Source organism: Eupeodes corollae, chromosome 3, assembly GCF_945859685.1.
Source record: "Eupeodes corollae chromosome 3, idEupCoro1.1, whole genome shotgun sequence".
Classification (NCBI taxonomy): domain Eukaryota; kingdom Metazoa; phylum Arthropoda; class Insecta; order Diptera; family Syrphidae; genus Eupeodes; species Eupeodes corollae.
Genome location: NC_079149.1, coordinates 81,281,919 through 81,426,097, shown reverse-complemented (window position 1 = coordinate 81,426,097; position 144,179 = coordinate 81,281,919). Strand labels below are relative to the sequence as shown.

The 144,179-nt window shown below is 34.3% G+C and overlaps 2 protein-coding genes across 5 annotated transcripts; one reads left to right on the top strand and one right to left on the bottom strand.

Annotated features, from left to right (window-relative positions):
- The first annotated feature begins 40,080 nt into the window (after nucleotides 1–40,080).
- LOC129952610 (lachesin) lies at nucleotides 40,081–99,138 on the top strand. The gene is made up of 10 exons (XM_056065296.1): nucleotides 40,081–40,599; nucleotides 59,201–59,276; nucleotides 59,489–59,607; nucleotides 88,305–88,490; nucleotides 88,772–88,970; nucleotides 89,038–89,169; nucleotides 94,793–94,912; nucleotides 95,230–95,403; nucleotides 95,545–95,727; nucleotides 98,483–99,138. Exons 2-10 carry the CDS (start codon nucleotides 59,207–59,209, stop codon nucleotides 98,671–98,673), a joined length of 1,374 nt encoding a protein of 457 aa, XP_055921271.1. The 5' UTR covers nucleotides 40,081–40,599; nucleotides 59,201–59,206; the 3' UTR covers nucleotides 98,674–99,138.
- Nucleotides 99,139–105,808: 6,670 nt separating this feature from the next.
- LOC129949366 (ATP-binding cassette sub-family G member 4) lies at nucleotides 105,809–135,311 on the bottom strand. Of its 4 annotated transcripts, none has more exons than XM_056060769.1 (11): nucleotides 135,175–135,311; nucleotides 113,064–113,378; nucleotides 112,810–112,980; nucleotides 112,618–112,754; nucleotides 112,372–112,517; nucleotides 112,062–112,300; nucleotides 111,586–111,996; nucleotides 111,422–111,522; nucleotides 106,326–106,481; nucleotides 106,056–106,261; nucleotides 105,809–105,993 (listed from the first exon to the last, which is right to left on the bottom strand). In XM_056060769.1, the coding sequence occupies exons 2-11, from the start codon at nucleotides 113,350–113,352 to the stop codon at nucleotides 105,852–105,854; spliced, it is 1,998 nt and encodes a 665-aa protein (XP_055916744.1). In that variant the 5' UTR covers nucleotides 113,353–113,378; nucleotides 135,175–135,311; the 3' UTR covers nucleotides 105,809–105,851. The 4 variants fall into 4 exon arrangements, with proteins under 4 accessions (XP_055916744.1, XP_055916746.1, XP_055916743.1 ...); XM_056060771.1 differs by lacking the exon at nucleotides 135,175–135,311 and adding an exon at nucleotides 119,430–119,535; XM_056060768.1 differs by lacking the exon at nucleotides 135,175–135,311 and adding an exon at nucleotides 119,172–119,391.
- Between the last annotated feature and the right edge of the window lie 8,868 nt (nucleotides 135,312–144,179).

Below are 144,179 nucleotides of genomic sequence, written 5' to 3'. Positions count from 1 at the left end.
CAAATTGGTGTTCTTGGGTTTTTTCCCAGGATCTGCCTTAATGTGAATATTTGATTTGAACTGTGGACTTTCCTGGTCTAAAACCACACTGATAAAGAGGTTGTTGACGATGGGCTTTAGACGTTCACATACGGCAGAGAAAATTTTATAGGCGATGTTAAGTAGACTGATTCCTCTATAGTTGGTGCAGTTTAGAGGGTCTCCTTTTTCAGGATGGCGCAAACAATACTGAGGTTCCATTCATCGACCATATCTTACAGATAAGTTGGTGCATGGTCCTAACTAACTAATCTCCAGCTTCTTTAGAGCTCGGCATTCAAGCCATCCGCTCCAGCGGCTTCATTAGACTTCAGCTTAGATATGGCAATCTTTACTTCGTCTTAGTCGTGAGGACGGGATTGTTGGCTTTCGTAGCCTATGTTGAATGGATCTTCCTGCCTGACAGCGGAATTCAGTTCGTCGTCGTCATTATAGAATATGTAGATGCGGTCCCTCCATATCCTCAGCATTGACTGCGGTTCCACTATAATGTTTCCACTCTCGTCTTTGCAGCCTTCGGTTCTAGGTTTATGAACCTGTGAATTTCGTTTCACCTGTTGGTGGCTGCTTGAAACCCAGCACATCAGAGGCGGCTTCTCTGTTTGCATCTTGGCAATGTTGCCACTGGTTTTCGATACATTGTGTTGCCGGCAGAGATCTTCGAGAGAGGTTACTTGTAAATCGGTCGGCAAAGGATTTGGCGATCTCTGGCGGTTGTAGCCGTTCGACGTTGTACCTTCTTTCAGTACCTCCCTGTTTTGCCTGGGGTCTGGAAATACGAAGTGCTACATGATTTTTAACGCAAAACTCATATCTGAAAATGGGGAAAAAGACGAAACTTGGCATTTTTTTCCATCCAATTCTTTGTTTTTAAAATGATGAACTGATTCTTTTTTGCGCTCGTGTATCCAGGGTTTTATGAAAATGAAAATATGGCTATTAGGAAATTATAAACAAAAAGTATTTTTGGATTTGAGTACATATATAATATGGACTGCTCTTTTATTCTCCGAATCCATACCTATCATAGGGGCGCCACTAAAACATTTTTATGAAATAGATCTCTCACAGCCACCGAAAAAAATGGACCGAAAAAAATGGGTCTCCGTGTTCAACATCCCATCTGCCCGGTGAGATAAGAAAAAGCTTATAAGGGAATTTACAATCTTGTTTTACTTTAAAAAGGACAACTTTCTCATAAAATCGAATGCAAAAGAGTGCCTGTAGTACCAGTGGAGTAATGGTTAGTGAATAAGACTATTATGTCAAAAGTCAACGTTCAGTCTGTGCCGCTTTAATTTTTTTTTCGTGGGAACTGTCTTTTGCGACGAATTTGCTAATAAGTTTTTCACACCAAACCCAAAGCCGGGTTTTCGGCAAAAAGTTTTCGAAAACCCGAAAATCGTTCACACCGAACATTTACACGTTTTCATTTGACATTTAAATTTGTTTAACACCGGCTGTCAAATTTTGTATTGATGAAAAATTTGTGAGTAAATTTTCAAATTATTTGTGAAAATAAAATTAATTCTAACCAAATCAATTTGATTTTAAAGTAACACTTAACTTAAGGTGGAGCTACAGTCCTGTCTGAACTAGGGCCTAAAAATAAATTGGGTGGAGCAACAGTCCGTTGTGAACCAGGGCCTAGTGACTTACAACTCGCAACCATTCTTGTGTGCGAGTACTGTTGTCAGGAATGGAAGGGACCTACAATTTTAGGCCGCATCCGAACAGCTAATTTGAGAATGCACTTTTTCATGACAAGAATTACTCTTGAAGGAATTGTCAATTCCTCGCAAGAGGCAGTACCCGCGAAAATTAATTTGTTTTTTAAATTAAGGTGGCACAGGCATTGATTGAACACTGGTACTACTTAAAGTAACACCAGCTCGTGTAGAAAAAGAGTTTTAACTAAAATTCTAGGGACGGGTTGAGAAGATTCTGAACGATTTCGTGTAGGTCCTTATGGCCGGAGCAGAAAAGGTCAATTCCTAGTTCCAGATTCATACCAAAATCACACTCACCCAGAGCGATCACGGAAGCTGCAATTTCTCCATGACTATCTCTTTGGCTTCTTCCTTTGAGGACTCGCCAGGCTTGTCTAAAGCACTGCAGAACTTCTTGATGTTGGCATCGCTGTCAATCAAGGGGTGATAGCCCACTAAACTATTTTTAAAATTTTTCTACAATTTTTTCTGTTGCCACGTAGCTTCCTAAAGTTTCCCTTTTGTCTCTTTCATATTCTGTAAATAAAAAACAAAAAGCAATAATTCTTATTTTGAAAGGAAATTGTATAAATAATATTACTTACCACGACCAAATTTATTTCAAAACGAAATATTTGTTTTGACAGCAGCCATCAGCTGTTTTGTTTACATTAATTTGAGCGCTGAATGTTTCAAAAATGTTTGTTTAGTTCAACTTTGAATTGATACTAGTTTTCGAGAGGTTTTATATAAAACTTGTGGTTTACGAAAACTGATTGTTTACCAAAAATGTATGGGAAAACTTGAGTTTACGATGTACATAGGTTTTCGGCCAAAACCGATAACTTCGCGAAAATCGGGTTTTGGGTTTGGTGTGAAAAGCCTTTTAAATTAAAGCTGATGGAAAGTTTCCAAATGAAGGACCGATCGAAAAAACGGTTCCATCTATATTAACCTGGAGTAATACATTAAGGACATTCTTCAGCGCTTTGGAATGACAGATTCTAATGCAGTTTCAACTCCAGTTGATGTCAATCAAATTATTTAAAAGAAATGTTTCCAAAAAATAAAAAGAAATTGCAGTAATAAATAATGTGCCTTAGTAGGAAGCCATCGGGTGCATAATGTTCGCTGCTCAGGTTACACGTCCAGAGTTATCGTTTTCTGTTAGCTGTTGCTATTATATATATTATTCCTTTTTCACTGTGTAAGTTCGATTCTTTTATTTCTTGTGCTTCGCTCAACTCTGATTAGCTACAAAAATGATATTCGATTCTCGATATATCGTGAATTATACATTTTGAAAACAAACTATTTCAGCATATGGCAAAATATTATTATTTTTTAGATAAAATCAACTGACAACTTTTTTAACAAAACAAGAAAACCTAACAAAAACAACATAAAATTAATAAGAAGTAGTTTCCGACTCAAGTTTTAGGAGAACAAAAAAGATATTGGCTCAAATTAACTCTACCACACAAAATATTATTATGAATTTTTTTTTTTAAGTTTTCAGCAAGACAAATCGACAGACTTGATGGGAAGTTATTTGTAGGGGTTGCAACACATCCCAGCCTCTTTTTATCTTTTGTATCTTCAGAAGTTTTCACTTAGAGCTCAGTCTCTGAAAGCTTGCGCAACTTTGCAGAGGACGACAATGCAACTACAGCGTTGCATACCATACTTACGCTATCTTACGGATAGCTCGGTGCAAAACTGATTCACTTTGGTTTCTGATCAACATACGAGTGTCGAAAAGATTTTTTGAGAGCAGCGTCAAAACTCGGTGATCCAGTCGATCTTACTTAAGGTGGCGCTACAGTCCTGTGGGAACAAGGTCCTCACCCAACAAACTTCTCCAAGTCCCTCGGTCCCTTGCTAGATGTCGTCAGTTGGTCGCTCCAAAGTTGAGTGAGGACAAATTCCACTTGTGCACGCCACCTTATCCGCGGTCATTCTTTACTGCTCTGACTTGTGGGCATGGATTCAAAGACTTTCCGGGCTGGAGCGTTGGTTTGCATGCGCTCTACGTGACCCAGCCATCTCAGTCGTGGGACTTTTATCCGCTTTTGTCATAGTCACATCATTATCATCATGATCGAGCTGATCGTGATGATAAAATAAACATTTTAGAGATAATTTGGAAATAAATAATGCGTTTCAGAGAATGTGGGACAATCAAATAGCTGTTGGTTGAACGTTAGGGCTAACTCAATCAAATTCACATTTACATACATATAAATAGTATTTGAAATATTTTAATTTAATTACTTGATAAATTTCGGTTAAATTTTTGTTGGCGTTCAGGAGCGGATCAGTTTTAATTTACCATTAAGGCATAACACTTATGGTAAATTGCAACTGAGAAGTTTAATGCTCAAATTAAATTTGCTACATAGTTAACTGTCTTGTTTTGTTTTTTTTTTTTTTTTGTGTTTTTGTGTATTGTGATGGCTGGTAAGTTTTGGGTTCAGTATAGCAACATTCGTGGGCTTAGGCAAAATTTTAATGCTGCATGCTTTCATACTGTTTTTAGCAGGCCAGCTGTTTTGGCAATAAGCCAAACTCAGGTTGCTGAAACCACTGACCACTCGGAGTTTAACTTTAACGGTTATAGCTTAGTGCCTTTATACTTTTCTCACCATAGTAAAGCCGTATATGTACGGAATGATGTTGCCTATCAACTTCTACCACAATACGGTCAGTGCACCAACGCAAATTTTAATTATATGTGTTTTAAATTCACCGGCCAAAGGCGCATCTATCACACGTGTTTAATTCGATGCGCTGTCCGACTCTGTCCAGAGAATTGTATCCCATTTTTCGCACAGTGAGATCGTTGTCACGGGCGATTTCAATGTACACAATTCTTCGTGGTTTCGCTATTCTGGTCAGACAACATCCGAAGGAAGGCATGTCGAGATTTTTGCAGAATTAAACCACTTGACTCAGTTCGTTGATGAGCCGACTCGGAATCCTGACGTTGTAGGTCGGTCCGCCAACACTCTAGACTTGTTTCTTGCCTCTGATCCTAATAAATATGCGGTTAGTGTAGTATCACCTCTAGGCATATCAGACCATTGTGTCATATCTGCTAATTTCTCATGCCAAATAACCCCAGTTAAAGAGAAAAGCCCTACGAGAACCGTATGGCAATATGAGAAAGCCGACTGGAACGGTCTCAACGACTTCTTCAGGAACTATATCTGGTCACTAATCTTCCTCGATAGTCACGTGGATTTCAGCGCAGATGTAGTTACAAACTTAATCCTTTTAGGAATGAGAAATTTTATCCCGACGAGGGTAAAATCTATCAAACCCAAATAAAACTCATAGTTTGATTCGAGCTGTAAAGAGGTTATTAGGATCAAAAATGTAAGTTTCCGGATTTATAAAGCCAACTTTACTGAGGAAAACCGGAGTAAGGTCAAACAAGCTAGAAAGACTAGTAACGGACACATTCGACGCATTAAATTTTTGAATGACTAGAAATTACGGCAAAAAATACTACAAAGTCCCAAAGGTAGTAAACATTTCTGGTCATTTGTAAAAATGTGCGTAACACTACATCACACGTATGGTTGCACAGTTGCAAGAGTACTAAAAGATCTTGACATACGCTGGCCCGGAAAGTATCCCCGCTATTGTTCTAAAGAGGTGTTCTTCAACGCTGGCAAAACCACTGCGTAAGCTTTTCCATCTGTCCTATTTTACTGGTCTCATTTCGAGTGGATGGAAAACTGCATTTGTTCAGCCTGTCCCTAAAAAAGGCGAATCCTCTTCACCATCTAACTATCGTCTAATTGCACTAACGTCCCTTCTTTCAATTTTCAGCTTAAGAAATATCATGAAAAACGGAAGCTTCTTAATGACCGGTAGTATGGCTTTCGTTGCAATATGTCCACTGGTGATCTCATGGTTTATCTCACCGAACAGTGGAACAAATCTTCACATTGTTTTGGAGAAAATAAATTTTTGCACTTGATATTTCGAAAGCATTTGATAGAGTTTGGCACCAAGCTCACTTATCGAAAATATGTACTTTTGGTATTGATGAATCTCTTCTTTGTTGGGTTAGAAATTACCTTTCGGACCGTTTAATTCAAATAGTATTGGACGGGTTAAAATCTGATATCTACAATATAAACGGTGGTGTGCCCCAGGGCTCCGTTTTGTCCCCAACTCTCTTCCTTATATTCAAAAATGATCTTTTGTCTGTAACTTCTCAACCTACTACATTGTTTGGCTGATGACAGTACGCTCTGCTTTTAATATTCGTTTTTAGATTCTCATCCTTGTTCTTCGGTAGTGGACTACCAACGGCAGCGTATGATAACCTCATTAAATTCTGATCGTAACAGCATTGTTCAATGGGGATTCAAAAACCGTGTAGAATTTAATGCTTCGAAAACTCAATGCTGTCTACTGTCACAAAAGCGTAACCCTCCCCCAATTCTACTATCCAAGGGTGGTATTGCAACGAGGAAATTGAAAAACTAACAGTCCTAGGAATGTGCATCACAACCACTTGTTGTGGAGTGATCACATATTTGACATCACCAAATGTAAGTGCGTTGGACTGTTAGGGAACTTAAACTGAGCTTGGAAGAAAACTATTTCATCTTGGCCGGTGATTTAAACGCAAAACATGAAGATTGGGGAAATCAACATAGTAATCCCAGAGGTAATCATCTTTTTATTTTGATGAATCTTTACAGCGTTGAATATTTCGTCGACCTGCTGGCTACTGAAAAGCCATCGTATCCAAGAAGCGGCTCCTTTCTGGATCTCTTGCTGTACGACACCAGACTGACAGTTACAGACAAAGTGGGTAATCACCCTCGAAACTGCTTACAGACAGTCGAGCACGACAGTGAACACTGCGGACTGGCTGCTGTAATGCAGATTCCGAACGAACGCGTGGAGTTGGAGGAATACGTTGCAACGCACTTTTACAATTACAGTAAGATGTGTTGGTCTCGTTTCACCAACGCACTAGCGAGAGAACTTCGTTCGAGTGACATAGCCCCACCAAACAAGAGAAACCTGACAAATACAAAAATTAACCAATACTTACAACAGATGGACGAAACAATAAAACGAACGATGGAACGGACAATTCCAAAGTACAAAGAACGGGACCAAATGGACGCTTACAGAAACGCGACAATTGACGCACTACGTAGGCACAAGAGTGGCTTACTGACAAGACTCAAAAACCTGTACAGACGACTTGGAGGTTAGGACACTGAAGTCGTCAATAAAAAATGTCAATCTGTTGATTAAGGAGAACTACAGGCTATCAATTAACAAGTACTGGGACCGCAAGATCCGGTCAGTTAATTCGAGCGACCCTAGTATGTACCCGAAAATCAACAAGATATTCAGGAAAAAGATCGACAAAGACCTTCCGAGTCTGAAACTCCAAAGAACCGAAGAGAACAGGGACGTACTTATGACAGTGCAAATAGATCCAGAAGAAGCCATCTTCAACGATGGCTTTTATATAATTGAAGATCCGAAGGAAAAAGTGATAAGGCGGTGGGAGCTGCTTTCCAGCAAGTGTACAAGGTGAATGTTAGCATTCGGCCCAACCACGACCTGGAAAACAGAGCCCTACTTAATCACTTTTACCTTCGAAATGATATGACACAATGGCGATCTGAGAACCACGGTTTCATGCGGTTCAATGAAGATTCCTTGGCAAATGCCATAATAGCCGAGCAAACGGGACCAAGTCCCTTGTTAGTGACGAAGGTTGAGCTTCAGCTCATCTTCAATTCAATAAAAAATAAAAAGTCAGCAGATGTCGATGGTATATCAAACTTGTTGTACTAAGACATTTACCGACGGAAGCAATTGACATTTACACCACACTCTTCAATAATGCACTGAATAATGCATATTATCCAGTGCATTGGAAGACCGTTGTGGTTCATCCACTCCCGAAAAAGGGAAAGGACTACTCCAACCCGTCAAATCTTCGGTCGATAAGTCTTCTTCCGAGCATCAGCAAAGTTTTCGAATAGATCATTAATAGGGCTCTGACTAAGTGGGTTGCGGACAACAAAATAATTCCGGATAAACAGTTCGGGTTCAAGGCGGGTCATGACACAATTCATGCTGCGTCTAAACTCGTTTCTGATATCCAATGGAATAAATCAAAACAACAATGCACAGGTGCTGTTTTGGTTGATTTGAAAAAGGCCTTTGACACCGTATGGTTAGAGGGTCTTTACCTAAAACTGAGCAGGCTTGACATAAGCAAGCCATTGTCGTATATACTTTATGATGTGCTTAACGGTAGAAAGTTTTTTGTCAAAAGTGGCAATGTAACTTCTACCACAACGTTCTCAATTAAAAATGGTCTTCAACAGGGAGCGGTGAATTCACCGATTCTCTTCAGCATTTACACCAGCAATCTGATAGGTAGTCTCACAAAGGCAATTGCGTACGCCGACGATCTAATTGCATACAGAACGGCCCGAAAGGTTGAGGTTATTAGAATTCTCTTGCAGCGTGATTTCGACAAGATTCAACGATTTTGCGACGACTGGAAAGTGAAAATAAATGTTCCGGACTCCGTTGGCTAGGGCCACGAGGGATACGTGTAAGAATTGGCGCAAGATTTTCATCGCTGATCTTCACGGGCAGCCATTAGCGAGCAAAAGTGTAGCGAAGTACCTCGGTATCTGGTTAGATTAGTATTTATATTTCGACAGACATATAAATGCTGATCTGACCAGGGCCGGAGGAGCCTTCGCTCTGACGAAACGGCTGTTTTACAGCAGTCGGCTTGACCCCAGAGTGAAGGTAATTTGCTACATGGCCCTCATACGGCCAATGATCGTTTATGGTTGTTCTGTGTGGTTCAACGTTGCCCCTTCCCAGATGGAGAAGTTTCGGGTGTTCGAGCGGCAGTGTTTACGACGCTGTACCGGCTTATATCGAACAGCCGAATCTTCTTATGTGCATTAATTTTCCAACGAGGGGTTTTAAGCCTTGGCCGGCTTACATACTTGTTTAATAGTATTAGGGTTTAGTTTTAAGTAGAATAGGCATGGTGGTACGAAAAAAAAAATACAAAAAAAAGACAAAAAAATAAAAAAAAAAAAATAAAAAAAAACATTAAAAAAAATAATTAATAAAAAATAAAAAAAGAAAAAAAAAGACAACAAAATATGAAAAACAAAAATGTAAGATAGTTACATTTGCTGCTGTGGTTGTTCTAGTTTTAAGTAGTTTATAGGTAGAATAGGTAGTTTAAGTTAGCCTTAAGTTTTATTTAAGGACCTAATTTTAAGAAGTTTGTAAGTAAAAATAAAAAAGGATATTGATATTAGTTTTTTTTTTCAAATTTTCTAATAAATACAAAAATAAATACAATTTAAATAAAGTTAAATAGATCTTAGGGCCGAAAGGCATAAGTTTTAATTGTTATAATTTAACTTAGAGTGTCCGTATGGGACCATTAAGTTAGTTGTAAGTTATGGATAATTAGGCTAGTTTTATGAATTTTTGTCTAGCTTTAAGATAGGTTTAAGAATGAATTAATAAAAATGAATTAAAAAAAAAAAAAGTGCGTTGGACTGTCATGCAAGGGGTCTTGGGTTCAATCCCTGCCTGTGATACCTTAATATAAAAAAAATAATTTTCGCGGGTACTGCCTCTTATGAGAAATTGACAAATCCTTCAATAGTAATTCTTGTCATGAAAAAGTGCTTTCTCAAATTAGCTGTTCGGATTCAGCCTAAAATTGTAGGTCCTTTCCATTCCTGACAAACAGTACTCGCACTCAGGAATAGTTGATTGTTGTAAGTCACTAGGCTCTGGTTCACAACGGACTGTTGCGCCACCCAATTTATTTAAATATTCCGCTTCTGATCTGGATATAATACAAAGTTTATATTCGTCCAAAACTTGAGCATAACTCTCATATTTGGGCTGGTGCTCCAATAACCTACTTGAGTCTTTTGGATAGAATTGAAAAGCGAGCTCTAGGTTAAAGTGGCTGTTGGTTGGGAAGTCCAACACACTTAGACCAAAGTATTGTCCGTTGTGATACCGCATGGATCAGTTGATCAGCTTAACTCGTCGAACCAATTGGAGCTCCGAATGAAGCGAATGAAGCTGGTAACGTTGAAGTACGAGTAGTAGTCTCCAAAGTTACTTCTACGTCTTTGTGATAAGGCAGGGCATGTGCACAGAAGATGAGAGATTATCTCCTCCTCGTCCATGCAACTCCTACAAAAATCATTTGCAGGGTCTCCAAGTCCAATAGCATGCCATCCTATTAAGCAGTGCCCAGTCCGGACACCTATAACATAGCTAAAGTGCAATCTATTTAGAGAGATTAATTGTTTTGAGCGCCTGGCGCTAAGATTAGGCCAAATTAGTTTTGTCGCTAATCTTGCTTGCTTTAGTTTACATGTAGCTAGGGGGATACCTATGCTAGCATTGTGAGCCAGCAGAGGTAAAGTTGAGACCCAAGTATTTTGCTTGTTCAGAGAATTTAAGTGGTACACTGTTTATGAGGGGAGGGTCAATGAGTGGACTTTGTATTTCCTTGTGAAGAGGACAAGGTCGGTTTTTTGTGGGTTAACGCCTAGTCCACACCGATTTGCCCATCTGGTGAGCTTATTTAAAGCGTTTGTAAGAGTTCTTTTAGTATATTGGGATGTTTACCCGTTACTGGAATAACAACATCGTTCGCATAAGCAAACACTCTCTGTATCCCTCTCTTTCTAGAGTAATTAGTAATTAATTTATTACTAAGTTCCAGAGGAGAGGGGATAGGACACCACCTTGTGCCGTACCTCTGCTGACACCCCTTTGTGCAGGAAAATCGCGAAGTTATGAATTGATAATCCTACTTATCTACCTTCAGAGATGTCAAAACATGCAATTGCAGATGTGTCGACATTGTTAAATGCACTTTCTATATCTATGAAGGCAACTAAGGTGTACTCTTTATGATGGAGGGAATATTCGATTCTACGTACTATACTGTGTAGGAGCCGTTTCAACTGATTTCCGTTTGTTGTAGGCGTGTTGAGCCTTTGAAGGAGGGACTTATCAATATTTGCCCTTAAGTAAGTGATCAAACGTTCAAAAGTTTTGAGAAGGAATGATGATAAGTTTATAGGTCTTAGGTCTTTAGGGTTAACGTGGCTGGATTTTCCAGCTTTTGGAATAAACACGACTTTAACTTGTCTCCAAGACATCGGGATGCATGCCAATTTAAGGCATGCCTTGAAGATGGTTTCTAGGATGGGTATTAGAAAACTTGCATTTTCTTGCAGTTCAGCTATAATTATACCATCCGGACCTGCAGATTTATATGGGTTAAAGCTGTTAATAGCCCATTTGAGTTTATCCCTAGTGATTAAACCTTGTGGATATAATGTATTGTCACAACTATTTGGTACAATGTTATTAATAATATTAGAGCTACCAGGAAAGTGAACGTCTAGTAGTAAGTTGAGCGATTCCAGAGGCCAGAGCCGTTTTTCAAGCAGCTTGACATGATTGGATTTTTGGAGAGGATTTTGCGCAACCTGGATGCTTCAGCGCAATGTTCCACGTTGCTGCAGAAGTTTCTCCAGGACGATCGTTTGGTTTTCCTCAGTTACTTTTTATATATCTTCAGTGATTCTTTATATGAATCCCAGTCAGACATATCTCTAGAACCTTTCGCTCTGTTAAAGAGTTTTTGCATTCTTTTCGTAGTGGATCTAGCCCTGAGTTCCACCAGTGTTGTTTCTTTTTTAGGTCTTACTTGTATAAGAGGACATGCAGTATCTAGAGCTATGTTTAGGCATAATGCTAGATTATTGACTTTGTCGTCAAGATCTGCAGTGTTGGAGGGGATATTAAAGAGTTCAGGTTTTACTAAACTATATAACATTCTCTTGTATTTTGGCCAATTTGTTCTTTTTGGATTTCGAAAGATCGGTTGGCAAGGTGATTCATTTATAAAGTTAAATTGGATATATCTATGATCAGAAAAGGAGTGATCTTTAGATACCTTCCAGTTTAAAATATTAAATAGAGCTCTTAAAATGATTGGAAATCGTTCTCGTACCGAGACATTTGCTTCTCTTGAACACCGCCGCAAGGTCTCATGCCTGTCATTGTTTTTTCGTTACTTTTATAAAAATTGCTGTATTGAAATAGCCAGTTGCATTCCTCCCCTTAAACAATTCAACCGTAATACCCATACTGTCAGGAATGCCCATCAGTTTACCCTAGAGCCCGGCAAAATCCTCATTCAAACCCTCCAAGTGGGTGCCAGGCGGTCAATGATCACCACAGTAGTCATGTGCGTTTTTGGCAGGATGATGATTAGCTAAGGTTGAGTTGGATCGCTGAATTGTTGTAACTCCTCAATAGTGCAACGTTCGGAAACCCAATTTAATCATAGTTTAGAAGTTCCTAATTTCAGTGGTGGTGTGAGCGTACTTGTATGAAAACCGTGCCGAAGAATGAAAGGCTGGGGGATAAAGCAGCCATTAACGAGCTCTTTCAGATGCTGTGGCAAGGTCCGTTCTGCCTTACCCCGGCAAGCGGCTCTGCCGAGGCTGACCGTCTTTCCGCAATACTCGTGGGAACAAAATGAAAAATTCAAATCATAAAAAAACAAACAAAATAATAATAAAACAAAAAAAGGCTGTCGAGCCAAATCAGGTGTGTGAACGTATTGTCAACCCTGTGGTTGCTACTAGTGGCGAGAGTCCTTCTCCCTCTACTGAAGGAATTACCCGTCAGTGGAACAGCTGTGACGCTCGGCTGTCCCAAGGGCGGCAATTCCACACCTTACCTCTTCCCCGCTCTTGCTAGGACGTCGCAAGCGACCCCAAGAAGGGACACCCCATCCAGAGAGACAAAATCTGCGACATGTGGAATTGACTCGAAGGTGAGGGCACACCCGGATTGGTATCGGTAGTGACTAAATCTGGAGGTGGACCCACATCTGTGTCACACGGACATATCTCTGGGCCGGCCAAAAATAAGTCCAAGAAGTCACAGGCCAATCGAGACCAACGCAATGCTGAAAGGATTCTAGCCGCAGTCGGTGTCATACAAACGAGTAAACTCGAGTGGGCTAGTGGCTTTCTTAGCAAAAAAGCTAAATCGACCTACGGCGACTCAACGTCAAAGCGAAATAGGTGTTTAGAGGGCGACAATCCCGAACCGAAAAAGCAGAAGGTGCTTTCAAACAGCAAAACAGCCGTCAACAAAGATCTTTCCTTCAGCGACGCGCTCAAAGGTAAGATCATTGCCGCTGTCATTGACAGGAGTCATGTGGATGGTAACATCTCTCATGATCATTGGGCAGAGGTCGAGGCTCACCTCGGTTTCAGATTTTTATCTGTCATCGAGGAAAATCCAGGGAAATCCTCCCAGACACAGCCGATGCAGGATGGTACTAAAATCGTATCAAACTCATCGCCTGTGGTGATCAGAGATCTTTCGATCTATACAGGGCTGCTGTCAATGGCTTGCCAGAAGTCTGGTCGGGTGCCAAGCTCGAGGTTGTTGCAAGGGAGAATATTCCTTGCCGGCCAAGAGCACGTATAATGGTCCCGGCTCTTCACAACTGTCCAGACATGATCATGAAACTGATCAGAACAAGTAATCCGGACCTGCCTTCGCTGGACTGGAAAGTACCAAAGGTTGAGAAGGAGACAGTGGGTCACTATAGATCGGCTCTCGTGCTGATCAATAGGGAATCACTGGCTCCACTGGCCGCGCCCAAAGGCGTGATTAGGTATGGTTTTGACGAAATCATGATCCGCATATATAAAAAAGATGAAGATACGCTGAACACGCCCTCCAAAGAAGCCCTGCTTAGGTCTTCCTCAGACGATGAAAACGCCGACAAAACAGTGGTGGAGGTTGATCTGACTAAAAGTAGCAATGCTGCGATTAGTACAGATTAATCTCCATCAAGCCATCATGGCCACGAACAACCTGATACTCCGACTGCATATGAAGGAAGATATCGTATTAATACAGGAGCCGTGGGTCTCAAACTCCCTCATCAGAGGTCTCAGGACTCCTGGCTATAAAATATTGTATGCATCGGAGAAAGGTGAACCAAGGTCACTGAGCAGAAAAAGTATAAGCTCTACAATTGGATAATAACGGGACACTGCCTCATAGGAAGACATGCTCTGAGGCTAGAGGTCTACACAAATGACTTCTGTAGAAGCTGCATGGACGAGGAGAAAGAGGAAACGGTCCAACACCTTCTATGTACATGTCCAGCACTCTCCATTAGATGGAATAACTTTCTCGGTAATCCTTTCTTCGATAACACCAGTGAACTGGCAACGATTGACAGAAAACGTATCTCTAACTTTATAAAATGTTTGTTTAAATTCATTACTCTCCCATGAGTAACCTCATTTGTGGTATCACAATGGACCCTTGAGGTCTACGTGCGTCAATGACATCTGGACAGCCACTCCAACCTGACCTAACCTACCCTAGAGCCCAATTTCGGACAATCTGTTAAGTGCAGAGATTCTTTTATTAGCCGCACAACACGAATGTGGAATGCTTTTCCAGGTTCAAAATTTCCAACTCATTACGATGTGCAGACAAAACCAATGTGTATCGGTTTCTCCTTTCTAATTCTATCCTCCTTTCCTAAGTGCTCGCACTTTAATCATTATAAGGGTATTCATAACCCCTTTAGTGCGCGCATAATAAAAAAAAATGAATAGGGAATTTATTTTAACTCCATAATCCTAATCTGCATTGTTCGCGCCTCGTCCAAAATAACTAAATAATTTTTTTTTTTTAATTTTTTCGTACATCTATAACTGCAACTTTTTACTAGTCCAATGTTCAGCCTGCCTGTGTATAAGCGGATTGCTTCACACGACCCCGTCTGCGTCACTGGACACCTTGCTCTACCGAACAGTAACACCTCTTGACATATTAAGTAAACAAATAGCTGCAAGCTCTGCTATTCGCCTCAAACCTTCGTCGCAGTGGACTAACAACAACATTGGCCACTCCGTAATTCTAAGGTACTTAGAATCAATTCCAAAGCACACAGACTACACCATCCCCCAACTGCAATTCGACAGAAACTATACCTACCAGATCTTTTTGGGAGGATAGGACATTCTTGGAGGATGAGTCAATCCATTTTTACACAGATGGGTCAAAAAGAAGGGGTTAGTGGAGGTGTGTATTCTGAACGACTGAAATTAAGTCTATCATTCCGCCTTCCCAATCATTGTAGCGTGTTCCAGGCGAAACTTTTGGCGATAAAGGAAGTCTTTTCAACATCTGATATCCGTATTTTTCCGACAGCCAGGTTGCTATCAAATCTCTGGACTCTGTCTCTACAAACTCTGTAACAGTCCATAACTGTCGAGCATCTCTAATGGAGATGGCGCAACAGTTTAATATTCACCTTTGCTGAGTGCCGGGCCATAGAGACATTCCAGGTAACTGTAAGGCAGATGAACTCGCCAGGAACGGTACAGTACAGTCCATCCTACCACGTTTGGCAAGTACTGGCATACCAATCGCTACTTGTAAACTGCTGCTAATGCAAGACGCTGTGAGGAGGGAAGGCATCTGGTGGAACAACATCACCACGTGTCAAGTCACGAAAAACATCTGGCCAACACTGGATTTAAAACGTTCAAGGTGCTTGCTCTCTCTAAGCAGATCGCATATAAGCTCGATAATAGGTGTCATAACCGGACACTGTCTAATAGGAAAGCACGCCTCGAGACTAGGCGTATTCTCAAATGACTTTTGCAGAAGCTGTGTGGACGACGAAGAGGAAGAAACGGTTCTTAATCTTCTCTGCACATGCTCGAAAACGCAAGAATTACCTAGGAGAACTCTTCTTTAACGATCTAAACGATCTAAATCATATCGGTATAATCAGCCTATCACGTTTCGTAAGAGATTGAAGCTGGTTCCATTGAGCTTAGGAGGAAGCCTCAAGATTCATGTGGTATCACAATGGGTCATTAAACTGGCCTAAGTGTGTCCGTTTCCATCTTGGATAGCCACTATAACCTAACCTAACCCTCCCGCAGTGCTACTATCCATGGGTGGTATTGCATGGGGGAGATTGAACAACTAACATGTGGAGTTACCACATGTTTGACATCGCCAAAAATGCTGCTAGGTGTTTAGGTTATCTCCTTAGATGCAAGAAGTTCTTTACCCCTTCCGATCTGGCTATAATTTACGAAGCTTTTATTCGTCCAAAACTTGAGTATAATTCTGATATTTGGGCTGGTGCTCCAATAACCTACTTGAGTCTTCTGGATAAAATTGAAAAGAGAGCTCTTAAAATGATTGGAAATTGTTCTCTTACCGAGACATTTTTCTCTCTTGAACACCGCCGCAAGGTCTCATGTCTGTCATTGTTTTATCGTTACTTTTATAAACAATGCTCTATTGAAATAGCCACTTGCATTCCTCCCCTCAAACAATTCAAGCGTAATACCCGTACTGGTAGGAATGCCCATCAGTTTTCCCCAGAGCCCAATTTCGGAAGAACTGTTAAGTACAGAGATTCTTTCTTTTGCCGCACTACACGAATGTGGAATGCTTTACCAGGCTCAATATTTCCCACTCATTACCAAGTTGCAGACTTTTAAAACCAATGTGCATCGGTTTCTCCTTTCTAATCCTATCCTGCTTTTCTAGCTGCTCGCACTTTAATTTTATTATAAGGGTATTCATAACCCCCTTTAGGCGCGCATAATAAAAAAAAATTAATAGTGTTCGCGCCTCGTCCAAAATAACTAAATATTTTTTTTTAATCTGTTCGTACATTCAACTGCAACTCCTTACGAGTTATTAATGTTTATAAAATTTCTTCAAATTCAACGATACAAAATAAAATAAATTATCGAAAACTAAATGAAAACATGTGAAGCATTAAATAAGGCTTTTATTATTCTACGATCTACTTTGCACCAAAGATTCAAAGGATTAAGCACATTTTCTGGATCAAGAAATTCGTAGTCCATGAAAGTTATGGAAGGGGTAAGGCAAAGAGCGACCGTTAATAAGAGAGATTTTGCGCATACCCAATACTTTCCACTTTCTCATTAACTGTGTTTTTAATTTAGCATAACCTCAGTTCACGCTAAGCATGCAGTACATATATTAAATTAATTTGTTTGTGCATCACATACCAAATTTGTTGCATTTTTATCAACTGAATCAAAATTCAACCAATTTAAATTGATTTGCCACTATAATTCATAAAACTAATATATGCTACATATGTACATGCTTTCATATACCTACACACACTTCGCATACCACTCATAGTGTCCTGTACACCTTTATAATAACTGAAGGACAAAATAACATTCTTGGGCACAAAATTATGACCGAAGTAAAGGGTTTATTGATGTTTGGATTTTATATAAATAAATTAAATCACATAAATAAAAAAATACAATTTTCAAACACTCAATTTAGTATAAGGATAAGAGAAGGTCCTTTTAATGAAATATTTGATTCATTATTCAAGCAATGTCTAAGACGGGGAGTAAAAAATGTAAATAATAGATGAAATAATAATAAATTAATTAGCTCAGCCCTCAACCCTCACAAATTTATAAATATAGAACTTTTCAAGTTGGCATTCGATTGAATTTAAAAATAAAAAAAAATAATATTGTAATATCTACATAAGTTGCGTTATTTTTGTGTAGGTACATATGTTGGAACATTTGTCCATACATATAGAGGGCGGTTCGCATGAGAAGTGGCAATGAGCTAGAGCTTGTAGGTTGTAAGCAAAATATAATTGGGGATGGAGTATAGGGATATAAACAACATTCATAGTTTATAGAAATCTGTGGGGGAATTCTGTGACTTAAACAATTTTCTTAATTTAAAGTCGAGTTTTAGCGAGTTGGGAGTTAAACCAGAGTTAGTTTCAACTTAATTAATGAACAACTAACTAACAAGAAGTTTTTCAGGGGAATTAGCCAATTAATAAACAATTTTGATAGAATATCGGACTTCATCTAAAAAAAATTTATGATTAGATTTTTAGATTAGATAGATTTTTTTTATTAGAATATTGTAAATACATTTAACAAATCATGTTCTTACATACAGTTGTGTTCATAAAAGCAGCAGTGCTTGTAACATTTTATTAGATTGTCAATTATTTAAATGACGGAAATTCTTACAAAAAAAATTAACATGTTACTTACATCTAACGGTCTTTCGTTTTCATATTAGAGACTTTAAGCTTGAAGTTATACTCTACTTTTCCCGGTGAACACCCATTATTTCAAACCCTCTAGATATAGAGTGTTCATAAAAATAGCATTGGTTTTGATTTTATAATTAAAAAGAGGCTGGAATGCGACCCACACTGATAACTTCCCATCCCATCTGTCGATTTGTCTTGCTTAAAAGTTTGTCTATATGTACTCGGTATCAATTTTTACCAAATTTGCGTACTAGTTTTTGTAGATTTTATTTTTTATGAAAAAACTGACTTTTGGATTTTTATGTAAAAATTACTGATTATCGAAAACAATATTTTCTGTGAAATAAAATAAGTTTGAAGCCAATATTTTTGAAAAGCTACTTGAGTCGAAAGTAAATTTTTACCAAGTTTTGTTAAATTTTTTTTAGGTTTTTAATTTTTTGTACAAAAACATTCAATTCGATCTTTTTCAAAATTTTACTGAATGTTAACAAAAATATTTTTTGAAAGATAAAATTAGATTGAAGCCAATATTTCAAACTTTTGAAAAGATATTTGAGTCGAAAATCAATTTTTAAAAACTTTTGTTAATTTTTGGTTAGGTTTTTAATTTTTTGTACAAAAACTGTCAATTAGATTTTTTTCAAAATTATACTGAATGTTAACAACAATATTTTTTGAAAGATAAAAGTAGTTTAAAGCCAATATCTACGATTTTGAAAAAAATATTTGAGTCGAAAATCAATTTTTACCAAGTTTTATTAATTTTTTTGTAGGTTTTAATTTTTTGTAAAAAAACTGTCAATTCGATTTTTCTCAACATTTTTCAGAATGGTGAGAACAATATTTCTTATAAGATAAAATAAGTTTTAAGCCTAAACTTCAAGTTTTTAATAAGATATTTGAATCGATATTCAATTTTTACCAACTTTGAGTACTGTTTTTTTTAGATTTTTATTTTTTATAAAAAAACTGTAAATTCGATGTTTCTCAAAATTGTATCAGATGTCAAAAACAATATTCTTCGTTGCACAAAATTGTTTTGGAGATGAAATCATATTTTAGTCGTAAAATTTTGGAGGTGACACATTTTTTTTAAGTTTCTTTTTGATTTATAAAAAAACTGTTAATTGGATTTTTTTTTTCAAAAATATAATCGTTTTGTACCACAATATAAAATATAAAATTTAATTCAAGTCTATTACGTTATTGGTTCAAGAGATATTTAGAGCTTACCAAAATGTTTACCTTTTTTTTTTAACTGCTATGGTAAAAAACCACCCACGCAATTTTCTTGAGAGCCCTTTCTACATCTTTCTGCCTTATTATCTGTATAACAAAATTTATTTGAAATCGATATCTCTTCTACTTATTTAGTTATGGAAGATGAAAAAACGTCGTGAACGTACGGACGTACCCACGTACGAACGTATGTACGTACACACACGTACGCATAGAAAAATCTTTTATTTCGATTCTAGGGATCTTGAAACGTCGAGAAATGTCAAAATTTTCAATTTGACAAATCGGACCCTTTACAAAAAAGGGAATATTTTCAAAATTTGGACAAACCGTTACGAAATTTACGTTTCTCAACCTAAAGTTCAGTTTTTTCACATTTTGTAGACTGCTTAAGATTTTACTAATTAAGTTTCTAAAAAAATATGAAACTATAAACTATGTTGGCCTTAGAAAACGAGTGAAAACGATTATCTTTTTCGAAACAACTTCTTAACGACCTTAACAAATCGACAACATCAGAGGTAAGACGATTTTAAATCGCATTTGAATAAAAATGACCTCTCGCTTATATTTTCAAATTTTTGGCCTTGTAAAAATTGAAATAGAAATAAAAAAATAAAAAAGAGGCTGGGATGCGACCCACACTGATAACTTCCCATCCCGTCTGTCGATTTTTCCTGCTTAAAAGTTTGTCTATATTTATTCGTATCAATTTTTACCAAATTTGCGTACTATTTTTTATAGATTTTATTTTTTATGAAAAAACGGACTGTTGGGTTTTTGTATAAAAATTACTGAATATCCAAAACAATATTTTCTGTGAAATAAAATAAGTTTGAAGCTAGTTAAGATAAGTTGAATATTTTTAATTTTTGAAAAGCTATTTGAGTCGAAAACCAATTTTTACCAACTTTTATAAGTTTTTTTTTTAGGTTTTTATTTTTTGTAAGAAAACTGTCAATTCGAATGTTTTAAAAATTTTACCAAATGTTGAAAACATTTTTATTAATATTAATATTTTATTTAATTTGTATTTATTTTTATTTATTTAGCTTAATACAAGGTATCATAACTTAAGTTAACTTAACACTAGCTTAAATTTTTTTTTTTATTCTTTTTTTTGCAGTTCTTGTTATCAGTTTTCAACATTAATTCAAACAATTTTGATTTTATTTAACTTAAAATTACAGGCGACGGGGAATTCGGACTTAAAAAGGGAAAAAGTAAAGGGTATCTTTCAGATGGGATTTGGAAATGTTGAAATCGAAAACTACCATAGCAGCGTTGCAGTGACGAAGAATTCTGGACATTGGTTCAAAGTGCCCGTAGTTAGTGCGGTGATGAGGGATATAGAAAAGGGAAACAGATCGCAGATTTCGAGGGTTAGTGTTAAGATGAATATCACTCAGGAGTGCCGGGGAATCTATATTGCCCATTAACAATTGGTGAGCAAATAATATATCAGTGTTTTTGCGTCTAATATATAAGGGCTTCAAACCTATCATTTTTAGTCGATCGGCATAAGAAGGCAGGTTGGATGTATCATCCCAGGGGAGGCCACGTAAGGCAAATCGAACGAAACGTTTTTGAACATTTTCTATTCTGAGTGAATGGTTTTCATAAAAGGGAGACCATACTTGGCATGCATATTCAAGATGAGGACGGACTAGGAAAATGTAAAGCGCTTTAGTTACATAGGGGTTGGAAAATTCTTTTGACCATCTCTTAATAAACCGAGAGATCTATTAGCTTTATTAATAATTTGGTCAAAATGGGAATGGAAATTCAGGTGTTTGTCACACATAATACCAAGATCTCTAATAGAATCGACTACGTTGACGGCGTCATTAAGGAAGTAGTATACTCTATGAGATGGGATTTGTTTGCGCGAAAAGGTCATTTGTTTACATAAACCTACATTTTACTCTAGGAAAAAATGTTCTTTTCATCCGCAAACATTAGGATATCTGAGTTTTTTAATTTAAGACAGACATCGATAAGACAGATAAGACGAAGAGAAGGGGGCCAAGGTGACTATCTTGTGGGACTCCAGAAGTTGCATGTATAGGCCTGGAGATTGAGTTACGGAAAAGGACTCTATAAGTTCTATTCGCAAGATAGGAGCTTATCCAGTTTATAAATATGGATGGAAAGCCTAGGGCTCTTAGTTTGAGATAAATTATCTTATGGGATATTTTATCAAAGGCTTTGCTGTAATCAGTGTATACAACATCAACTTCTTTGCAATTCTCAAGGGCTGACAAAACCATGGATATAAATTCAATTAAGTTAGTCGTTGTGGATCTACCTTTAAGAAAACCATGTTGAGCGGGGGAGAATAAAGGCTTGCAATGGAAATAAACGGAATCATAAACTAAGCTTTCAAAAAGTTTTGGAATGCATGAAAGTTTAGCAATAGGTCTATAATTGTTAATTTCAGTTTTATTGCCTTGTTTATGAATGGGAAACATAAATGAATCTTTCCATATATGAGAAAATACACCTTGGGAAAGAGAGAGTTCAAAGAGTGCAGTTAGAGGCTTTGACAGAGAATGCAAACATTTTTTTAGAACAACTGATGGGACGCCATCAGGACCAGGGCTAAAGTTTTCTTTGAGGCTTACGATTTTGGCAAGTACCATTTTTCCAATTATTGTAAACGATAAAAGAGAGGTTTGAGTGCAACAATCTAAATAACTAAAGTAGTGTGAATCAGGATCATGCAGATGTTCAGTATTACTATTTGCTTAAGTATTTAGCAAATACTCGTAGATTTGTTATAGTTGTTGGATCTGAGGAGATTACGTTGGAGAAACTCATTGAAGGTGGACACCCATCAGATTTTCCTTTGACATTTATAAACTTAAAAAAATTCCTTGCATCAGAAAGAAGGTTATTTTCCATTTGGTTAAGGTATTGGTTATTCAGGGATTCCCTTGATTCAGAGAAAGAATTATAGGCGAGAATATTGTTGTTGTGATCAGTATCAGATTTGGACTGTAAAAGGATCTTCCAAAGCTTGTTACGGGTATTTCTTAGGCTACGGAGCTCTCTGCTGTACCAAGGGGGAGCAATGGTGAAATCTTTCTTACGAGAGAACGGTACTGATTCTTCAATACAGTACGAAAGAATCAAATAAAACCAATATGTAAGGGACTCAACTGTTAAGTGGAGGGATCTTAATTCAAAGTCGGCTAAGCTAAGAAGATTATTAAGTTTGGAGACCTACGAAAATTATAACTTGTTTTATAAATGTTTTCAAACTTAATGGGGAAGGAGAGATTAAGGGGAGGACGATAGCGATCCAAGGTTGAGAGAATGTGAGGGCTCGCGGAGACAACTCAGTTATACACATTCATACAGACGATTAATGAACAGCGATTCAGATTCAGAGAAGATGTTAGTTAGAAAGAAGGATGGCTGATCATCTGAGGTGGACCAATTGAGATGGGGACGATTGAAGTCGCCAATAACGATGATCAAATCATTAGTTGCATCTGTTCAGGCAGATAATCGATAGCATTAATACCAGCTTGGTACACTTTAATTTGTTGGGCTGGTCGAATATAACAACAAAGGACAAAAAGACAAAACTTAGGGAGTGTAACCTTAGCTGATACACCTTCAAATTCGATTGAAGTGCGAAAATTACTTGTGATAGCTAAAAGCACACCACAAACGTGTGTATTACTCGCATATTCCACGACTTCCATTCTATAGATGGAATAGTCGTTAGTGAAAAGTTCAGTACTAAGGATATCAGGTGTGAGGTTGGTTTCGGTAAGGTCAAAGATGTCATAAGGAAGGTTTTGGGAGTTATTAAAGACGGTAAAAGTTTTAGACCTTTACCTTCTTACATTTTGATAGTAAAGGCTAAGACATTTAGGTTTAGTGGTTTTTAGGTTAGGTGCGATAGTATTTCTTCATATATGAACGGGATTTTTGGATATGAGATAGTGGTTTTGAAGAGATAAACGACGCAAAAGAGGCTAGGTCTTCTCTCACTTTTTGAGGATAAATTTCAAGGCCATCATGAAATTTCAAGAATATTTCCATAAGTGCATAACGTTTGGTAGGGAGGCCTTCTTGGAAGATTAAAACCTTAAAGTTTGTATTTGTTTTACCTTCAAAGCAAACATAATCTGGTTTGTCGTGCAAGGAAAGCTAGGAAAAGACTAACATTATTGTAGATTTTGTGGCCTCTAAGAAGGGACATAACATACCGATCATTAGTATTGGCCTCAGATAAATGTTTAGTTTACTTAACATTTGGAGGGATCATTGGGTTTAGGAATCCTTGTGGTTCTTGGGGAACTGATGAAGAAGAAGTAAGGTTAATGGTGTGAGAATGGATGAAATTTGTATACCCGGGTGTTTTAGCAGGAGCATCAACCATCGGAGGGCAAAAACCAAGACCCGGATGAGAAGGTTTAAAAAAAACTCGTTTGGATGGAGGCTTTACAGAGGTAGGAGAAGTTTTCCGTTTAAGGGACGAAATTTGGTTAGAGAGAGAATAGTTTGGAAAGATTTGGGTTTTAGGAGTCCAGTTAGTTTCAATATTTTTTTTTCGGATAAGGTTTGGGATTAGGCTTGGGATTAGGTTTGGGATTAGGACTTAATTAAATAAATATTGCTACTCATTCTGAAAAGCCGCATTCGACCAATACTTATGTTTGCCGTATGAATTTCATAACGAATGGATACGTTCGCAATATCACACGACGGTATGCCGGGTTGTTTAATGATGTTGTAGAGAAGCGATTCAATTTTTTGAGATTTAACATTTAGGCGAGTCTAATGTTTGTAACTTCACTCATTTGATTTGAGGAGGGGGAGAGCAAGGATGACAAAATTTGCAAAGAGAAATCAATATTTGATTTCAGTAAGTTTAACTGGTCAGACAAGTTTTTTTTTTCAGATCGTTGGCCGACCAAGTTAGCACCTTTAACTTATCGTCAATGCCTAAACGAAGGGAATTCAACCCACCTATGACGTCGCAGTATTGTTTTTCCAAAGAACGTATCATGGAAAGGCACTGCGTGGACGATTGTTGAATTTGTATGTTTGAGTCCTCAACACTATTGCAGACGTAATCAAATTTCTTGGAGAGATTAGAAATGTGATCTTGGCAAACGGAATATTCGTTAGACAGGGATTCTTTTAGACATTGAATTGCAATCATAATATCCGACACAGATATTTTATTGCATTGATCGCAATAAAACGCAAAATTGCGTAGATAGTCCTTCAGGTATACACTCAATAGTTCCGCGTTTGAGTCAACGATGACACACATTTTATTGGAGTACGACATAATTAAGCAAAGAAAGAAAAAATATGGTTATTTGTTAAGGTTTTGTGAAATGTTTTTTTTTTTCAGTTGTTTTTAATTTTTACTATGCTTGTTAGAAGTACCCGTGGCATGATGGTAAGTGCGTTGGACTGTCATGCCAGAGGTCTTGGGTTCGATCCATGCCTGTACCATCTAAAGTCTTTTCACGGGTACTGCCTCTTGCGAGGAATTGACAAATTCTAAAAGAGTAACTCTTGTCATGAAAAGTGCTTTCTCAAATTAGCCGTTCGGATTCGGCATAAAAACTGTAGGTCCCCTCCATTCCTGACAACATTACTTGCACACAGGAATGGTTGAGAGTTGTAAGTCACTAGGCCCTAGTTCTCAACGGACTGTTTCCCCACCCAATTCCTTTATTTTGTGTGCTTGTTAGTACACAAGAAGAAACAAAAAAATTCTGGTGTAATGGAAAACGGCGATGAGCAGTAAAGTAGGTCGAGTAAGAAAATCACAAGTGCTGCGAGTATATGGACAGTTTTTTTTTTTTTAATTTGTAATTGTTGATTTGGGGTCGGTAAAAAGGGTTTTCAACTAAAAATCTATTTAACAATACTATATTTTCAAACTAAACTATTTAGACAGCGGGATGTCAAGTTATCGGTGGTCGCATCCCAGCTCTTTTTTTTAATTGCTATAGAAAAATAACACACACGCTATTTTTTTGATAGTTCTTTCTGCATTTTTCTGTATTGTTTCCTGTATAACAACATTTATTTGAAGTCGATATATCTTCAAGTTCTTGAGAAATAGAAGAATGAAAAAGCTTCCCCAACGTAGGGGCGTACAAACGTTCGTTCACACACAAACAGATATCAATAAATGAAATTTTTTTCTTAATTCGAAAAATCGGACCGATTACTAAGCTTACTATGGAAAGTTAAACAAAATCTTTATTTATTAATTTTTTTTTCCCAAATCGGTAGTTTTTTTTAATTAATTTTATAAAATTTTTCAATTTTAGTTTAAAAATATTTTTAGTATGCAGTTACTTAAAGCTTACGTTTCACATTTGAATTTCGTAAAAAAATGATGAGGCGTTTTCAAATCTAAAAATATTATTAGACAGTATAAGAGCTTGCGGAGACAAAAATTTTAAAATCTATTCAATAGTTACTGAGAAAACTAAACAAAATAATATGTCAGTTTAATTGGAGAAACCAAGTTAAGAAAAAAATTTTAGACAAATTTTATAAAAATCGTTATTAAGTAGATTCAGATTTTACTTAGATATTGTTTATCCGTTCAGTTCATGACTAACTGTAAAATCTACATTGACGGATAAGAAAACGTCCAAAAAAATATTTATAACTTGATTTGGACTAAAAATTATTTGCAGGGCATGTTTTTTATCCATCTGTCAATATATAAACTCAATGGTTTTTCTAGGAGTTCTTATTTACTTAAAATGTCGCTACAGTCCTGTGAGAAGTAGGGCCTCACCCAAAAACTGATTCATACATAGGAATTTTTTGCTTTTTATATCTATCTCTTGCCTTTTTTTAGTAATGGGAGATCAAAGTTGTTCTGAACATATTTGTTCTAATACTTAAAATATGTTTAATTTTCTTTATTGAAACGCTCCATGTGTCGTCCTCAAAGTTTCTTATAAACAGAACTAAAAAGTACCTCAGTGCATTTGGACTGCAATACTTTTTTAAGCCCCTGTTCTGGTACTTGAAAAAATAAAATGCTGTAAAATGCAAAAAAAAATTGACCCTAATAGTTTTCCCACAAATTAATGTATCTACCCTAAATAGTGCCTTGTCTACCACATTACACCTTCCTAAAAATTGGCTTAAACCATTTGCTAAATACTTGTACTGTCTGAATATAGCTATCATATCTATCAGTGTGCATAAATCTGACCATAAATATAATTTTGTCTTATTATCAGGAAGTCTGAATTATATAACACCCATAGGGAAATTCTAAAGCAAATTTTAAAAATAAATCTACTATAGCTTCATCCACATTAAACCCCAAGCCAAACGAGTATATTATATGTAAGATACAAACCATTAATCTTCATTTGCCTAGAATTACATTTTTCTTGGGATGAGTTTTCGTTTTCGGTATGAGCTTAACTTATAGAATGAAATGGTTCGTGTATTTGATGAGTTCGTCAAATACACACACCATTTCCCAGTATTTCATATTTTATTTATTAAAACAAAATGAAGAGTGTTAGAGTTGGAAAAGGAAGACTTACTTAAAAAATAAAGCACATATATGATTTGTATTGAATGTATAATAAATAAATTTTACAAACGATTTTTTTTACCTTTTTTGTGAAAACAATTCGAGGAAAAAACAAAAAAAAAAAGACAAAAGCAAATACTTTTTTATTTGCAATACATTTAGTATTAAATATTAAACACATTCAGGTTTAATATTAAAAATGCATGAAACATGTAATTAAATGCTTACTTACCCATCTAGGAATCTAAAAGACGTGTAACATTTTGGAAAGTATTTGAAAATGTACTTTACATTACCACAGTGTCCAGTAAAAGTACTCGAAGGAAGTATTTAAAAAATGACTGGTACTGGTGATTTTTAAGTACAAGGTACTTGATTTTTTTCATATTCCAGGTTTTGCTATTAAGTTCTGGGAATTTGTCAATAAGAAACCAGAAAATGAAAAATTTTACTATCGACCTTCACAATAACCTCCTTTTAATTCTACACAACGATACCAACGTTTCTCTTGGGGAATAAAAAAAGTCGCAGGGAGCAATATCGAAACTATAGGGTAGGTGAGTCAACGTTGGGGTGCCTTTTTTTGCCAAAAACTTTTGCACAACGATTGAGAATAGGTGAGAACCTTAGAAACCATCTTTGCGCAGATCTTTCGCATGTTCAAATTCTCGTGTAACATCTTCCGAACCGTTTCTTTGTTGATGTTCAACTCGTAAGACAATGCACGAATGCTTAGGCGACAGTCAGACGTGTGATCAACATGTGCAAACGATCAACATTAGCGTCGGTACGAGAGGTGACGGGAGCTCCTTCACGTGCATTGTCTTCCACCGATTCACACCCTTCTTTGAACCGCTTCGCCCATTAAACACACGCGTTTTTGACATGCTATCCACTCCATAGACAACCTGCATTTTTTGGAGGATTTCCGAGGGTTTTTCACCAGATTTAACTAAAAATTGAATCACAACACGCTGGTTGTAGTAATGTACGTCACACATTTTCACTACGCCACTAAAAAACTTACTTGCAAAAAATACGCATAAAACGCAAACCGAACGTGCTATATACTTCAACTTTGAACTCTAACTAAAAGGAAGATCCCCCTTCTTAGACAGACACACCTTGTGCATATGGAATTTGTTTTTTTTTAACTTTCCATAGGAAGTTATTGCAATGGGTCCGATTTGTCAAATTGAAAATGTTGACATTTTTCGACGTTTCAAGGTCCCTAGAGTCGAAATAAATGATTTTTAGAAAGATGTCTGTGCGTGCGTGTGTACGTATGTACGTTCGTACGTCCGTATGTTCGCGACGTTTTTTCGTCGTCCGTAACTCAAGATACAGAAAAGATATCGATTTCAAATAAATTTTGTTATACAGATAATAAGGCAGAAAGATGCAAAAAGGGCTCTCAAGAAAATTGCGTGGATGGTTTTTTTACCAGTTTGGAAAAAAAGTTAAAATTTTGGTTAACCCTAAATATTTTACTAACCAAAAACTCTAGAGACTTGAATTAAATTTTATATCATATATTGTAACGTGTAATTTTAATACTAAAATATGACTTCATCTCCAAAACACTTTTGTGCAACGAAAAATAATGTTTTTGAAATCTGATAAAATTTTGAAAAAAAATCGAATTGACAGTTTTTTTTTTAAATACAAATTATAAAAAAAACATTACTCAAAGTTGGTTAAAATTGAATATCGATTCAAATATCTTTTCAAAAACTTAAATTTTAGGCTTTAAACTTATTTTATCTTATAAGAAATATTGTTTTCAACAGTCTGAAAAATGTTGAAGAAAATCGAATTCACAGTTTTTTTTACAAAAAAATTAAAGTTCGTAAAAATTGATTTTCGACTCAAATATCTTTTCAAAACTTTGAGATATTATCTTAAATTTACTTTTATCTTTCAAAAAATATTGTTGTCAACGTTCAGTAAAATTAAAAAAAAATTGAATTGACAGTTTTTTTAGTTTTTTTTACAAACAATTAAAAAATGAAAAAAAATTAACAAAAGTTGGTAAAAAATGATTTTCGACTCAAATATCTTTTCAAAACTTTGAGATAATAGCTTCTTATAATTTTTACTTATAAGAAATATTGTTTTCAACATTAGGACAAAGTTTGAGAAAAATCGAACTGACAGTTTTTTTTACAAAAAATAAAAACCTAAACAAAAATATATAAAAGTTAGTAAAAATTGATTTTCGACTCAATTATCTTTTCAAAAATTGTAGTTATTGGCTTCAAAATAATTGTATCTTGTAAAAAATATTGTTTACAACATTTAGTCAATTTTTTAAAAAATCGAATTGACAGTTTTTGTAAAAAAAATTGAAAACATAAAAAAAAATTACAAAAGATGGTAAAAATTGATTTTCGACTCAAATATCTTTTCAAAAATAAAAATATTGGCTCAAACTTATTTTATTTCACAAAAAATATTGTTTTAGATATTCAGTAATTTGTATATAAAAATCCAACAGTCCGTTTTTTTCATAAAAACATCTACAAAAAATAGTACACAAAATATGTAAAAATTTGTACCAATGCATGTTATCCCCCGTTTATAAACCCTAACTTATTTCCTAACACTTACACTGTCTCTCTGGAATATTAAGGCTATAAGAAACCTCCGAGTGTGAGCTTCTTATAATAAAATGCAACTCACACTAAAAAATGTACATTGGTCCTTTCAAATTTTGCAAATTAAATTGTTTTGTAATAGGCCTAATTGTTATTTGAAAAATTTCAAAAAGTTGGCAATTAACTGTTTCCAATTGAAATATTTCAGACGTAAGACTGTGCAATATATTAAATGTAGTCAATACGTACAATACTTATATTCGTTCACGAAAGTTGTTTACCATATTTAACTTCCAATAGAAAATTATTGTATCCCGGTCGATTTGTCAAATTGAAAGTTATTACATTTCTAGACGTAATGTGAAAAACTTTTTTCAAGTACAAAGGCAGATATCGACTTCAAATAAATTTTAATTTACAGATAATAAAAAAATTCTGAAAGAACTTTAAAAACAAAAAGAGTATGTGTATTTTTTTTTACTTTAACAATTTAATTGGTTTATCCCAAACATTCCACAAACCAATAATGTTAACTACTTTAATTTAATTTAATTTAATTTAATTTAATTTAATTTAATTTAATTTAATTTAATTTAATTTAATTTAATTTAATTTAATTTAATTTAATTTAATTTAATTTAATTTAATTTAATTTAATTTAATTTAATTTAATTTAATTTAATTTAATTTAATTTAATTTAATTTAATTTAATTTAATTTAATTTAATTTAATTTAATTCAATTTAATTTAATTTAATTTAATTTAATTTAATTTAATTTAATTTAATATAATTTAATTTAATTTAATTTTATTTTATTTTATTTAATTTTATTTAATTTTATTTAATTTTATTTAATTTTATTTAATTTAATTTAATTTAATTTAATTTAATTTAATTTAATTTAATTTAATTTAATTTAATTTAATTTAATTTAATTTAATTTAATTTAATTTAATTTAATTTAATTTAATTTAATTTAATTTAATTTAATTTAATTTAATTTATTTTAATTTAACTTAATTTAATTTAATTTAATTTTATATTATACATTGTGACTTGGTACCAAATTATATTAAACTTGAAAAAATTGAATTACTACCTCGGTCCCTTGCTAGATTTCTCCAGTTGCGCACTCTAAGTTTGGCGAGGTCACTTACCACTTATGCACGGCACCTGATCCGTGGCCTTTACCTCCTGTAATATGAACATGGATTTGAACATTTTTTTGTATAAATTAGAAAAATTGTAAAACAGTATTTCCCACTTTAAAATTTTTAATAAAAGAAATCATATTGACTCCAGACTATTGTATGCAACGAAGAATTCAATTTTTGGCTTCAAATCGAGGTAAGATCTAGAAACGATAAATTTAATATCAAAGGACCTTATAATGTCGATAAATGTCAAAATTTCAATTAATAAAAATGCTTGGAAACCATCATTTAATATATGAGGAACATTTTCTGCGCTTTTTCATTTAAAATACAATTTAAAAAAAAAACATATCGATTGCACCAACCACTTATTTCGATACATTCGTTTTCCGGTATTGAATTCATGTTGGGATGAGTTATTCCTTCTTACATTATAAACAGTGTAGGGATGAGCTTAGCAAAAAGATGAACTGTGGAAAATGTTCTTTTTCGACTTTCGGTACAGTATGGGCCATAATATTGTGTGTCAAAATTGTGTATTACAAAATTCTGAATGGTCAAAAATCTGTACGACAAATCCTGGTTGGTCAAAATTCTGTATTTGTAAATGGTGTCAGAAGGCTGAAAAAGAAAAAAAAACATTAAAATTTATATAATACAAAAAATTGAAAAAAAATAAACTACAAATTTTGGAAAACATAAAATATTATTATAAATATTGCGTGTAACATCATGTAATTAATAATCAAAAATGTTAATGCTTTACTGCTTCCTAAAAACATATTTTCTTATTTGTTCCTTAAATGTCGTTAAAATATGTTTCGAACAATTTTAGAAAATTGTCAAAAAAGTCACTCAATAAATTATGTACATATGTTAGCAAATTCAGAATAGTATGCATCTGCTGCTAGTAGTTGTACCTTTGGCGCAATAGTTAGTGCGTAGGACTGCCATACTAGAGGTCTTGGGATCAATCCATGCCTGTTCGTCCTAAATTTGTTTCACGGGTACTGCCTCTTTCGATTGACAAATCAATCAAGTGCAAGTCTTGTGATGATAAGTGCTTTCTCAAATTGAAAATAAAAAAATTCTAAGAGTTGTAAGTCACTAGGTTCTTATTCTCTACGGACAAAAAATAGTTTTAACGCGAAACTTGTTTCCAATCTTTATGATATGGATTGGTCTCGACAGTTTATGTTACAAGTTTTGTGCATGCTGCAGGATTATTAAACATTTGATTAGACCTTCTTACAACCAAATTAAGTCCACAACTTATTATTCTTGAAAAAAATGTGACTAACACTTAGATGAAGTTTTTCCATTAGAAGACTTTTAACAAGCTTTTGTCTGTTTCCAATTCCTATTGAAACGTTTAGGAATAGACATGATTATCTAGAAGCTATTATATTGGTCTTTATTTTGAATCTTCGGTCGTCATGTCCGTTACTATTTTTCTGAAGCCCGTCGGTGGTATTGTATAACAATACCATATACTTGACATAAATGAATAACAGACTGATGCTTAAAGTGAACTTTTGTTGAAGAAATATATCTTCTTAGCCTTTGAGAGTGCAATTCGCCTTGTGAGCTGTCCCTGAACATTCGGAACTCTTCTGATCAAATTTTTTATTACGGATATGAAATGTGTCTTAAACCTTCATTTTGTGTTATTTTTAGTTTTTTACTGGTCGGGGAATCAAGCGACGCCTTTCTGTATTTCACACAATTTTGTACAAATGGTATCCTGGGAACTGAAATTTAAAGGAAGATTCACCTTCTCAAAGTTTCTGTCGACGGTTCCAATTTCTCTTCAGCAAATCTGGTTCAATAACATTACGCTTATTATCAAGTTAGCAGAGCTCTTTTGAGTTGTTGGTCAAAAACAAATTTTAAATATGAGTAAACACTTAATCATTTCATCGAGAACCATTTCAATGCTGAGAAAACCAAAAAATAGTCTCTGTCTCTTTAGTGAATTTTAAACAAGGCACCAAACAAGGAACTTAAATATATGTAACAATGGAATGTGAGCGTACTACTTAGCTTGCGAGAAAAAACATTGGCCAGTTCATTTATTTCTAAGCACATGTTAGATAGCTGATAGCGTAAGCAAGGACTCATTCCAAAAATATGAAATACTGGGAAAATAAACTATCCAATGAAATGGTTTGTGTATTGGATTAGCTTCCCATTTAAGAACAGGGAGTTTTTCGATGACAAAGCGAAATTTAAATCTCAACGTAAATATCTTTTTGTCAGCAAAAAAAAAAAAAACAAATCAAATTAAAAATAACTTTTAAATTTATTTTAAATGTCACACACAAAAATATTAAGATGAATGTAAGAAATAAAAAGACAAGAAATTAAATTTACTGTAGACAAAATTAATATATTAAAAAAAGATTAATTCATCTTAAAATTTATTTTATATTCTGCGCAGCACATTTTATTCAGTTAACAAGAAAAAACTAACTAGATTCACATGTTTATTAAATATTTAGAGAGAATTTATCACAATCTATTTTAAAAGCACAACTAAATTTCAATTAATTTATTTTGATGCAATCATTTTCCATATTCACTATTCTTGCCTTCAATAAGTTTTAGGAATCCCAAAAAACAGCTCATCCCACGACAACTCATACCAAAAACGAGTCTAGTTTATCGACGGATGGACGCGGCAGGTGGCGTTTAATCCCTGTCTGTGCCTCCTGATATTTGTGTTACGCACGGGTATTGTCGGAATTGAGAAACCTTATATGAGTAATGTTATTCTTTTCATGAAAAGTGCTTTCCCAAATTTGCTGTTCGGATTGGGCATATATGTTAGACACAGGAATAGTTGAGCGTTGTAAGTCACAAGGCCCTACCCCTACGAGCTGTTGCCCTACCTTAATTTTTTTGTTTTTTGTTCATCGAGAGGTATGTAGATATCAAATTTTAATAAGTTAGCAGATTTCGGAGACGCTACAAGCATGAATTGTATGCAATCTACCTTGAAGCTGATATTGTGACCAAAATTAAGATATGTAGACTCCGGTGGGCTAGAGACCTCGCTCATATAAGTGAAGAGGAACCAGCTCAGAAAGTTCTTTGAAGTAGATTTTATGGAAGGCAACAGCGTGGAGAGATGGCGTAGACCAAGACGCCCGAAACCTTGGGGTATCAAACAATTATTGTTCATTGTATTCAAACACAAATACTTTTTATTCTTTTTCGGCTCTTCAAAAATTTGGGGACAATATGCAATTTTTAACAAACAAATTTGGGTCTTAGGTTATATTTGAGTAGGACTTAAGGCCCAAATACAATTTCGGTTTAATGCCCCACCGATGTGAGACATAAGCCCAAAAAAAAAGTTGGGCATTATGTCCCTGGGCCCTATTTCTCTGGGCCATACCTATCCATGTGCCACTAAGTATATGTATGCATTTAAAATAAGTTAAGTTTCCTAAAAAACGTGTTTTCCTTGCACCTACACATAATCTTTAAAATGAACTTTGTTTGATGTAAATAGATACCCATTGTTAAAATTACAAGTTTTACAGAAATATTGTGAAACAGTTTTTTTTCTCATTCAACCAAAGATTTACTCTGCATTCTCGGCAGTCCACTTAAGATCTTCCATGGCAGTCTGGAACATTACTTTCAATTTCTTCAATTGTAGTTTATTCTCCATGACATAAGAGCTTCGTCCACGTTTGTTAATTGTGCTTTGTTTGCTGACATGGCATAGGTCTTCGACTCCCGCGCACTTGAAGTCTGTTAGTAGCAGCCACGCCGCAGAACCATTAAGCGTTCGTCTGTATAATAGCCACGCATTCATGACTGTCATGTCGATCATGTGGAAGAATATTCTGTGTTAAAATTTGTTTGATCTAATTTGTATTCTATAGTATCCAACAAGAGGAAAAGATCAACTCCACCCATATGCCGATCATATGTCATGACTGCCTTTGGACATGATACAGTTTGGTATCCCTTTTCCTTTTTTGTTGAAGTGTTGGACTTCAAAAGATGGTTTGCTGCCGATATATGTCGAAGCAAGGTTCACAATTCTGTTGTCAAACCATGTTACCACAGAAATATCCAGGTAATCAATTGTCGCCAGTTTTTCCACAGTTGCACCTCTTCCTTTTTTTTCAATTCCTTTTCGCTAGAAACTTTATAACCCAGAAACCGATTGGCTTTCATGGTTCCTAGCAGTAAAAACACTTTCTTTGCCAGATAAGTCAACAGCGGTAAGGACGCGTACCAGTTGTCAAAGAATAGTTTGTAGAACAAAACTTTGATATCCCCATCTGTGTGAGCATAGATGATCTGCCTTTGGTTGGTATAATTTGTTCATCTACTGCTGCATATACTTCTCTGGGAACAGTAAGGAGTCTCTGCTTATCTGCTTATAGATCCATGAATGATCTTATCATGTCCTGGTTGTCCTTTGGGTATATGCGTCGAGTTGGTGTTGAAATGTATGAACCTTTTTATTTCTTCGAACCGATTACATGCCACTAGAGAGTTAATTTTTGGTTAACCAAGGCTTTCATTCCAATAAAGCCTAGTTGATGGTAACTGTACAATGGACATGTAAAGGCATATTCCAACAAACTGTTCAAGTTCCATTGCTGTTATATGAGCAAGTTCTTGGAACGTTTTTCACAGGAGTATCTGATTATTTCTTGTTCTATGTATTTGAACATTTCGTCTGTAAACAAGTACTTGTAGAATTGTATTGGCGTATCGTATCACCTGTGAATGCGGTTTCTTTATCATATTTTTCCAAAAACCCGCGTCTGGGTTTTTTTAGCCCTGCCATCTGGGAAAGAGAAATGTTATCTTCTAATTCCCAATCGGATACATCACACACTGGAATATATAGAGGCGGAAGATTTTTGCATCTATTTTCCTCGTGATCATCATCTGAAGAATCTTCGTCACTGCTGTTGTCCTGAAAATTTTGTTTAGAAGTATCGACCGATGTGTGTCCATATCTAAATTTTGTTATAAAATAAATTGGATCGCACAACAGTCCGTTTGAGAACTAGGGCCTATTGACGGACAACTCTCAACCATCACTGTTTGCGAGTACTGATGTCAGGGATGGAAGGGACCTACAGTTTTAAGCCGAATCCGAACGGCAAATTTGAGAAAGGACTTTTCATGACAAGAATTACTCTTGGAGAATCTGTCAATTCCTCGCAAGAGGCAGTACCCGTGCAAAAACTTTACGTGGCGTAAGCAGGGATCGAACCCAAGACCTTTCGCATGACAGTCCAACGCACTAACCATCATGCCACTGGTACTACGATCAGAATTCTGTTATATCGGTAAAAAATCGAAAAAATTCACATTGTCAATAATATTTAATTATTTGCTTTACTATAGTAACTTTTTTCAAGCACTACATTTTATTTTTATATTTAACTTCCCAGAGGAAGTTATTGTAATGGGTCCGATTTGTCAAATTGAAAATTTTGACATTTCTCGACGTTTCAAGGTCCTTAGAGTCGAAATAAAAGATTTTTAGAAAGATGTCTATGCGTGCGTGTGTACATACGTTCGTACGTGGGTACGTCCGTACGTTCGCGACGTTTTTTTCGTCGTCCATAGCTCAAGAACCCGAAGATATATCGATTTCAAATAAATTTGGTTATACAGATAATAAGGCAGAAAGATGCAGAAAGGGCTCTCAAGAAAATTGCGTGGGTGGTTTTTTTACCATAGCAATTTGAAAAAAAAGGTGAACATTCTGGTTAACCCTCAATATCTTACGAACCAAAATTGCTAGAGACTTGAATTAAATTGTAACGTGATATCAAAGAAGTATATTTTTTTAAAAAAAATCCATTTTTTTTATAAATCAAAACAACTGTACAAAAAATTAGCCACCTCCAAAATTATATTTCATATTATTTCATCTCCAAAATAATTTTGTGCAACGAAGAATAATGTTTTTGACATCTGATAAAATTTTGAGAAAAATCGAATTGACAGTTTTTTTTTATAAAAATAGAAATCTGAAAAAAACATTGCTTAAAGTTGGTAGAAATTGAATATCGATTCAAATATCTTTTCAAAACCTTGAAATTTAGGCTTCAAACTTATTTTATCTTATAAGAAATATTGTTTTCAACATTCTGAAAAATGTTGAGAGAAATCGAATAGACAGTTTTTTTTACAAAAAATAAAAACCTACAAAAAAGTTAATAAAAGTTGGTAAAAAATGATTTTCGACTCAAATATCTTTTCAAAACTTTGAGATATTGGCTTTAATTTAATATAAATAAAAATATTTTCAAAAAGTATTTTTGTTAACATTCAGTAAAATTTTGAAAAAAATCGAATTGACAGTTTTTTTTTTTACAAAAAATTAAAAACCGAAAAAAATGAACAAAAGTTGGTAAAAAATGATTTTCGACTCAAATATCTTTTAAGTTTTACTTATACGAAATATTGTTTCCAACATTAGGACAAATTTTGAGAAAAATCGAATTGACAGTTTTCTTTACCAAAAAAATAAAAACCTAAAATTAAATGTATACAAGTTAATGAAACTTGATTTTTGAATCTCGATTATTTTTTCAAAACATTAAAATATGGGCTTCAAACTAATTTTATCTTATAAAAAATATTGTTTTCGACATTCGACAAAATATTGAAAAAAAATCGAGTTGACAGTTTTTTTACAAAAAATAAAACTTAAAACAAAAACAATACTAAAACTTGGTTAACATTTATTTTCGACTCAAATATCTTTTCAGAACTTCTGGCTTTAATTTACTTTTATTTTTTTTTTAAATATTGTTGTCAACATTCAGTAAAATTTTGAAAAAAAAATTAAATTGGCAGATTTTTTTTACAAAAAATTAAAAAACAAAAAAAAAATAACAAAAGTTGGTAAAAAATGATTTTCGACTCAAATATCTTTTCAAAAATTTGAGATAATAGCTTCTAACTAATTTTACCTTATAAGAAATATTGTTTTCAATATTAGGACAAGTTTTGAGAAAAATCGAATTGACAGTTTTTTTTTACAAAATTAAAAACCTAAAATAAAATGTATACAAGTTGCTAAAATTGATTTTTGAAAAATATTGTTTTCGACATTCAGCAAAATTTTGAAAAAAGTCGAGTTGACAGTTTTTTTTACAAAAAATAAAACTCTAAAAAAAACAATACTAAAACTTGGTAAAAACTTATTTTCGACTCAAATAGCTTTTCAAAAATTAAAAATATTGGCTTCAAACTTATTTTATTTCACAGAAAATATTGTTTTCGATATTCAGTAATTTTTATATAAAAATCCGTTTTTCATAAAAAATAGAATCTACAAAAAATAGTACGCAAATTTGGTAAAAATTGATACGAGTTCATATAAACAAACTTTTAAGCAAGACAAATGGACAGACGGGATGGGAAGTTATCAGTGTGGGTCGCATCCCATCCTCTTTTTTTTTTATACATTTTGAATTTCTCAAACACGCGTTTCTCGTATTGCACCCTTTGTGACGAGTTTGACCGAAAAATTGTTGTCGAAACTAGTTCATAGATTGCTTTTATCAATAAAATTTAGAGCGTTTATGTTACTAATATCACGCTGTATGCACAAAACAACAGAATTTGTTGAAAACTAGAAAATATCGACATAAATACGGTTGGGCTGATATATGAAAGGGTAAAGGGTTAAAATCAGTTGAGTTCCCAAAACAACGTGTTTTCCTTGCACCTACACATAATCTTTAACATGAGCTGTGTTTGATGTTAATAGATACCCATTGTTAAAATTACAAGTTTTACTAAAAATGCCTTGTTTTAAAGCTACAAATGTTAATACACGATTTTGTCAGTACAATTCTTTCAATATAACCTCTGATGAATATTCTAACTATGAAAATAGAACTTAGGCCCATAAATGCCAAAAAATTAACCTCAAGTATGTTCTTCAATAGATATTCATGTACAAATGTATGTGCACATAATAAGTCCTTCAAAACTTTTAGACTTAGAGATTATTTGGAATCAAACAGAACAAATAGTTGTAATTAACTCTTCCATAAAAAGGCTCATCTAAAAATAAAAAAAAAACAAAATCAACACAAAAATATATCTGAAAATGTATATCCTCAAAAAACCAACAACAACAACAACTACTACTCTGCCAGCGCCTACCAAAAATTCTAATGCAATCAAAATCGTTTGTTTTTCTTTATTGACTGGAATAAGTTTCTGTAGGTACCTACATACATACATATATGTATCTATACATAATAATATGTAGCTTCATATATTTCAAAAAAAAAGCAAAAAGAGTTGTAAGAACTTCTCGCAAATGGATGCTTATGCTCTGCTGCTACGTAGGTATGTTATAAAACGTGTGTCATACATACTCGTAGGGCGAATCTCATTCTCAGTATGTAGATACAAATAATAAAAAAGTTTGTTGAAACAATGGAACGTAAGCATATTAACAATCGAATTTCAAAAGACTACTTCTCTGAGTAAGTATAGAAATAAAACCACGTTATAAGGAACTCTCTTTTCAAAAAACCCAAAAAGGAAAACAAACTTAAAATGCGTGTTGTTGTTATTGTTGTTGTTAGGATGTTGAGTTTTGACTATAATATAGATGTAGATGTAGATACAATCTAGGTACTTGCACCTGATTGTAGCCTCCGGGTTTTGAAATTCTTAGGAAACATTTTTTAAACGATCGAAAGCGAAACTAAAAACAAAAACTTTAACATAAAATAGTTGCAAATATGTTATTTTATATTTCTCCACAACTAATATAAGCTTTTGCTTTTATGTATGCTTAAAATTATATATGTATGTATGTACCTACATACCTATTAGGGGTGTATACTGTATATTGTATATTATGGAATAAGGACTATAATACCATAGCATAGTCGTCGTCGTCGTCGTTTGTCCTTACCAGTCCTTACTAGTCAAAGAAACGGTTACGGCAAACGGGTGCAAGCAGACACTATTACTTTACCGGTTTAATAATATTTTCGCCATCAAATCCAATCCAAATGGCCCGGGCGCATGCCTTGCCTTTCGATAGATGGAGAAATCAAAATAAAATTAATTTGAAATAAGTTGAATTCATATTATTGCTAAGCTATACCTAACTGAGACTGAGAATGAAACTTTAACAACTCTCATGCTCAGCTTCAGCTCATCTCATGGTGTCTCGTGGAACAACGAACAATTGGCGCACATGGCAAGTATGTGACTCTTCCACATGGAGCTACGAGTAGTCTGTACATACATAACATAGCCAAAGCATGCCCAAGCATCGAAAACGAAATGGTTTGGTTAATTTCAAAGGAAAAGGAACCCACATGGTGGATTGTTTCTTTTGTATATTGTGGAACTTATTTATTTTACTCCACCACATTTTGTGTGTTCGTTGAAGTTACATTCCTCTTAAGGATAACTCATGGTTTTTTTTTTATTTTGCTTTCTCATTACTAGACTATAAGCTATCTAATTTCATACCGTTGTTGATATTAAATAAGCATTTTCAGTAATAAACAGAATTTCACGTGGTTCGGTTGGGTTCGGTTGGGTTCATCATCAGGCGTATTTTGGTTTTCCATCTTGATTTTAATGTATTTGGTGCTTTAAAAAAATAATACCTAGTGCTTCCCCTAAGTGTATATTTGACGATTGGATTAAGAAGAGCTAAAGAATGAATGAACACTAGAAAACAAGTTATATTTTTTAAAGCTTTTAAAAAAGACTCAAGGTAAAACAGTTTTCTAAAAGTACGCGTAGTATATAAATGCTAAATTGCTTTAAATGTTATAATTTTAGTGTTTATTTCTTTATTTTTCTTTTTTTATTTTTTATTCTCCCAATGATGGATGGATTTTTCTAAGAGGCAAACTTAAGAAAATTGTTGCTTCGAGTTGTTAAATTACAAACAAAAAATGCGTTTAATGGTTTAATTTGAAAACAGAAAAATCAAGGACTAAAAAATCATCCTCGAATATGATAATAGGAAAATATCTAAAGGATAAAAACCGGTGATCTCACGTACTTTTTTCTGGAAAAACGATCAAAACACAGTGAGTAGATAATGTACCTTAGATATCTGTGTAAAAACAAACATATCGTCTATTAAATTTGAAATGGTATCCTGTTGACAATATTGTTTAAAAGTGATCAGAGGTGTAGTGATCAGCTAAGAGAGGAATTAAAAAAGCTAAATAAGAATATGCTTAACCAATTAATTCTAAAATTAATTTAGTAATGAACAATTGAACCACGCCTATTTTTTTTTTAAGTAAAGAAGAGCCCCTTAACATTTACAAAAATTAATACAAAATTAACTTGGACAAGCCTTTTTTTTAAATTGCCTTTGGGAATTCTAAATAAATTATTTTTATTTTGAAATGATTTTGAAATGTTATTTTATTACAATATTTATTGTTTTTTCTTAAATTTTAATTTTATTTTTCAAAATTTAAGACACAAACTTTATGTTTTAAAGCGTTAAAAGAAAAGAAAACAAAAACTTAAATATTAAAATTATGCAATCATATTGAATTTTTAAATAAAATAATTTGATGCAATTTTAAAAGTTAATAAAGTTGGTTATTGGCATAAGTTTTCCCTAAGGCTTTTCATGGGTCCATATTTTTGGCTTCTTTGTGCCCATTTTTAAAAATTTGTGATAGATCGTCACTTCATCTTTTATTGGGTCGTCTTGCTGGCCTCTTGTTCTTTGGTCTTCATTTCGTTGTCATTTTTGTCCATCTTTGGTCCTGAAGTCTAGATACATGACCTGCCCAGCTCCATTTCAACCTTATTTTTCTATTGTTAACGTCTATAATTCCTGTTCTATTGGAAATATCTTTATTTTTAACCCTTTGACTTGGTGGTATGTTCAGATTTTGACTTCTCATTTTGGTCTGATATATTCTTAGCTGGTCAAGGTTATGATAAATTTGAAGAGGATTGAGGATTAAAAAAATAATATATTTTGCTAATAAACAATGTTTTCCTTAAAATAATTTCTGAGCTTTAGGAGCAGAGCATTTTAAATTTTAATGTTCTTTTTTTGGCATCAGCAAGCTCCCTTTTTTCTAGATTCAAGATTCGATCGAATATCGAATATTTGGATAAGTCGAACAAAATATGAAAGATCATCTCTTTTTAGTGAAAATATGGTATATTTAGACTTGTATACCTAAGTTTTCCTCCTTTTTAAAACTTTTTTATAATGAAAAATATTTTAATCTTTTTTGTTTAATGTTAAATTTTAATAAGCAGTTATAGAGGTAGAATTAAAAAAGAAATAACAGTGTTGATAAAAATGATGAAATTTAATGAATTAATGTTTTGAGGATTTTTATTAAAAAATGTTTAAAATTATTGTATAAACTTTAAAAGTCCTGAACTAGTATTCTAAGGCTCAGACATAATTGTATCGTTGATTTGTTTGAATATTAAAATAAAGTATATTTTAATTTGCTCACATAATAAACTACTTTTTTTTAAAGGTTGATTAACAATTGTGGCTTAACAATTAAAAATAGTAATAGAACAAATCTTACTATTTTGTCAATCATATATCATATTACTGTGGCTGAAATAAGAAATTTAAATTTGTGCAATTGTAAACACGTACTATAATAATCTTACGATTTTGGAAGTTTTTTGAAAAATTAAATCATATAAATTTCATTAATTATTAATTTCCCTTGAAAATTTGGAATTACCGAATTGAATTTTTCGAAAATTAAATTTTTTAGATTTTTTAAAAATAATGTTTGTAAAGTTTGAAATTTTAATAAATTTAACACTTTGTGGAATTAAACTAATTTAAAGTTATTGCTTTTTTTATACTCTCTGCAGTCAAGCACACGCCCACTTTTTGTAGTCTATTAATTACTCTAGATCCAACTCTTCTTGGGAATGATTCTAAAAAAACTCAAAGTGAAACCATGAAATCTAAAATCTCAAAAATGTTAATTGAACAATAATTTGAATAACTTAGCCAGTGATTGAGTGAGTGAGTGAGTGAGTGAGTATAAGAGTGAGTGAGTGCGTAAGTGAGTGAGTGAGTGAGTGAGTGAGTGAGTGAGTGAGTGAGTGAGTGAGTGAGTGAGTGAGTGAGTGAGTGAGTGAGTGAGTGAGTGAGTGAGTGAGTGAGTGAGTGAGTTAGTGAGTAAGTGAGTTAGTTAGTGAGTGAGTGAGCTAGTGATTAAGTGAGTTAGTGAGTTATTGAGTGAGTTAGTGAGTAAGTGAGTTAGTGAGTTATTGAGTGAGTGAGTGAGGGAGTGAGTTAGTGAGTGAGTAAGTTAGTGATTAAGTGAGTTAGTGAGTTATTGAGTGAGTGAGTGAGTGAGTGAGTGAGTGAGTGAGTGAGTGAGTGAGTGAGTGAGTGAGTGAGTGAGTGAGTGAGTGAGTGAGTGAGTGAGTGAGTGAGTGAGTGAGTGAGTGAGTGAGTGAGTGAGTGAGCGTGAGTAAGTGAAATTAGTAAATTCAGGATATGTACTTTTATATATCCGAAAGAATTATTGTGTTATGTTATATCCATTGTGGAAGCAAATATTTTCTTGGAGACAAAATTTTTCATATTAAATTCCGACATTTTTGGAAAACTTTTGTTACTGGTATTTTTTAAGACACACATTTTTCTAAAAAAAAGACACAAACTTAATTCTTGGCGTAAATAATTTGTTTAATACAAAAAAGCAATCATTTTTTTATATATTGGTGAACAAAAACAATTTTATGGAAAATATTGTTTTGGAGAGGTTTTCTTTTCAAATATTGAAATAAATTGAGGGTGTGACTAAAGTATACACCTTTTACCCACTTCTTTAATTATTACTAATTAAATTATAAACTTACAACACACTTTCTTCATTCTTCTTTCATCATTTTTTTTTAAGTGAGTTTTTTAGTTTTCTTCTTACCCTTTGCTAGAAATGTAACAGAAAATTTGGCAAGTAATCTTTTCGTAACGTTCTTCTTAGTTGTGATGATTGGTCAAACGTCAGTGAGATATTCATGGTTTTTGTGATTTTTGAAATGCTATGTTACAGACCCTACTTTTTATAAATATTGTTAAGGTAGTTGTCATCTGAGGATATTCTTATTATTATTATTAAAAAACATCTTTTCTAAGTTTCTTTTTTAGAAAAGCTTTAATTTATGAAACACACTAACAGTTGCAAGTCTTTCCCAATATTCAACAATTAAAGCAAACTATATTCAAATAAATCCAATCTTCCAAACAATCAACAGATCGTAGAAATGACTTATTTATATTTTCTAAGATTAAATAACATAAGTATTTAATTTGACAGACCGACTGAGTACTGACTGCTTGATCCACTAACTCGATAATTAACTAACTAAGTGACTACTGAATGACTGATTGACTGACTGAATGACTGATTGACTGATTGACTGACTAACTGACTGACTTACTAATTGACAAACTTACTGAGAGACAGACTGATACACTGAGTGACTAAATGACTGATTGACTGACTGAGTGACTGAATGACTGACTAACTGACTGACTAACTGAATGAATGACTGATTGACTGACTGAATGACTAACTGACTGAGTGACTAGATGACTGACTGACTAACGCACTAATTAACTAAGTGACTGGCTGACTAACTGACTGACTGACTAACTGAATGACGAACTGACTGAATGACTGACTCACTAACTGACTGACTGGCTAACTGACTCGTTGACTGACTGACTAACTGACAGAGTGAATGACTGACCACCTGACTGAACGAGGGACTGTCGGACTAACTCACTAAATGACTGACTGACTAATTGGCTGACTGACTGACTGATTGACTGACTGATTGACTGACTGTCTGACTGACTGACTCACTGACTGTGTGACTCACTGACTGTGTGACTAAATGACTAAATTACTGTATGACTGATTGACTGATTGACTGACTGAATGACTTACTTACTGACTTACTGACTGACAAACTTACTGACATACTGACTTCCTGACTGATTCACTGAGTGACTGAATGACATATTGACTGACTGAATGACTAACTAGCTGAATTAATTACTTACTGACTAACTAACGCACTAATTAACTAAGTGCCTGATTGACTAACGGACTGCTTGACTGATTAACTGACTGAATGACTGACTGAATGACTCACTGACTCACTGACTGACTTACTGACTGACTGACTGACTGACTGACTGACTGACTTGACTGACTGACTGACTGAATGACTGACTGGTTGACTGCCTGACTAACTGGCCGACTGACTGACTAACTGACTGCTTGACTAACTGACTGCTTGACTGAAAGACTGTTTGACTGACTAACTGTCTGACTGAATGATTGAGTTACTGACTGATTTTACGACTGACTGCATAGCTGACTGACTGGCTAACTGGTTAACTGATTAACTGACTTACTGACTAACTGACTGACTGAATGACTGACTGACTACTGACTGACGGACTGACTGACTAAATGACTGATTTACTGACTGACTGACTCACTGATTGAGTGACTAAGTGACTGACTGACTGACTAACTGACTGACTAGCGCACTAATTAACAAAATGACTGACAAACTTACCATCTGATTGACTGAATGACTAACGCACTAATCAACTAACTGACTGACTGACTAACTGACTAACTGACTAACTGACTACCTGACTGACCGAAAGACTGAATGACTGACTGATTTGACTGACTAAGTAGCTGAGTGACGGTCGTACTGACTAAATGACTGACTTACTGAGTGAGTGTCTGACTGACATACCTACTGATTGACTGACTGACTGACTACCTGACTGACTGAATGACTGACTGACAACTGGCTGACTGAGTGACTGACTAACTGACTGACTGACTAACGTACTGACTTACTGACGAAGTTACTGACTGACTGACTAACTTACTGACTAACTAACCGACTGACTGACTGACTAAATGACTGACTGACGGACTGATTGACTGACTGCCTGACTGAATAAATTACTGAGTGACTTACTGACTGCCTGACTGAATGACTGATTGACTGACTGAATGACTGACTGTCTAACTGATTGACTGACTAAATAGCTGACCGACTGACTGACGTACTGACTGACTGACTGTCTGACTCACTGACTTACTGACTTACAGATTGACTGACTGACTGACTGCCTGACTGAATAAATTACTGAGTAACTTACTGACTGCCTGACTGAATGACTGATTGACTCACTGAATGACTGACTGTCTAACTGATTGACTGACTAAATAGCTGACCAACTGACTGACTTACTGACAGACTGACTGTCTGACTCACTGACTTACTGACGTACAGATTGACTAACTTACTGACTGACTGAATGACTTACTGATTGACTGACTGACTGATTGACTGAACGACTTACTGATAGACTGATTGACTGAACGACTTAGTGACTGACTCACTCACTGAATGACTGATTGACTGACTGACTGACTGACTAACTGACTGCCTGACTGATTGACTACCTGAATGACTGACTGACTGACTGACTAACTGACTGCCTGACTGATTGACTACCTGAATGACTGACTGACTAACTGAGTAATTGTCTGACTGACTGACTGACTGACTAACTGACTAATTGTCTGATTGAGTGACTGGCTTACTGACTGACTGAATGACTGACTAACTGACTGACTGACTTAATGACTGACTTACTAACTGACTAAATGACTGATTGACTGACTGACTAACTGAATGACTGATTGACTACCTGAAGTACTGACTTACTGACTGACTTACTGATTGACTAACTGACTGCCTGACTGAATGACTGGTTGACTGACTGACTAATTGACTGCCTGACTGAATGACTGATTGACTGACTGACTAACTGACTAATTGTCTGACTGAGTGACTGACTGAGTAATCTGACCAATTGACTAAATGACTGCCTGACTGAATGACTGACTGACTGCCTAACTGACAGAATGACTAACTGACTGACTGACTGAATGACTAACTGACTGTCCAACTGATTGACTTACTGATTGACTGACTGACTGACTAACTGACTTATTGACTGACTGACTACTGACTGATTGAGTGACTGACTAACTGACTTAATGATTGACTTACTGATTAAGTGAGTGACTGACTAATTGACTGACTGAGTGAATGACTGAATGACTGTCTAACTGATTTACTGACTAAATGGCTGATTGACTGACTGACTGACTGATTGTCTGATTGACTGACGGACTGACTTACTGATTGAGTGACTGGCTGACTAATTGACTGACTGAATGACTCACTGACTGACTAACGCACTAATTAGTTAAATGACTTACTGACTGACTTACTGATTGACTGACTAACTGACTGACTGAGTGAATGACTGAATGACTGTCTAACTGATTTACTGACTAAATGGCTGATTGACTGTCTGACTGACTTGCTGACTGACTGACTGACTGACTGAGTAATCTGACCAATTGACTAAATGATTGCCTGACTGAATGACTGACTGACTGCCTAACTGACAGAATGACTAACTGACTGACTGACTGAATAACTAACTGACTGCCTAACTGATTGACTTACTGATTGACTGACTGACTGACTAACTGACTGACTGACTACTGACTGATTGAGTGAATGACTGACTGACTGACTGACTGACTAACTGACTTACTGATTGAGTGACTGGCTGACTAATTGACTGACTGAATGACTCACTGACTGACTAAAGCACTAATTAGTTAACTGACTTACTGACTGACTAACTGACTGCCTGACTGAATGACTGATTGACTGACCGACTAACTAACTGCCTGACTGAATGACTGATTGACTACCTGAATGACTAATTGACTGACTGACTAATTGTTGGACTGACTTACTGACTTACTGACTGACTGACTGACTGACTGATTGACTGACTGACTAACTGAATGACTGATTGACTACCTGAATGACTGACTTACTGATTGACTAACTGACTGCCTGACTGCCTGACTGAATGACTGAATGACTGAATGACTGATTGACTGACTGACTAACTGACTGCCTGACTGAATGACTGATTGACTGACTGATTAACTGACTAATTGTCTGACTGAGTGACTGACTCAATGACTGACTGAGTAATCTGACCAATTGACTAAATGACTGCCTGACTGAATGACTGACTGACTGCCTAACTGACAGAATGACTAACTGACTGACCACTGAATGACTAACTGACTGTCTAACTGATTGACTTACTGATTGACTGACTGACTGATTAACTGACTTATTGACTGACTGACTACTTACTGATTGAGTGAATGACTGACTGACTGACTGACTGACTAACTGACTTAATGACTGACTTACTGATTGAGTGACTGGCTGACTAATTGACTGACTGACTGACTGAATGACTCACTGACTGACTAAAGCACTAATTAGTTAACTGACTTACTGACTGACTAGCTGACTGCCTGACTGAATGACTGATTGACTGACTGACTAACTGACTGCCTGACTGAATGACTGATTGACTACCTGAATGACTTATTGACTGACTGACTAATTATTGGACTGACTTACTGACTAACTGACTTACTGACTGACTGACTGACTGACTGGCTGACTGACTGACTGACTGATTGTCTGATTGACTGACGGACTGACTTACTGATTGAATGACTGATTGACTGATTGCCTGACGGACTGACTTAATGACTGACTGACTGACAAACTAATTGACTGATTGACTGACTGACTGACTAACTGACTTAATGATTGACTTACTGATTGAGTGACTGACTGACTAATTGACTGACTGAGTGACTAACGCACTAATTAGTTAAATGACTTACTGACTGACTTACTGATTGACTGACTAACTGACTGACTGAGTGAATGACTGAATGACTGTCTAACTGATTTACTGACTAAATGGCTGACTGACTTGCTGACTGACTGACTGACTGAGTAGCTGAGAGACGGTCATACTGACTTATTGACAGACTGACTGACTAATTGACTGACTGACTGAGTGAGTGACTTACTGAGTGACTGACTAACTGCCTGACTGAATGGCTTACTTTTTATCACATTTCCATCACTAAAAGACAATCACTATATTTTAGGCTGATCGGGTGATGTGTTACAGGTTATTTACTTCAGATTTACACACTTCACTACATCAACTCTCTGAATCCACTGATTCTACGATCAGTTAGCAGCGAAGAAGGCCTGACGAACCTTGCATCGTGAATATCATGGTTTTGGGGACTCAGGACTATTCAACACTTTTGACTGTAGAAATAGATAAAAGTGAATCCTGATCCTATTTAATAGTTAAGAGTTATGAACTTTAATGTATTTAATGTGGTAACACCCTGTACATCCAAATTAGACAGACAAAAGATCGTCCTTATCGGTCGAAGTAATGCTAACGCTCATCATACAATGTGGGGTAGCCAAGTTATATACGAAAGAGGTGAGTTTTTCTTTAAATTTTATATTATACACAAGTTATGTTGAAAATTAATACACAATTTTACCACAAAATAACTTGGAAATATCAAAGATGATTTATTAAGCTTCTAGCTAATCAATCCTTTATATAGGAAAATATTAACAAAGTAATGTCGTTAAACTGCACCTGTGACTGTGGCATATTGTTGGATATTTTTACGTTTGACGGCAGGCTATTACTCAGGTTTTTTGCATAAGGCAGAACTTAGCTTCTTTCAAACATCAATGATAGTTCACTTTTTCCAAAAAAACACACCTTTTAAAATTTGTGTTCTATATTGTTCCTTGTTTAAACTTCAAGCCCCCCAACAACACACGGCAAGTATAACATACAAACAAATTTTGAACTCAACATTTTTATCACCATAACGATGGACGGCAAATCAAAAAAAGGACCCACTTCAATTGCTAAATTCCGTCCGCTTGTGTGTCGGTTTTCACCGCTAGAGCCTAAAGCATTAAGTCGAATGAGTTAAAACTATGATATTAACTAAGAAATTAATTCACTTTAGACTTGTTTTTAATATTTTTAAGGACCAATAATAATTTTAGTCCACATATAATTTTTTGGTGAAAAATCGAAAATTGGAATTTTCTCAAAAATGATTAGATAGTTTTTTTTTTTAACTTGGCTTCTTTCAATGAATCTTTTCAAAATAATTGTTTCTCATTGCTAATTGTTAATATTTTATGTTTTTTTGAATCGTCACTTGTAGCACAGGGAAAATAAGACATTTGCCTTTTACTCTTAGTATTATAAATTTCAATAAGTTATGTTTATTTAAAAGATCTCATATATATTTATAAATTTATCCATTGAAATGATTATGTCACAAATTTTGGCTCGGTTACCAAGTGTTTAGTACAGTTTCATTATTATAAAAAAAATTAACTACATGAGTAGTACCCGTGGCATGATGGCTGCGAGGAATTGAAAAATTTTCTAAGAGTAATTCTTGTCATGAAAAGTGCTTTCTCAAATAAGCCGTTCGGATGTCGTGGAATGTGCGATTAATACACATGGCCGTGGTGTGCTTTAAGCTTTCAAAAGTAATTTTAAAAGTTCATTAATCCATATTCCTCTTGAAGGTGTATCAGCTAAGGTTACACTCCCTAAGTTTTGTCTTCTTGTCCTTTGCTGTTATATTCGACCAGCCCAACAAATAAAAGCATACCAAGCTGGTGTCAATGCTATCGGTTATCTGCTTAAACAGATGCAACTAATGATTTGATCATCGTTATTGGCGACTTCAATCGTCCCCATCTCAATTGGTCCACCTCAGATGATCAGCCATCCTTCTTTCTAACTAACATCTCCTCTGAATCTAAGTCGCTGTTCATTGATCGTCTGTCTGAATGTGGTCTTTTTCAACTAAATGGAGTAGCAAACTTTATGGAGAGACACCTCGATCTCATATTCTCATCTGATTGCGATAACTGAGTTGTTTCCGCGAGCCCTCAATTTCTCTCAACCTTGGATTGCTATCATCCTCCCTTTAATCTCTCCTTCTCCATTGAATTTGAAACTTTTTTGAAATGGAGAACTACTGTTATGATTTTCGTAGGGATGATTTCTCCAAATTCAACAATCTTCTTAGCTCAGCCGATTTTGAATTAAGTTTCCTCCACTCAACAGTAGAGTCCCTTACAAATTGGTTTTATTTGATTAGCTCATACTGTATTGAAGAATTAGTACCGTTCTTTCGTAAAAAAAGATTTCATCTCTGCTCCCCCTTGGTACAACAGAGAGCTCCGTAGCCTAAGAAATACCCGTAACAAGCTTTGGAAGATCTTTTTACAGTCCAAATCTGATACTGATCACAACAACTATCTTCTCGCCTATAATTCTTTCTCTGAATTAAGGGAATCCCTTTATAACCAATACCCTAAACAAATGGAAAATAACCTTCTTTCTGATACAAGGGCATTTTTCAAGGCAAATATGTTGGTCTCTGTTTTCCTTACGATATGGTAGCTCCATTTTTGCATTATCATTATCATTATCATCATCCATTATCATTATCCCGCTTGGGTCTTATCAATCTTTTCCCAGACCCAACCTCAAAAATTTCTAAGCAAATTTCTTAGCTCTTTCCTTCATCCTACAATGTAAATACGGAAGATGCAACGTTAAGATAATGATTCCTTGGGGGACCCCTGAATGACTGCAAAAAAAACAAACAAAAAATCCAAGCTTTCAAAACATAATTAACTACAAAAAAAAAACAACGCTATCTTAAGATGGTGACGAAATTGCATTTTTGCAAACATTAGTTTGTTTACCTTTCCCGCTTTGAAATCCCGATTAATACAATTGAATTCGAAACAATCCGATCTTGCAAGGGAAAAAAGACTTCTTCGATTTCTGGTTTCAAGATCAGGTTGTTTTTAAACAAGGTCGAAGCACAACTGCCCCTTGCTCCACATCGAAGAATACACCTTCATAGGCCTCTCTTGACAAATGGGGGCAAGCCAGGAAGGCCTGCAACGCCTATATTCGAAGGACCAAATTATTACATGACCAAAAAATACTGTAATATACCAAAGGCAGTAAGAATTTTTGGTCATTAGTAAAACACATGAGGAATTTTTCCTCTTCCCCGGTTCCTACACTTGTTCTCAATGACACTCCTTTAGTTAGCTTTATTGATAAAGCTAACTTATTTGCAAGGCAGTTTGCTGAAAATTCCACCTTACCAGATAGTGTCATGACTCCCCCCTCGAACTGTGGCGAGAGTTCTAAAAGATCTCAACATGAGATTAAGAGGTATTCTTCTACGCTAGCAAAACCACAGCGTAAGCTTTTCTATCTATCCTATTCTTCTGGGCTCGTTCCGAGTAGTTGGAAAACTGCATTTGTTCAGCCAATCCCAAAAACAAGGCGAATCTTCTTCTCCCACAGATAACCGACAGATAGCACTAACATCCCTTCTTTCTAAGGTCATGGAAACGCTGATTAATTATCAGCTTAAGAAATATCTTGAGGAACGGAAGCTTCTTAATGACCAGTAATACGGCTTTCGTAGCAATAGGTCCACTGGTGATCTCATGTTTCATCTCACCGAACAGTGGAACAAATCTTTACATAGTTTTGGAGAAAGTAAGATTATTTCACTTGATATTTATAAATGATTTCTGTCTGCTACTTCTTATCCAATACATTGTATCGCTGACGATAGCACTCTTAGCTTTTCATATTCGTTCCACCCTCCTCGTCGGATGTGGAACTGCAACGGCAAAATATGATTAGTTCATTAAATTCTGACCTACAAAGCATTGTATAATGCGGAATAAAAAATCAGGTGGAATTTAATGCTTTGAAAACGCAATGCTGTCTTGTATCGTTAAAGCGAGATAAACCCTCTTTGCCACTATCTATGAGTGGCACTTGCATCAACGAAACGGAAAATCTCGACATCTTCGGAATGTGCATCAGCAACCACCTTTTGTGGAGCAATCACATACGCGATGTTGCCTAAAATACCGCAAGATGACTAGGTATTTTGAGACGTTCCAAGAAATTTTTCTCTCCGTCTGATCTGGCTACAATCTTTAAATAAAATGTACGTCCAAAACTTCAATATAACTCTCATCTCTGGGCTGGCGCTGGTGCCCCAGTAACTTATTTAAGCCTCTTGTACGGCATTCAAAAAAGAGCTTTTAAAATGATTGGTGACATTAACATCATCAACTCGTTTCTTGCCTCACCCTTTTTACCGTTATTTAAACGGGCTATGCTCTAGTGCATGATGGTTAGTGCGCTGGACTGTCATGCCAGAGGTCTGGGTTCGATCCCTGCCTATGCCACCTAAAGTTTTTTTTCACGGGTACTGCCTCTTGAGAGGAATTGACAAATTTTCCAAGAGTAATTATTATTGTCATGAAAAGTGCTTTCTTAAATTTGCGGTTCGGATTCGGCTTAAAACTGTAGGTCCCCTCTATTCCTGACAACAGTACTTGCACGCAGAAATGGTTAAGAGTTGTCAGTCACTAGGCCCTAGTTCTCAAACGGACTGTTGCGCCACCCAATTTATTTATTTATTTATGCTCTAGTGAATCAGCCAGTTGCATTCCTCCCCATAAACAATTTAACCGTAATATCCGCGCTTCTAGGAATGCCCATCAGTTTACCCTTGAGCGCAACGTCGACCGTACTATGAAGTACAGAGATTCATTTTTTAGCCATACTACGCGAATGTGGAACGCCTTCCCACGCTCTATCTTTCCTAATGCTCACACTGTGTCTTTGACATATTAAAAATAAAATAAAATAAATATGAAAAAATTAACAATGTGTCATAAAAGTTTCGTTAGCTAAATCTTTCCTTTACCCAAATTTTATTGGTAACAAAATAGTCTCTCATTTACCATAGATGTTTTTTTTTTCTAAACCATTATGTAAGGGAAGAAATATCAATTTTACTTCTCTAAAATGACTGCTTCTAACCTTTTGACTGGCAGTGTATGGACCATGTACATGTTGTTTTTTTTCTAGGAATTAATTCATTTGAAGTCAATATTGAAAATCGAACACCAAAATTTTTATAATTTTCCGTACCATTTTTTGTAGACTTTAATAATTTATAAACAATTACTGAATTCTTAAGATGAGATTATCTCAAATTTTTAAAAGATATTTGAGTGGAAAAATAATTTTTACTAATTTTCAGTAATTTTTTGTAAAAAAAAACTGTCAAATCGATTTTGTTCAAAATATTGTTGAATGGCGCCAACATCTCAAATTTTCGAAAAGATATTTGAGCTTAAAATAATTTTTTTAACAAGTTTTAGTAATTTGTGTGTTTGTAAAAAAAACTAGCAAATAGATCTTTCCCAAAATTTTACTGAATATTGAAAACTATATTTTTTTAGATGAAATTAGTTTCATATTTTGACATATTTAAGTCGAAAATTAATGAAAATTATTGTTGAATTTATAAAAAAAAAACGTTAATTGATTTTTTCTTCAAAATTATATCAGTCTGGTATTACGTCACAGTAGTAAAATTCAATTCAAGTCACTAGCAATATTGGTTCTTGAGATAGGTACTTTGTGTCAACCAAAATTGTCACTTTTTTTTTAAATTGATATGGAAAAAAACTCAAAATACATATTTTTAAAGTTCTTTTTGCAACTGTTATTATCTGTATAACAAAATTTATTTGAAGTCGATATCTCTACTGATTCATGAGATAAGGACGACAAAAAAAGCTTCTCGAACGTAAGGAAGTACGAACGTTCGTACACATGCATGCACATAGATCTCTCTTAAAATCTTTTATTGAGATTATAGGAACCTTGAAACGTCGAGAAATGTCAACATTTTTAATTCGACAAATCGGGAACATTATAATAACTTCCTATGGAGACTCGCTCCTGTATCTAAAATGAAATGCACGACTGGATCGCACGAACTTACTCCTTTATGCAAAGAGTCTGTTTAAAAAAGTACTAAGCTTTAAAAATATACCTGTAAAATAAGTTTGTCTTCAAAGATGTAAATACCATTTGATTAGTCAAAAAACCTCCATTTTTCAATTTTTTTGCTTCAAAATCGGTGGACCGGTTTTATTCAAATAATTTTTTTTATATAATTATACTTATTTTCCATTTTTTCTTAAAAATATTTTTGGTATGCAGTTGTTCAGTGATTGAATAACAAATTAGTCTAGACGAATCATCATCATACATATTAATTCGTTAGCATGTCTCTGTTTTTGGGCTCTTATACGGAACTAACTTAAACAAACAAGGTGTCGAAATATAGAGAATTTTCCGTAGACTATGCGAAATGCATTTTGTTGAATATTAATTTAAAATTTATTGAAAAAACTTAACTTTTTATTACAATAAAAATATGAAATACTCGGAAAATATCATGTCCAGGGAAATGGTTTGTGTATTTGAATGAACTTATCGAATACACATCATTTTTTGTCGGTAAGCTAGTTTCATCCCAAGACACAACTCATCCTAGGACAACTCATCCCAAAAATGGAAAATACTTGTAAACATACTTAACGAAAACAATTGTTTGTGTATTCAACTAGTTCGTTCAAAGCTTTTTCCTTTGGAAAGATTTATTTTAATTTTATATTGGAAGAACCAGGATGCAAAATAAATTATCTGAAGATAAGAAAGAGGCAAAACATGAATGTTTAAATTGTAAAGCGATCGCCCATTGGTTGTGCAGTTAAGAAGGGTGTCTAAAACGAATAAAGAATGCAGATATAATATGCAGATAGATATAAAGACATGTTCCTGATGGTAATGAAGGAATGTTATTGGTATGTAGAAGGTACTTACTACAATTCAATCACATTCCTTCTTCCCTACAAGTTTTTAGCGCAAACATGGAGTTGACCAATCCATACACCAAATTCCGGGAATTTTTTGAAATGCTTATATATTTTCACCATTCTCTTATATAAACTAGTCTAAGCCCTGATAGCTAATGTTTTATTTAAAGTTAAAATAATAACTAAATGACCATGATAAACTAAAGAATTTAAATTAAAATCTATTTGTTCGCATGATCTTATCTGTTTTAAAAATTAATCATATCAAAAAACGTGTCAATATATAAAAATAATTCACAGACAAAAATATAAAATCAAATAATTTAAATCATCAATTTGACGATTTATTTCTTGTACTGCTCTCTTCATTAAAGTTTATACCTAAACATTTACCTTCAGCTCAATCACCTTTCCAACGTATTCAACGCACCGATACCATTTTAAGTCGCCGACCTTGGTAAGTCCTGTTTTAAGAAGGTATTTCCTTCTGCCAGTTTAGGAGATTTTTTTTGGTTCGCCTTTTTCCTTGGTCCAGAAGAAGTTTTATGTTTTTGAGTTAACGGTGATAAGTTCGAAACTGAGGTGGGTGAGTAATGTTTCACGATACTTGGGTGGTGCAACGGTCCGTTAAGAACTAGGGCCTAGTGACTTACAACTCTAAACCATTTCCGTGTGCGAGTACTGATGTCAGAGATGGGGGGGACCTACAGTTTTAAGCCGAATCCGAACGGCAAGTTTTGAGAAAGCAGGACGACAAGCGAATTTAGTTGTGTGCAACATTTTTCTAGGAAATGGACTTTATAGCTTGATGTCCTCCTGCTCAACAACCTGTAAGCTCTTCTCCCCGTTGAACTCTCTCAACTGCCGACTTCGATACAATGCACTCCTTGGCTATTACTAATATTAATCTGTAGAGGCCTGCATGACTTTAGCATGTCCACGCTTCTACACTTTTGGCCTAGGAAAACTGGTTACGCGGGTCCTGTTGTGTAAAACTCCGGCTTGTAGCATGGTCTGGTCCTTTATAATTAGTTCTCTTTGAACCACTTTGCCAGCGTTTTGGACTCATTTCATTCCAGGGCTCCATGCGTTGCTCAGGTAGCCTCATCTGGAGGTACAAAGGACAGTTGTTGGCAGTCCAAATTTTGGACTTTCCGCCAAATGCTTTGTCCAAAATGGATAGACACCCGTTGATTTGGGTATGTTTTGTCTCCGAATTCTTCGAATGGGGAATGTATCTTATGTGCTCGGGATTTCCTCCGGCGTGGTGGGCTCCTAACAAGCCTTGCTCACACTCGATGAATTCGAATATTTTGAGTGCCTCTTTATTTTTAAGCGTATCTCCATCGAAATTACTTTTGTTTAGGACAGCACCACTAGTTTTGTTTTCTCCAAGTGGAAGAGGTAACAATCTTTTCCTATTTTTCTTCGTCCTTTATTAGAGTCTCCTAAAAGCAGGAAAAACATTCAAGGCAATTAAAAAAAAATAAAAATGTGGGAAAAGAACATCTATTAGTAAAAATTTGTATGTCATTCTGTTTTATTGGATTTATTTTTTTGGTAGAAAAAATAGCAAATTCTCAGAATAAAAAATCTTATTTTCCAATGGTATTTAAGAATCACTCAATTTTATCAATTTTATATTTATTGCTCCATTCCAAGCTGACCGAGTTGGCTTAAGCTGGACAAACACGACTGAGCCAATTGGCTCCGAGCCATTTGGATCCGGTTTTTAAAAAAATGAGATTGTGATTTTCAAAATACTTCTTTTTAATTTATTGTTATAGTAAATATTTTATCTCAGAATCAAAAAAATGAAAGCTGCTATACGCAGACTTTTTGGACTATGTGTATGTACAACTTCTAGCTGAAAAATCTCGAAATTTTGTAATAATCTATTTTGAAAATATCCATTACACAGAACAATGAGTCCTCTTTTATTGTTGGATTTCTACGTATGATTAAATAATATTTTATCTTTAAATTCTTTGTTTCTTACATTTTTATCAATCGAATAATATTGTTGTACCCGTGGCATGATGGTTAGTGTGTTGGACTCCGTTGGCTAGGGCCACGAGGGGTACGTGCTAAATGGTCATCGTTGATCTCGGCTCGGTAGCTAGTTATATCAGTATTTATATTTCGACAGACATATAAATGCTGCTCTGACCAGGGCCAGAGAAGCCTTCACTCTGACGAAACGGTTGTTTTACAGCAGTCGGCGTGAAGGTAATTTTCTACATAGCGCTCATACGGCCGATGATCGTTTATGATTGTCCTGTGTGGTTCAACGTTGCCCCTTCCCAGATGGAGAAGTTTCGGGTGTTCGAGCGGCAGTGTTAACGACGCTGTACCGGTTCATATCGAACTGCCGAATCTACTTTCGTGCATTACAGAATTGACAATTTCGTGATAAAACTCGTTCGAGGTCACATTGCAAGAGCTATGTCTTCGACCAACAATTTAATTTTCAGTGTCTTCTATCCGAACGACGAGTATTTTGAAGGTACACGCTTGAGCGGTTTCATTCCATGAAAGGCATTCCTCTTTTTAGATAGATACGGTCTGATACAGGATAGATTGGCAATTCCGCTAATCTACCACGTCAGATGGTAGGTAGGTAGATGTACAATCGGGACGTTTTGCACAAGGCAGAGCAGAGCTCTTTCGGTTCAGTAGGGCATTATTTGAACGGTACAAACTCTGAAGAGTTTCTTCAATGTTTTTGAAATGTGTCTTTGTCTGAACACACTTTTTCAGACTTAAAATGAAAATATGGATAGCAAAATAATTTTAAGGTTTAAAATATGGAGCCAATCTTAATCTGCTTCTAGAACACTTTTTCGTTGTCTTGGTTTTGTTTGTCTTACATAAATTCTATAAAAGAATGTGTCTATCTTCATTTAAAAGGGTTTTTGTCAAACCGTTTACAATCCTCTCCCACATATTTATGGTACAACTTTTTACAATCGTTTCTAAAAATGGAGAGATTTGACACGTTGGAGTGAGACTTTCAATCAAACCATTACAGAACGGTGGTAATGGTTACGTTTGACTCTTAAAACAACAGGTTTGGTTTGATTTGTATAATGATGTCACATAAATTGTATCGAAGGAGTTTTAGTTGTATTTATTCCAGTACTGCTTTCATAAGCAGTGAAATATAGGCAGCGGATGGGCGATTACATTTTCGGAAGTCAGTAAATCTTAAAGACATTGCAAACTAGCGAGGCTGTTTCCCGAACATTATTGTGGCTCCCAGTGGTTTTTAAAAGAAGAAAATTTCCCAGAACCAGTGTTCTGCAACTTTTTTGATTCTATCATCATTCTATGGTAGCAGAAGCGAAACTGAACCCAATTATTGGTGTTTATAAAATACTTAATTCGGTGGCTCAACAATTCGTAGAGAACCGTAGAGGTCCTCCTAGTGACTTACAACTCTCCACCGTTCCAGTGTGTGAGTTATGCTTTCAGGGATGGAGGCGACCTTAAATTTTAAGCCGAATCTGAACGTCTATTTTGAAAGAACTTTTCATTACAAGAATTACTCTTAAAAGAGTAAAACCTTTAGATTGTCCAAGCAGGGATTGAACCCAAGACCTCTAGCGTGACAGTCCTACGCCCTTATCATCACGCAACAGATACAACATTCATTGCTTACTAAATAAATAATTGGAAAAATAAGATAACCATTTCATATCAAATGGATGTCTTGAGTAGCAAGGTCTTGAAGTTTTGGCACGACTAGGTAGTTATGAAAAATCGTGTACCTAGTTGAAAACAGTTTTAAAATCACTTAAATATACTTATTGCATTACTAATATTGGTTTTAAATTTAATCTTTATTTTATTTTCTAGAAAACAATGGGTTTCTCAAAACACACGTTTACGTTGCTGGTGATTTTATTGGACCCTTCCAGTATTTTTGTGTGTGGTAAGTAGAGAAAATAAATACTGCTTTGGGCTAGGGACCTAATTCCAGAAATTATGAATTGGGATTTGGTTTCATTTGCAAAAAAGTGGCTTTAAGTTTTATCCACAACATACCTTTTACCGATTAACGGCAACAAATATTACCACTTTTGCAAAACTAGCCTTTACTTTCTCAATGCTTTTATTTAAAAAAATAAATACATTTTTGCTTAGCTCAAAATAAAGGAAATGACGTAGAGCCCGTGTTTTTGTCCGAGATGTCAAATATAACTGTTCCACAAGGACGTGATGTGTCATTTATCTGCATAGTTAACAATTTAGGACAATATCGGGTAAGTTTATTTTTTATATAATTACCAATATTTTGTAACGGCTTTTAACTTAACTAAAAATTATTACGATTTGAACTTCTATCCGTTTTGTTTCCTGCGTCCAAAAATGATAATGATATTAACAGAAGACATATCTTTTAAATACTTCCATTTATGGTTACATCAATTTAGGTTTGAGAGTCAAATTATTTATTCAACAAGAAATTTTATCAAAAAATCGTTCTCAGAAATTTGTTTTTCTCAATGTACATTAATGAAAATTATTTTTTATTAACATGGTCCCTGGAGCGGAGTACAAAATCCAATAAGGTTAAATTTATTGAACGCTGAACTAATTTCCAATCACAATTTGGTGCATGATCATAGACTTTTCAAGGTCCATTCCAACAGAATATTAAAAACACTGTAACCAACATTGAAATTCTAAAGATAAATGAACCAATACTTATACCGAAACCGTAAGGCCAATAAATAGATACTAACCGAATCCTAAGATTGATACATTAATCTTAACCGAACCTTAACATAGATAGGTCGAAAAACAAATCCTGAAAATTGACAATCCAGTCTTAGTCAAACCTGTAGGTCGATAAGCCGATTTTAAACCTAAACGAAATCCTGTAAAATCTTAGAAAGATTTCTCATTCAGAATCCAAACAAACCCAAAAAGAATAAAACAACCGAAAAGAACAATATGTCAGAAACATAGGAAAGCTTCGACGGTTTAGTTAGTATAGATTATATATATCTCATAGAAACCAAGAATTTATGGAAAGCTTAATCTTGATATCGAAGGGGTGAATATATTAAAGAGTCAGGGGTTCGGGAATCCAGCCAAAATCATTCTGAATAAATAGAGAGATGTACAGACGGAAGAGAATGGGAGTATCTATGTTTGCAGCAAGGGTGGACTAAGAGGCAGTGGAGCCCGGGGCGATGAAGCAAGTTTATATTCTGGAAAAATTTAATGAAAAACACGAATAAAGAATGTTTCGATTATAATATCACCAAAATCTATATTTTGTGTGTGCTAATTTTCGATTGAAAGTAAAGCCAGACTAGTCAACCTATTTTGGCTCTTTTTTGATCCTAGATAATTCTTGGGCATATAATTAAGGATTTAAAAGGAGATACCGGTGCGCATTGGTCTTCAAGTTCTGAACATCAAAATGGGAGGGAAAAACAGAGTTGGCTAAAGCATTCCACATTCTATCGCCTATCAGTTTTAAAGCCCTTATTTTATTCTGTCCAAGAGATTTAAACTTGTTTTAAGAGCACCTGCCCAGACATGCGAATTATATTCAAGCTTGGGACGGATGAAGGCTTTGTAAATTACAGTGAAAAATTTCTTGCACTGTCCTAAGCACCTGGCAGCATTTTTGGCAATATCAAATATATGATCATTCCATAAAAGGTGATCTGTGATACACATACTAAATACTGACAGTTGATTAGTTTGCTTGATGCAAGTGCCACTCATAAATAGTGGTATCGGGGATGTGTTAGGCTTTAACGACAGGACTGGACGCACAGGAGACAGCAATGAGTTTTCGAAGCATTAAATTCTACACGGTTTCTGACACCCCAATAGACAATGGTGTCAGGATCAGAATTAAAAAATCTTATCATACGCCGTTCATATTTCAAATCCGAAGGACAAGGATGTGAATCTAGAAATGAGTATGAGAAGCTGAGGGTACTGTCGTCAGCGAAACAGTTAAATGGATTAGAAGCGGTAGACATGAGATCATTTATGAATATAAGGAACAAAGTCGGAATTAAAAGGGAGCCCTGGGAATACCAGCATTTATTTTATGAATTTTAGGCTTAGAACCATCCAGTACAACTTGTGTTGAACGGTTAGAAAGGTAATTTAGATCCAACTAGAATCATCAATACCAAAAGCACGCATTTTCTATAAGAGAGCTTGGTGCCAAACTCTATCAAATGGTTTTGAAATATCAAGTACAATAATCTTACTTTCTCCAAAACTATGTAAAGATTTGTTCGACTGTTCGGTGAGATAAACCGTGAGATCACCAGTGGACCTATTGCTACGAAAGCCATACTGCCGGTCACTAAGAAGCTTGCGTTCTTCAAGATATTTCTTAAGCTGATAATTAATCAGCGTTTCCATGACCTTGGAAAGAAGGGACGTGAGTGCTATTGAACGATAGTAAAGGGGAGAGGAAAATTCGCCTTTTTTAGGGACATGCTGGACAAATACTATTTTCTAACCGGTCGGAAAGAGACCTGTAGTGTAGGAAATATGGAAAAGTTTACACAGTGGGTTTGCTAGCGATGAAGAACACCTCTTCAGAACAATTGGGGAGACACTAACCGGGCCAGTGGATTTGTGTATCTCAATGTCTTTAAGAACTCTTGCAACTGCACGAGTGCGAAAGAATCATTTACGCTTTCAAGAACAGAAGCACTCATGATACTTTAAGGTAGCGTCGAATTTACAGAAAACTGTGCACCAGAATGAAAGATAACACAATAACAAGACGTTAAGTCGCATACAGCATATAAAAGTATGGTTGCCACACCTCTGCACTGGTATCCAAATTTTTCTTTTGAGGATCACAAAGGAGTTCAAGAGTAGAAAACCCCCAAGAAGGGATTCCCTCACCCCAACCTTACCGTCCTGGATGTGAACGTATCTAATACCCTCGCTCAATTGGTCAATGTGTTATTTATCAGGTGTGGTGTCGAAAATATTCGCCTGGTTGCTTATGAATTAATTTTGTATATTCTTTAACCAATATGAGCTGACTCGTGTCTTATCGCCTATTGAATGTTCGATTTTAAACAAATGTTCCTTCAAAACTGGGTCATATTTGGATATAAGTTTCACCAATTCCAAGAAATTGCCTCTATTGTCCGATGACAAGTCCTCTCTATGGCCGCGAAAAGAAAAGTTTTGACGAGCAAGAAACAAAATTACGTCCCAAAAGCCGTGTAAGAATACCGCGCCAATTCTTTTTTTCGTGTGCTTCTATGCACCTAATACATGCGTCGTCGGATAGAAAAATAGAGTTATATGCGCTAAAAAAGGCAAACGAAACGAAGAACAATACTTATAAAAAAGTAAACAAAAAAGAACAAAACATACGTTAGGTTAAAGTGGCTGTCCATGATGGAAACGGACACACTTGGGCCACTTTAATGGCCCATTGTGATATCACATGTATCTTGAGGCTTCCTCCTAAGCTCAAAGGAACCAGTTTGAGTCTCTTTCGAAACGTGAGAGGCTGATTATGCTATGATATGATTTAGTTTGTTTAGATCGTTAAAGAAGAATTCTCCTAGGTAATTCTTACGTTTTTGAGCTAGAGCAGGGCATGTACAGAGATGGTGAAGAACTATTTTCTCCTCTTCCTCGTCCATACAGCTTCTGCAAAAGTAATTTGAGAATACTCATAGTCGCGTATCGTGCTTTCCTATTAGACAGTGTCCGGTTATAACACCTATTATTGAGCTTATATGCGATCTGCTCAGAGATAGTAAGCACCTTGAACGTTTTAAATCTAATGTTTGCCAGATGTTTTTTGTGATCTGACACGTGGCAATGTTGTTCAACCTGGTGTTTGCATTGGGCTGCATTGTACCGTTTCTGGCAAATTCATCTGCCTTACATTTACCTGGAATGTCTCTATGGCCCGGCACCCAGCAAAGGTGAATATTAAACTGTTGTACCATCTCCATCTTAGAGATGATCGACATGATAGCTTGCTGCAAGGCGATATACGAGGGCTTGAGGAATAAATATCTTGAAGTAAGTATTGATTAAATTGTTACTCAAAAATATTTCCATTTGCCATTAACAATCCGACAATGAGAAGAAATCGTCAACAGTTCCGAAAACAAATGGCAGTTTCGTCTATGTCTAGGTGCCTTAGATGGCAAGAATACAGCCTTCAGAGCTGATAAACAGATGGTGCCTATTATTATAATTATAAAGGTTTTAATACCATCGTACTTTTGGCCAGGTGTGTGGTAGATAGAACATGCTGCCTTCTTCACAAATTTTTGTTGACAAAAATGAAAATTCCCTTCTGCTCCTTTAAAAAGTGAAGAACAACAAGAAACTGTTCCTGACACAATTTTTTTTTTTTGGATTATTTCAAAAATGAAGGCGAACTACCATAGCAGTACCAATATATTCAAAATTAAAAAGGTCGATCATGTGTCGACCACATTTACACCTTGCGAATTATTCTTGAACAGTCGAAGCACCAATCACCGCTTTGCCTCATGTTCGTCGATTTTGAAAAGGCCTTCAATCGGGTTAGTCGTAATGTTATCTGGGGATCGCTTGTTGCTAGAGGCATTCCTGATAAAATTGTTGCTATAATAAAAGAGTTTAACAACAACGCAAGGTGTTTCGTTTTGCACAATGCACAGCTTTCCGACGCATTTGATATGCGACAGGGAGTAAGACATTGTGAGGTATTGTCACCGATTCTGTTCTCGCTTGCTATTGATGATGTTATGACTGCTACGGTGGGTGAACACGAGAGACTGGGTATCCAAAAGCGCCTGAAGGAAACATTAAGCCATTTGGACTATGCTGATGACATATGCTTAATGGCAAACAGAAATGGAGATGAGGTCTCCAAGGCCAAGTGTGCCACTCTCTTCAACAAAATGGGGAGGTGGCTGGCTTAAGGATTAATGCCAGTAAGACTATAAGTTAATGCACACCAGCCGAAACCAACAACAAAAGGTTATTGTGAGACAAGTGGCAGTAGAAGAGGTCACCCACTTCAACTATCTGGGAAGCTATTTGGCACTCGATGGTGGAACGGACCTGGATGTCACCATTAGAATAAATAAAGCTCGACACCATAGCCAAGAAGTGCTTTTAATGGAATCCTCAAGGTTGAAGGCGGCCTGGAAGACCAAACGAAACATGGAGATCATCTATCATGAAGGAAGCTAGGTCCCAAAAATTGGAGACGTGGTCCAAGCTGAGGTATCGTGCTAGGAATAGAGAGAGATGGAAGGAACTGGTTGCCGCCCTATGCTCCAGGAGGAGTTAAAGTGCTACTACTATAAGGCGGAAACGAAGAAAAATATATCGTCGATTGAATTTAATTCCCGAGAAATCAACAGGAAACTTTTCCATTTTCTGAGCATCAGAATTCGAAGAATCGTCAAGATATAAAATAAAATTAAAATTGACACCCACTAGACCTGATTAAAACATCGTCGAAAGAGCATGTTTTCATGCTCGTTGTACTAGTTTTTTGACTGCGCATTCTTTATTATATCTAAAATAATCCATTTGATCTCGTCCTGCAGTTTTTCAGGAAGACTTCGCATTTCCATTACAACCATGTTGAAAAATGGACGCAGGCTTGATTCCCGAGATTGTTTGGTTCTCATCTCGTTTAATTTTGTTGCAGCAGCCAATGTACCAATTGCGGAAGATGTCAGGGTGTTTTCTTTTCCTTTTGCCAAAAGAAATTAAAAAAAAAAATTATTTATTAAAAAAAAAAACGTCATCGAACCTGTAATCTGAACTGATGTTCTGTGAATGCATTTGAAGTTATATTAATGTAATGTACATACGTATGAACTTATATTCTAAATTGTTTACTTACAGAAACTCCGCATGTTTCGTAATTCAAATCAATCAAGTAGTGAAGTTCGTCAAAGCACCATAGTTTAGGAACGTAGACCTCTTCTATTCCTGCTCCACTTCTATTTGACCCAACCACCAAGGATTTTTCCTTGCAATATTAAGACTTAATTATTCTCAATTTTAATTTTATTTCCTTAAGGGCTACGTTCGGCTTGAAAATTTGAAGCCTTAAAAAAGTTCTTGCATACTTTTTTCTGGCTCCAGCCGATTAGTATATAATCATGCTATGCATTGTAAAAATTCGGGTAGTCCCCAAATGCTTCAATTAAATTTTTTGTTTGTTCCTTTGTCGACATTTTCCTAAAAGAAAAATTAAAGATAATTCAATTTTATTAAACAAAACAACGAATTAACATATGTGGTTTAAATATACTTACATTAATAATGTATTTCTACACTTTTACTTTACAAGTCCCAAAATTTTTAAAATGAAATTCAACTGTTATTTCTAAATATATGTGCAAAGCCGGAGAGCAAAACAAGTATACCTCTCGCACCGACGAACAGAAAATAATGAGAAATTCGGAACGAAATGAGAAAAGAACTGTACTGCCAAGCAGATAATTCAATTTTTGTCATGAGCATCCCGCGCCTTTACTGAGCTCCTATCTTGCCCACAAACTCTCGTCACAACGTTGTGGCACAACGCGTGTAGACAGGCACTATTCTCACAACTCGATGCTAGTTCCCACCAAGTCTACTACTGGCTTTTTGGTTATTGTAATAACGAGCGAGTAGTACCCGTAGCGTGATGTTTATAGTGCGTTGGACTGTCATGCAAGGGGTCTTGGGTTCAATCCCTGCCTGTGATACCTTACTTTTTTTCACGGGTACTGCCTCTTGCGAGGAATTGACAAATCCTAAAAAAAACATCACTTCAATACAGAAAATATCACGTTAACTCAGAAAAAAAAGGAAATTCTAACTCATGTTTCAGTACTAGCCAAGTTCTTGGCAAATTCCTCGCCCAAAATGGCCTTAATTTTCGATTGGAACCGTATAACTCTTTGCGGACTAAATTCCAATACCTGGAGTGTGACGTTCTCCATGAACAGCTTTCAGTACTTTTGGGTCTTATCTTCCCACGTCAATGAATTCCGGGTTCGATAGATTGGGTTGTTTTTGTTTATAATAATCACAATCACTAAAATTAAAACTAAAATATTATTTTGTCTATTTTATCAGATCCCGATATTAATTACTCATCCGGAATCCTTATGTAAGGTATTAAAAATTTAAGCGATTCAAAGTGAATCCATCGTACCGGGGTTGTAGCTCCAGAACTACTCGGCACACTATTTTCGGCGCGAAAAAAAGACCGTAAAGAGTTTCGGTACGTGGTTTATTTACTTTGGCACTCTTACTTACTTACTTAAGGTGGCGCTACAGTCTGGGGCATACCTCGGCCTCAACCAACATGCGTCTCCAGCCAGCTCGCTCCCTAGCTAGTTGTCTCCAGTTTCGCACGCCAACTTGTTTGAGGTCTTCACCCACCTGAGTGCGCCACCTGGGTCATGGTCTTCTTCTACTGCGCCGCCGTCCCTCGCGATTGAATTCGAAGACATTTGCTCTACATGACCTAGCCATCTAAGCCGTTGGACTTTAACTCTGCAGCATACACTTGGTCTTGCCCTCATTGACTACTAAACCCATCTTCTTCGCTTCCGTCGCAGTGCTCAAAAACGCTCCACTGACATCACGCTTTGATCTTCCATTTATATAAATATCATCTGCGCATCCGAGTAATTGGATGGACCTTTCAAAGATTAGGCCTCTAGTATTGACGGTTGAGTTTTGCACAATTCTTCCCCGAACGATGTTGAAGAACTCGCATGACAGTGAATAGCCTTGTCTAGAACCTAGATTGAGTGGTTTTATCTCCCTTACAGTGGAATTCGGTTCGTCATCGCCGTTATATAATTTGGAGAAGTGGTCTTTCCATATTCTCAACATAGACTGCGGTTCCACTACGATGTTCCCCTGAACGTCCTTACAGGCTTCGGTTCGTGGCAGGTACCCTTGGGAGATTTTTTTTACCTTTTGATAAAATTTACGAACCTCATTCCTGTTGTGACATCCCTCTATATCCTCGATCGCGCTCTTCTTCGAATCTTCTTACAGTACTTCTAGGTAGTGGTTGGAGTCAATGTTGGCCCCTCGGAAAGTTCGGATATCCTGTATACTGGAGAAGTGACGTAGTCAATCGCAATGTGGTCAATCTGGTTGATGGTTGATTGATCAGGAGATTTCCATGTCCCCTTGTGGATATTGAGATGTGCGAACTGCGTACTAGCTACCAGGCTGTATCTCCCGATTGTGCAACAAAAGATGTCTTCTCTTCCTATCTTGGTATTAAAATCTCTTAAGAGAATTTTAACGTCATAGCCAGGGCAGTGTTCATATGTCTTGTCCAAGAGCTCAAAGAATATGTACTTGTTGTCTTCATCTTTCTCCTCTGTTGGGTCATGCGCGTATATTAGGCTTATGTTGTCTAATTTAGCCTTGATGCGGATTTTCGTGATGCGCTCGCTCACACTATTAAAACTCAGGACTTTTTGTCAGAGTCTAGTTTCAACAACAAATCCACACCCAAATAGACGCTGTCTTTGTTCTCGGTAGCAGTCGCCGTATTATACATCGCGGTCCATCCCATCGCATTTCTTGGATGGCGGTAATATCTGCTTTTCAGCAGTTGCTTCCGCTAATTGTTAAGGGACCTAACATTCCAGGTACAGATCCGAAGTTCGTTGTCCTTATTTCGTTTGCATGGGTTGTCAACAGGGAATTCGTCCGTATCCAAAGCTTGTTAGTGCTTCGCAAATAAGGTACTTTTTACGTGGCCAGGATGTCACCCTGACGGCACTACCTCCAACCTGGAGAGCCAGATCCTTAGCATAACTCCAAGGAAGGGAAGCCGGATAAATCGCTCCTTACAGGCCTGAGCTGTTAAATTCAAACTCATTTTTCAGTACCAACCAATATCTCGGCCATTTCCCCACCCAAAATGGCCAGTATCTTCAATCGGAACCTTATTACTCTTTGCGGACTATATTCCAATACCGGGCTTTTCAACTCCGTATTTTCAATTGCTTTCGGTACTCTGCTCTTCAATATGCATCTTTTGGGTTCTTATCTTGGGAATATGCGATTCAGTTCCCACTCCAATGAATTCCGAGTTAGATAGATTGAGTTGGTTTTAGCTTTAATTACCACAGTCACTAAAATTGAAAAAAATATCATCTCTATTTTATCAGATTCCGATGTTACTTAGTCATCTGAAATCCTCATGTAGGGTATTACAAATTCAAGGGATTCAAAGTGAATCTGGTTGTAGCTCCAGAACCACTCGGCACACTATTTTCGGCGCGAAAATAAGACCGAAAAGAGTTTCGGAGCGTGATCCATTTATTTTGGCACTCTTCCACTGAAAATGCCAAATGTTACTGTCACCAATTCAGGTTTAATCATTCCATAGTCATAAACCTACAAGGCCTTCCCAAGACAAAGGATATATCCCCCCAAGCATTCATTTTTGCATTCTGTCTTCATATTTTTGGTCGTCTTTGGCATATTTATGTAATAAAATGAGAAGCGTGCGGTCGAAGATGTTGAGAGGTTTAAAAGCAGGAATGAAGTTCAAAAGTTTTATGAACAGGTGAAACGAAATTCACAAGTACATAAACCTAGAACCGAAGGCTGAAAAGACGAAAGTGGAAACATCATAGCGGAACCGTTAAGTTAATGCTGAGGATATGGAAGGACCACTTCTGCAGACTGTATAACGGCTGGCGACGACGAACCGAATTTCCCTGTCAGGCAGGATGATCCGTTCAACATTGACGACGAAAGCCAACAATCCCGTCCTCCCGACTAAGACGAAGTAAAAATTACCATATCTAAGCTGAAGTCTAACAAAGCTTCAATGCCGAGCTCTTTAAAGCAGCTTAGGATAATTTGGTTAGGAGCATGCACCAACTCATCTGTAAGATTTAGTGGGAAGGAAGCATGCCCCATGAATGGAACCTCAGTATTGTTTGCCCGATCCTTAAAAAAGGAGACTCTCTAAACTGCACCAACGATAGAGGAATCACTCTACTTAACATCAAAATCTTCTCTGCCGTGATATGTGAATGTCTAAAGCCCATCGTCAACAACGTGATAGGTCCTTAACAGTGTGGTTTTAGACCAGGAAAGTCCATCAAAGTCCAACAAAGTTGATCAAATATTCACATTACGGCAGATCCTTTAAAAAAACCCAAGAACATAAATCGACATACACCATCTTTTCATTGATTTCAAGGCCACATGTGACAGCATCTGCAGGGATTAGCTGTAAAGAGCCATGTCAAGTTTTGGCATCCCTGCCAAACTCGTCCGTTTGTGCAGGATGACCATGTAGAATTCACGATGCTCATTAAAGGTTGGAAACAACTTAACAGAACCTTTTGATGTCAAAAAAAGATTTTAGACAAGGTGATGCGCTGCCATGCTATTTTTTTAACATCGTGCTTGAAAGAATAGTGCAGAGCTCACACGTCAACACTAGAGACACTATCTTTGAAAAGTCTGTCCAATTACAAGCATATGCTAATGACATAGACATATTCATGAGTATTGCGGCAGAGGCGGCAAAAATAGGTTTAACGGTTAATGAGGGCAAAACAAATTACATGCTGTCGTAAAGAAAGGACCTTCAACACTGACGTCTTGGTCAAAACGTCACAATCGACAGACTTAACTTTGGGGTAGTCAAGGACTTCGTCTACCTAGGCTCCGCTGTAAACAACACCAGCGCTGAGATTAAACGAAGAATAACTCTTGCTAATCGCTGTTTCTTTGGGCTAAGAAAGCAATTGAGTGGAAAAGTCCTCTCTTGAAGGACCGAACTGTCTCTATATAAGACCCCTGTGCAGAAGCATGTACTATGACAAAAGCGGATGAAAGCACCTTGGGTCGGTTGAAGAGAAAAGTTCTTCGTGTGAACTACGGTCCCGTATGCATTGAAGGGGAGTGGAGGAGAACATGGAATGACGAGCTGTATGGGCTGTAAAACGACGTAGACTTGGCCAGAAGGATAAAAGTCCAACAACTAAGATGGCTGGGTCACGTGGAGTTGTAAAACCACAACGGTCCTTACTTTTGCTTGCTCGAAAGCTGAATTATAGTAATTAAACCGCAGTGGATCTTCAGTAAATAGTTAGGTCCTTTACCACCTTGTCGGTGATTTTCAGTCTTGAGTACATTAGAAATAGATCCAGATGGGCACTGCTTGTTGGTGGCCATGAAGGCCTATCAATTAGTAATCAGTGTGGTTTTCAAGAACAAATATAAATCATATGTGTAATTTATTCTTATGGCAAACAATTTAAGTTTAATACAATGGTAAGGGTTTACAATTCTGCTTTTAAATTCCCAATTTTTGCAGAAATTGTGGCCATATGTCAGCAATATGTCAGAATATTCTTCTCCAAGGCGAAAATCGTCTCGGACATATCGGCGTAGACAAGCGACTTCAAATAACCCCACAACCAATATTCTATAGTCCCACGATTCAAGATAATGTGATCACCAAAAGTTTCCTTCAATAAATTGATTGTTTTATTGTATGGCATGTAGCTCCATGCAAGAAAGGTCGTCTACATGAGCATCCTTCTATTCAGCCAAGAACCAGTATTTTGGTTATCAATTTAAACGATTTGCAAACTTTGTTTAGGAGTTGGTGTATTCATTATGAAATTGTTATCAAACTGTGCATAGATCAAGTGACAGCTGTCACTAGACTAACTTAAAAAAAGTATTGCCAGATTGGAAACCACTCACCTTACAAAACACACATACTCAACAGTTTGATACAAGTTTATATCTTATAATTGTATCTTGTCCTCGATCTTCATGTTTGGAACTCAAATCCATGGCCTTTAATTCTCTTAAATTCAAGCACTAGCAAGCAAGGGTTTTCAAGCTACGAGATAGGTTGCCTAAGATGGTTCTCGTGCAGAAGCCACGACACACATCTAAAGACGAATGATTTCTTGAAATAAGGTCATTTGGACTAAGTATTCTCAGTTCTAGCAGTTAATTTTTTAAATTGTGTATAGATTGTAATGGTAACATAATGGGTCAAGAATTTTTGTTTCCGATGTAATGTGGCAGGTGGTGCCTGTATGAAAATTAATTGTGGAACCTAAGAGCGAAGAAAAAATTAAAACCTTAAGAGAAAGAGTGGAAATGAGAAGAGCATATTGTTTTTCCTCTCCTAAGAATTTGGATGTGTGAGGGAGTTAGCTGAATCAGCTGTTAACTGACGAATAAAAATCGATTGTTGCCAACGTTACCTATCAATGAAAACGAGGTATGGTATGCCTATGCACATATACATATATATACATATGTACATATGTATAATTCAAGTTGTATTGTTTTAGCTTTCAGAAAATAGTTTTCATTTGAATTCCGATATTCAATTTATATGATATGCCATAGATGTTGAATAATATTAAAAAGAAAATTGCAAGACGTAAAGTACTTCGGTGGATTGTGGGTAGGTAAGTGGGAAATTTGTTATTTTGATGTGTAGTTAGCTTAGTTGTAAGGACTAAAGCCTTTATAGTGACTGGAGTTAAGGCGTGACTTAGACTTTTATCTTAAGTCTTTTTACTACCAATTAACTTTCTGAATTTCAAAATAATAGTTATAATGAATTTTTGAAAGCCAATTTTGAATTTGAGTCAGGAAATTGTTATATATTGTTACACATTTAAGTGGCAACTTGGTTAAATGGGGCTGAACACAACCTTTGCCTATATGATCATGATCATGATGACAGATGGAAAACAACATTCATTATTTTTCGAACACCGAATCACAAAAACCTGTGAACGAGTTTAACCTCGAATAGAGATTAATAAAAAATTGAAATATAATAAAAAAGTATTTTATTTAAAATCGATTTACATTACTGGCGACGAAGTAAGCAAAATGAATGATAGCACAATGGCAAACGTTAATGCAGAAGTTAATGGAACACAGGTTTTTGGCAAATTGGAACAATTCCAACTTTCTATGTCTTCGAACAATTATAAAGAGAGGATGGAGTTCTATTTCAAGGCAAATGGACGAAAAATTGAAACAATTGCTTGTGTCGGTGAGACCACTTACGAGATTATTCGCTCATTGCTTACACCATTGGGTCCCAAAGATGTCACATTTCAAGAAATTCTGAATAAATTGGATGGCACTTTCATCCAAAGCCTAACGAACTTGTCCAAAGATTTGCGTTTCACAAGAGATGCCAAAAACCAGGAGAATCGATATCCGACTTCGTCAAAGATTTACGCAAATTGCCCGAACATTGCAATTTTGTAGACTTAAATAATATGTTGGGATCACGCATCATCGTATGAGGCTTTACAAAAACGATTGTCCAGTGAGACAAAACTTAATTTTCAAAGAGCTTATGAACTAGCTCCAGCACATGAAATAGCTTTTAAAAATGTATCGGATGTGCGTGGTTCAAGCAATAAGGAAGTTATGGCTGTTTCAAAGCGTGCTCCAAACCAAAATTTCACACAATTTAGTAAATGTTTTCGTTGTGGTGGACATCATCAACAAGAAAAATGTTTTTTTAAAGACAATACCTGTGATTTTTGCATAGGAAAGGTCATTCGAGCAGGGCTTGCTTTAAGAAGAAGGCAGGTACTAAGCAAAAGAACACGGTTCACGAAGTTCAAGAGGCAGCTGAGCCATATAATTTACAAGACGATGGCTATTTCTACGAGATAAACAATGTCGACGAAGCACAAACGCGCAATTTTATCACCAACTTAATTATAAATGGAGCTAGCGAAGAGTTTGAAGTTGACTCTGGAGCATTTTGTACAATTATATCAGATGTCACTTGGAACTGTATTAAAACACCGAATTGCATACATCATCTCTTATTCTTCAAAATTGGTCAAAAGAAAAACTTCAAGTTTTGGGATCATCGCGGGTAATGTTAAGTATAATTCAAGAGAATTTAATTTGCTCGTTGTTGTTGTTTCAGGTAGCTGAAGGAGTTTTTTGGGTCGGGATTGGTTTAAACCACTGGGAATACCAATCAGAGGTGTACATATGATGGAAGGAGGTGGAAGTTGGAATGGTATTTTGAACAAATATTCTCAGGATTTAGGAGTGCATGTGGGACAACCTGTCAATATTGAATTGTTGCCAGAGGTTCCTTTTGCCTTAAGAAATCAAGTCAAGGCTGAGATTGACAAGCTGGTGCATCAACAAATTTTGGAACCAGTGGAATTTTCACGTTGGGCAACACCTATCGTGCCAGTTCTTAAAAGAGATGGATCCTTGCGTATATGTGGAGATTATAGAAGTACAGTCAACGTGGTAATCAAGTCGAATGCATACCCACTACCATTGTATTGAGAAGTTATGGCTGCAATATCTACCGGAAAGGTATTTACGAAATTGGATCTTCAACAAGACTTCCTTTTGGGGTGGCTGCTTCACCAGATATTTTTCAAAAATGTATGGATAATTTACTCCAGGGAATAAAGGGTGTAAAAGCTTTTTTTGATGATAAAATAATATCGGCGGAAGATGAAGCTTCACATAACACAAATTTAGAACTAGTATTAAATAAATTAGCTAAAGCAAATATCACTGCTCGTAAATCTAAATGCATTTTCAGTAAATCAGAAGTTGATTTTCTTGGTTATATAATATATCGGTTGATGGCATACGAACAAAGAAATCAAAAGAAGATGCTTTTCAGAATGCAACACTCCCTCAAAATAAAGAAATGCTGCATTTTTACAGTAATTTTTTAAAAAAACAAGGCTACTATGGCCGGAAAACTCCATCGACTGTTGGGCACAAACGTTATATGGTGCTGGACCAAAAAGCACTCTATGGTTTTCACCGAACTAAAAGACCTTTTGAAGTCCGACACAGTTCTAACGCACTACGATGAAAATAAACTTTTAATTCTATCATGTGATGCGTCACCATATGGTGTGGGAGCAGTATTGGCACATCGAGACGTAGATAATAATGAACGTCCTATTGCATTTGCTTCGCGTACTTTGGGGTCAAGTGAACGCAACAATGCCCAAATTGATAAAGAAGGCTTGGCAATTATCTTCGGTGTTAAACATTTTCACCAGTATATAGCGAGTAGCCACGCCCTGATTATAGCCGATCACAAACCAATATTAGGTATTTTTAACAAACACAAACCTATTTCGGTTATGGTATCACCACGGATGTTGAGATGGTGTCTTCTTTTATCAGCTTACGATTATGAGCTGGAACATCGACCGGATAAATTGAACTCAAATGCAGATTGCTTTAGTAGACTTCCTTTGGAGAGTTCTAAAGTTGGCCCAAGTGAATTGTCTGATGTTTTATTGCTAGATGGGCCAAGTGAACTGTCTGATGTTTTCTTGTTAGAAAAATTAAAGGATGCATCAATTCGAGCTGAAGATGTGGAACGCGAAACTGTTCGAGATCCGGAATATAACAAAGTTATGCGATGGATACTTCATGGGTGGCCATTAAAAATAGATAAGCAATTTAAATTTTTTTTCCAAAGAAGAACGGAATTATCCACACATAAAGGTTGTATCTTGTGGGGTCAAAAAAAAATCAAATGGGGTGGCGCAACAGTCCGTTGTGAACCAGGGCCTAGTGACTTACAACTCTCAACCATTCCTGTGTGCGAGTACTGTTGTCAGGAATGGAAGGGACCTACAATTTAAGGCCGAATCCGAACGGCTAATTTGAGAAAGCACTTTTTCATGACAAGAATTACTCTTGAAGGAATTGTCAATTCCTCGCAAGAGGCAGTACCCGCGAAAATTAATTTTTTAAATTAAGGTGGCACAGGCAGGGATTGAACCCAAGACCCCTTGCATGACAGTCCAACGCACTAACCATCATGCCACGGGTACTACTTGTGGGGTACTCGTGTGGTTATACCAGCCACACTACAGGTAAATATTTTAAATTTACTACATGCCAATCACCCAGGAATGAGTCTAGTGAAATCCTTGGCACGAAGCTTCGTTTGGTGGCCAAAATTAAATAAACATATTGAACAAGCGGTACGAGTTTGTACTCAATGCCAATTAAATCGACCAAATCCTCCAAGTGCTCCTTGACAGTTTATTCAAGAAGAAAGAAATTCCTGGTCAACTCTACATCTAGATTTTGCAGGACCTTATAAAGGCGACACATTTTTAATTGTCGTTAATGCGATGTCCAAATCGCTTGAGGTGAAGATAGTTGCAAATCAGTCAAGTTTAGAAGTTATAAGAAAGCTGCGAGAAATGTTTGCGGTCCACGGGCTTCCCAAAAACGTCATAACGAATAACGGTTCTAAAGAGTTGAAAGCATTTTATAGAAGAATTGAAATAAACTTCAATAAAACAGCCCCTTATCACCCTTCAAGTAATGGCCAAGCCAAACGAATAGTGCGGTATACAAAGTCATCACTTGCAACCTTATCAGAAGGCGACAATTATCTTAAACTACAGCGATTTTTGTTCAAACAACATACTACCCCGCACACAACAACCGGTAGAACGCCATTAGAATTAAATATGCGAAGAAAATTAAGAACAATGCTGGATATGTATGTTACATCCCGACAACATCAATTTGAAGAACGAGACAAGAGAAGAGAGTGTCGTAGCAGATAAAGGAAGAAATTTGCACGTAGGATATGCAGTATTTTCCAGAAATGATTTTGCTGGCCCTAAGTGGTTGAAGGGTATTATTTCGGAAATTACAGGATCAATGTAATATATTGTAAGAACATGTAGATCAAATTCGACAAAGATTCGAATCTCGAACTGAAAGTGAACTTTTAGTCGTAGTTGAATATGAACTTCCAGTCACTGATCAAACCCAGGATACCATCCCGAACCAATTTTACCTGTTACACCTAAAGCAACAACAAGATCCCACCATGAAACTCACAAATTCCAACCAATACTAACGACTCAACATCATAAGCATCTTCGAAACCAGCTTCCCCAACTCACTCGGAATCCTCACTATCTGTTTCCAGCAATCAACAAGCAACAAGATATGGTAGAGTGATAAGGCCGCAGCCTCATTTAGGATTCTAAGAAACATCTAAAGACGGAGGAGTGTTATATATTGTTACACATTAAAGTGGCAACTTGGTTAAATGAGGCAGAACACAACCTTTGCCCATATGTCAAGATCATGATGACAGATGGAAAACGACATTCATTATTTTTCGAATACCGAATCAGAAAAACGTGTGAACGAGTTTAACGTCTAATAGAGATTAATACAAAATTGAAATATATTAAAAAATTATTTTATTTAAAATCGATTTACATTAGAATTCACCTGAATACAGTCTTTTGACGGAACAACCATAGTTTTTGTTCTAAGTCGAAAATTTGAAAAATTTTAAAATGTATCTTTCCATCCTCACTTATTTTAATGAAAACAAATTAACAATCGAAACTGAAATTCTAATTGAAACGTACATAAGTTTATTTTCATTTATTTAATTTTTTTTAAATATTGGTTTTCACGTAAATTTAAATGATCAAATCAAATGACATTTTAATTTTCATAAATGTAAAATTACCAACAATATTTGACATATGATAAAATAGTTTTTGAGTTTTTTAGCCGAAACAAAATTTTTACCAATTTTCGTGACGTTTCTTGATTTTTTTTATTTCTTATATAAACAAATACAGATTGAATTTTTCTAAGAAAATTTAGCTCAGACTTGAATAATTTTAAAGTCAACACCTTCATTTATTCACGAGATATCGTGGTTGATCCATTTTTATCAATTCTATGAAGTGTTTTAATTGTTCGTAAAAAATTATAAGACAAATTGAAGTCCAAAATAAATTGTTAGCAAATTTTAAAATTTTTTTTGTTTTTATTTTATGTAAGAAAAAGTGTCCCTTTGATTTGATAAACATTTTACCAGATGCCAGATTGCATACAATTATTTTACTTTTCAGTTTGTTTGATTTATAAAAAACCTTGAATTTCAAATTGGCAACGTCAAAGATTTCTTTAATAGTTTCATAATTTGCAGACCTTGTTGCCGTTTGTTTCTTTTTTTTTCTACGAAGCAAAATGACACATACCATTCATTTTTATAGAGTTTCAGTTAATTACATTTCTATATCTTCTTTTCTTAAATTATTTTGAAATGTATTCTGCTTTCATGATAAATTGTACTCCCACGACAATACATTCCTCATGTCAAACATAAGTCCCACCATCAGGGCGCATGTCGGGTATTACTCTTCATGATAGTACTATTTAAATTCATTTAAAAAAACCTAGCAGCCTCGCCTTAACCATGGTTTTGAAAACCTGATTACAAATTTATAGAAATGAGTTGCAAATATTTTAAGTGTAATTTTTTTGACACTTTTACTATACTAGAAATGTCATAATTGACATTTCCAGCCTTCATATTATATATTGGATTAATATTTCATTTTTCCAAATTTAATTTGATGAGAATCGCCAAAAATAAGTTAGCTCTAATTCACTTTTAAAGAATAAAATTGAAAGAGGTCTTTAGTTTGATCCCTGCCTGTTCTATTTAAAGTTTTTTTCAAGGGCACTGCCTCTTGCGAGGAATTGACAAATACTTCAAGAGTAATTCTTGTCATGAAGAAGTTCGGATTCAGCTTAAAACTGTAGGTTCCCACCAAACAAAATATTGCGTAATAAAATCTCGTCCATTAAAATTAATATTTTTAATGAGACACGCGCACAGAAAAACGTCAGAGGAACCAAGGCTCCCGTGATTTGTTTACTCTTTTTTGGAAAATATTTTTCTGGAAAAGTACTTCAAACTATTATTTCTCAAAAAGAAATAAATATTTAATTTTTTAGATCGCTTATCGGCAAGATGCTCATTTTGTTGGAAAACTAAGTTCAACTAAGTTGGTCATTTTCATTTGACTAAAGTTATAATCAATTTTGTTTTTATTAACTACACACGGAGTTCTAAGAAGAACTTAAGAAGATGTTAGTTTTTTTTGTGTATACATTGGTGTTCAAACTAACTTAGTCGTATAATTAAATAAAATCATGTTGACTCAACAATAGCGACCCAACGAACATCTTTTTTCTTTATACAACGCTATATAGCAGCACCTACCTCAAAGTTATAGCTGTCCATGGTGACGTTATATCCAAGACGTCGTCGCTTAATGACTTTCTCGACAAAAGCATATACTTGGTCTTACTTACTTACTTAAGGTAGCGCTACAGTCCGGGTGGACCTGGGCTTCAACCAACATGCGTCTCCAGCCAGCTCGGTCCCTAGCTGTCTCCAGTTTCGCACGCCAAGTTGGTTAAAGTCCTCTCCCACCTGGGTGCGCCACCTGAGTCGCGGTCTTCCTCTACTGCGCCGTCCCTCGGGATTGGATTCGAAGACCTTCCGGGCTGGAGCGTTGATGTCCATTCGCTCTACATGACCTAGCCATCTAAGTCGTTGGACTTTAATTCTGCTAACTAGGTCAGTGTCGCTGTACAGCCCGTACAGTTCGTCGTTATATCTTCTCCTTCACTCTCCATCTATACGTACGGGACCAAAAATCACCCGAAGAATTTTTCTCTCGAAGCATCCTAAGACGCTCTCATCTTTCTTTGACAGGGTCCAGGCCTCAGCGCCATAAATGAGAACCGGGATGATGAGTGTCTTATAGATGGTGATTTTAAATGCTCGAGAGAGGACTTTACTTCTCAACTGCCTTCTAAGTCCAAAGAATCAGCGATTTGCAAGAGTTATTCTTCGTTTGATTTCAGCGCTGGTGTTGTTGTCTGTATTAATAGCGGTGCCTAGGTAGACAAAGTCCTAAACTACCTCAAAGTTACAGCTTTCCATGGTGACGTTTTGTCCAAGACGTCGTTGTTCAGTGTCCTTTTTTGATGACAGCATATACTTGGTCTTGCCCTCATTGACCACATCTTCTTCGCTTCTGTCGCAATGCTCAAAAACGCTCCACTGACATCACGCCTTAATCTTCCAATTATGTCAATATCATCTGCATATCCGAGTAATTGGATGGACCTTTGAAAGATTGTGCCTCTAGTGTTTACAGTTGAGTTTTGCACAATTCTTTCCAAAACGATGTTGAAGTCGCATGACAGTGCATCGCCTTGTCTAAAACCTTTTTTTAATCTAATGCATCGGTAAGATCTTTTCCGACCTTGATAGAGCAGCGCGCATTCTCCATCGTCATTCTGCACAAACTGATAAGTTTGACAGGGATGCCAAAACTAGACATTGCTCTCCCTATAGATGCTGTCGTACGCGGCTTTAAAATCGATAAAGAGATGGTGGATATCGATTTGAAGCTCCTGGGTTTTTTCCAAGATCTGCCATAGTGTGAATATTTGGTCGATAGTGGACTTTCCTGGTCTGAAGCCACACTGATAAGGACCAATCAGGTTGTTGACGAATGGCTTCAGACTTTCACATAATACGGCAGAGAGGATCTTATACGCAATTTTAAGGAGACTGATGCCTCTGTAGTTGGCGCAGTTTAGAGGGTCTCCTTTTTTATGTATCGGGCACACTATGCTGAGATTCCACTCATCGGGGATGCTTTCTTCCGACCATATTTTACAGATGATATCTTTTGCTTTGAGTAGTTCGGCAGCGATGCCGTCAGCTCCAGCAGCTTTGTTTGACTTAAGTTAAGATATAGCTATCTTCACCTCGTCAAGGTCAGGTAGGCGGAATTGTTGATCTGCGTCGCATAGGTTGAGTGGTTCTATCTCCCTTCCAGAGGAATTCGGTTCGTCATCGCCGTTATATAATTTGGAGAAGTGGCCTTTCCATATTCTCAGCATCGACTGCGGTTCTACTACGATGTTCGTGGCTGGTACCTTTGGGAGGTTTTGTTTACCTTTTGGTAAAATTTACGAATCTCATTCCTATTGTTACATCCCTCTATCGCCTCGATCGCGCGCTTCTCATGCTCTCTTTTTTTCCATCTAAGAAGCCGGCGTTCCTCTCTCCTCTTCTGCTCGTAGAGCTCGCGAGCAGCTCTAGTCCTTTTGTGCAGCGCTGTTTTGTATGCCTCTTGTTTCGCTGCGTGCGCTTGCCGGCATTCGTCGTCAAACCAGGGGTTTCGCTGTGGTGGCCGTGTAAAACCTAGCACTTCAGAGGCGGCATCTCTGATAGCTGCAAGGCAATGTTGCCACTGGTTTTCAATGCTTAATGCAGGAAGCATAGGAGTTCTTAAGAGGTTATTAGAGACTCGGTCGGAAAAGGACATGGCAGTTTTTTGCGATTGAAGCCGTCTAACGTAATCTTAATCTAATCTTCTCACGGTACTTCCTTGTTTTGGCTTGGATCGGAGTGGAGTGTTTATTCCGAAAGTCATACTAGAACTCTGGAATGACATTTGGGTTCCTGTAGAAAACATTGAGTTTTTTTTTAATTTGGGTGCCTCTAGTACCCAACAAAGAAGAGCAGTGAAATTGGCCAAGAACCATCCAATTATTCTTTAGTACCTTTGCCGTTTTCTATGCTGCCGGGAATATTATTGTCAGCTAGAGACCAGCAAGAATTGGTAACTTCACTAAAACCTAGTTTCGCCATATGCTGCCTCAAAGCAGCTGGGGTTACTGCTTTTAGCATTCGCACTTTCATCTTGAAGCTTTCGTTTTTTTCTTTTCGTCACTTTTTTTTATTTTATTAATCTTATCGATTAATTTTCGCCCCATACGTGGCTTTGAAAACTATCCATTTTAAAGGAGTACCTACATATATACTTTTATACATCACTTTAAAGCCCGAATTTCAGTCAAATTATTCAGGAAGAGATACCCGTTGGTTTGGGTGTTCGGAGAAAACGTTTCGGTGGACCTTAAAATGAACATTTTTGAAGTCTGAAATTATGGTATCCGGATTTAGTGGTATGTTGAACTTAAATGCGCATTTCTGGAGTTGGAGCCAGAATTCATCATCCTTCTCCTTGAACCTCTGGCTAGTAGGGCAACAAACAAGTGAAACTTATATGCCATCTTAATCGCCTTGTACTGAAAATAGTTGTCCAATTATTGTTGGAACTTCATCAAAGTCCCCGTAGTGCTTGGACTGCAACAGGAGCCGAAGAGTATGCTTGGTGCCTAACATAATATTTTTTCCTCCCTGTATACATACATCATACCACATACATACATCTTCCGAAAGCATAACAGATCGCCGTCCGTGTATTTGGTGTGCTCGGATATGTTAATTTTCTTCACCATAGTTGGCTCCTTAACAAGGCTTACTCACACTCGATGGATTCTTATTTTTAAGGACATGTTTTAGACTAGAAGCGAACTCAACCATCGTTACAGAATCTCTGAAGATAATGATTGGTGGAAGTGCCTCTTCGCCTATAAGCTTAATTTGGTGATTGGATTTTTCCACTTCCTTTTGGTACGTCATAGGATCGAGAGTGCGCAGCCCAGCACCACAATCCTTTTTCTCCTCAAGTGGAAAAGGAAAACATCTTTTTCAATTTTTCTTCCACTTTCATTATAATGCACTTGACAGCAGATAAAAATACTGATTATAAAACAAATGTATGCAAAAGTTAAAAATATAAAATTGGCACACACATCCACTGGTGAATTTTTGTGAGTCATTCTGTTTTATTCGAATCACATTCTACTAAAAAAAACTCATTTTCTAGCACTTTGACATTTTTTCCGAAGCATTCTTATCACTTTGTAAACAATCACATATTTTCATTTTCAGGAAAAGGATGGATTTTTGAAGGCCAGCGTACCTTCTAAGGATAAGGCTGTGTGCAATACTTTTTAGGAACTGCACTTTCTCGCTTGATATTCTCGTTCTTAGCACCATCTGCAGCTTTACATTCCTTTTCATGGTCTTTGTTGTTGGTAGCTCTTCTGCTCATTAAACTCTTCAAACTACCAATTTTTCTACAAGCCATTCTGTCGAAAGATCCGAAATAAGCTTTTAGATGCCTTTGATTCGTCTATGCCACGCTCAGAGACCTAGGAAAACTTTTTTCACTTGAAAAGATCCCATTGTCCAGAACTCGGAAGCCTAGCGTGGTGTGGATTTTGATTTTCCAAAGGAGTTAGCTTTAAACCACTTTGCCATCAACTTGGATTCAGCGAATTCCAGCCCCCATATACTTTCTTACCAACTTAAGGTGGCGCTACAGTCCGGGGTGGACCTGGGCCTCAACCAACATGCGTCTCCAGCCAGCTCGGTCCCTAGCCAGCTGTCTCCAGTTTCGCACGCCAAGTTGGTAGAGTCCTTACCCATCTGAGTGCGCCATCTGAGTTGCGGTCTTATTCTACTGCGCCGTCCCTCGGTATTGGATTCGAAGACCTTCCGGGCTGAAGCGTTGATGTCCATTCGCTCTTCATGACTCCTTTTTTATGTAATGGGCAAACTATGCTGAGATTCCACTCATCGGGCATGCTTTCTTCCGACCATATTTTGCAGAAGAGTTGGTGCATGCTCCCTACCAAGTCATCACCTGCTGCTTTAAATAGTTCGACAGCGATGCAGTCAGCTCCAGCAGCTTTGTTTGACTTCAGTTTAGATATAGCTATAGCGTCGAGGTCAGGTAGGCGGAATTGTTGATCTGCGTTGCCTAGGTTGAGTGGTTTTATCTCTCTTACATCGGAATTCGGTTCGCCATCGCCGTTTATAATTTGGAGAAGAAGTCTTTCTATATTCTCAACATAGACTGCGGTTCTACTACGATATTCTCCTGATCGTCTTTATAGGCTTCGGTTCGTAGCTGGTACCCTTAGGAGGTTTTTTTACCTTTTGATAAAATTTACGAACCTCAATCCTGTTGTGACATCCCTCTATCTCCTAGATCGCATGCTTTTCATGCAGCTCCATATGCTGCCTAAAAAAACGTATTTTAGAAGTTGAAGTCAGAATTCATCCGGCTCATAAACTGGAGGAAGTACTATTCCATCTATATGGCCATGGACTGAAAACAATTGTCCCATTATCCTTAGAGCCACTGCAAAAGTTTCATCAACCAGCCAAAATATTGACTCCGAAAGTCGCTGAACGTCTCCTTATTTTCTAAAAGAATGTTTTTTCCTCCTCAGTATGTATCCTCTGAAAGCACAAACAGTTTACCATCGGTGTATTTAATGTGCTCCGGAATTTTGATTTCCTCTCTTGCGTGATGGGCTTCTTAACGCTACGTGCTCGTACTTAATGAATCCTTATTTTTTGAAGACTTGGATGATAAGCTATCTCGACCATCTTTACTGAATCCCTTATTTTATTACTCGGGGAAGTACCTCTTTGGCTTTTAGTTTGATTTAGTTATTGGCTTGTGTGTGTTCGTTAACCTTATTGCTAAATACCACCAACACCGACTGTGTGAAGTTTTAAAACTGACTTCATGCGTTGTAAGAGCCTCCCAAACTAACTAAAATTATGCCTAAAATCCACTAGAAGCGTTAAATAAGGAAGTGTCTACCAGACGCCAAGCTTCACCCAATCTAACACAAAAGTAACAAAATAATGATAGCCTCAGCCTTAACCCCATCAAAAAACATAAACTATAAAACGTTCAAAATGATATACAAGTGGAAAAATCCTTGTTCCTAACGATTCCCTTAATACAATTAAATTCGACATGAATGATTGTAAAAAATGTATAAATTATGATCATATTTGATGCTTGCTTAAGCGTTCTAAGCTAAACGTAAAGGAGGATTATTGTCGCAGGTACCACAAAAAGCTGTGACCTTTTTGTGAAAATCAAGCTTGTCCTTCCATTTGACAACTACGACTCCGGAATTTTAAAGCTCTTCTACTTAATTTTTTCTGAGCTTGGCGGTTGTCACATCTTTTAGATTACCTTGTCTGTTTCCGCGTAGAGTTCAAATTAGATGTGTTTGACGAGCAAGGAAGTTTTAAGCTAAGAAACTGAATGTATAAAAATTATATGTGGCAATGGTTCAACGCTTGTCTAAATATTTTCTGGCGAGATCTAAGACAATTTGAGTAGAATTCGATGTGTTTTGGGTAGCTTTTTCTCTTCGGTTACTTGAATCAGTTTTGTCTGCATATGTAGCACTTGTGTAAATGTACCAGGCTGGATCACAAAGTTTATAGACTTTTATACCATACTTGTGTTCTCTTTCACTGCTGGAGTTGCAGCCTACCGTGCCAAAAGATCATTGATTCATCTGCCAAAATTTCTTTCGGGCTTCTAGCTTTGACGAAGTTTTGTTCAAGTAGGTCCAAAAGTCCACTTACTTTTCCCAAACGGTTTCCACTATTCATTGAATTTTTCGCAAAGTCAATGAACTTCAAAAGTAACTGGATTCTATTTCGCGACATCACTTGCGACACGAAGGAATTTTGGAAGAACTTGACAGTGCTCCAGTAGTGAGCAATAGATGGGTATTTTACAATTTTACTCCAAGGAATTTTTTGGTGTTTAACCATTCCTTTGTGCAGGAAGTATGCGTTTTAGTGGTGCTCCGTAAAAATTAGGTGGCATTGGGATTGTTTTAGGTGACAATTATCTGAAAGACCTCTTCTGTGATCATAAGTCCAAAAACTTTGATAGGTCGTGCTGATGATTGGAGTTGATTTTTTTTTCTCTTTTTTTTATTATTCATCAATCAGAGCATATTGTACTCTTACAGACTATGATACATAATTAAAAATTTAGTTACATATTTGTAGGTGGGTATATACAATTCAAATTACATTTAATTGATTAACATAGTTAATAAAAAATAGTGTTACTATTCTCCAATTTAACTTGAAAAAAGCATAACGTGTAAAATTTCTTTGAATTTTTTCAATTCTTTCTGATGTATTTGCATAGTAAGGATTCCAAACTGTACAGCAATACTCAAGTACTGATCTTACCAGAGAGTTATAAAGTGATAAAAAAATGAATAAATCAGTAAATTCTCTGATATTTCTTTTTATAAAACCCAGCATCTGATTCGCTTTATTGATCAAGTAATCATAATGAGGAAGGAACCACAGATTAACATCTAGGATAGTAATCCTTGGGAGTACCCAAGTCTTTTTTTTGATATTTGATATTGAAATCAAAGACAATTGGATTAAGAATCCTGAAACACGATAATATTTGACATTTTTCTACGTTCAAATGAAGGTTATTTATCCTGCACCAATCTACCAATCTCACCAGGTCTTCTAGCAGAAGGCTACAATCCGATATGCAGGTAATCCTACGGTAGATCTTGAGATTATCGGCAAAAAGGAGACAGTCAGAATTTTTAAAAATTGTTGGAATATCATTCACAAAAATAAGAAAAAGTAAAGGTCCTAAATGGCTACCTTGTGGAACGCCTGATGGGACATAAATATCATCAGAATAAAAGTTTTTAATTTTAACAATTTGTACTCTTAAAGTCAAGTAAGACTCGAACCAGTTTAAAAGAGACAAACTTATACCAAGGAAAGAAATTTGTGGAGTAGAATTTTGTGATTGACTCTATCAAATGCTTTGGCAAAGTCGGTAAAAATTATATCGGTTTGAAACCCTTTTCCATATTATTTATGATTGCATTCACCATAATAGTTAGGTTAGTTGCAGTAGATTTACCTACTACAAAACCGTGTTGGAACACTGATATCTTTTCTTGGATTAAAGACGAAATTTTGTTATACACCACTTTTTCAAATAATTTTGGTATAGCAGATAGCTTGCAGATTGGTCTATAGTTTGTGACCTCTTTGATCCCGATTTAAAAATAGGGGATAAAAATGAGATTTTCCAGGTTTTCAAAAATTGGCCTATAGCTAAAGAAATATTAAAAATGTTTGTTAGTGGCTGAGCTAACGCAATTGCACATTTTCTTAGTAGAAAAAGTGGAATTTTGTCCGGGCTTTCACTTTTATTTAAATCTAAATTCAATAAAGCCTCCTCTATTTCATTTTGACATAAAACAAGTGAACCAATGTCAACGCATTTGCTTAAGCCTGATGGAAGATCGTAATTTGTAACAGTTTCTGAAGAATAAGCAAATTTCAGAAACTTCACTGGTAGTTGTGTCTAGATACTTCATACAGATAGGCAGCCCAAAAGATTTATGTTTGGAGTTTAAGAAATGCCAAAAACGATTGCTATTGCATTTGAGTTCGTTCAATTGAAAGAATGTAGTTACGATGAAGAAATTTATTTAAATAATCAAATTTTCGCTGACAATCTATATAATTGTTTCGTAAACTTAGATTTTCTTTATTATTTTTGTGTAATTTGTATGCTTTATTCTTTTGATTTTTGAGATTAGTAAGTCTTCTATTATACCAGGCAGGGTTAGAATTTGTTTTTAAATATTTCGTTGGTACATACTTTTCAACTGCATTATTTAAAATATTTGTAAAAATTGCGTAATTGTTATCTATTTACAACATCATTCTGTTCGAAAGTGAACGTTTTGAGGGATTGGCCACTCACTGTCGTCCACTCGGTTAGAGGTCCATCAGAAACACCTGGAATCACAACTTGATCAGAAAACTCTTCTTTAAAAGACGATTCCAAGTATTCGAGAGATTCAGAATCGCTTAAATTTCCCTCAAAGCTCAACTCATCATTATCGGAATATCTGTCTCTATTACGATTTTCATAAAACATACTGTGATTCATTGCAAAATGTACTGCAATTTACAGCTGTGAATGATAAAAAGTTACTTGTTGACAGAAAGCATCATAGGGAATAAAACATTCACGTAAGTAACTGTGACTGTCGGCGAGTCACGTGGTACCTTACGCATTTCAGTTTCGTCAGGTGCCTTGTGACCCGCCGGTAGTCACACCCATAAAACACTCAAAAATTGACGAAACACGAAAAACAAAATCACAGAACAATTTAAAAACACTAAGCAAAAAAAAAAACACTATTGACACCCGGGTAAAAAAACGAAAAATATATGAGTGGCAACAAACGTGTTGGTACAGGGGCGACCTTCCCAATTTATGTTCACTATGTTATGTATCCGCAGAAGCACCATGTTGTTGTTTAATGCCACAAAAGTGTTCCGGATCGTAAGACGCAGAGAGCTTTTCCTGTGGTGATTTTCAGATGATATCTGTTGGTACAATGAAGAGTGTATCATCGGTTTCGATTACAGACAAACGATTGTTGGTTATAGTTGCCTCCATTGTCAAACTGTGGGGAACTAGATGGTGGTTCTGGGATCATCGACACCAAGAACCCAATATTGCCCTTAGAAGTTTGTTCGTACTCGTTTCCTGATTGAAAATTGAGCATGAGTGTTGTTGTTAGCACCTGCCTGCTTTGTTGTGTTTTTTATGCTGGAAATATAAGCACTGTTGCTGGTGATGACCTGTTTTGTCACAATTCCAGCACCAATTTAACATTTCTCGCTGATTTCAACTTCTTTTTACCGATGAACTCCGAAAGAATCATGTCCTGCCTATAGTCAGTACGAAATCTTATCCTTCAGGAAAGGCGTCAGATACAGCAGAAACAAAAACTTCCATCGCAATAGTTATTAATTTCTTGTCCAGCTGTTAAATACGTCAGGTCAGCTGAGCCAATCTTTTGATGTCTGCTTGAAGTTGTAGCTGACTTTCTCCCCCTTCCTGGTCCTTTTATTCAACTGGGCCCACAAGACATTTTTTGAATATGGTTATCTTCTCTGCTCTCTTAAAATTTTCCTCCCAAGAAAATACCTTTCCGAGTCATACAGGACATTACTTTTTTAGTTTTAGTAATCAGCACAATTTCAGGTAGTTTTGGGAAGTGCGTTCAGAAATACATCTTTTAAAAATATTAATTCACTTCAATATTTACAATTCGAAGAAGCGTTGTTTTCTCTCCAAATGGCACTGAAATCACATCAAACTCAATTAAGGAATGTTCTTATTTTCAAAACAAATTTTTTCTGGGAAAAGTAATGATTTCTTAAACTATACCATTGTCAAATAACTCACGATGGTAGTTTGTAAACCTTAAATTGATTAAATTAACCTAAAGTAAATTTAATTTACATTTCTAGGTTGCGTGGATTAAATCGGATTCAAAAGCAATACTTGGAATACATACACACATGGTATCCTTGAATCCAAGATTATCAGTAACGCATAATGGACACAACACATGGAAACTACTTATAGCTCACGTTCAGTTAAATGATTCTGGCAGTTATATGTGTCAGTTAAATACAGATCCTATGAAAAGTCTGGTAAGTAATTTTGAATTCCCTTGTTCGAAAATTGAAGTTAATTTGGGGTTAAAGAGTTCTGAAAAAATGCTACAGATACCGTAATAAATGAAAGTACTCAAAATTAAAGGATCTTTTGATTTCTCTGATGATTTTTGTTGAGGCATTAAATGTAAAAAAAAACTACAAAGATTAGTTTTGTCATACAAAAATCGGGAAATTTTAGGTCCAATTATGTCAACAGTTTAATAATAAATTTATAAAACTAGCTTAATTGAATATCTTTTACATACCATCATCAGTCTGCCTACCTTGAAGTTGTAGTCCCTCCTGATATTCTAAATCAACCTGGACCAACCGAAGCTTTTTTAGGGATCAGCAATGAAGGGGGAACAATACAATTACATTGTAATGCAACAGGAGTACCAGAACCGACAGTTTTATGGAGGCGTGAAGGAGGAAAAAATATAATTTTACGAACGGAAAATAAGGATAAACGTGGTAAGTCATGAAATAAATAGATTTTTTATTTTGTAGTCATTAAACGAGCGAGAAATTATGATTACAGTTTTGAAGTCAGTAGAAGGCGCAAGATTAGCGCTCACCAACGTACAGCGAACAGATATGGGAGGTTATCTATGCATCGCTTCAAATGGAGTTCCTCCATCTGTCAGCAAAAGATTTGATGTCTATGTGCATTGTAAGTTGATTCCCAAATTTATTAATTATTATAACTTTTATTATTTACATAATATGTCTTTTTCTATCACACTGAAATCCTAGGTTTTAAGTTCTAATCAGAAAAACTGAGACCATCTACAGAAAGTTTGAGACACATGATTCACTTTAAAAAATTGAAACATGCGGGTTTTTCCATTTTTATTCGTCACTCTGAATAACAGTATTCATATATTGGGTATAACTCATGACAGTCGAACTCGCCATGTAGCAACTCATAACAGAAAACTATTGTAACGCAGCTCAATGCACGGGATAGCTCATCACATCAGCTTGAACTCCATCAAATCCAGATAATTCATTTCAATATCAATAAAATAACACGCTACCTCTTCAACGAAATCTGCCACATTTTAAGTTCCATCACTTTTTGTGTTGGCTCATCGTCGAAGCCAATTTTATTGGATTGAGCACACAGTGATGAAGTAGTAACTGAAAAACTGGTGGGTTCATTGCTTGATTACCTCGAAGTTATCGCTCTGAACTTTGTCACCATAAGAAAGGGATCGGGCTTATGTTTGCACCTCATTGCTTCACACGTTCAAGTTAGATGCGTGCTACTTAAAACCGCATTATGAGTTTCAGCAAAATCGACCAGTTGCAAGCGATTATCTGTAGGCTTTTCTTTTCAAATTATCCGCCAAAGATATTTTCCTCCTGACTATAACGTTACTTGCTTCTCCAAGCCCGATTTATATATCTTATTCCGCACCCCTCAGCTACATCTTACGTGGGTACATATTAAGGTAGGGTTTTGAAAGGTAGCTTTGATGTACGCCATTAAGCCTGCGAACTCCCTTCGATATGTAGTTTAGTTGGAGTTGCAATTCCTTGCTTGATTAACATTCGCACTTACAAATTTAGCAAGTCATAACCTAGAATCAAGTTTAGTAACCGGCGGTTTCCGACTAACTGATGTGGTAGTACATAAAAGATACAATTTGTGGCCCAAAGTTCCTACACTGTCTTCTATAAAATTTTGACATTTTTCAATTTTTTGTAAGATTGGTATACAAAATATTTAAATTTTATGATGCCTATGGATCGTCCTGTTCTTGCTTGTTAGGGTTTTAGGCTGTAATGCTTTAGAGTTCTTCAAAATTATCAAAGTAGTGTCTGTCAAAGAGTTTATTTCTAGTGTGACAAGTGCTGGGCATAACAATTGGTCAGTGTCTTCAAGCTCTACTCTCATTTATGCTACCCTTGCGCATACCGTCGGAAGTAAGCCACATTTTCTTTTTATGTCAACTCAGCTGTAGCGATTTTTTATCTGAGTACATAATCAAACGGGATCTAATTAAGTCGAATTCGGGCTATCATTTTCTGGCCGTTTCACACTGTTGAATCTATACAGGATTGGTCCAATACTCTATACCTATCCTCATTAGCTTATTTTTCTCGTTCCCAGGCACATCACTGTGACGTGATACCTAGTACAGTTTAATAGTATGCTTTGAGCTAAGAACTCTTAGTTCTTGGTGTCAGTAATTTACAAGCTTCGATTTTATTTTTGTGGCAGTAATCAATTGAATTGCTACTTGTCTATCAATGAAAATGGTGATATTACTCGATTACAACATCATTGAGACCTTCTTTGCAGCGCATGTTACTGCCAACGCTTCTACTTGAAAGACACTGCTGTGATCGGTAAGTCCGAGGAAGTTGCAAAATTCATTGTTTGTACAGCATCCGCTTTGAAGTCATCAGTATATATGAATATTATTGATTCACTCATGTGTTCAACATTGTTCACCCATTCGTTCCTATCGGTTCCGTTCGAAATTCAGTCAGCTTATCATGTAGGCTATGCTTAAATTGTTTCTTGTGGACTTTTGTAGAATCTTTTTTATGTTCTATTTGCCTTGTTTTCTAAGAACGATCCTTTAGGTCATTACATTAGGAGTTTTCCCGTTGGCTGGTGGAAATTCCTGATATCCTTAATTTCCATAAGACTGAGTTCAGGATTTGACCAAGGTGGCAAGAATTCGCGAATGAACTCTCAAAACCATTATTGTTCAAAATTTTCCATACTTAGACCATCTTTTTTTAGATGCAAGATTGGATAACAGGCCCCTAGCTTGGTCCGTTGGTCGAAGGCATGATTCCGAAGGGTGGTTCATGCACATTGTCAGTAGGTTAATCGGACATCGATGGGTTGTCGTCCCTTCTTAGCGGCCACAGTCCCCCTTACGGAAATTTCGCCCAACAAGCATCCTGTCATTTTCGGAGAACTCTCCATCAAGAACCGCTGTGCGTTCGTTAACGTTCTAGAACTTGCTTGGTTTCCTTGAAAGAAGTCAGGAGACCGGTCGTTTCCAGAGCAATCCCTTTCCGGGAAGGTACGAGCGGTGTGTTGTTGTTGTTGTTGGCGTTCAAGTTCTGTCATTTCGTCCCAAGTCACTCTTTCTAATCTCCGTATTTCCCTATCATCAACGAAGCACGCTGACACTGTCAACTTTAATTGCCCGGATGATAATTTCATCCTCCATGTCTAGGTTAAAGTTGAGTTTCCCAACAGGGCGTTAGCAATTTATCAGACTATTAAAAACGTTATTGGTAAAGCGAACTATTTAGAGCCCAGTTAAGTAAATTACATTGTAAATTTATTAACATCATATTAAAGTATTTCTGCTGTTGATGATTTGTTCCATACTGTGGACGATGGAAAAAAATGCTTAATAGCTGGAATATGGTCAAGATCTAAATTTTCGTAACGAATAATCTCGTGTATTTTTTCTATATTTTCGAAACTTAAGTTTGGATGTATGTCATTCTTATATTGCGTTTCTTTAAATACATCTTTAGCAAACACATAAGGTAATTGATGATTTTCAACGTGTTTTAGCTTATCACATGAAATAATAAACGTATGCGGAAGCAGACTGCATAATGAACAATGGACAAACATATCAGGATAATGTTTAGCTAATGACTTGTACACACAATGTAACACTTCATCAATAATTTTTAATTTATTTGAATCTGAATTTACATTAATTTCAATTTTCGGTTTCGGTACAGTATTAGGAATAAGACAAATTTTGATTTGAGACAAGAGTCCGGAACAACATAAATTTAATTTTTTTATAAATATCATTAAATCCTATTTTAACATAAGAAACTCCATATGCACTAACAGGTAAACTACATACTCCGTGGTATCCACTTGGTCTCAGATTATTGCAGTGCAATCCGATTAAAATCTCGGAAAGCTTAATTGAACTTATCGTACTACTGGTATCAAGAGGAGAAAGATATGTTACAATGCGGAACAGAACTACTAGTAGGAAAAACAACACTTACAGAATTTATTCCCTTACAAATCTTGACATCGGATAAGGCATCCACATCAGAATGGCTTTGATTAAGGCCGGAACAGAATTCGTCAATCAATGCAACAGTTTGTGCATTTTTGGGGGATAACTTCGGGAAATCCTTCAGAATATGAACTGTTGAACCACATCTGAAGCATGATCCTTTTTGACGTTTAGGATGTGGACAAGAAGTAGAAAAATGTCCCATGCCAGAGTAATTGTTGCATTGAACAAGCATTTTTTCGGAGTCACCAACGGAAAACTTGACTTAAGGTTTCGATTCATTTTGATGCTGGGCAACTTGCGCTGAATATGATGCGGAATTTTCGGGCTGCTGACTTTGAGCATAATGGTGTGCCAGTTTTTTTTAATTCATCCATTGTGCGTGCTGAGTCCCATCAATGATAAATTGAATAGTTTGTCGGAATCACATGCTCGCTCAAAAGTGCTTAGCATCGTATGTATCATCACGAGAAAACAATGGTAAATAATATCGAATGTTCTTAAATGAAGATTGATACGAAGGCGACGAAGAACTTGCAAAATATTCTTCTTGTTGAGCTAGTTCACGACGCAATTCAATAAGCTTAAGTTTCTTTTCAATCATCTGAATCAGGAACGGATTCTTCAAACTGTTGTGACAAATCAGAATTTATTGTCTTACCAGGACGTTCAATATTTTCTGCTTCGATGAAATGGTCTTCGGAATAATTGTCTTCACAATTTTTTTTATGCAGCTGACAACTTTTGCATCTGCTGCAAAATTGTATGTTTCACTCGAGTAACCAAGCTACCAAATCTTGCTTCTTCATTGTTGAAGACATAATATCTTGGCTTATATTTCAAAATTGCGGAAAATTAAATAAAACGTTGAAGGTATTTAGGGCTGGCCCACCTCTGAAGTTGTGGACGATGACTTGGTTTAGAAGATTTTTAACTTCCCATGGGAATTTATTGTAATTGAAAATTTTGAAATTTTTCGACGTTTCAAGGTCCCTAGAGTCGAAATAAAAGATTTTTAGAAAAATGTCTGTGCGTGCGTGTAAACGTACGTTCGTTACGTTTTTTATCGATGTCAAATAAATTTTGTTGTACAGATAATAAGGCAGAAAGATGCAGAAAGGGCTCTCAAGAAAATTGCGTGGGTGTTTTTTTGTAGCACAGCAGTTTGAAAAAAGGTGAACATTTTGGTTAACCCTAAATATCTTACGTACCAAAAACTCTAGAAACTTGAATTGAATTTTATATAATATTTTGTAACGTGATATCAAAGAAGTATAAAATCCATTTAATGGTTTTTTATAAATCAAAATAACTGAAAAACAAAATTTGTCAGCTCCAAAATTTTACGACTAAAATATGATTTCATCTCCAAAACAATTTTGTGCAACGAAGAATAATGTTTTTGACATCTGCTAAAATTTTGAAAAAACATATCGATTTAAATATCTTTTCAAAAACTTGAAATTTAGGCTTCAAACTTATTTTATCTTATAAGAAATATTGTTTTCAACATTCTGAAAAATGTTGAGAAAAATCGAATTGACAGTTTTTGTACAAAAAATTAAAAACCTAAAAAAAATTAACAAAAGTTGGTAACAATTTACTTTCGACTCAAATAGCTTTTCAAAAATTGAAAATATTGACTTCAAACTTATTTTATTTCACAGAAAATATTGTTTTCGATATTCAGTAATTTTTATATAAAAATCCAACAGTTAATTTTTTCATAAAAAAAATTAAATCTAAAAAAAGTTATCAGTGTGGGTAGCATCTTAGCCTCTTTTTATTTATTTAAACAAGACTGTTTCGTCTCACAGATATTTTTATATAATAATTTGTTTAATGATTTTCTTATTCTTTATTTTTACTCTGACATTGATTTAATAAAAAATAATAAGCCGCAAGTTAAAACTAAACAAGTAGGTAGATAAGAAAAATGAATTTGAGATACTTGTATACAATTTAGGATAATATAAATCCATATTTACAATACAAAGTCGGACTTTAATTTTAAGATTAAAATAAATGAACAACGTTTTGATGACTTTTTGCGAAATATTCGTTAAAAAGAAATAAATGTTTTATCTTAAAATATTCTACGAAATTTAAGAGACTAAAACTGTGAAATGAAATTCTAACTTTATTTTGTATCTATGATAAATAATGTAAAATTGAACCTTTGCTATTAAATACATTTTTTTTAATATTGAGGTAGATCAGTACGATTTTTTCAAATTAAATTGGTTTCGAAATTTTGTTGTTTTTCAGTTCCACCTTCAATAAAAACATTAAATCAGTTAGTTGCAGCACCAGTTGGTAGCCAAGTGACCTTGGAATGTTTTGTTGAAGTATTTCCAAAGCCCTTGAATGGATGGTACAGGGATCAAGGTAAGTTTTGAATACAAAAATGTACAACATTGGCTATGAGTGTAGTTGTGCTAATTCCAATTTTGTGTTACAATTATACCGACATAGTTAAAAATTGCTTGCAGTGATAATAAAGCATATAAAGAAGAAGTATTTTAAAACATACTATATTTTGGTTAATTTTAACAAAATGAATAAAGTAAAATGAAAACGGTGCAAAAATAGAATTAGTTCCCTTTCCTCTTAACTAACGGAATGTAAAAATTATAAATATTAATCCAAAGAAATTAGCAACCTACGATAATAATATTGTTTTCATTGTAAATATTTCTGCACAGAGCTACTTAAAAACAGTGATGGTCTTAAATACAACGTCTCCGAAGTGATGATAAATCAATATACATGGCAAATGAACTTGACGATTTACCAATTGACTAAAGCAGATTTCGGGCCTTATATTTGTTCAAGCGTGAATGCCCTTGGAAAACATGAAGCTCGAATAAGATTTCAAGGTAAAAAGATGAAAATTGTAAAGTCATAAAATAAATTGTATCTTAAGTTTGTGTTTTATATCAAATCTAACAATTTATATTTAGTTTTTGATGAAACAGGTTCACTAATGGAAAAAATACCACTTTGTTTTAATTTTACAGAACTTAGGTTACCAAAACCAAAAACCACAACTGTAACGAAAGTAAGCTCCACAATAAAATCAATAAGGAAGCAGACATTGAGCTACAACAAAGAAATAAATGAAGTTTTTCGGCCCAAACAAGTCATTGTGATCAATCATATGCTAGAAAATGGCACTGACGCAACTGTGAACAATGATGGACGTAAGTTAAAAATTTAATATCGTCGGTGAAACCTGAAAAGCGAGAAATTCCAAAGTTTCTGAAAATAAGATTTTGATGTTATCCATGATTTTTGAACAAATTTTAAATGTTCTAACTATGGAAATCACCTCTGAAACAAAAATGCTATACAATTAAAGCCAATGAATCTAAAAATACGAAGTTTAACAGATACCCATGAAACTGTTTAAAATGGAGTTACAAACTTTCAGGTTCCACTAACGGTACATATTTTACACATGAATTTAATGTTGACACCTTATGTGTAAAAAAAATGTTTTCTTCTGCATAATACAAATAATATAGTAAATATTGAAGATCTCCTTTATGTTCTTAAAGTCATTTATTAGATCGACCTTTATTAGAGTCATTAAAACTAGGTTAAATTGCCCGACTGAAAACGGAACCAAGAGGTCTTTTACAATAATCTTTTAGAAAATACAAATATAAACTTAATAATTTTCCTGAAAGCTGAAAATCTTTGAATTTTTGGAAAACTTTCATCTTTTCTGACGTCAAATTGGTTTGTGTGTTGGAAACTACTCTACGATTACACCCGTTAGGTATAAGACGTACTAAAGTCTTTTAAATGAAAACCTCGGAAACTGCATTCGATACTCGAAAGAAGACACATATTTATCTGGAGTAGGATGTTTCTTTATACTCTGGGAGGCTACCATACGGCTCCTTACCTCATACGCCTACCGGGATTGAGTGCCAGAAATGCAAAGCGCATAACGTGGGATATACAAAACTGCAAGGCGGTCTAACTTTTCATGGACCGTCAAGCAAAAAAATTGCTACTTCTTTAAGCGTTTTTTAGTACAAACCTACCTCATGCGCTGACTGACAAAATCTGTAACGAGGCTATTGAGTTTCGCCTTTAGATTTCAAATCTTTAATTCGGACAGAAAAAACTTGGGCCAAAGCGCTTGTCCCACCATCTTCAAAGCCGTTATTTTTGCTATATATATATCATCAGCCGACTGTACAGATGGGGTATTAAATGAAAGCTTAGACTCGCTAGATCCGTTGGGCGGCCTAACTTTTAATGAGCCTAAACAAAAACAAAGTTCTTTAAATTTTTACCATCATTTTTCCAGCGAAATTTTCTGAAATATTTTGATTTCCCCTAATGAATATTAAAAATATATGTGCCAAAATTTTAAATATTTTCTGCAGCATAATTTTCGATCTTTATTATTAAAAGAGTAAAACACATATTTACCTTAATTTAGAAGTTATAAAGGGTTTTTCAATTGACGCTGGTAGATTTTGCATCCCCGTGGAGGCCATTTTGTTTTGGTAACATGTGCCAAATCTTTTGTTTATTACTCAGTTGTTTATGCCAAATAATCATGGCAAGTTACTAGATTGAACAGCACGTTCAAATGATAAAGCTTTTTTTTTTATCAAAATGAGTGTTCGTGCATTACATCTAATTTACGGTAGACGTGATGGGGTTTCACAGTCGACTCTTTAACGTTTGGTGGCCAAATTTGAGGCGACCGGTTCTGTTAACAATCAGTTAACACCAGTACGTTCAAGGAACGCAAGATCGACCGAGAACATCGCCGCGGTTCGTGAAAGTGTACACCAGAACTCAAGGCAGTCTATTCCTCGCCGTGCACAAGAACTTGGGCAATCGCAGCCTTCAAATTTGCGAATTTTGCGTCTGGACTCAGGCCTGCACCCGTACAAGATCCAACTAACCCAGGAGCTCAAAGTTCTAATCAAAGACAACACCGTTTGTTCTCTGACTGGGACTTCGAATCGTTTGGAAAGGAACCCAATTTTGTCCGAAAAATTATCTTTAATGACGATGCGCATTTTTGGATGAATAGCTGTGTCAACAAGCAAAATTGGCCTATATGGGACGACACCATACCACGCTGGGTTCATCAGGTGATAATGCATCCTCAATAAGATACCGTTTTTCATGTTCTGCCTCTTTCTTATCTTCAGATATTTTATTTTTCCTTCTGGTTCTTCTTATATAAAATTATAATAAAGCTATCCAAGGGAAAAGCTTTGAAGAAAGATTCGTTAAATATGCTTACAAGTATTTTTCATTTCCGGGATGAGTTGTCCTAAGATGAGTTGTGTCTTGGGATGAACTAGCTTACCGACAAAAAATGGTGTGTATTCGATAAGTTCATTCAAATACACAAACCATTTCAATTAACATAATAATTTCCGAGTAATTAATATTTTTATAATAATAAAAAGTTAAGTTATTCTACGAAATTATAAATTAATATTCAATAAAATACAATTCGCATAGTCTGCGGAAAATCATATTTGTTTTGACTATATATATGATGATGATTCGTCCAAACTAAATTTCTGCATACAAAATTATTTAAAAAAAAATGAAAAAAAAACGGTCCAACAATTTTCAAATAAAAAATTGAAAAATGGAGGATTTTCGACAAATTAAATGGCATTTATATCTTTGAAGACAGGCTTATTTTACAGGTATATTTTTAAATCTGCTTTTTTAAACAGACTCCTTGCATAAATGCCCAATTTCGTGCGATCCAGTAGTGCATTTTTTTAAGTATATGCAAATTGAATTGATATTGTTTTACATAGCATTTCACTTTGTCAATTTTCAATAAAGATATACGTATACATTCAAAATTGACAGGCACTATTTCACACCCATTCTCATTTAACTTTTTCTTTAGACTTCAAAAATATTAAATACAAATTTTTTTATTATTATTATAAACAGCAATATCTCAAATATCAACTGTGTACGAGCATGACAGTACGCGCAACACACATTCTTCAGCTGTAGTTCCATCATCTCGATCACCAAGATTGCTAACCAATGGAGCTAAAACTCAACTTGGCGGAATTTTTTCAACAAGCTATGGACATTTTTATTTTGTATGCATATTTCTAATTCTGTTATTTGAGTGATGGGATAGTTGCTCGTGATTGCGGCTTCCATCTTCTATTGTATTAAATAAGTACGAGTATATTGCAATATGTTAGAGGAAAGAGTAAATCTTAATTCCATTCTTAAGATTTTGTTAAATTTTCAAATCTAGTTCATTTTAAAAAACAACAAAACAAAAAATTGCTGATAGTTTTGGTATTCCATATTTTTAAGTTTTACTGTTACTCAATAATTAATAACTATAACCCCGAAAGTATTTCTAACAACTTAATTTATCCACCTTACGAATTAATAAGGAATGTGTAATAGCAATGGACAAAGATCTTTTAACAAGAATTTAAAACGTTATAACATTTAAATATTTCTGTAATTTTAAAAATAGATATGTATAAATCGATTTATTTATTAAATAATTATTTATAAAATTTATAATATAATAATTATATTTTTAATTTCTTGCAATTTTAAAATGACTACAACTAAAAATCTAGCCATTAAATTTTATTTTCAAAACACAATTTAAATTCGAAAAGTGTTTTATGATTTTGAAAAAAAAGCCCGAAAACCTATTGATAAAATAAGAAACATAAATAAGTCTGTAATTCTTATGATAATTATGTTGTCCCTTTAATATAGGAAAACAAAACTAAACTATAATTAAACTTTATTTAAATCTAAATTAACAAATTCTCCTTTAAAAAATTACCTAATGTGTCATCTAATTTTGATGGTGTGAAAGACTTAGCTGATTAATAAGAATGTGTAAAGGCTAAGAACATTAGTGCGGGTTTCTTATGGTTGATCTGTAAGACATCGATGAATTTTATTTTACATTATTCAATTTTAATTAAATATCAGATTTCCAAACTGCTTTTTCGGCAGAATTATGCCTTATTTTCCTGAACTTCTCAACTACATACTTTCAGCTTTTTCATGTCAATAGACTTTGTGCGATCGTTTGGTTAAACATGAAACTTAAAAGCTAAAAGAGTTCTATGAGACATATTTCCATACCTATAGCTTCTAAAGGAATTTTTGGATCATTAAATTTCATGAAACTAAGCAGTTTTTTTAATTGAATAATGACTAAGTTTGAAAAAGCTTAACAAGTTATAAAATTATATGAGAATAACTTTTCGATTTTTCTATCGTCAAAAACAAAAATTAAAAATTCTTAAATTATTTGAAACTCGAGCTTGACAGTTTTGATAAGTAAGCCCGCTATTGTACCATAACCACATAATCAAGGAAATATTTTTACCAAATATTACATTTGAAAAATTAATTTACTCAGAAAAACACAATTTGCCATAAAAGTCATCATGAATTTTTCCTAAATTTGATAAGCACACCATTTTGTACAAGTAATGATATTGACGGTATAAATATTTAATATTTTTCACTGAAAAAGGACAGTTGTTCATTATATCAGCAGAATGTGTAGGAAGTTTTTGAAATGTCGATCTGATTATTTCCACATGTTCAACACATATCATATTTTATTTTTCTTACTTTGGACTTGACAGCATCATTCTCCTTAAGCTTTACATTGTTTTCCCAACTTAGGTAAAATTAAACATTCATTTCCAAATGTTTGCAGAAGTCCAAAACCTAAATCAAATTCCGGTTCAGACATACGTAATATAGTTCAGCCAAGATATCTGGATCTCCCAACATTTTTTAGGTTGATATGTTTAATGTCAGTAATGAGTATCCACATAAAGTCATAAGATGAACGAATGGCATGAATACAAAAACTGACATCTTAGAATTCAAATGAAACGTTCAAAATCAGAGAATCTAAAAATTGAGTGCTTAATTTTATAAGAATTCAACAAGTGATTTAAAAACGGTTGCGCTTGTTTCTTTTGCTACCCATGTCTAATTAAAGTTCCCTTAAATTAAACATTTTGTTTAACAAATAAAACCAATAAAAATTGCCATAAGATTAAACCTTGTCAAGTATAACCAATTTAAAAAATGATCACCGAGTTTTACCGGCTTATGTTTTGACATTCTAAAAATCTTGTTTAATAATAAAACATTTTTTAATTTATTTAAATTTAAATAGGTGCAGGGTTTCATATCAAAGTCATGTGGGTTTTTGACTTTTATTTAATTTTTTGTTTATAATAATATTTTCAATTACAATTAGAGTTCGACAAATATATTTTTTATATAAATCTAGAACTATTGTTTCCCCACAACCAGTTTAAGGAATACAATTTTGAACATCACTTTAAATTCGATGACTTCAAGGAGTCAACAAAAAAATAATGAGTTTGTGCAATATCATATACATATAATATAACAATATAAACATCGAATATTGTAATAAATAATTTGGACAATAATTAATATTATTTTTTATCTTAAATTTCTTAATTTTAAATCCTAGTTCAATGAACTAATTCTTAACTTATTCTGAATATTAACAAAACATTTCAAAAAAGTATAATCAATTTTTGACCTGTTAAGATCAACAACTTTATGCATAATATGCAAAACAAAAAAAAACATATTCTGTCTGAATTTACATATTTGTTAAAACTTAGGCTTAGTAAACGTTAACAATAATTATAATATAAAAATAAAATATGATTAAATAAATACAAATAAGACACGACAATAAAACTTTAATGGATAAGTAAACAAAATAATATTTATATTTGTTAAAATGTTGTTATAAAATAATTTTTGGATAAAAAAAAAATTACTGGCAATCAAATTCCATTTTTTTAAAAATCATTTACTGTTTACAATAAAAAAGAAAAAAATAAAGAGAGAAAGCAAACAAAATATTGTTTGTCAAAATTGTTCAAACTTTTTTTGAACACAAATAAAAAGCCTGGAAAGCAAATAACAATAATAATAATAATTAAAATATGAATCAAAATAGTAAAATAATTATTTTAACATCTAGTTGCAATTTTTCAAGTTCAATATTATTAATTAATTTTAATAAGGAACGAGAATGTGAATTAGGTGATTGATAAAATAATAATATAATTGAAAATCTAAAAGAAAAGAAAATCTAAAATGTCTGTAAATATGTATTAAAAAGAAAATGAGTGTGACAATATTTCTCTTAAACATATCAGTTTATTATTGTAATAATTATCATAGTTAAGATAAAAAATAATGAAGTAACATGACAATAAACAGCACAATAATAGCATTTATTTTGTTTTATTACATTTTTTTATAAATTTCGTTGAAAAACAATAAGAGCCAAGTTTTTTACGAAGTTCTAAAATAAAATAAAACCTCGATCTAGTAATTCTTGTATTTTCTATGGAACTAAGTTTTTAAATTATAAAGAACTCGAGCATTTCTTGACATCTTTGGAGTTCTGTGAATTTTAGATCTCGGTTAAATGTAAGATTTACCGCAACAAAAATCATCCCTTACATGATTCTTAAAATCGTTTTGGACCATGTATTTGCGCCATAGTTTACTCCCGTTGTGTGTCTTCCTCTCCATCCCAACCTCTCCAATGTTTTATATTTTCATTTTTAGTCCGTTGTCCCCGAGGGTCATAAGAGTAGCCCTGAGAGGATGGCAAACTTTGGTATACCCCTTTTGGAGATCGTGCTGAGCCAGCGGACGAGCTGGAGACTCACACGACCAATCGTTTAAAAGAGCGATTAGCGCTCCCGAACACCAAGGCCGTTTGAAAAAGCATGGCCAGTGGGCCCAACACATTGTTTTAGTATGGCCCTTGGGTCCACCATAACTTTCTTAATTCTTAACTTAATTAATTCTAAATACTGTACAACCGAAAGTGAATGTAGCGCTAAGTTTCATCCCTAATATCTTCAATCTATAAGGTCAAACGAATTTAAGGTTATAAATCAATTTGAGTAGGTAATTACGTTGGTACTTTCTTCTTCGGACCTATTCCACAGATAGTTTTTATAGTAGAGTAGCTGAGAGAATGCTCAGGTCAATCTATTTCAACTTTGAATTTTTTTTTATACTTCTGATTTTTCTGTTAATTGTATTTTTGAACACGGCCATGGATTCGCCTGGTTTTGGGAAAGCTCCAAAACTTAACGAATCCATAAAGTTTGTGTGTGCGTGTAAGAGGCTCGCCTGAATTTGACTTTGGAGTGGCACCGTAACTTTTGAATTCAGCGAGATATCTGGTTGTGTGGGATTATGTGTGTGCGTGAGAAGGCCGAAGAAGATGCTTAAATGCTAAATCACTGGTTGGTTGGTCTCCAAGTTTAAAAAGAAGCAAACAAAAGAATTTTGAATATCGAAAAGGAAAATAGATGAGAATAAATAGAAAAGTTAAAGTTGGAAAAGATAGTGAATTTATAAGAGAAAAAAAAAAATAAAGATAGAAAAAGAGTGGTGTTTGTGGATGGAGTAAGAAGAAAAAAACGATCAGAGAAGAAATCGCCATAGCATAGCGGGGTGATCTTATAAGGAAAAATGCCCACAGGGTAAGAAGATTTGTATTGAAATCTGTTTCTTGTTATTTTTGGAAATTCGTTTGGTCTCCTTGCGTTTAAACCCAAGATTTGTGGGAGGCGCGTTTTAACTTTCTTTTAACTCTTGTCATTCTTTCGGGACCGAATAATAGTAGTCAATTCAATCGGTTTCTGTACATTTATTTTTGCATTGTTCTTTTGCCTATCTGTTTAAATTGCTTTGTTTTACCCTCTTACTTTCCATTGTATAACCATGAGTTAATTTCTTTAAAAAGATTACTAGATTTTTATCCGAAACCGCCAGGGTTTCCTAGGACATTTTTTTTAAACAAATAAAATTATCAAAATCCCCATCAGGGATATAAAACATTTCGTTTCTTTTAAAATTTTGAAGAAACATTTTCAGCTTCCCGGTCAATGCAAACGATCCCAGCAAGAGATGGAGATGGTTGACAAAAGGTTTGAATCGCATATTCCATTAACGTAAAAAATATTTTAATGTTTGCTTGAATCAGGTTTGGGCCGATTAAACATTTCAAAAGAAATAAAAGCAACTGGAGGAGGTAAACAACCAATTGCAAATTTTATCTCCGCTGGAAGATGCTGTAGCAAATTTGCTTAAATGCAAACAGTGGTAGTATTGGTGAAAAATCAAAAATCGTATACATACAATAACGCCAGGAAATCCTGTCTTAAGAAGCAAAGCTTAGCTTCAGATTTGTCTGCATCTGTCATTTGAAATCGAATCCATTTGGGACAAATATAATCTTCTATGAAGTTTATGATTTCTTTAAAAAATTTATAATTGTTGGTTGAGCTATTCCTAAATTCAAATCGTTGCCAGTGCCGTGTTGGAAACTTCCCTCCGCTAGAATTCTTAAGGTGACTGCGATCCTCAATATTATTGGAATCGATGATGAAAGTTGCCTAATCGGTAACTTGTTATTTATTTCATAAAACACATATTTAAATGCTTCTTTGGAAAATATTAAGTACTGCTTGAATTTGTTAAAGGGCAGTACAAAAGTTTCACTTCAATTTAATATAAAAAGTGAACTTACTTTAAATCATGCAAATCAAATGGATTTAAGGTTTGTCTTATCTGCTTTCTTTTCATAATTAATTGTGCTTTTTCAAAAATTCGCACTCCACCTTTTTCATCATCATCACTATCGCTACACGTGTTGAAATACATTTCTACTCTTATCATTTTAATTATTTATTTATTTACCAATAATTATGGAATTCCACTTAAAAAACGACACGACAGAGAAAACGAGAGTCGTCGAAAAAACGAGACGACATCGGTAAAAGGCATGATTGTATCTTATTTCAGCAACCGTTCGAGTATTCAAAACGGGGGTCAAGAGGATATTAGTACAAGGGTACCCACAATCCCCAAGCGGACGACCCTTGAACTCCCCATCATCAAATCTTTGTTTAATTCTGATTTCCCTAATAATTCGTGAGTGCTGCCTCTCCAGCGGCAAACAAAGTCATTCATTTTTAGGGATGCGACGCATCCTACTTGGGTATTCAGCGCGTAATACCCTTTTATGTTTATAATACTGATGGGCCACCTACTTTTGGGGTCCTTATGTGGGTACAGTCAATGGCCCCAACTACCTTTAGAAACTCCCGTATTTGAGAGAACTTGTTCAAAGTTCTTAGCTGGTTTGAAAAAGAAATTGGCATATTAATGAACAAAGGTCTTTTGGTATCTCTTGCCACTCGCTTACAAATTTGGCAAGGCGCAGGTTGGCTAAATCCGTGGATGTCTGCCCCATCGTCATGAATCTATAAACATATCATAAAAGGATTTCGAATTGTTGTGAACATTAAGTACAAACTTACCTCGGTCCGTCCCCAGCTTCTTATTGCAGCACTAAAATCATTAATAAACGATTAATAAACGAGCTATAGGTATCTAGAAAGGCATGATTGTTTTCTTTTTAATTTCAATACGTAGGCTCTGTTGAACCTCGAAACGCGTTTAGCTTATTATGGGACTATGTAACCTTGCATAAGTTTTGTAAATAGCATTTTTGCATTTAGAGGCATTATAGAAATTACATAACTTTATGTAGGCTCTATACAGCGTTTTTAAATAAGACTGTAGATCTATAAAAGTTTTACTTTCACTTTAAATTAGGAACCTATCTGTTTGTTTTTGCTTTAATTGGGTATGATGTCTCGAGCTATTTTCGGAAAAGCGTGTTGGGTAAAAAAAAGTATTTTCGTGAATTTTCGTATTGAATTGGTCTTAAAACGACAATTATCCTTGAAAGTTCACATTAAGTTTACAGCAACAGTTTTATTTGTCTATGCATAAAGCAGGCTTAAAAGCAAACGAAACTACTTTTGATCTTAGAAAGACCAAATTTTTTGTTACCTTGACCAAAAGCCTTTTTAGCTAAACAATTCCGCGTACGTGAAACCTTTCCACCTTCATTATCCAGATCTTCTTCTTTGACGAGGTTCTTGCTTTTAATAATTTTATTGCTGCTCCCAGACGTTGGATGAATATAGACAGTAAGTTCTTCGTCTATGTCGTCGAACTTATTTTTGTCTTTCAAAATGTTGATGCAAGTTTATTCAGTATTGACAGATATAAGGCGAGGACATAACATTGAAACTAACATGTGAAAATACACTGAAACGACCACTTTTTATTTTTCGTAGATGCTCAGAACTAAATAATCATAACTTCAGCTCATAAGCTTTAATTTGAAACAAATTATTTTCATAACTATTTGTTTTTATTTTACAGAAGTAATTTTTGCTTTTAAAATAAAGTACGCTACAATTTTAAAAATGAGAACAATTCCTGTCAGCGCTCCTAAATCGTTCCAAAACAAATCTCCTTGCATAGTTATTTCTGACAAAAATTTGTTTGGATATCTGAAAAATAAAAATACTTAAAATGAGGCAAGGAACTCTATGTACATATAAAATATTCATACCTATAATGACAATAGGGAGCTTCATTACATTCTAATGTTTCACGATTTTGACCATATATTGCGCCTACAAATCCTTCCAATCCGTATCTCAAATAGGAAATGTGACTTCCCCATTCGAGGTAAGATGGTAAGTCACGAAGCGTAACTCCAAAACCGGCAAACATCATCATAGGAATTGTTAAAACGGGTGCCAGGAAGGTACCATTCTAGAAAATATATGGACATTAATATTTAACAATGAAATGAAACAGTTTAACGTTTTTATCTTACCACAATATTGAACCAAGCACCGATTATTAAACCAAAACTGTGGCCAACTAAAACCACCATAATACTTATGGCAAAGAACATACTAAATCGTGCTATTTCCATTGGTTGATGACTCCATATGTAGATCATTGCAGTAAAAATAAAACAACAAAATATCTAAAAACAGAAAAATGTAAGAAAAATTAATATAATAACAATTAAAATCTCAGCGGACAATACTATAATATTGTTTGTCATTAATTCATTAAGGAGATAATTGTCAACAATTTTGATTAATACATTTAATCCCCACACAATAATTTTGACACTGTTGAGGTGAATTTGTAATTAATCCATATTTGATAAGGTCAGAAAAAAGATACTGTTAGATGTATAAGACAAATTATTGGAATAGAGGTAGAAGTGGTATTACTTGGAGAACATAAACACTTATTTTTAAAGAAATAAAACAAGTAGTTCAGAACTAAATTGTTTGAAAAATGTAAAAGTAATTATTACTATCGAAATAAAAAAGGACATATCAGTATCTACTTTAAATACTGTCTTTTAATATTTTAAAAGATTTAAGAATGAATATTGAGAATACCTACTAATTTATTTATATACATACATGCATATATATCAATTAGAGTCTAAATGACTATTGTATTGATTGTAATTAAATAATATTTTGAGATTTTACTCTCAATAATCCAGAAACTATTTGTAAGTATCTACGTACACCATATCAGAGGAGCCATTAATTATGTTTGATTAATTAATAACATTGTTCAAAAAGGTTTTCTTCCTGCCAGTGAAATTAGATTTTTCCAATGGGTTTTGATGGCCTTTACTCAAATTCGTCATTTTAACATTAGAAAAAAAGAGGCTGGAATGCGACCCACACTGATAACTTCCCAACCCGTCTGTCGATTTGTCTTGCTCAAAAGTTTATAGGGTTGGGTTCAAAAAGTTGTTAGTTGAATTATTCTAAAATATTTTAAGATTACCAACAACATTTTTCATATAGAGAAATATTTTAGTTTTGTTAAATAGATTTTTAGTCGAAAGGAAATTTTTACAAATTTTAGTAGCATTTATTAACTTTTTTAAAATTGGACGAATGAAATTAATTTGAGTGATGTCAAGAACCGAACTTCAATTTTTACCAAATTTGCGTACTATTTTTTGTAGATTTTATTTTTTTATAAAAAAATTGTTGGATTAAAAAAAACCTACTAAATATCGAAAATAATATTTTTTGTGAAATAAAAAGAGTTTGAAGACAATATTTTTAATTTTTAAAAGCTTTTTGAAACGTAAATAAATTTTTACCAAATTTTAGTATTGTTTTTTTGTTAGGGTTTAATTTTTTGTAAAAAAAAATTGTCAATTCGATTTTTCTGAAAATTTATCCGAAACAATATTTCTTGTAAGTTAAAGCCATAATCTCAAAGTTTTAAAAAGATATTTGTGTCGGAATTCAATTTTTATAAACTTTTGTTTTCTTTTAAGTTTTAATTTTTTGTAAAAAAAACTGTCTGTTTGATTTTTTCTCAAAATTTTACCAGATGTTAAAAACTTTGTTTTTCGTTGCACAAAATTGTTTTGGAGATACAATTATTTTGTATTCGTAAATTTTTCGAGATGACACGTTAGTTGCAATTGGATTTTGTTCAAAAAATATGTTGGTATCACGTTAAAGTATATTATATGAAATTTAATTCAAGTCTCTAGCGTTTTGGTTCGTAAAATATTTAGGGTTAACCAAAATGTTCAACTTTTTTAAAACTGCTATGGTAAAAAACCTAAAACGCAGCTGCAGCTTTCTGTCTTTTTATCTGTATATCAAATTGTATTCGAAGTCGATATCTCTTCTGGTTCTGGTTCTCTTTCTTTTATTTCGACCCTAGGGACCTTGAAACGTCGAGAAATGTCAACAATCAAACCCATTACAATAACTTCCTATGGGAAGTTAACTAGAATGAGTAAGTTCAGATCCTAATTGAATAATTTTGTCACTATTTTAACGATTTCAAGTAAACTAAATTGTTATCAATAGTTCATGTTTTTGTCGTTTTTTAATCATAAAAAAGTAGAAGACTTGCATCTAATTGATTTGATGTCTCTTTTTACCCGGAAACAAGGATACTTGACTGGCACAATAGTAGTAGATTTAAATTTATTAACTTATAATTATAGTTTTATTCGATTACAAACCGTTTGTCCGTCAGATACATACGATTTTTTCCTAGTTTGGTAACTTAACATGCTTACAATTTTTAAAAATGTTGATAATGAGCTTTTTTTTCATTATTACAAAGCCGTCCTAGTTCTTACTATCTTCAAGTCGTAGCCCTTACAGCATGCTAGGACCCCTTACAATTCTTCAGATCAATAGTACACTATCTAACTTCACAATCTATTATTAGAAACTAGTACTTATAGTCTATTTTCCACTTTGAGATTGGATTAGTATTTAAATATCATTGCAATATTTATTTGATACATAAAGTCCCAGTAAAATATAAAAATATATTTAAATAATTGATTGTTCTTACCTCTAACCTCTTCACGTTCCTTTTAGAAGGCTTGAGATGAAACTTTTAGATAACTTTTACTTAAAACGAATTGAGAATCTTATTTAAGACCGAATTCGGGGCTTACTACGAATCTCTCCACGAGTTCTTTTTTATCATAGAATAATGTTAAAGAATTGAATTGAAGCAAATATGAGTTAAACACTTAGTTAATAGCTGAATACTTTAAAAACCTTTTATATTCTACACTTCTTACATCACTTGTACTCTCCACTAAAAATTTTGTGATGTTCAACACTATAAATCAGATTAAAAGTATAGAAGAGATACGCTTTGTTTTAAACAAAGCCAACAATACTTAAACCTTAAAACTATTAAAAATAAAACATGTAAATAACAATTTTTGTGAACCTTTCAATTCCATTAATTACGACAAAGACCCAAGATTTGATTGGCCTTTTTTCACAATGTTTAGAACGCGAAAGAAAGTTTATAAGGCTGACAGTTTTTAATCTTTTACTTACTTTAATCAAAAAAAGCATATACTTACTTTGGTTAACCCTAAATATCTCATGAACCAAAAACCCTAGAGACAGGAATTAAATTGTATATAATATATTGCAACGTGATATATCATAAATATTTTAAAAAAAATCAATTAACTGTTTTCTTATAAATCAAACAAACTGAACAAAAAATTGTGACCTCGAAAATTTTACGATTACAAAATGATTGTATCTCTAAAACAATTTTGTCCAACAAAAAATATCGTTTTTAACATCTGGTAAGATTTTGAGAAAAATTGAATGTGAAGTGTTTTTTAATTACTCAAAGTTTATAACAATTGAATATCGACTCAAATATCTTTTCAAAAATTTGAGATTATGGATTCCAATTAATTTTGACTTATAAAAAATATTGCTGTCAACATTGTGTTAACAGTTTTTTTTTTTCAAAAAATAAAAACTTGAAGGAAAATTTAACAAAAGTTGTTAAAAATTGATTTTCGACTCAAATTTTTTTTCAAAACTTTAAGATATTGTCTTTAAATCTCTCCATCAAAGGCGTGTTAATAATGACTTAGTATTTTTTCATCAACTCAATAATGGTGAAATTGATGCACCTTATTTGCTTTCTTGTGTACATTTGAATTACCGAGGCGGAACTCACATTTAATTGTATTTTATTTTATACATATTGACTTCCATAGAACTAACTATGGGAAGAATGAAGCTTTAAGTCGAATGAGCATTTTATATAACTTAAACTGTTCATCGATAGATTTAAATTTAAATAAGGTGGGATTAAAATCATTGTTTAGAACCAGTGCTCCACTATCGTAAACGTTTTCATTTTTATTTTTTGTTCTGTAATAGTTAAATGCTAATTTTGTTTTGTATTTTTTGCGCTTATGATGAGCCTCTGATCGTAGTTTGACGTTTGCTATAAGCTTACTACTTTCTAAAATTCTGAAGTGTAAAAAAAAATACTTCTATCTTTTAAAGAATATTATTTTCAATATTCAGTTAAATTTTGAGAAAAATATAATTTACAGTTTTGTTACAAAAAATAAAAACCTAACAAAAAAAACAATAATAAAACTTGGTAAAAATGTACTTTCGACTCAAATAGCTATTCAAAAATATTGTCTTTTTTTTAAATCCAACAGTTTTTTACAAAAAATAGTACGCAAATTTGGTAAAAATTGATGTTCGGTTCTTGATATCTCTCAATTTAATTTCATTCGTCCAATTTGTAAAAATTTAAGAAATTCTAATAAAATTGGTAAAAATTTGCTTTCGACTAAAAATCTATTAACAAAACTAGATTTTCAAATTAAACTATTTCTTATATGAAACAAATTTTGTTCGTAATTTTTAAATGGGAAGGAATAATTCAGTTTACAACTTTCTTAACCCAACACGAAAATATTCAAACTTTTAAGCAAGACAAATCGACAAACGGGATGGGAAGTTATCAGTGTGGGTCGAATTCCAGCCCCTTTTCTAACTTTTATAATAAAAACTAAATCATTATTCTTTCTCTTTAATTTAAGTTTTAATTTAAAGTTTTTAAATTGGATTTAACTTTGCATTATCCATCTTATTACATCAACCTTTTGCTTAAAAAAGCTCTTATAAGTTAAAAAATGAAAAACTAAGTATTTACTGATGGATTCTACTGTTATACATTTAACTTGCCCTTTTCGTAAAATACTTATTTTGAATTATTAACTTTTTACCATGATAGGCATTTTCAATGATTGCTCTAAAAACAACTTGAACAATAAAACTCCAATGATGTCATTAACTTCTAATTGTGATGAGACAGTTTAACAACTTACAAAATAAATCGTTGTGTAATTTATTTACCAAGATTGCTTAAAAATGAATCCCACACATATATAAAATGGTAAAATCGATATCTGATTTTTGTGCTTTAGTTTTAACGCTTACAAACCGAATGTTATAATGTACCTTTCAATTAATTTTGTATTCTTAGAAACAAAATGGAGTAGTTTCTTAAAAACGGGTGAGTCTTAAATTTAAATTAAATCAAAAAAAAAATTGTACTCACCGAAAGAGGTAAATCCAGTATTGTAATGGAAGCATAATAAGCTTTCAACGAGTACCACCTGTTGAAATGTTCTTTCAATAAAATAGACATCTCAATGGGAACTACAAAAATAAACTAATTGTTAAAAATGGCTCAAGAAAACTATGTTAACAACAAACACTTACAGGTAAGAACAGTGAGCATCATTGTTGTCATCGAATGATGCATTAATATGGCAAACAACAGATTATAGTTATCCAAGACTCTTGATCCCTCATTCCCGGCCTTATAGTAAAGTAATCCTAAAATTACTGCCATAAAAACATTGACAGCAATTCTCAAATGTGTCATAGTGGTATCTCTTTTCGTTTTAATCCATCCTCTTTTTATTAAAATATTTAGCTGATTCCAAAAAGTTGTGTCTTCTAGAGATCTGGCGTTTGTTCGTTTTTGTATGGGATATTTTCTTATTAAAGCTTCGGCATTTAAAATTTGATCAGGTTTATCAAACCAATGTAAAACTTTTCCATTTTGTGTGGCTAATTTAAGAATTTCTACTTTATCGGTACCATATTCCCCACAAGCCAGCTCAATAACTATTTCAAAGTAGGAATATGTAACGCTTTGCACCTTTTATAGAATAACTTTTACTTGTACTTACTATAATCTGCTGGATTGTGATACATGGGACATGGCAGTCGTACAGTCTGTAAAAATGGTACAAGATTTTTTGTGCTACCTTGGTAGACACAATAGCCTGTTGACAAGACATAAACCTGGTTAAATTCTTCAAACAGCTTAGCCGTTGGCTGATGAATTGTGCAAATGATTGTTCTTCCTTGTGATGCCAACTTTTTTAAAAGCTGTAAAACCTTGGAACACGAACTGCTATCTAATCCACTGAATTGAACATGAAATATTTTCAATATTAGAAATATATAAAGATATAAAAGAGTGTTTTGTTTTCGTACGTTGTGGGTTCGTCCAAGAACATTATTGTTGGATTATTTAGTAATTCCATTGCAATAGACAATCGTTTCTTTTGTCCTCCTGATAAACGTTTTGTTAGTGTAAGGTCATGCTGATATAATCCAAGTAAGAGAAGAATACTTTCAATCTATTTACAAAAATAGAAGAAAAAATGTTTAAGTTCATTTAGTTACTCTAAAAAAATACAATATAAATCTTAAATAACATATCCAAAAATATTTACAAACCCTTTCAGCCTTTTCTTCGGGGGAAATATTTGGTCCGAACTTCAGTCCAGCAGCAATTTGCATGTTTTCATAAACAGTAAGTAAAGGTTGCAGGCGATCATCTTGTGTTATGTAGCAGGACATTCGTCTAAATGCATCTATTTTAAAAATATTGTTAGCTTTATGAATCTTCTCAAATATACAAGCATTTACTTAAATCTCTCCTTCTTCCGTTCAAAAGTATTGAACCATCTACTCCGGTTGTTTTAAACCCAGATAATGCATCAAGTAGTGTTGACTTTCCTGCTCCCGATGGCCCCATAATGGCAATTAACTGGTTTCCGGGAAATTTACCACAAACATCATGCAGAATTTCTTTGTTTCCTTATGATTAATAGACAAGATACTTAGTTCTTAAGTGTTCTTATATTATGTTTATACACTATGTATTAGCTATCAAACCTTACCTTTTCTAAAACCAAGATTCACAGTTAGAGAAAGGTTTTTGAACTCCAAATCTGTTGGTTCTCGTGATGGTAGATTCGAAAAGGGTTCATTTTCGAAAGATTTTTTGTCCAACATTTCAATTTTTGTTGTTGTTGAATGGGGGCTTAAATATGTATCATTTGTTTGGGTACTGCGCTGAACAGAAGTTTTAGTCTCAATAGTTGTTTTGGATATATCATGATCTTGCATTGGCTTGATTGTTGGTGAAATTTCGATTCCGGCAAGAAACGCCTCCCTTGCACCAAGCATTTTATTTTGTGAAAACTTAAGTTATTCTGTAAAAATAAGAATTGAGATTTTTAAAATCAAACATAAAAGGCAATCAGCTTTGATAATGATTTGAAGGTTATTAATTTATCAAAACGGTACTATCAACGTTTATAACTCTCTGCTTTGTGCTACAAATAAGCAGTGATTCAGACAAAATATGAACTTTGCTCGTTTATTTCTTATTTCATGGAAAGTTGATTCAATAACCCCTAAGTTATCTTTTTAAGGAGCCGTGGCGTGATGGTTAGCGCTAAGGAATATCATGCCAGGCAGAAGCTTGTGTGATCTAAGGTTCTTTTTTTCCACGGGTACTACTTTCTGATAAATCGTCCTAGAGTAGTTCTTGTCATGATATGTGCTTTCTCAAGTTAGCCGTTGGAATGGTTGAGAGTTGAAAGTCATTAGACCCTATTTCTTAACGGAATATTGGCCACCAATTTATTATTTTTATTATAAGTTATTTTCTCGGAAAAAAAAATGTAGAAATTATCTTTCTCAATCTTCCGTAGACAGTTCCTAGGTCCTTGTTAGTAACTATCAGCCTTCAGTGCATAAGCAATAAATGCATACAGATTTTGTTTGATTAGAGCACATCGGCTTTATGGTAAGGTCCGATGGCTGAAACGATTTCATAAAACGCAATAAATCAATTGGAGATAAATGCATTATATGTGTCATGCAACAGAATCTTTTGGTCTTACAAATGTTATGTAAAGAAGATTAAGAAAATAAGGGTCGCGAGAATCATGTGGAATCTGTTTTATAAATCTGAGTGTCTTATTTGCTTTAATAATATAGTCATTATGATTGGTAAAAGTTAATTTTGAGTCGAGAATAACACCTAGGTCAAAGAAAGTAGAGAGTTTAGTGAAATAAGAAGATTATTGAAAGTCAAAACATTTTGCTTGCGTGTAAAAACACATTGGTTTACATTTCTCTATGTTTAGTAAAAGCTTATTTATAAAACACCATTAGCGAAAACTATTTAGATCATCAATACGTTTGAAAATTAATTAATTAATGTCGTCAGCGTAAATTAAAACAGATGAGGGTTTTATAATTAAAGATTAGTCGTTAACGAACAAAATAAACAGAAAAGGTCCTAAGCGGCTACCTTGTGGTACGCCAGAGTTTGTATACAAATATGATGACCGCTCATTCCTAAAAACTACGCTTTATGATCAATTATATATGTAAGTACGACGAAACCCAACTAACAAATTTATCGTTAAAGCCTTGGGTTTTATGTTTGGAAGTTAATATTTTATGGCACAATTTATTAAAGGCCTTACTGAAGTCTGTGAAATCAACTTGTTTCCGTTTTTCAAACGAATCTAAACAAAAAGAACTGAAATGAAAGAGGTTTGTAACTGTTGACATATTTTGAACAAAACCATGTTGACAGTCACAAATTATAGACTTACAACTAAACGATATGACTTTAAAAATAATGGACTCAAATAACTTAGGGATGACGGGACGATAATTTTATATTTCATTTTTACAACCCTTCTACGTACCGGTGTTATGTACAAACTCTTGAAAATTTCAGAAAAAATTTGAAGATTTGAGCGATTCATTAAAAAGAATAGGAAGAGGATAGGATAAATTGGATGCGCATTTTTTCAAAGTATAAGTACACAATCTGGACCAGGGCTATAACAAACGTCAAGTTCTGAAACTTTGCGAACGATTTCATCTTCAGAGGTCCAAAGACTAATTGAATTCAAATGAGGGAAATTTGGTGACTCAGGCGTTTGACAGGAGTTTGCTACTTCGAAAGCATCTTTGAAAATATGCTATGTATTTAGTTTTTTACAAAATGCAAATTTAAAGGAGGTCTTACCTTCGACTCTTCCTTTGGCTTTTTAGCCGAGCTTATTAAAGAACACTTAAGTTATCTTGTAGAGCTCTATGGTTTCTTTAAGCAAATTATTTGAATATTTGTTTGCTGTTTCACTGTTGAACAGAGTATACTATGTCTATCTCTCCTTGAATTTTTAGTTAAAAACAAATTTTTAGATTTTGCTACTGCTATTGTCCCTGGTATTATTAATGTTATTTCTGTGGCATTTGCAGCGGCAGCTGTTGTTCTGGCTGCGAAGTACATAAAACACGGAATTCAATTTGTTTATAGTGTCTTTAAATTCTTATCAACAGAATCTAAAGTCCATTTTACTATACAATTCATATTCTATAGCAAAATTATGTGATGCAAGTTATTTAAAACGAGTGAAACTAGACTTCTAAAACAAAGAGTTTTTTGTATAAAACAGATATTAAATAGTTTGATTTCTAAAACTCATCTAACATATAAATAACAGCTTTTGTCGGTCATATAAGTCGATGTTTTCAAAATAAATTAAAAATTACAAAAAGTAATTATTCACATCTTGCATTAGAAATTCCTCTTTTAAAATCCCCCAAATATTTAAGTTTATCAAAACATGCAAAATAAAAGATATATTCTGGATAGAGCATTTTCATTTGGGCGCAGTTGCTCAATACCTACTTTATTGATATTTTTTGAATTCAAAATTAACCGTATTACGTTAGCAGAATATTTTAAATTATATATTTTTTATATACAAATAAAACTTGTATTTTACTTCCTCGCACCTTGTTGACTTCACCAAGAACACAAAATGAATTGGAACCCCTATTCCATTCGCACCGCACCAATTAATCAACTTTTAACCAATAGAATTTCCAGGGATTGGGGTGTTATTTAAGCCATAAAGCTTATACAATTTAGTTTCAGTTACATCTACAGTTTTAAATAAAATAAAGATATTTATAAAAAATTGGTTTGTTTGTCAAAAACAACTAAAATCTTTTGCAATAAATTTAAAGGTTTTTACAAAGTTTAAAATAAAAAAAAAGTAAGTAATGCTTTAAATTGTTTTAATAAGACCATTTCTAGAAGACAGAGAAAATATCCAGTTTTGTAAAAAGAAAATAAGAGTAGGTCAATCGATATTATATTCTAAAAACAGCATTTTTAATTTTCTTCACGAAATAAAGTTGCCTCTAAATTCCTGAAACTCGCCTTCAATTCAAAAAGTGTTTTTTTTTTCAAGATTAATTATCTATTAAATACAAAAACTTTCAAGATTACTATTTGAAGTGAACTTGTGTTGGATGTTCTAAAATTGAGATATAAATATGATTTTCACGAATATAAATGTCCCAAAAACAGTGCCTAATTGAAATGTTAGTTTCGTATCGAAAACTGAAGTGAACAGAGATTTTGCAACGTGTAATTTGTGAATCCACACTAAAGTTTCTTCCCAACTTATTTTGTTTTGATTGAAATTATGTACCTAAATGCACCTATAAGCTTGTAGATCAAAATATTTTCAAAAGATTCAGGCAACACAGTAATTTTTGAGATTTTGTCTTCGAGTATCAGCACAAATCAGGGCCGAAGTAAGGGCAACCGGGCGGAAACCTCGGGGCCTCCACAAACGGGTGGTCCCCACAATAGAGACTTTGGGAAATTTTTGTTTCAAACTCCAACTAATAAATACTAGTAAACAAATTTTCCTTTGATACGTATTTTTTGTTAATTTTTTTACCTTTATCTACAGCCTACAGTACTTTCTACACACGTGATTATTTCTGTTATTTAAGATTAATATAAATCTTAAATAACAGAAATCACTGATCTATTTATATTTGTTCACTCCAATCAGGCAATCAGTGAAATATCAAAATCATGCTGCAAACATGAGTAGCAAATACAAGAGTATGCAGGCTCTTATTTTGGCGTTCGGAAATTGAAGAATCTCTAACCAGCATATCTTCCAATAAAGAGCAAAAAGACGTCGTTAGGAATGAAGCAACGCACCTTCTACAAAAGATGAGTGGTCTCGAAACACTTTTGTTTACAACATCGAGATTTGGATTCCTGAATCACATCGAGAAGATGGATGCTGAAAATTTGCACGCAGCAGCAGAGGTATTGGTGAAAGTGTACCCGGATGATTTAGAGCTTAGTCTTGACAACAAGTTGGTTAAACTTTTATCTTTGATTGGCCCATACAAAAAAAGCACTATTGAACAGATCAATCACCGGAACTATTTTACTACCAAATTCTTGAAAATCCGTCTATAGAAGCTTTCTCTCTTGAGCATTGAAAGCGATTTACTCAGAGAACTGGATTTTACTTATTTTGAAAATAATTTGGGGGCCTCCACTCCTTTATTTCCCCGAGGCCTCTGGACCTCTAAATTCGGCGCGGGCTACAATCTACAAGTAAGCAGACTGATTACGATAGTAATAATACACTCCCGGAAAATACGCAAACAAAAAAACAAACAATTCTTCACAATACATTCTGTTTCATTGTGCAAGGTAAAAATATCTTTTTTTTTTCTTGAAAACTTTCTTATTTCCTGGCACTCCGCATTAAAAATTTTGAAACGTTTTTCTCATTTATAAGAATGCTAGGTTTCTACTGTCAAAGTTCCTTTAGAAAAACAGGTAAACAACAGAGATTTATAAAAAATGCGGTTAAGCTTATAACGTGACAAATTTTAACTCAAAAATTATATTTTACGGCAGGTAACAAATAGTGAGGATAACTATTAACTATGCACACTCCCTGCTTGAGCAAAAATTAGTTAAGGAATTAGGGGATGTTGCATGTCATATTGTATTAAAAATGTACATACATACATAATATTGTATGATGAAACGCACCAAAAAACCCTCTAAACTATTGAACGTTAGATCTTAAATAGAGTATAATATTTAAAAAACTATTGAAATTTTGCAACACTTTCATATGTAGCGAGTTGACGAAAATAAATGACAACAGTGTTCCCGAAGAATCTAATACCAAAAATTTAGCTCTTGAAATAGTAAATACAAAGTTAGGAACCAATTATAGGTATCATTGGTTTTCATCATTAAAAAAAAAAAAAAAAAAGGAAAATGAATTTCCGTCCGAAAAATAGACACTTTCTATTCTTAAAAAAAAATTCTTTGTGTGATTTCCGATCAATCAGTAAATAATTTTCATTTCTAATCAAAGGCAAACACCATCAAATATCGATTCAAAAATGTTTCCGGATCGATTTGAATAATAGCTATAACTGACCCCTTAAGATGTATACCACATTTTGTTATCGTAATTGCTGACAGAAATCCATATTGTGAAAGCTGTTGCATCATCAAATATTTTTAAAATCAAAATTGAAATATAAATATTATAATATTACAGATATTTTCGCTTGGATATATTCTGTTGGCCCTTTTTTTAAATGTCCCAAAAGGCGCTTTAATTGCAAGTCCGGGAATGTTGTGCACATGTATTACAAATTTAAATATAACAATAATAATACAACTTGTTACCAGTTATCCATGGGAAACGTGAACTTGAAAATGTTGGGTGTTAATTCTGAAAACCCGCCTTATGACTTAAATTATTATCTTAAGCCAAAATGTCCCCAAAACGGCAGTGAATTAGTCACAAAAATTAGTTAATTTAATTAGGCATACTAATGTTCTAAACTTAAAAACTTGTTTCGCTCACTTATCGATGGAATCGATAAACATAACTATATAAACGTTTGCTTCTGCAATCAAAAGAACATACCTATTCAGATTACCGTATTAACTTAACACCAAAAATTTAACTGCTTTGATTGACAGATTTTGTATTCTGTGAAAATTGTTTTTGTATTTTAGCAACAAGGTCATAATTAAAACGAAGTCTTTTTAAAGTTGAAAATAAAAATACATTTTGAGTATTCATAAAACTCTTGGCAAATAACACTAACTTTTCACTCACTTTTATTGAATTTGTTTTGATAAGTGCACTTATTATTTTTAAGGTTGTCACTAAAGGCTTAAAATTTCATTGATAGATGCACAATTGATAGTAAGTAGGTAGGTATTTTGTACGAGTTTACGGAAATCATTAGCTGGTTTTCGGAATATGTTAACTATCCAAATATATTTGATAAGATAGTTCTGATGAAACGCTAAATTTATTAATATGAAATCTAACCGCCACGAAAAAAAAAACAACTCTAAGCCACAGACTTACCTCCTTCGTAGGGACTTATTTTAAAAATGATTAATAATATCGTTTCAGAATTTATTCGAATCGACAGAAATGAAAATATTACCAGATATTGTATGTATATGTAGGTACCTACGTTGCGGTCTTACTAAAGTTCAAATTACCTATAACAATGAATATATGTATATTGTGTGCCTATACAATCTGTATAGGTATAGTAGATACTGATATATTGGAAATTGATTGCTGAAGTTTACTGAGTAAGCTAAAAACTTATCTAGGGAAAGAGGCTGATTCGTAAAACAAATGGACTGCGATTAGCAAAACCTAGTTATTAAACTCGTATTCTCGTTCACTCAATTGTAAATGTGAATCTGAATCATAAAGTTGTTGTTATCAAGAAAATTGAAACAAAACATTATAGGTATAGGATTTTACTGCGTGAGTGAATTTGCTGCCTTCAACACTTATCTTCAAGAACACAATGAAATTAATTTTATTAACTGGTGTTGAGATAATTTAGTTATAGGTAGTAACCGCTTCGATCAAAGGTCAAGAAGCAATTTTTAAGATTTAAATTAACAATATTGAACGATGTGTTAATTTCAATACACATACATACAATTAATAATAATGCACTAGAACAATTAATATAAGAACAATGTTTACAAATTTAAAATTAATTTTTGCGCACGGATTGAAAGTCTTTGTCTGTCTTCTAATACAAAATTTCATCGGGAGCATAAAAGTCTCGTCCTACTAGGCTTAGATCTGGCGTCACTAGCTGAGTTAAGCAATTAAATTAATTTTCTGCCACCAAATTATAACACGGTTTATTATTGAAGAATCTTCTAAGTTCTTAAAATCCCGGGTTTTAGGTATGCCATATTTTGTTAAGGATGAAACTACTTATTTTAGGAACACAGAATATTTCTGAAAATTAGTAAACGCACCATTAATAGTATATTATATAGTATATGGGACAAAATATATACTGCGTTACAAAAAAAAGTGGCGCAGTCATACCGTTTTATTTTTGTAGAATTATGAGCTGCCTCAAAGCCTTCGAGATCGTCACAAAAGATCGGTTAAAGTGTCTTACAGACTTTAATCAGTGTGATAGATTCCCTTGAATTCCTAAACAGTGGGAGGGGTTCAATTGAGAATGATTACGATACTGCACGAGGGAATATAATATGCTAGCCTTCACCAAGATTGAACCGAGGCCCACTAGTGTTAAGTTTTCTTCATTGGTAAGTCCAGGTTTTGTCTACGTTCACCAGATGGATGTAAAAGAGTATCGAGAAGATCAGGTTGGAGATACTATTCGAAAAGAGTTGCCAATCAGGAACATTTTTGGGAAGGTTAAGTCAATTTCCGAGCACGGAATAACTGAGCTTTGCATAGTGAAATGATCGGTGAACTCCATTTCACATCATTTATTGCTGATTCAAGACAATGCGAGACCTCACGTTTCCATTTTCATTACGGACTACTGGAAGAAGTAGAAATCGATGTGATTTCTTGGCCTGACATGATCCCGGGCATGAATATGAATACAAAATGATAAGGAAGCGCCTTGTTCTTCCCGAGACTGGCCAAATTGAGGATTGAGATAATTCGGACGACGTGATCGTATAACTCCTTATTCAAGATATGCAGAGGAAAAATAAAGCTTTGATAGATGTTAGTGTTGAAATAAGATTATCATTTATTATTATAACATTGAGCTTTACTTTGAATTTAACAACGTATAATGAATTCCATATCCAACTCAATTAATTATAATTTGTATTCACTGAATTTATATATAGTTTAATACAATATTGTTATTGGCATCACTTTTATTAAACTTCCTTTTTAATAAAATGTCTGGCTCCTTCTTCTCTTGCCAAATCTCAAACGAGTAAGTTGTGTTTCTCTTTATTTCTTCCTCCTTTAAATCATAGATATCCGCCTAAACTCTGCAACAGGTTATGGGCCCAGATAGCCGCAGCAGTGGAATACATAAAAACTGAGTTGTTAAATACTATTTTTTGTTTTACTTCTGTGCGGGGATTCCGTTGATTTTTTGTTCGATTCCTGTTGGCAATACATCGTGCGAAAGATGTCTGTTTCCATGTTGCCTGTAATCGATCGTCTAAAAGGAAGAGAAAACTTCGATTCTTGGAAGTTTGCCGTGATGAACTACCTGCAGCATGAGTTGCTCTGGAAATGTGTGACGGGAGAAGAGAATGATCCAGTTAAATTGTTAAAAGCGAAATCAAAGTTGATTATGCTAATTGATCCGATAGCTTATGTCCACGTGCGAGAAGCCACTACCGCAAAAGAAGTTTGGGATAACCTCATTGCTGCATATGAAGATTCTGGTCTCACAAGGAAAGTCGGCCTTCTTCGTACATTGGTCACAACCAACTTAAATAATTGTTCTTCGATAGAAGTGTACGTGAATAAAATTATCATGACCGCACATAAATTAAATAGCTTAGGTATGACTGTTGATGAGGAGTGGATCGGGACGCTGTTGCTTGCTGGTCTGCCAGATCATTATAGACCGATGATCATGGGTCTCGAAAATTCAGGTGCAAAGATTTCTGGTGATCTAATAAAAACGAAATTGCTGCAGGAGGAAACGTTGGCGAGTGGAACCGTTGGTGAGGGAACTGTGTTTTTTAGTGGTGCTGGTGGCAAAAGGTACAAGAAAACGAAAAAGAAGCTAGGCCCCCGATGTTATGAATGTAACCAATATGGGCACATCTCGAAAAATTGTACTTCTAAAGGAAAAAATGAGAAGGTACACTTAGTCTCATTGACAGCAAAGGTACAAAATATGGACGAGTGGTACATCGACTCAGGTGCGTCCGCGCACATGACCATGCGCAAAGATTGGCTGAAAAATATTACACCTTCGCTCAATGATGTGGTTACAATTGCGAATAACAAAACTTTAAGAGTTGAATCGAAAGGTGATATATGCATCTATGGTTTTGCAAATAACTCTAGTGCTGCGATCAGCTTAAAAAACGTGTTATACGTCCCAGGTCTATGTGCAAACCTACTCTCGGTAAGTCAAATGCTTAGCAATGGTAAAGAGGTTGTGTTCTCTGGAAACATGTGTAGAATTTTCAATAACACGGGTGAGTTACTTGCCACTGCTACTTTACATGGAAATATGTTTAAATTAGATGGCGCTATTCAGTCAAAAAATATCTGCAAAAATACTTCTTATAACGTTTGGCATAGGAGGCTAGGTCATATTAATTTCGATAACCTTAAAATAATGAAGGACTCCAGTGTGGAAGGCATGGATTTTGTTGACACAAACAAGGAACATTGTGAAACTTGCTTAAAAGGTAAGCAATCCAGGTTGCCATTTAAATCTTCGAGTTCCATTTCTAAGGAGGTGTTAGAAATTGTGCACTCTGATCTTTGCGGACCGATGCCACAAAAATCCTTAGGAGGCGCAAGGTATTTTTTTCTCTTACTAGATGATTTCTCTAGAAAAATTTTTGTCTACATGCTACATTCAAAAACCCAAGTGAAAGAGAAATTTCATGAGTTCAGGCTCCTCGTAGAGAATGAAACTAAAAAGAAAATTAAAATCTTGCGCACAGATAACGGGAGTGAATACTGTAACACTGAATTTTTAAGTTACTTACGAAATGCTGGCATACGTCATCAAACCAGTGCACCGTATACACCGGAACAAAACGGGAAAGCTGAAAGGATGAACAGGACGATAGTTGAACGATCTCGGTGCCTGCTTTTAGATGCGGGATTAAATAAATCGTTTTGGGGTGAAGCTGTTGCTACTTCAACATATCTTATCAACCGAACTGCCAGCAAAGTTTTGAAAGATAAAACTCCAGAGGAAATGTGGTCAGGCAAAAAACCGAATCTCAATAATCTCCGTTTGTTTGGATGTATAGCCATGGTACATATACCGAAACAAAAGAGGACAAAATGGGATTCAAAATCCGATAAATGCATCATGGTAGGGTATTGTGAGAATACAAAAGGATACCGATTGTTTAATCCTATTTCAAAAAAATTAACTATCAGCCGTGATGTAGTGTTTTTTGAAGATGAACTTTATTCAAATAAAATAACTGATACAATTGAAGATATTTTTCCCCAAAGCGTACTAACCTATGAATTTACAGGTGATCATGAAGAAGAAGAGCAGGGCGAAAGCCTAACGTCTGAAGAGGAAAATTCTGATAAAACCGAACAGATATCTATACAAAATGATGTTAATATCTCTGAAAATTTTATCCCTTCAGAATCCGAAAATGAGATGTTCTTCACCGATGATGACGATGACTACACGCCACCCGCAGACCAAGTCACACCAACCAATGTCGATGGCCAATTCCAAAGAAGATCCAACCGCCCACCGAAACCTATAAGACGAGATGATTTCATTTCCTATGCTGCAGTTGCCGAGTGTTTAGGTGATCCGCTTACCTATGAAGAAGCGATTTCGAGAAACGATGCAGTGCAATGGCGAGAAGCAATTAATGCTGAATACGAGGCGCTACTACAAAACCGTACTTGGGAAGAAGTTGAATTACCACCTGGAAAAAGAAAATTAAACTGTAAGTGGGTTTTTAAAACCAAATTGAATCACAAAGGTGAGATTTATAAATACAAGGCACGGCTTGTAGCGAAAGGCTGCAGCCAGAGACAAGGTTTCGATTACACAGAGACTTTTTCACCAGTCGTCCGATATAACTCAATTCGCTTTCTATTTGCCTTAGCCGCTCAGATGGATTTAGATGTGGACCAAATGGATGCTGTTTCCGCTTTTCTACAAGGTGACATTCAAGAGGAAATCTACATTGATCAACCCGAAGGTTATAAGAATGGGAGTAAGGTACTGCGTCTTAAAAAGTCCATTTATGGGCTCAAACAATCTTCTCGTGTATGGAACAAAAAACTCGATGATGAACTGAAGGGTCTTAATATGCAACAGTCGAAGGTTGATCCTTGCATATACTTCATCATCGATGGTCAAAACATATTGATTGTTGCTGTATATGTGGATGATTTTTTAATATTATCCAATAATCAAAATATGAAAAATAATTTAAAGAAAAACCTTATGAATATCTTTCAGATGAAAGATATTGGACTGGCACATACCTTTTTGGGATTGCGGCTGCGCAGAAATCGTCAACAACGTAAAATATGGCTGGACCAGGAGAGCTATATACAAAGCATCATAAATCGATTTAGAATGAGTGATTGCAAGCCGTTAACAACACCGATGGATATCAACCAAAAGCTTTCAAAGAGTATGTCTCCAAAGTCAGAAGAAGAAAGGGAACAAATGCTTAAATGCCCTTATCAAGAACTGGTCGGAAGTTTGCTGTTTGTGGCTCAAGTGTCGAGGCCCGACATTTGCTATGCAGTCAACACTGTAAGCAGGTTTAACAACAACCCTGGCAAGCTTCATTGGATAGCCGTGAAACGAATCGTAAGGTATCTTAAACAAACGTCTAAATATAAACTTTGTTTCCAACAGCAAGAAGACGGTCCTCCACGCATTACTGGCTATTGTGACTCTGATTTCGCAAGCGATATAGATGAACGAAAATCAACATCAGGGTACATTTTTAAGATGCATGGCGGATCCATCTCTTGGTGTTCAAAAAAACAACCGACCGTAGCCCTCTCAACGACGGAAGCAGAATACATGTCATTAAGCCTTTCAATGCAAGAAGGTTTATGGCTTCAAAATCTTCAAAAAGAACTTCAACCGAACTCACCTAAGATGCACATATTTTGCGATAACCAGAGTGCCATACACCTGGCATCAACAAATAGTTACCACAGCAGGACGAAGCACATCGACGTTAAGGTGCGTGTCCATTTGAGAGTAAACGTGCTGAGAGTCGCTCTCAAGCTGCTCTCGAGAGCGATCTCGCAAATGGACATAGTCTGGAGAGTAGCTCGCGGAGAGTTGATAAATTACTCTCGACATTCGACTTTTTTGAGAGGCACTCGCAAGTGGACACATGTGCTTACCACTATCCGAGATAAGCTCGCGGAATACCAACACAGTTCGAATTTTGCGAGTAGCTGTCGAGAGTAAACATGGCATTGGAAACTATGTCTTTTTTAAATTCCCATAGGAAGCTATTGTAATGGGTTCGATTTGTCAAATTGAAAATTTGGACATTTCTCGACGATTCAAGATCCCTAGAACCGAAACAAAAGATTTTAAGAACGATGCCTGTGAGAGCGTGTGCACGTACGTTCGTACGTCCGTGAAGGTGAAAACGTTTGTTAACCCCAAATATCTCACGAACCAAAAACGCTAGAGACTTGAACTAAATTTTATATTATATATTTTAACGTGATACCAAACAAGTATATTTTATGAAAAAATCCAACTAACGGCTTTTTTATAAATCAAAAAAAAACTGAAAATAAATTTGACACCTCGCAAATTGTACGAATAAAAATTGATTTTATCTCCAAAAAAATTTTGTGCAACGGAAGAATAACGTTTTTAACATAATTTTTTGAATAAATTTTGAAAAAAATCGAATTGATAGTTTTTTATAAAAAATAAAAACCTAAAAAAAAACATTACTCAAAGTTGTTACAAATTGAATTTTGACTCAAATAACTTTTCAAAAATTTGAGATTATGGCTTCCAACTTATTTTATCTTACAAGAAATATTGTTTTCAACATTCGGTAGACAGTTTTTTTTACAAAAAAAAATTACTTTCGACTCAAAAAGCTTTTCATAAATTAAAAATATTGTCTTCAAATTTTTTTATTTTACAGAAAATATTGTTTTCGATTTTCTGTAGTTTTTTTTTTATAAAAATCCATATTTTCATACAAAACTAAAATGTACAAAAAATAGTACGCAAATTTGGTAAAAACTGATATTCGGTTCTCGATATCTCGTGAACAGATATTGACTTCAAATTAGAATCCAATTTGCATTTATTTATTTAAGAAATAAAATAAAATGCTGCTAAAATTGGTAAAAATCGTTTTTCAATTAAAAATCTCGTTTACAAAAATAGATTTTGAAGTCAAACTATTTCATCAAATGCAAAATGTTGTTGGTAATTTTTAAATCTTTTAGAATAATTCAACTTCCAATTTTTTTTAACAAAACACGAAAGCCTACAGACCATTTAAGCAAGGCAAATCGACAGACGGGATTGGAAGTAATCAGTGTGGATAGAATACGTGGCCAAGAGATAATATGCTAGCAGAAGAAATCTATCAAGTGGACACGGTTATGAGAGTACTCTCAGCAAGAAAACTCTCAATATTCTACCAGAGAGCTCGCGATAGCAAAATTTCTTAAATTTGGCTCTCAAATGGACAGTCTCCCGAGAGTTGCTATCGAGAGTTAACTAGCAGAAGAACTCTCAAATGGACACGCACCTTAAAGCATCATTACATACGAAATATTATTAACGATGGCAAGATAATATTGGAACATATCCCAACAGAACAAATGGTTGCTGATGCACTTACAAAACCACTTCCAGCGCTGAAGAACAACTACTGTGCCGAGTCTATGGGTCTGTTTAAATAGCATAAATAATTATCTAGAGGAAATGTTGAAATAAGATTATCATTTATTATTATAACATTGAGCTTTACTTTGAATTTAACAACGTATAATGAATTCCATATCCAACTCAATTAATTATAATTTGTATTCACTGAATTTATATATAGTTTAATACAATATTGTTATTGGCATCACTTTTATTAAACTTCCTTTTTAATAAAATGTCTGGCTCCTTCTTCTCTTGCCAAATCTCAAACGAGTAAGTTGTGTTTCTCTTTATTTCTTCCTCCTTTAAATCATAGATATCCGCCTAAACTCTGCAACAGTTAGGGGATACAATACCCACAACTCAGTGAACAAAAACTCATTTATTTTGTGTTTTATTTAAATGTTCTTCTCATTTGTATTTTCTACATACGAGTAAATTAATAATATTAAATGTTAGTAAACAATACTGAATTTAAAAAAAAGTCTTTTTTACGCCATTTTTTTTCTTACTCAGTGTAGAAATCAATTCAATTGTTTTAACTTATCTATAGACAAATTTGTACACTTTTTGATAGGAAGAAAACAAAGAAATGTTTTTAAAATAAACAACCAACATTATAACATGCAAATGTTTTTCAGAGTTACATAGTAGGGCCAATGGTTTTAGTTCGTTTTTCGCTCACTCTGTCAAAAAATTATTATAACTGAAAACAGGGTCCTTGATATGTAACTCGATTCTACTTCTGATTCTATTCGAAACTCATTTCCCATTCTACTTTCAAATTGTACTGCGTATAAAAGTAGAATCGGATGCCGGTTTAACCAACTTGTTTTTAAAAAAAATTCTACTTTTGAATGAGTATCGAGCTGTTTGACAGTTTTAAGAACAAAACAGAAATAAAATATCAATTTTTTGGAAACGAATATTACAATAATGGAGCTGAGTGAGAAAAGTTTAGTACATATACAAATGTACGGTAGAATATTTGAACGCATTCTTAATGAAAAATATGTACTTTAGTTTTAGTTTTGTTAAGAGCTATCGTCTTTCTAGAGACGGATTTATGGTCTTACTTAATACCATATCATCCGACATGACTACTCGCAGAAGACAAAATGCTGATCCGATTATCATTAGGTTATCAGCAGCATTGAATTTTTTGGCAACAGGAGGTTACCAAAACCAAATCGGTGGTGACAAGAACTCTTAAGGGTCATGTGCCCGCTAATGATGAATTTTGAAATGAATGAGAAAGAGAAACGAAAGTCCAAACGCTATTTTTGACAAAAATTACAAATTCCCAGTGTAATTGGGTGGTAGATGGAACTCATATTCAACATTTTACTTACAAAAAAAACTTGTCCCGCAAACACATTTGATGTAGAGTGATTATTTTTGATGTTGCCTTGTTTTGAATTCTACTTTCGAGCTACGTAGTTACTCGGTTATTCCAATAAATAAGTCAAGTTTAATAAGTTACCAATTTATGTATTCATTTTGGACAATTCGTTATATAAAATGTACATTGTTCAACGTCTAGCAAGCAACGATACTCGAATTTAATGCAACAACAAAATCCTTTTAAAAATAAGAGGTGTATTGTTTGGTTTAAGTTACAAACAAAAAACATTATTTTGCTGACAATTTTATTTCCTTTTCTTTATTTCAAGAGTTCAATTAATTTATTTTTCTTTTACAAATGTACATACAGTGTCGGCCAAAACTAAAACAACTTAATTTGTTCTTTTCATGTTGAGTGTATAATCTCTTAGGTTGAAACGTTCTTAGGTAATTTTTATAACAAAATTACCTTACTTTGTATTCACAATAATACGAGTTAAAACAAATGTTTTAATAAAAAATAAATAATAAACAAATAAATAAAAGAATCGCACTTTTCGTGTACTAAATTTTTCTTTGTCTGGCCAAAACTACACCAACTTTTAAAAAAATTCACATTATAATATCAACCTGAATCTAATTTCAATAAGTGTGTGATTATGAATTTTGCTATTTATAAATATACATATAAATTCTTTATTTATAAAAGGTATAACACCAACTTGACAATTCTGCAGTTGATCAAAATTTTGTTTACACTTTACATCTCCTAGACATACTGACCCGAATATCGAACACAATAGCTAGATACATATAAAACATTATTGCAATTTTTATTGACTCGGGCCAAAAAACATGCATATTTCTTGAGACTTTCTTTTCGCTGCCGTTGAAGTTCTACGTCCGAGTGAGAAGGATTTGAATCTAGAAATGAATATATGTATTAAGCTGTGGGTACTGTCGTCAGCGAAGCAGTTTAATGGGTCTGAATCTTGTTTCAAAGAAAATTTTCGGTCTTGAAGTTTCTTTTTCTCACGTATTTTCTCTTTTAAAATCTACAGAGCTATTCAAAATCTAAATAGTTCCTTTTCAACTACATCTAACGGTTTTCAAATAATTTTATAAAAAAATAAGTCTTAATATATTTGATACCTTACTCCACTTATATAACAAGAATATTTATCAAGACATTTTCCCGGATAGTTTAAAACTTGCGGAGATTACTCCAATTTTTTAAAAAGGGGATACAAAATTATTTCTAATTATGGACCTATTTCTATTTTACAGTTTTTTCAAAAAGTTGTAAAACCAAGAGTTGTGAGCTTTTTAGATAGTATTTCGTTTTTCAATGATAAGTAGTTTGGGTTTAGAGCTGGAAAATCGACGGAAGGTGCGCTCTTAGCTCACCGTAGTCTAATTTATGAAAGTTCGAACTAAAACAAATTAACGTGTGCTCTATATCTCGACATAAAAAAGCTGTATCGACCATGAATTATTTTTAAGAAAGTTAGAGAAAACTGGATTACGATGCTTTATGCTATATTGGTTTAGTTCTTAACTTAAAAATAGAAAACAGATTTTCAAAATAGGTTGCAATTTCAGTGAAGTAAAAATATTAACATAGGAGTCCGCAAGGCTCTGTCTTAGGTCCAATATTATTTCTTATTTATATTAATAGTATATTTGCTCTTTATTTATCATTATCAGCGTGTGTTTATTCTAGTCCCACTTTGCTTGATTAAGCATGACTTAGAGTTATTTAGACATTGGTTTGGCATACATAAACTAGTTATTAGTGAGAAAATAAGAATTATGTTTTTCAACTAGCTTGCTGTAGATTTGAGTCTTCCTCTTCTTGTTCAGCATAGTTATGACTGCAAAAAGATCCCACTAAGTAGTATCTCTTGTTTTACCTACGCAGATATACAAGCTAATGCGTTGCTAAATAATGGTTCTTCAAACTATTTTGTTATTGAACAGTTACTGAGTATAAATTTCTTGGAATAAACATTGACGGTAAAATGGACTGGAAAATTCACACTCGAGCATTAAAGAAATACCTACTTTCAACCACTTATATCTTGTTTCATTTGAAAAAAAAACTATGTTGTAAAAAATTAATGGAAACTATTTATTATGGGTTAGTACAATCAAAACTACAATACGGCATAATCTGTTGAGGTGGTTGTTACAAAAATCTTTCGCAACGCAAAGGAATTTAATTAGAAACATTTGGAAGAAAAGAAAATATGAACATAGTTTTCCATTGTTTGTAAACTCTGGTATTCTTCCTCTCAACCACCTTTATTTTTATAAAGTTTTTAAAATATTTTTTGTGAGAAGTGGCTACCTTTTAAGTCACAATATTTCAGTATACGCTTTATGCAATAACAATAGAAACCTTGTCATTATTCCAGCGCACAATACTATTCAATTTTTAATTTTGTTTCCTCAATAGCACCTAGACTTTTTAACTTACTGCCTTATGAATTACGAAGCATTCGCTCAACTCATTTCTTTAACAAAAACATAAAAAATGGATTTTTAGCATTGATCTCAATAAAATCAGTAACATTATCATGATTCTTATCTAATGTTTAGTTCACTATTTTTTTCCTTCATTATTTAAATATGTTTTTTTTGTATAATATCCCTTCAAGTGTTGTAAAATTATATCAAATATTTTATATCTTGAATTTCTTTCGGTACTTTCGATTCTTGTCTTTGGCAACAGATTGTACCTTTGTAAATTATATTATAAATCATGTTAAGTTAGCTTTGTAATGTTTAAATTTAAAATGTATTATATATTTAATATTCTATTTTGGTAATAAGAAAATAAAATAAAAACAGAAATAAAAAAAAAGATTAATGAATATCAGGAAGAGAGTCGGAGACAAAACGGAATTGAAACCATATAATACAAGTTGTATCGAACAGTTAGAAAGGTAGTTTATAATCCAACGAAAAAGAAAAGAAAGCTTGGTGCCTATCAAATGCTTTTGAAATATCAAGTTCAATAATCTTACTTTCTTTAAAACTATGCAGATTTATTTTACTGTTTGGTGAGATACACAATGAGACCACCAGTGGACCTATTGCTACGAAAGCCAAGTCATACTGCCGATCATCCTTCTAACGAAGTTTTAATTTAATCTTTTTCAAAGTTTAAATAGTTCCAATACAAAATAGCCGAAACAAGGTTAATTTATGATTGAAGAAAAGCAAAACCGAATTCAAATGTTAAGAATCGAGCGTCTTACATGGATATTTTTATTATTTTGTTTGGGAACATGTATAAATTAAATCACCTCAATATTTGGCTGTCGAGTGGCAGCTCGAAAAGAAATAACTTATGTTGCATACAGTTTACAAAACTTGCTTCAATACTGGGAATAGCCGCAATTCATGTATTTACAGGTTGTAACTATACGTCCAGCCTTTCCGAATAGGAAAAGCTAAACGTTTTTAAATCCTGGAAAAAAATGTTCATTATAATAAGAAGTCTAATTCACCATATTATAGGTCGTTCATTGAAAAAATAAATAGAACAATATTTAGCGTTTTTCTTCATTTTACTGACCAGCGACCAACCGCATCCAGCGACTGTGAGATTCTTCTTTTCGCCGATGACTTGCTCACACACACTTCATCGAAGTCCTCTATTATTGCAGCCAGAAAGATAGAATCCCATCTTAGCAGACTGTTCCACTTCTATAAGAAATGGGGAATAAGAATCAACACCACGGAATCGAAACTAGTCTGTTTCCGAAGGTCCAGTAACGGTTGAGGTCGATCGGCGACAAGGTGCAGAAGCATTTCTGTTTCACTCAGTGATACCAGCAAAGAGAAATGCCAAATATCTGGGTATTCAATTCAACGAGTTGTTAAAATGCAACGAGTTGTTAAAATTCAACCCCCACTCGAGAGGTGTCTTAAAAAAGGCTAACTTGGCACTGCATCGCCTTAACCCGCTCCTCAAAAGAAGAACGGGACTCAGCCAGCCAACCAAATTGTTAATTTACAAGCAACTGTTACGTCCCATCATCGACTAGAGCTTTCTGGTGTGGTTCACAATCTCAAAGACAGCCATGAAGGAACTTCTCGTCTTCGAAAGGAAAATCCTAAGTCTACGACGAAGCCAAAATAATTCCCTTGGACAAATATCTGTTCCAAACAGCCATGAAGATCACGGGAGAATTGAACAACCACCAAAACGAGCTAATCAGAAGGATGAACTCCCAGCAACGCCACCCTGAACCCAGATATCTTTGTGCTATGGGTATACTAAACGAGGAACTTGACCCCACCATCGACCACCGCTGCTAACAGCCCAACAAACAGACAACGGGGCCTGAACACCCCGAGGATTTAATAATTTTTCATTGATTTTTCTTTTATTTAACAACATTAATATTTTAGTTTATTCTTTAATTTCTAAGAACATTCAATGTATAGATTTAGGCCCCCTAATATGTAATTATAAGTTTAATTTAAGACAATTGTAATATAATGAAAAGTTCAATAAAGATAAATGTAAAAAAAATCGCTGACAACAGTACTCGCACACAGGAATGGTTGAGAGTTGTAAGTCACTAAGGAAGATCGGAAATTTTGCTGCAGAAAATGCATTTTAGAAAATTTCATTCAAAAAATGATGGTTAAAAACTTGTTTTTAGTAATTTTTTTAACTCAAATCTAATGTTCTATAAAGTTGACAGTAAAAATATTCATTCCACACTACTTTTGCTTTTATTGAAGGTAGAGTAGATTTATTAATTAATTAATATAACATCAAAATGAAGTAAGTTACTGGAGAAATGTGTTGAAGCGGATTGTAGCTGTTGTAAAGTTTTTAGCTTCGAGAGGGCTTCCATTTCAAGGTGACAATGAGATCCTCGGATCTTCCAATAACTGGAATTATTTGGGATGCATTGAGTTGCTAAGCGAGTTTGGCCTGTTTCTCGTAAATCATTTAAGCAAATTTGGAAATCCAGGAAGTAGTCATGCGTGTTATCTTTCAGCAAATATCTGTAATGAATTTATTCATGTCATTGGAAGACAGGTTTTGAAATATGTCAGGAAGGTTTTCTGGTCTGCAGGCAAGAATAAAAGAAAAATGTAAATTTGCCACTTTTGTACCATGTGTAGGGCACTCATTAAACTTGGTAGGAGTGCATGCCGCTGAGTGTGTCTTGGAAGCAACCAAATTTTTTGCTATTATTCAAAAATTGTATAACTTTTTTTCGATATCTTCTCATCGATGGAGTGTGTTGACTGCTCATTTAGGTCCAAAAAAAGTTTTAAAAAGTAGTTCTCAAACAAGATGCTTTAAGCGTTTTACATAAAGGTCATCAAGAAATTGATGAAGCTTTGCTGTCTATCAAAAACAATTTAGGACAGGCACGAGAGGCGAGAAAGCAAGCATTTAGTATTCGCGAAAAATGTCCAAAAACAAAATATTGCCCTGGATGCAATAGATGAATTTATAATTGGACTCAGGGACAATTTTGATAACTTTGATTTATCAGGCAGACAAAAAAATCCGTAATCCGAATATAAAGACTATTCTGAAAGGATGAAGTGTGCTCACGCCAGACTTTTGTTTGATGGCTCTGGACCCTCAATAATTCTGACTGCGAAAGAAAGATTTAAAATTGAAACTTTCTTCCCATTGTAGACACCCTAAACGTTCGTTTGAAACAGCGACTAGGTTCGTATACAAAGATTGGCCAACGTTTTGACTTTTTTCGATTAAAAAATCTGAACTCAGAAGACTTAAAAGAGAACTGCAAATGTTTTGCTAAATTTTAAAAGAGTACTTGAAAATTATCGATTCTAAAATGAAAAAACTCACAACTTTCTAGAGCTTTGTAATAAAATTGAAGATGAATGTTAAAATTGCACTATGAATTTTCTTAAGTATGATGGTGACCAATTGCAGTGGGAAACGTTCCTTCTCTATGTTAAAATGAATCAAAAAGGAACTAAGAACTACAATGATTCAAGAAAGATTGACATGTTTGTCGCTGATACCAATCGAAAGCGATTTTGAAGATGTGATCAATGATTTTGCTAATCTCAAGATTAGACACCTTCAATAAATATTTCTTTCTTTTACCTGGAAAAATATAAAATATAGTCTGTGTCACTATATTGTTCTTTAATTTACATTCTCAATAACTTATTTAATTGTCTGTTATTTAAATTTTGTTTATTTTTGAATTTTTATATGAAATTTTTATTTTTGTTTGTATTTTGTTTAAAAGGCTGCAATACCTATTTATCTTTTTAATGAATTAAAAAAATGTTTTATTTAAAAAATTAAAAGAATTAATATCACATGAAAAGTTAGCCCGCCCTGCAGTTTTGCGTATCCCACGTCATGCGCTGTGCATTTCTGGCGCTAAATTCCGGGCGGCTTATTATATCAATTAAATTATTGATTGAAAACACTACGCTGCTCATTTTTATTGAAGTGTGATACATGCTTAAAGTTGGCTGAAGTATCCTCTTGAGACTGTTTAATTCCCAATGTCCTTATTAAAAACAGTTTAACCTAAGAAATTGTACACCAAGAATAAAAACAACAAATTAAGTGGCTTTACTTTTAGCAGACACTGTTTTTACATAGGTATTTTTGGAAGGTACAAAGTCAACTTATAAATTCATTCATAAAATTATAGCGACCTTACATCTCTTAGTGATGCCAGGTGAATGCAAGGCTATGTTACTATTAATCGCTGTTTCTTGTTGTTTATTTATTCGAAAGAAAATATAAATGTTCAAAACCAAAAATTCAAACTTGTTACAAAAAATTTTCAAATGACTATGTTTCGGAAAATTAAATAAGTACATAGTTTTCTCGAAAGTAACAATAAAACTAACCTTCTGGCTTCGTTGTTTTGTGCACAAGGAGCTATAAATAAATTATTTTTCATTTTTATCACATCACATCACAACGCACATTAATTAACATTCGTTATTTTCTCTCGCTTTTGAGGAGATTATAAAAAGAAACATCAACTTTATCTTACGTTTGTTCAATTATATTAATTAGTAATATTGACAACAATTTTTAATCGGAATATTTTGAGAAGAGTAGTGTAGTTAATTCAACTTTCTGTTACGCATTAAGCATTTTTATATGAACACAATTTTTGCAATTTTTGTTTTACTTGGTCCATTAACCTTCATACAAAGAACCTGTTTATATCAATTTGAAGTGATGTGATGAGATGCGATGATGAGTGAGTCCGTGTTAAATAATTATCAGATTTTATTTTCTACATTTGTTAACACTTAAAAAATAAAACAATTAGAGTTTACATTGTTTACTTAGCAGTACCAAGTATGTACGTAGTTTTCATGTATACTAGATTGAAACCATCGATCAAAACAAAACAATCTAAGTTACAAAATTGAGCATCTTTGTACTATACATTCGATGTTCTTGTTTTTATAAACACCGCAGTGTCAATCAAGTCATCAAAACAACCTTTGAAACTTATTACAATATGATGATACAGGTACAACTAGCTCATTTGTCGTACAAGTTATTGTCTGACTTTAAATAAAAAGGTCAATAATAAAAGTAAGATTAAGTCAAACCCTCTAGGTCACATATAGTTTATAGAGATTAAAGTATTTACAGGGAAACGGTTTGTTTTATACGAAAAATAAAATCTTGTAATGATCTCAAAGGTCGTTTATTCAAAACTCAAAATAAACACAGAATAACAATGTATAAAGGGTGTATTTTAAGACGTGTGGTTTTCAAGAAGAAGTACACAGTTCATAATGTTATGGTCAAGAATTTAGCTTTATTATAAAGGCATTAGGCAGGTTTAGACAACATAAGGGACTTCATTTGCAGTCAAAAGCCTTATTTATTTATTTATTCGTCTTAAAAGTTACAATTTTCTTCTCTGAGCAAGAGGTTTCATATCAATTAAAATACACCTCGTCTGATAAGATGGAACATTTGAATAACCAAACATTTTTCGTAAGGCAAACTTTGTGAACCTTTTTTGAATATTTTCTATACGACGAATGCGCTAGACGCGGTATAGGGGCTCCATATAACAGTACAATATTCTAAATGTCTTCGGAAGAGCCTAGAATAAAGAGCTTTTTAATGTATAGGGGTCTTCGAAATCTTTTGAATGTCGAAAAACAAACCCTAGCATAGTGTTTGCTTTGAGATCGCATGGTCTATGTGATTTGAGAAATTATATTTTTTTATAATTTTAGAATCGAAGATTACGTCTAGATCCTTATGGATATCAAGTCTTTGTAAAATGTCGTTTTCAAGTTTATAATTGAGCCGTTTATTTTGAAGTGGCATAAGTCACTTTTTCAAAAAAAATCGAGTAAATGGCAACATTAAATACAATTGAACGGTATCTTTTCATTTTTAAAAAATGTCTCGAATTAAAAAAAAAGTGATTTATGCCACTTTCAAAATAAACGGCTCAATTATAATTTAATGGACTGTGATTTTTAGAAAATGTCACAACGCTACATTTCCCATTGTTATTACATTATTTAATTAAATTATTTAAATCCATTTTAACTTTTTTTGCATCGTTAAGTGAATTTATAGAACTGAATATTTTCAAATCGTCAGCAGATAGAAGATATTTAGAAAAAGTAAGATGTAATGGTAAGTCGTTAATAAAAATGATAAAATTAATTGGTCTAAGGTTGCTACCTTGAGGAACACCAGAAAAATTAATAATTTCCTTAGATAAGGCACTATCAATTTTTACCACCTGTTTTCTACCTACTAAATTACTCTTTATCCACATTAGGATCTGAGAGTGAAATCCATATCCCTTTGCCTTTGAAAAATCAGTGTAAATAGTGTCAACTTGAAAACGCATTTCCATCTGTGATAGACAAAAATTTGAAAATATTGACAAATTTGTTGTAGTGGATCTACCTTTTAAGAAACCCTGTGGGTAAACTGAAATTTTATTTTCAATAACATTATACAATTTGATTTTTACTACAGCTTCGGAAACCTTAGGAATTAACTGCAGTTTTTCAATTGGTCTGTAATTTTCAATCGAACTTTTTGTACCTGATTTATGAAGGGGAGTTATTATTGAGTATTTTCATTCATCTAAGAAAGCACCATTACTTAAAGAAAGGTTAAATATTATACAAAGTGGTGTAGCAAGAATATCAGCACAAGTATTTAGAAGAATTGGTGGAATATTGTCTGGTGAAATAGAAAAACTGTTTTCAGGAGATAAAAGTACTTGTAATACATCGTCCACAGATAACTGCAAATTACCAAGATCAACCATAGGATCTGAATGTATTGTGTTAGCATAGTCTAATTTGCGATTAATAAAATTAGATTGAAAAAACGACGCGAAGTTATTGCAAATTATATTAATATCATCGGACAACACCTTATTATAAGTTATGCTAGATGGAATCCTAGTTGAGTTTTTTTTTTCGTGTTAATAAATGCCCAAAAACTCCTAGGGTTTTTTTTTAAATAATCGATTCAAGAGACGAGATGAATTGCTTGTATACAAATTTTTTCAAAAACTCATACTCTCTTCTAATTTGTTTGAACTGTTCATTTAAAAGAATTGAAGATTTTTTAATTTTATTAATTAAATTTTTCAGTCTTGATATACTTTCGTTGAACCAAATAGGTTTATTTGGACTTTTAAATAATTGTTTTGTACGAACGTAAGAAGAAACTGCTGAATCTAAAATGGTCCGAAACAGAGTAAAAGCTTGTTTAGTATCCTTACCGCTTGAAATATGTTGCCAATCTACTGTGTTTAAATAAGTTTTTATGGAATTATAATCAGCTTTTTTAAAATCATACAATTGTTAATTATTTTTCGATTTAGATTCATTCAAAATGGAAAAATTAAAAACTGTTTCAACTGCATTGTGATGAATGCTATTTTCTAACATTTTATAGGATTGTTCATTACATTGTGTTTCAAGGCAATTATCAATAAAAATTGAATCCAAAATACAACAAAATCCTCTAGTTTGACAATCCTTGCGAAAGACATTGTATTCGGAAGGGAAATATTCACCATTCAAAAAGGTATTATTTAACCAAGTTTCAGTTAAAGCTATAATGTCGTATGGGCAGTCCTGGGCAGCAATAAAGAAATCCTCCGATTTGGTTTTCATACTGCTCGCATTATGATAAAAGATGGAAAAACACTTGTCGTTGATATGTAATTGTAAATTATGTATTTATTTGAATTTATAATTTTATGTATAGATCTATTACTCTCTGACTCTCCTTTACATTAAGGTTATACTATGAGCGTCGGGTGTAGGTACCTGAGTTTTAAGTTTGAATGATGTGAGTCAGTGAGGTTTAGATCAAGGTACTGCAAACATTAAGATTACTAAATAAACTTAAACAGAAATTATAACGAAACACGAATTGTTTTTTTTTATTAAGAACATATTAGTCGTATTTGAATGTTAATTTAGACCAAGGCAACTTGTAAGTTTTGCAAGTGTCATGAATTTCAAATTCATAACTTTACTTCGCAAACCTCTACTTTAAGTTCATAGTAAAAAAGGACCAACAAAATTATTGTCTACAAAACACTCCTCCAGGCAAGCTACAAATCCATCACGATTTTTATTTTGTATTGTAAAGAAATATTAGTTATTTCTTTTCCAAATTGACAAGGAACCCTTAAAGCATAACAGTAATAAAGTTTAGCTTTCAGTTGAATGAAAAACATAATCAACGGTTTTTTTGAAAGAAGTAGATAGACTTGACTTAATAGTTAGGGAGATTTTTCTTGACTAACTTTCCAGTCTGCTTTCCAATGAAATTACCCTAATTGGAAGGTAATATTTTGGCAGCTGGCCAATCAGATACTAGAAACTTGCGTAACTTTCAAGTCCCTTATGTTGTCTGAACATGCCTATTGTTTTAAAAATGATTTGGGCCAGTGGTCGCCGCGGCTAGCTCGAATGTATTTCATCCCAGAGGCCCGGTTCTCGACCACTTTAAACAGCAACTGGGCAATATTTCAGTTATAGCACGACGAATATTCTCTTTTAAGGCATCAATCATCTCGGGCTTAACTGCGAAGACAAGGGACTTCTTCAAACTCTACCAAAAATAGTCCAGCGTTGTTAAATCGCTATTATTTTGGTAATAAATTTGCAAACGTTGTCTAGGATGAAGTCTATTTGATATATAAGCCAGCAAACCAGCATAAATCAAGTGACAGCTCTTAAAAGAGAACTCCGAAAAAAGTATTGCCAGATTCAAAACCATACGTCTAGGAAAAGCACCCACTTCCTATGTTTTTAACTTCTCATTTATTAATCGGCCAGATTTTTCAAGTTGAAAATTTTGGTATTTCTCATTGTTCCCAAGCCCATCGTGTTTAGTGGAAAGCCAGTGTACGTTCGGTTTCCTATTTACTTTCAATGCAAGTCGTATTTTATGGACAAGTTGTATATTTTAAGATAGCAGTAATGCTTAGAAAAACAACTTTTTATTAATTTTATAACTTAACTTACCTACTCATAATATAACTCTTAAAGTTTATATATTACAAGTTTTTGAAATATCCAATGATTTTACGACTAATGAGAAAACAAAACGTTTTTTGTAATCTAGTGAGGAGTACAGCGAGGTAGTAAGCGTCATTTCAGACTGAATCGCTCGACTTTGTATCTATTTTTTCATAGCACTATTTTAAATATTGAATCCACTTAAAACTCAATAATCAAAGTGGAAACTTCAAAACTGAAGCAAAAAGTGAAGATAATTACTTTCATTATTCTAAAAGAATAGGTATTAAGCTGTGGAATCTGGTTTGTTTATTGTTTAATAACCTCATTTTAGATGAAAGTTCTCCCCACAGTGAAAACAACTAAGAAAGAACCAATACTCAAGTCTAGAAACTAGTATTAATGAAAATCGTGCGCCTCGATACACTATTCGAAGCAGAGTTGAATCAAATATATGTAGGTAGAAAAAGTTAATTGTTTGAATACCATTAGGAAAGAGAAATTGTAAAATTTACCGACGGAGCAGTTCTACAAGAAAAACCTGTACCTGAAGAGAAGTTCTCACAACAGTTCTTTTTGACGACGACAAGCACTTCATCGATGATGAACCATCGGAACGAACATTGTCAGAGCGCTAATCCGTGTACAATAGAAATAATTTTACAAAGCCAGCGCAATCACTTTGTTAAAAGGGGTCTCAAAAGACGATTCATTTTTAATAAATCGATTTCTTATTGAAATCATTCTTTTTTTTAAATGGGGTTATAAGAACGATTTTAAAATGTTGTTAAATAAAAAAAATGGATTTTATAAAGCGAGATTATAAAAGAAATAGATTTTAGGAAACAAGATTTTGAAGATGGTATCTTAAAAATAGGGTAGCATACTTGACCCGTTCTGCACCCTGATGAAGTAGTGTTTTCACTATACTTTACGATTTTAAGAATACTTAATTTTTAGAGCAGAACATGGATATGTAGCGTTCGGAGGTCAAGCTCGAAAAACCTGGATGAATAATTAGGCTTCGTAAACAACTCACTACAATGAACTCCAACTGCAGTCAATGAACGAAAAAAATTGCCTTCACCTCAAAAAAAATCCAACAGTTTTTGAAAATTGACACACTTACTAAAAAAAAAAATGTTGTTCCACAAGATTCAAGCTCATTCAATTTTATAAAAAAGGTTTTAATGAGTTTGTTCGTATCTTTTATATAAATAATAAAATAACTCTAGAGGCAGTAAAGAGAAACATAGGTTTTTTCGGTTTTTCGGATTTATCTTGAAAACTATTTGTAGTATCAAAAAATAATCTTCTACAAAATTAAAGCTTGTTAAATTTCCCTAAGAAATATGATATTAATTTGTTTGTATTTGTTTTAGTTTGTAAAATAACTCTATTGGCATTTATGTATTTTTTTCACACGAGAAGAAAGCTTATTAAATTTCCTGAAAAAAATATGGTATGCATCTTTTCGTGTCTGTAATTTTCCACAAAAAAAATTAATATTCAATTGCCTAAAGAATGACCGTTGTATCAAGTTTTTTTATCATCTCCAACGATGCCACTCGCTATTGACATAATTTAAATTATAACTGGGAATGGAGGATGAATTTGGAACCAATATTGACAGCTTTGCAATGTTTGTACTATGTCTAAATTTACGTGCCTCCCCAAAATCTTAATGGTGCTCACTAGTAGAAAAAAAACGCCAGTGAATTCTTCGAGTGATGAGCTAATTTCATGAGTAGCAGTCAGCCCAAGAACCCATTTGCCCTTTAAAATCATCTGGGGTCATCACAGAAGGCAGTTTTATCATGTCCTGCAAATACAGGTGACATGATTTGGCGCATGAGAAATGGCCGGTGGCATGGAAATATGGAATCACATTTCTTTGGAACACGCATTCACATTCTAAAAAACTAAATTTTTGAATCCACCATCTGTTTTCTGAATTGTTTCCAAAGGAAGTACATACTCAAATTTCTCCAGTTGATTTAGCACAAGGTAGTTTTTTCAGCTTTTGAGTTCGTGTGTCGGTTTCTTTTTTTATGGAAGTAGGTGCAGCGATGCATCTTATTTCGCTCAGAGAATTAAAGTATTTAGTCCATCTAACGTTCCTAACGTAACGACATTAAAGTCCGCATTATCAAACACAAATTGGTTAAATGAACCGCTCAAATCTGGTCGCGTATGACAAAAAGCTGATATCTCACTCAATTGAGCATTCATAGTATGAAGAACAAAACCCTAAGCATGATATAAGGTTTACCATCTTCTTAAAACCAAGCTTTCTGTATATAAATAAGGCAACGCTGACTAGATTTGGAGACATGAATGATCTGGGGCGCGCATCTGATATAATGCTATGCCCTTTGGGATGCACTTCCATTTTCTATTTTCAATGTCCGTTTTGTATATTATAAGAGTTTCCATCAGAAACGATTTTAGGGTTTTAGGTACACAATCGTCATCAACGTGTTTGAAAAAAATCATCAAATGTTGACCTTAAATTCCGATAGTTTTTTGTCTTTAGGAAATTGAATAAGCTTTAATTTTGTAGAAGATTATTTTTTACTACGACAAATAGTTTACAAGATAAACCCGAAAAACCGTATGTTTCTCTTCACTGCCGCTAGAGTTATTTTATAAATTATAAGAGATACGAACAAATTCTCTGATGCTTTTCTTTATAAAATTAAATGAGCTTTAATTATGTGGAACAACATTTTTTGATACGACAAAAAATTTTCGAAATAAACGTTAAAAACTGAAACAAACTCCATGTTTCTCTTAACTGCCGCTAGAGCTCACGTCGGATTCTTGGGGACTTTTTGTTGGGTCCAGACTACTCTTAGTAAGTGTGCTAAGTTGCAAAACTGTTGGATTGTTTTTTAAGTGGACTATATTGGCAAATATCAAATTATGAAAATTAATGATAATATTTAATGGCAGACACAGTTTGTGCATTAGGAAAGGAAGAGTAGAATTAAAAGGAGGTTTTTTTCAATGAATAGGTAAGACAGAGTGTGATCAAGCATTCCATATTCGTGTAGTACGACACAAGAACGAGAATTGAGAATACAAGACTATGCTGATTAGCACTAGTGGAGGCACGAGTATTACGGTTAAATTTTTAAGCGAAAGATTGCAACAGACTATTAAGGAGAAATGAAAATTAAGACAGTTTTTAAGCGACGTTAATAAATCAGGGATATTTTTGTCATCAATCATTTTGACCAGTCTTCTTAGAATACTGTCTTTAAGCCCTAAGTAAGTAACTGAAGTTATATTCAAGCCTTAGATTGATATAATTTTAATAGATATTAGTCAGAAAAGCGGGGGAGCAAATATATTGCGCCATGATCGTTCCATCATAAGACATGGTTGGTGATTCACATACTGAGAATGTTGTTATCTTCAGTTACTTTGATGATTGATGGTTGCCAAGTAGTTTAGCATAAGTGTTGAAGAGTGGGATTGGTGAAAAAAGCTTTTGATCATATCGGCACTGGGCCCTGCGTCACTATTAAGGAATTATTTTGACTAGTTAAAGATTTTGAAATCTTGCATTTCTGGAACTCTTTTTTTCTTTCGCAAATTTAACATAATGGATGTGTCTAGAGGAAATCAGGTATAAATGTAAATAACAAACCAATAGCTTTTTTTTCTCTACTGCGACTATTTATACCCCTATTATGGTTGGCGAATCGAAAGTTCGAAGTGAGTTATTTTCATTAGCGAACTAACACTTTTGACATACCACGGTTGGCGAACTTTACAATTCGAGTTCGAAATTCAGTGCTACCATACAAAAAAAAATAACAATAAATAAACGTCACCTCATAAAATTTCAAAAAACTGCTGTTTTCATTAATTGATAATTTTCATATTTAATAAAAATACAAAATAAACCAAAATGATAAGCAACATAGAATTGTTTTTTGGAGAAAAAGAAAATTAAAGAAAAAAGTTAGAATGCTTCTACTGCGCAAGAATATTCGAGACAACCCTAATTTCTTGGAACTCCCTAATCATCTGTAAGTAGATCAAATATTTTGTACCTACTGGAAGTTATTTTACTTCCTTAAGTTTCAGATCATATTTTCGACTAAATAAGGAAGCATTTGTATTCGTATTAAACAGTTGGAAGGCCAATTTAAGAATGCAAGCACCTCATTAATCCCTGCTACACTAATATATTTTGCTAGTGGTAGTTATCAGTTCAGGGTAGGAAATGATTTTGACTTAGGCCTGTCACAATCCTCGGTTTCCTTAGTATTAAAAGAAGTTGTGTGTGCAATTGAGACAAATTATGTCCAAGCTGGATCAGTCTCAACATGTCATCCGATGAAAAACAA

Bases quoted from the DNA above. Each gene is read 5' to 3' on its own strand.
- LOC129949366 (XM_056060769.1), bottom strand. From the start codon at position 113,352: ATGCTTGGTGCAAGGGAGGCGTTTCTTGCCGGAATCGAAATTTCACCA. The intron at 112,518-112,617 runs GTTTGTAAATAT...TTTTGTAAATAG, and splicing joins CCGAAGAAAAGGCTGAAAGG to ATTGAAAGTATTCTTCTCTT. The intron at 106,262-106,325 runs GTAAGATAAAAA...TATATTTTCTAG, and splicing joins GTGCTTGGTTCAATATTGTG to AATGGTACCTTCCTGGCACC.
- LOC129952610 (XM_056065296.1), top strand. From the start codon at position 59,207: ATGGGTTTCTCAAAACACACGTTTACGTTGCTGGTGATTTTATTGGAC. The intron at 94,913-95,229 runs GTAAGTTTTGAA...ATTTCTGCACAG, and splicing joins TGGATGGTACAGGGATCAAG to AGCTACTTAAAAACAGTGAT. The intron at 95,404-95,544 runs GTAAAAAGATGA...TTAATTTTACAG, and splicing joins AGCTCGAATAAGATTTCAAG to AACTTAGGTTACCAAAACCA.